The sequence below is a fragment of the Myotis daubentonii genome, chromosome 13 (assembly GCF_963259705.1).
Source record: "Myotis daubentonii chromosome 13, mMyoDau2.1, whole genome shotgun sequence".
Classification (NCBI taxonomy): Eukaryota; Metazoa; Chordata; class Mammalia; order Chiroptera; family Vespertilionidae; genus Myotis; species Myotis daubentonii.
In genome coordinates, this window is record NC_081852.1 from 23,122,836 (window position 1) to 23,267,014 (window position 144,179).

The 144,179-nt window shown below is 43.3% G+C and overlaps 3 protein-coding genes and 1 pseudogene across 9 annotated transcripts; 1 reads left to right on the plus strand and 3 right to left on the minus strand.

The window, feature by feature from the left end:
* Positions 1-7,415: 7,415 nt before the first annotated feature.
* Positions 7,416-37,270, minus strand: SUPV3L1 (Suv3 like RNA helicase). 5 transcript variants are annotated; one of them, XM_059662509.1, is made up of 16 exons: positions 36,873-37,262; positions 35,395-35,472; positions 34,535-34,642; positions 33,475-33,589; positions 32,131-32,299; positions 30,372-30,483; positions 25,035-25,112; positions 22,040-22,131; positions 20,244-20,424; positions 19,619-19,712; positions 18,478-18,697; positions 16,671-16,751; positions 14,760-14,936; positions 12,676-12,824; positions 11,467-11,902; positions 7,416-9,055 (listed from the first exon to the last, which is right to left on the minus strand). In XM_059662509.1, the coding sequence occupies exons 1-15, from the start codon at positions 37,144-37,146 to the stop codon at positions 11,467-11,469; spliced, it is 2,364 nt and encodes a 787-aa protein (XP_059518492.1). In that variant the 5' UTR covers positions 37,147-37,262; the 3' UTR covers positions 7,416-9,055. The 5 variants fall into 5 exon arrangements, with proteins under 5 accessions (XP_059518492.1, XP_059518491.1, XP_059518490.1 ...); XM_059662508.1 differs by having other exon boundaries at positions 7,416-9,066; XM_059662507.1 differs by lacking the exon at positions 7,416-9,055 and having other exon boundaries at positions 11,416-11,902; positions 36,873-37,264.
* Positions 37,271-41,470: 4,200 nt separating this feature from the next.
* On the minus strand, positions 41,471-78,430 carry VPS26A (VPS26 retromer complex component A). 3 transcript variants are annotated; one of them, XM_059662512.1, is made up of 9 exons: positions 78,272-78,430; positions 71,949-72,098; positions 57,499-57,574; positions 56,160-56,316; positions 55,384-55,548; positions 53,409-53,515; positions 48,284-48,352; positions 44,816-44,958; positions 41,471-42,035 (listed from the first exon to the last, which is right to left on the minus strand). In XM_059662512.1, exons 1-9 carry the CDS (start codon positions 78,272-78,274, stop codon positions 41,922-41,924), a joined length of 984 nt encoding a protein of 327 aa, XP_059518495.1. In that variant the 5' UTR covers positions 78,275-78,430; the 3' UTR covers positions 41,471-41,921. The 3 variants fall into 3 exon arrangements, with proteins under 3 accessions (XP_059518495.1, XP_059518498.1, XP_059518497.1); XM_059662515.1 differs by lacking the exon at positions 78,272-78,430 and adding an exon at positions 77,931-78,047; XM_059662514.1 differs by lacking the exons at positions 57,499-57,574; positions 78,272-78,430 and having other exon boundaries at positions 71,949-72,087.
* An 11,060-nt stretch (positions 78,431-89,490) lies between these two features.
* SRGN (serglycin) lies at positions 89,491-101,344 on the minus strand. The gene is made up of 3 exons (XM_059662516.1): positions 101,189-101,344; positions 92,566-92,713; positions 89,491-89,910 (listed from the first exon to the last, which is right to left on the minus strand). Exons 1-3 carry the CDS (start codon positions 101,262-101,264, stop codon positions 89,667-89,669), a joined length of 468 nt encoding a protein of 155 aa, XP_059518499.1. The 5' UTR covers positions 101,265-101,344; the 3' UTR covers positions 89,491-89,666.
* LOC132214888 (small ribosomal subunit protein uS8-like) lies at positions 90,637-91,018 on the plus strand (annotated as a pseudogene).
* Positions 101,345-144,179: the final 42,835 nt, after the last annotated feature.

Genomic DNA, 144,179 nt, shown 5'->3' on the forward strand with positions numbered 1-144,179 from the left:
TTCAAGAATGTTGGAACAAATTCTTCCATTTGTGATAGATCAGATCTCTTAGCTAATGGTCCATGGTAATGGAAAATAATCGATTAAGGTTTGTCTATTCTCAATGTTAAGCCAGAAAACCTTGATTTCACAGGTAGTGACCCAGAAAAAAATACGCAAGAGAAAGAATGAACTGAAGTCATCAGTACTCACTGGGAAGCTGCTGCCAGAGAGAAAAACTGAAGTTAGAGATGGGAAGCGTCTCATAGCATGAAGCTATTTGGTCATCTCACTCATCATACTTGAGAAAGACCCAGAAAGGGGCCTTGCACTGGTCCCAGTCATTGGTCAGCTAACAAAATCAGTAACAATAACAATGGTGTTAACAGCAGCTAACATGGATGGAGCACTCACTATTCACATTTCTTAGATGAAAACACTGAGGCCCCTAAAGGTTAAGTGACTTACTCAAATTCGCAAAGCTTGTAAATGATACAGTGAGGACTTAAACCCAGGAGTTCGATACCAGGGCTCAACTCTTAACTGATACGTAATGTTGCCTCTGTTCTTTCTCCTGGCAATAAATGCTCCACTGATAACTGTTAGTAGCAGCAGAATTCCGACTACTTGGGAAACTAAGTACAGACATGTCATTTCAACAGGGTCTTTCCAGTGGGAGAAAAGGCGAATGAAGAAATTCTTGACCATACTTCCCAAATACTAATGAACCGCTTCCTAAAATTAGCAACTGACCAGATATTAATGAAGATCAGCTGGGCACCTCCACCTCAATCCTACCTCACCTCTCCTCCTCAATAGAAGGGAAGATCAACCAAAGGACTTGTATGCATGCATGGAAGCCTAACCAATGAATACAGACACCAGGGGGGTGAGGGCGTGAGTGGGGGGAGGGTAATGGGGGGGGATAAGGACACATATGTAATACCTTAATCAATAAAGAAATAAAACTACAAGAAAAAAAAAAAAGAAGGGAAGAAACAGGCCAAGGTTGCAGGTTGGGTCCCCAGTTGGGGTGCATGCAGGAGGCAACTGATTGGTTACTCTCTCACATCGATGTTTCTCTCTCTCTTTCTCTCTCTCTCTCCCTCTCTCTAAAATCAATAAATACTTTTTTTTTAAAGTATGGCACCAACTGCCATTGATTTATTCAATACAGGGACAACAGGTTACAATGGCTAGTGGACAAAAGGAAACAGAGCCATAACCAAAGATATCTGCCATCTCCTTGTGGCTTGTGTGCGCCAGGTGGGTAGCCTTTGGAATTTTAGTGGCAAACAATACAGCTGATTTTTATCTGTTACCTCATTCTGCTTTTTTTCTAAGCAGATTGGCATCTTCGGCATCTACATTATATAGGTCCGAGTTAGCCTACTAAATCAGGACGCTTAGTGATTATAATGATCACATGCATTTGGAGTCATCCAGCTCTGCCCCCTCACTGTAGAATAAAGACAAAAATAATTCAATTATTTTACCATTTCTTGTCTGATTATCCTCACCCTTATTAAAGCTCTATGTAGCTGTTCAAGGATATCTGGGTGTAAGCATACCTTGGATTCAGATGGGTGGCACTGTGACATTTCAGTTAAAGTGTGTTACCCATCTGCCCCAAATCTTCCATGTAAGAACGGAAATGCTCTCACCTCTACACATGTCTGTGTCCGTGCAGCCCCGCCTTTGGCAAGGCCTAAAGAAAATATTTGCTTTCCTTTAAACACTGAGCAGGTGAGAGGACTAAAAGTCCAATAGAATTTACCTATTTAGCAAACACTTGGATAGTGTTTACTAGGTGGTTTCTAATATTAATTCCCACAGCAACTATCATTCTCTCCATTTCACAAATGGAGGAACTAAGGCACAGAGCCCAACATGGTGGAATAGATACTTAAATGTGGGTGGTCTGGCTCCGGAGTCCTGGCTTAATCACCATGCTGCTGACGCTCACTGACCTGGATGCAAAGCCAGGGAACCATGGGACCTAAGCTGGACACCCAGCCCAAAGCTGGCAGCACAGTGGCAAGTGCACAGGCCCTGGGCTCCCACTTTGGCTCTGCCATCCTTGAAGTAGAAGGCCCAAGTTCATACCTGTACAGGGTTCACAGTGACCTCAGTGGGAGAATGAGAGTAAATGAGACCACATAAGGGAAGGCATATGGTCCATGGTGGGCTAGGGACCCCTTATTAAAATTGCTACTTCCTCTCATCCCATTTGGTCCTTTAGGATAAGAAAAGGCATGCAGCCGTTTAGTGCATTCAGTAAAACATAACCATAAACCATTAGAGGTACCAGTTCCATTTACTGGAATTATAGAAACAGTTAGGAATTTTATCAATATTATTTTCCTTTACTAAAGAAAATAGAGCTTGGGTTCTGCCCCATATTCTTTTTAAGGATAAGTCCAAAGTTAAGTTGTCCAGAAGTCAGTCTGACCTGCTGGTATTCCACTTGCTGCAAAAGAATGAGAAACACAACCTGGCCGGCGTGGCTCAGTGGTTGAGTGTTGACCTATGAACCAGGAGGTCATGGTTCAGTTCCCCGTTAGGGCACATGCCCAGGTTATGGGCTCGGTCCCCAGGAGGGGGCGTGCAGGAGGCAGCTGATCAATGATTCTTTTTCATCACTGATATTTCTCTCTCTCCCTTTCTCTTCCTCTCTGAAATCAATAAAAATATTTTTTTTAAAAAAAAAAGGAGAAACACATTGTCAGAAAGCAAACTTCCATAAACGTCAATGTAGAAACTTGCAAATCCTGCCAACAGTGACAGTCACTGTTATGTCTCCATAGGAGCAACCACGTATGAAGCAAAAATGTTAACCTTGGCAAGTTTCAAAAGAATGGTACTGATCATTTTTTTAAAAAAAATATTTTCTTGATTTTTTTACAGAGAGGAAGGGAGAGGGATAGAGAGCTAGAAACATCTATGAGAGAGAAACATCGATCAGCTGCCTCCTGCACACCCCCCACTGGGGATGTGCCCGCAACCCAGGTACATGCCCTTGACTGGAATCGAACCAGGACTCTTCAGTCCGCAGGCCGATGCTCTATCCACTGAGCCAAACCGGTCAGGGCCTGATCATTTTTTTATAGGTTTATTCCTAGCCCATGAAAAGACAGGGAATACTCATGGGGAAATCAATTGCACACTTTTAAAAAAATCTCAACTCTGTTGTACATCAAGAGCTGTATTGCCAAAATACATATCAAGGAAAGACAAATCATACCAGGAAATGTGGCTTTTTAACCTTTTTCAGAGTAATTATAATTGCACAAAATAGCAAATTTCTAAAAGCAAATGAAACGTCTGGTTAAACATGGCATAACCCCACTGAGACAAAGAGAAATGAAAGGGGTTAAGAGATCTGAACGTAATTTTGGAAGACAGAAAGCCAGCAGGAAAGGAGTGGCGCAGCAGAGGAGCACGGACGCCTGTGTGCCTGCAGGCGGTGACCTGCTGAGGAGCGAGCAGCGGTATCTGTAACTCTAGAACGGCTCAGGAGCCGGAGGCCCAGCGACCGCTGAAAAGCGAGAGGCAACACAGAGCGAAAACAGGAGGCTGGCCAAAAGTCTCTATAAAAAAGCAGGTAGGCCCCAAGCGTGCCCCTCAACCTAGACCAACGAGTGACCACCACTCCCACCCCTGCAGGAGGCTGTGTTTATTCTCTGGGGAGATGGAACCCAACAGCCTCTGGGCTTGGGACCATTGGGACCGTGGGAAGTGGAGTGAGGCACAAGACTGCAAATAGGGCCACAAAGTGAAACCTTCAAGCTGAACAATGAGACCCCAAACCACTTTTTTCTGTCTGGTTTCCACCAGCAGACATCTGTGTACATCACCCACTGGGAGGAGTTAGGGGACCCATTTTCCTCTGTAAAACAAAATGGCCTCAGATATGGAAAAGGCAAAATTACAAAGGTGGTAAACAGATCAGTGGTGGCCAGGGGGTTGGGAGGAGAGGGAGGCTGAATAAGCAAAGCACAGGTAAGTTTTAGGGCAGTGAAACTATTCTGTATGGTGCTGTAACCATGAATACATGACACAATACTTTGTCAAAACAATTAATCAATAAAAAAACCTGTCTAAAAACCCATAGAACTTTACAGAAAAAAAATGAACTTGTATGTATGTGAACTTTTAGAAAAGTTATTTAGATCAGAGATGTAATACAGACTGACAGAAGAACCGAACTGTACTATAAATGTATGAAAAAGCCTCGTTGAAGAGGATGGGAAGATGCCGACCTAACCATCTTGGAAAGGAGGGAGCGCACAAGACTAAAGGCAGAAGGAGCTACACGTAGCGCTGTACCCTGCTTGGCAAAGCCGTTTCCCCAGGGGCATGGCTTTTCGAACCTGCAAGCACCATACACGCATACTGGAACTGAACGATGAAACAGAGGGTGGATGGTGAGAGGTAGGTTCCTCACTGTTGGAGTGGGAAGTTATATACAAGCAAGGCGAAAGGCTAGAATGACCTGTGTTACTGGATTAGAGTTGAGAACATGAGTATACACTCATGTTGAGCTTAATATAGAGATGTGTATGTTTTTTATATACATGTATTATATATAAACTAGAGGCCCAGTGCACGGATTCGTTCACCAATGGGGTCCCTTGGCCTGGCCTGTGCCCCTTCACAATCCAGGACCCCTCGGGGGATGTCAGAGGCCCAGTGCATGGATTTGGCCCGATCTCCGCAGGCCAGGCCGAGGGACCCCACTGGTGCACGAATCCATGCACCAGGCCTCTAGTATGCATATAAGATCTTTGGTTAAGACATTAAGCGCCCAGCCTATTTTGTCTTCCAGAAGGAAAGTATAGTCAGTCACCGGTGACTGACAGGATGCTTAATGTGTTAATCTCTTCCCACCCTCCCCCCTCCCCCCTGAGATTCATCAGTCTGTTCCAGGTTTCCATGCCTGTGCGTTGAGTGTCTGCCCCATGGTGGTCAGTGCGCATCATAGCTACCGGTCAAATGGTCAAACAGTCGAATGGTTGGACACTTAGCATATTAGCCTTTTATACATATATTTGTAGATATGTATACATATATAGGTTAATATATTCACATATACTTCCTGCTGTCGGCTGAGAAACCCCAGAGGCAATGACATCCAATAGCAATAAGCACACCTAGTGCCCAGACCGTGGTTTCTAATATCACCCTTTAAAAAGTCTGGCTCACAAACCAATGGACATGGACAACAGAGGGATGAGAGCATGAGTGGGGGGGGAGGAGGAAGATGGGAGTTAATGGGGGGGGGGGGGATGAGGGCACATTTGTAATTCCTTAACTAATAAAGAATTTAAAGATTTTTTTTTTTAAAAAAAAAAGATCCAAAAAAAAAAAAAAAGTCTGGCTCAGTGGACAGAGTTTCAGCCTGCGGACTGAAGGGCCCCAGGTTCGATTCCGGTCAAGGACATGTACCATTGTTGTGGCACATCCCCAGTAGGGGGTGTGCAGGAGGCAGCTGATCAATGTTTCTAACTCTCTATCCCTCTCCCTTCCTCTCTGTAAAAAAAATCAATAAAATATATTAAAAAAAAAGTGCCCCTGGCAGAAATGGCTGATTCTGGAGATGGGACAGGGTATAACTACAAGATGAACTTGAAATATCTTGTGGTGCCAGAAAGCAAGGAAATGCTAAAATAAAATTTTTTTAAAAAGAACCCACTTTACAGATTATTAATTAGTTCTGAGCAGTTTAAACTCAGCTAATAAGATAACCACCTCTAAGAAAACTATACTAGGATTGTCAGTAATTGAATTAAGGATAACACACACAAATACATTATAAACTCTGCTATAACAAGACATAATGAATTAAGTTGGTAAGGGAAGAAGAGTATAAGCCTAGGAAAACAAGCAAAATCAGATAAAAAGTTTTAAGATCAAGGCAAGATTTAGTTTAAAAATGTATGAAAATAGAATGAGTTCTACTATTACTAAAAATTAAGTAATAGGAGGCAGAATTGATAATTCAGCTGAAAATCACTTACATGAAGTAAGAAGCCATAGTAATGAACTAGATGGTAAGGAGTTTACTGTGCGGAATCTCAGAGACTAAGTCATGGGAGGTTTTCACTCCATCATGTCAAGGTAGAGACTCTCCTAAGGGCTGATGGCCTCTAAGAAAAGCCAGACTGAAAGCTTCCACTTTACCAAGAGCTCAGGACTGTCAGCTGAGAGAATGCCAACATTCTCACCAGAAGCAACTCCACCCTCCCCTTCTTTCCCAAGGCACATGCTTCCTTTGCTTCTAAAGTCTATGACTCAAGATAAATATCACATGATCTCACTCATATGTGGAATATAATGATCAACATAATTTGATGAACTAGATCCAGAGACAAATGGTGGGGGGGGGGGTGTAGAGAGCAACCAAAGGACTTGTATGCATGCGTATTAGCATAACCAATGGACACAGGCACTGGGGCGGTCGGGGCTTGCCCGGGGTAGGAATGGCTGGCGGGGGGGAAAGAGGGGTCAATTGGGGAAAAAGAAGACATATGTAAAACTTTAGACAATAATAAAAAAATAAAATAAAGTCTATGACTCCACTCTGGCTAGTGTGCTCAATGGTTAAGCACCGACCTGAGCACCAATGGGTCTCAGGTTCGATTTCCAGTCAAGAGCATGTACCTGGGTTGTGGCTTGCTCCCTGCTGTCCAGAGGCATCCAATCAATGTGTTTCTTTCACAGCCCAGTTTCTCTCTCCCCTCTGTCCTCTGCCCACTGCCCTCTCCCTCCCTCCCTTCCTCTTCCCTGCCCCTTCTCACTCCCTCCCTTCCGCTCTCTGAAAAGCAATGGGGGAAAATCCTCAGATGAGGATTAACAAAAATAAAAAAATAAATGTGTTTCTGAATCTCTTCTCAGATGTTTGTTTATTGTTACCCCTCTTATTTTCAAAATGAAAAAAGGAACTATCAAATAATAATAAAGTCTATGAAATAAAAAGCTATGATAGAGAAAAGAAAAATTTCAATAGATTAAATGACGAAGTTAGAGAAATTGCCAAAAAAGTAGTATGAAAGTCATGAATGTAATTTCTAAATACTGATTTAACAACAACAAAAAGGAATAATAGCTATACCAAAAGGGAAGTGGAGAAAAGGAGTGACTTAAGAAAGCTAAATCCTGCCCAGCCGGCGTGGCTCAGTGGTTGAGCGCCAACCTATGAACCAGGAAGTCACAGTTCAATTCCTAGTCAGGGCACTTGCCCAGGTTGGTCAACCTATGAACCAGGAAGTCACGGTTTGATTCCCAGTCAGGGCACATGCCCAGGTTGCAGACTCGATCCCTAGTAGGGGCATGCAGGAGGCAGCCAATCAATGAATCTCTCTCATTGATGTTTCTCTCTCTCTCTCCCTCTCTTTTCCTCTCTGAAATCAATAAAAATATTTTTTTTTTTAAAAAAAGCTAAATCCTCACCTGATATATAGTAGGCAATCAGTAGCTAATGTCTTAAAATGATGACTCAGGACAGAGGAGATGCATAATATGTAGTCAATGAGGTAAATACTAGAAAAAAAATAACAAAAAATAAATAACAACAGAGTTGGAAGTGTTTGTCTCTGGTTTTCAAAGGGGTACATATATTCATTTGACAAAAGTCAGTTTTTAAAAAGTGATTTAAACTTGCCCTAGCCAGTGTAGCTTGGTTGGTTGGAGCGTCATCCTGTACACTAAAAAGCTGTAGACTAGATTCCCAATCAGGGCACATACCTAGGTTGTGGGTTCAATCCCCCGTTGGGGAGTGTACAAGAGGCAACCAGTCAAATGTTTCTCCCTCACATTGATGTTTCTGTCTTGTCTAAAAATCAGTGACTATGTCCTTGGGTGAGGATAAAATATATATATATTTTTAATCATATATATATACATATTTTTTAATGACAAGTCTATTTGGTTTATTATATAGATTAGAGGTAAATTAATGTGAAGTATAGGAGAGTTCTTACTTCTAAGTGAGCTTTGTTTTGAATTTATATTATGCATTACTTTAAATAATCATATGCAGATGGGCTTTTATAGACAGAATGTGAGCAACATCTATTGATTTATCAATTTTTAAAGGATAACAATGAGTGATGAACATGTTAAGAAAATTAAAGTATGGCTATTAAAAGAATTATGAACATTTATAATTACTTAAGGAATTTTTCTAAAAATTATTTTGACCTAATTACAAGCACCCAAGAAAGAACATTTTCCAGCAGGGGATCCTCAAGTTCACTGCACTTCACAGGTGTCGAATGGCAGGTCAAAGTAGTCACTAGGTCACAAGCCTTTCCCATGCCTCACAAGCACCAGGGGCTTTCTAGGGCGTGGACTGGGTGAGAGCACCTAATAAAAACTTTTGGATAGATAGAACTTGTTAAAGGAACAAGTTCAAAATCATCTCCTCTACCAAAATTTGCCAAAAGTAACTTTATGAAGTCAAGTCTTCAAAGGTCAATCCTACTTCAAGAACTGTATTTTCTTCTCTAGCATTTTTTTGCACATAAAGACAACTTCCGTTTATCATGTATGTGGGACTGTCCCACTATGTTAAGTGACAGGCTTTTAGAGAACAGCGACAACTCAGAAGCATGTTGATAACCGCTATCTATGTTCAAGTTTATGTATTTTATAGCTTTAAAAATCGAGAAGTGAAATAACCTAATTCATTTATCATTTGCTTGTCTTTCAGCAAACCACAGCTTTTCATCATATCCTAATAGGTTGATTTGTGTTGGATACACATAGAATGATTGCATCTTAATTACAGACTCCCAGTTCTGAGCTGTATCAGACTTTGGTGATTTGTGATGATTCACAATAGGCATTTTTCAAAAGACCCAATTTCATTTTGTAGATTTACACTCATCCACAAATAAAATGTACAAAGCATTACAAGTCATTGATTTTATTCCTAACCAGATCTGTACTAACCACATCTTACTAAATTAGCCAGATCTGTACCAACAGAACTGAGCTTAGCATCCAAGTCTCAGTCCATGCTCCGTGTTGATGTTCAACTGAATTCACAATAATCCAAAGAGGACTTCCAAACCTGTGAGAAAACTGCAAAAAAAAAAAAAAAAAAGAGTTGTGTTTTAGAAAGGCTGAGGTCCGTCCGGTATGGGTTGATGGTTGAGCGTGACCAGGAGCTCACGGTTTGATTCCTGGTCCAGGCACATGCCCAGGTTGCAGGCTCGATCCCCAGTTGGGGGCGTGCAGTAGGCAGGCGATCAATGATTCTCTCATCATTGATGTTTCTATCTCTCCCTCTCCCTTCCTCTCTGAAATCAATAAATACATATTTTTTTAAAAAAGAAAAAAAGGCCTTTAGAAAAAACAAAAAAAAGATTAAGAACATGACCTGAGTGAAACATATGCCTGGGACTTAGCTGGCCCAGAAGCCCTCAAAGAAAAATAAATGACGTGTCAGGCTTGGTGCAGAGACCAGGTTGTTTTCAAATTTTAAGCACTTTGCAGTTAATTACTCAGAGCCACTTAATTATATTATTCCCATTTGTTTCACCTGATTTTATCTTTCTTTAGTCTCTTCTGCTTAACCACAGGCAGAAGACTCTCCCTCCCCGACACAGGGAAAGGTGAACTACTTATCACTATTTCTACTCTTTAGCTCAGTGTTCAAGCAGCCCTTTCTTTACAGTATCTCCACCTTCACTCCTCTCATCTGAGACTTCACTAACATTTAACTTACGAAGTCTGCAAGGGTCTTGTTTAAGTGTCTTCTGTGAATTAGCAACTCTGGCCCCCAAAATGAAGTGGGAGAACCCGAACTAACCCTCTAAGTCAGTGGTTCTCAACCTTCCTAATGCCTCGACCCTTTAATACAGTTCCTCATGTTGTGGTGACCCCCAACCATAAAATTATTTTCATTGCTACTTCGTAACTGTAATGTTGCTACTGTTATGAATCGTAATGTAAATATCTGATATGCAGGATGTATTTTGTTACAAATTGAACATAATTAAAGCATAGTGATTAATCACAAAAACAGTATGTAATTATATATGTGTTTTCCGATGGTCATAGGCGACCCCTGTGAAAGGGTCGTTCGACCCCCAAAGGGGTCGCGACCCACAGGTTGAGAACCGCTGCTCTAAGTGCTGTGCCTCATCTCTTAAATACAATGAGACCAAATGGGCAAGAAGGGACTATGTCTGCTATGGTGTAAGTCACAGGGGAAGGCAAATTCTAGAAGCTAAAGTTGTCCAATGAAGAATATCTGCCCTTCTGGACATTTCACTACTGTTTACCCACAAACAAGGGAGAAATACACTCAGTGCCATCTACTCAGCCTTTATTTCCAGAAAGACAAAGATTAGAATAAAGATTGCCATCTCAATTAAATGAAACATCATCTCAACTCCAGAACTACCAAAGAAAAAGCCAGAAAAAGATAACTAGTTTGCCAAACTGTTCTTGACCCACTTTCAACCAAGTCAGTGTAATCGCTAGTCTGAAGTCAGCCTGTTTAGCAGCTGCTCAAATTAGTTCAGTTCTTGGAATGACTTAAGTGGTCAATTCACAGCCCAGAGTGAACCGAAACCTTCAGTTTCATTTGTGAAACACTTCATATATACCAGGCGCTGTGCTAAATGGCACCTCATCACATTTCACCTACTGAACAACTCTGAGTAGCATTACTGTCCATCTTCAGAGAGGGCAAGGTCACCGGGCGGGTAATGAGAGAAGCTGAACTCAGGCCTGTCCAATGTCAAAGCCCTTAAGCTCCTTGTAAGCTGTATCACTAATCAGGGCTGAAAACTGTGTTGGGCAACAGAGGCCACTATGCAGCAGACTGAACTCTGACATGGGAAGACCACCCACTCTATGTAGAATAGTCCACTGCTACCGCTTGTTACTCTTTCCTTATTCTACTTTATCCTAGCAGTTATCTCCAAAAGTACTCATTCATTGAACAAAGACTGATTGTGCTTCTACTGTATTCTAGACACTGAAAACACAGCAGTGAACTAGACACACAACCATCTCTACCCTCACAGAGCTGACATTTACTTAACTTCCTCCTACTTGTCTCCGTATCAAAATCTCCATATAATACATCTGCTTACTATACATTTCCAGCACCTAGAACACCTTCTGGTACGTGGGTTCAACAGACAGCAATTCCATCCAGGACATCCTCAGCAATGGTGTAGAAAACTGGTCAAACAATTCACCAAACGGGTTTGATTGTCATGCAGAGTTCTTTATAGTGCATTGTCATAGTGCTATACTATAAAGTTCTATCAAATTTTAAATAAAATCTTTAAGACATTCCATATTTTTAAAATGTAGAAACAAACCAAGTTTACTCATCTTTAAGAGTTAATTTTTCTGGGTAAAAAAAAAAAAAAAAACACACCTAAGGCAGTAAATGCAGATGAGAAAAAAAAAGAATTTTAAAATAGATATTTATTTGCAAAATAAAAATAAAATAAAATAAACCTAATCTGAATCAGGTTCCTTCTTCTTTCTTCTTGACCCTTTGGAGGAAGTCCCAGGCTCTGTCCTGTCTCTGCCGTGCCCAGTCCGCTGTGTCAGCCACTCCTTCTCCAGCTGTTTCAGCATGTCTGCAGTGAGGAGTCCTTGCTGCACCAACCTGGAAGCAAGGGATTTCTCTTCCGCACTGGGGCAGGGTGGCTCAGCGGCTTTATATCCTAAAGTTTTGGTACCGCGCATCCTTCTTGCTTGGCTCTTCAATGTTCCTGGCAAACGAGACCGGCTGTCTGCTGACACATTGTCCAAATTCAACAGCCTTTGTGCCTCTGAAATTTTAATCAGTTTGGTGATGTTGTGTACACCCTCTTGGATAATGCCATCTAGCTCTTTCTGCAGGTCTCGAACAAGGCTGGCATCTGGAAACATATCTATAAACCGATAGCTGGGAAAAAGACATTACATTATAGCAACAGCTCTTATCACAGTCGCTGAACTACTACAATAATATCAATGACGAAACTATATCTTGACACTGATTTAATTCCAAATGTTGTTTATGCAAAATTTGTTTTGTCTTTGCTCAACTTTTACTTCTGCCCCAACACATCCGAGGAGTACATCATTATGAGGATGGGCCACCACTCCCCCCGACCTGATTCCAATATGGTCCCTCGTGGGACATGCCCCCCCTTTGAGCCAAAACAGCAGGCCCTTCAATAACGTCGCTTTGTATAACACTGTCTCATCATAACACTGATGAGATGCCATGGGAACTTAACTCTGGTTTATATCAATTAGCCTCTGGTAAAATTGGTTTTGTTATACATTCTTTTGCTTAAAGTCGCAGGACCATTAATTGAGGATTTTAATTAACCTCTCAAATGTTAACATATAAATGAATCACCTGGGGAATATAGTTAAAATGCAGAATTTGATTCAGTCTGATATTCTCTATTTCTAATTGCTTCCACCCATTGAGTAGCAAGGACCTAGCGGACCTTCTCACCCACCCATCTTAACTAGAATCCTAAGAATGCTTTAAGTCATTTTTGGATGGGGATTAACCAGGCTCAACTGCCTTTATGGACAATAAACATAATATAGAGCACCCTGCAAATGTGTGCCTAATAGGAAAGAGCAAAAGACCCTTTATAAAACCTTTGATTTGCCCTATTACTTTAAAAAATGAGAGCACATAAAGGAAATATTTGATACCTTAGCCACAGGTAAAGATCCAAGACATCATGGACAGCTTCAAGATCCATGAGGTCTTTAATATTATTAGGTGGATGTAATGGCCATTTAATATATCGGCGTAACCATGCAAAGGTCAAGGGCTCGTTCCTGCTATACTGCCTGGCAAACTGAGAGAAGCAGAAGAAAAGGAATCAGACTCAAGCCTGTGATTAGAAAAAAAAGGAAGCACAAGAAACGTTAACTGTGATTGTGTTTCAATAGGCAGGATGCTTTCTTTCCTTCTTTATACTTATCTGCATTTTAAAGAACATTTAAGCCGAAACCAGTTTGGCTCAGTGGATAGAGCGTCGGCCTGCGGATTGAAAGGTCCCAGGTTCGATTCCGGTCAGGGGCATGTACCTGGGTTGTGGGCACATCCCCAGTGGGGGATGCGCAGGAGGCGGCTGATTGATGTTTCTCTCTCATCTATGTTTCTGACTCTCTATCTCTCTCCCTTCCTCTCTGTAAAAAAATCAATTAAATATATCTTTAAAAAAAAAATAAAGAACATTTAATATTTTATAAAGGTAACCTTTTAAAAGGTGGGGGAATGACATCCTTCTTTTTATAAAATCAATCCTCAGAGGCCATCAATGGCTCTTTTGAAGTTCAGCAATAATGGAGATCAAGGAAAAATCTCTAGATTTCACATTCTCATCATTAAACAGAACACATAAGCAACTGTTAAACTGTCCTTTCTCCTTAGTAAATGCTTCTGCTTCATTAGAATAATTTGAAGAATGGTGTAAGTGGGTTCAGACATGGGCTCAAACTCCATCTACGGCAGCATTTAAGACCTCTGTTCCATAAACATCAACCTACGCTAGCTAACTCTCTAACAAATGCCAGCTCTAAGAAACATATTTCCTAGGTAAATACCTGGACAGGGAAGACCTCTAAGACAAAATAAGGGAAAAAGAAAACAGTGAGTTGCAGAAAAATTCATTAGAACATTTATGGGAAAACACCCCCACAACAAAACTAGAATTCCTACATGTATACCTATGTAGGCAAATGCAACTGGAAAGGTCTGCAAGATTACATACAAACTGATAATAGTTATGCCAAAGAACTAAGATTGGAGGAGGTAGCCCAATTTATCCTATCGTAATGTTTTAATTTTGTGCAAAGGGAAAGTATTTCTGTATTATTTATGCAATTTAAAAATAATTTTGAATTTAGAAATAGAGTTGATAAAAACAGAGCTAATATGCAGAATGCTAAGGTCTATAAAGAAATGGCAGCGGAACTACAACCATGAGTCAGGAAGAGATTCAGAGAGGAGACCTTTGGGTTTAGTGTGCTGGCAAGGGAGAGCAAGGGCCCAGAGAGGTGAGGACACAGCGTCCACTGCCCTTCCCCGGCCCTGTTTTGGTGACTTCTGTGCTCCTCAGAATTGTATCCCTACCCACATGAGTGAAAATAAAAGGAACCAGAACTCTGGCACCAAACACATGCAAGACAACATTCCCTGGCTCAGTGTCTTATGGTTAAGAAAACTGAATACCATTGCCACTACTAAACCCCTGGCCCCTCCCTTCCAAAAATATTACCCATCACCAATAAGGAAAAAGTGTATCATCGGGCAAAGACCCCCTTCCCTTGAAAAAAATTGTATTTAATTATTTTTTTCCTAATATATTTTATTGATTTTTTACAGAGAAAAACGGAGAGGGACAGTTAGAAACATCGATGAGAAACATCGATCAGCTGCCTCCTGCACACTCCCCACTGGGGATGTGCCTGCAACCCAGGTACATGCCCTTGACCGGAATTGAATCTGGGACCCTTGAGTCCGCAGGCCGACGCTCTATCCGCTGAGCCAAACCGGTTAGGGCTGTATTTAATTATTTTTGTTTTAGCTTCTTCACAAAGGCTACCACATAAGCCCAAATACAAAGCAAAAAATTATTTGTAAGAAATAGAGAGTCACTTTATATTTAAGTTCTTACATATGATCTCATATTAAAGGACAGTCTCCAACTGTTTTGAGTAACAAAGTACTGTTTGGGGAAAATACCTCAACCAGAAACAACCCAAATTTCCTGAAGATGCAGGCTTACCTGTAACAGTGACGAGCAGACGAAAGGCTGCTTCTTGTTGATAGGGGCTGTGCAGAACACGTACCTTACTCGCAGGCTTAATGGAATATGCTGCGTCAACTCTGCAGAAAACTTAAAATCATCCAGATTGCAGACAAAATACTGCCCATCAACTTGGGAAAAGTCTACAAAAATATCCTAGGGGGCAAAAAGACATATTAAATCACTGGACTGCCTAACTGGGCATGAATAAAGTACTCACATCTACAAACAACAACCTCTTTAACCCATAACAGACTTCTAGAAAGGCCTACTTTATTCATTGCCCCCTCAAGCTAATAATTCCTCCATAACCTTCCCAACCTAAAATACTCAGACAAAAGTCCCAAACGCTTTTAAAAGTTTTCACTTTTAACATAAACTTCATATATAGCAACTTCACAAAAACAGCCTATCCATTCATGCCCATGAGGTTAACTAGTAATTATCTGACATATCAAAATTTTTGTTTTTTATTTTCTTTTTGAGCATTTTTATGAGTTTATTTGAGCCAAAACTGATGACAGTTGCAGGGAAGCAACGTTTCAAATGCTCCAATTTTTTATTTTTCAATTATAGTAGATGTACAATATTCTATTCGTGTACAACCCAGGGATTAGACATTTAGTCACTTATGAAGTGATCACCCTGATAAACCTAGTACCCATCTGACACCATACATGGTTATTAAAAATTATTGATTTAATTCCCCTTGCTGTACTATATATCCCCATGACCATAATTACCAATTTGTGCTTCTTTTTCTTAAATATATTTTATTAATCTTTAACAATAAAATCAATACCCTCCCTTACAGAGAGGAAGGGACAGGGATAGAGAGTTAGAAACATCGATGAGAGAGAAACATCGATCAGCTGCCTCCTGTGCACCCCCTACTGGGGATGCGCCCGCAACCCAGGTACATGCCCTTGACCGGAATCGAACCTGGGACCCTTCATTCCTCAGGCTGACACTCTATCCACTGAGCCAAACCGGTTAGGGCCAATTTGTACTTCTTAATCCCTTCATCTTTTTCACCAATTCCCCCAACCCCACTCCCATCAGGCAACTGTCAAAATATTCTCTATATCTATGAGTCTGTTTCTGTTCTACTTGTTCATTTATTTTCTTTTTAGATTCCACATATAAGTGAAGTCTATGGCATTTGCCTTTCTCTTTCTGACTTATTTCACTGAGCAAAATACCCTCTAGGCCCATCCATGTTGTTGCAGATGGCAAGATTTCATTCCATATGGCTGCATCATATTTCATTGTGCACATGCACCACTTCTTCATCCACTCATCTCTCGATGGACACATAGAATCAAAGGACAGATAAAAAGAGCTTCCCAGACAAGAAAAAGCTAAAGGGGTTCATCATCACTAGACCAGTATTACAAGAAATGTTACAGTCAAGAAGAAGAAGAAAGAAAAAGAAAGAGGAAGAAGAGAAAGAGGGGGAAAAAGGAAATATCAAAAACATAAATACAAATGGATTAAATGCTCCAATCAAAAGGTGCATGGTAGCTGAATGGATAACAAAAGACCCTCACGTAGTATGCTGCCTACAAGAGACTCACTTCAGAGAGAAAGACACATGTACTCAAAGCAAAGAGATGGGAAAAGGCATTTCACAAAAATGGAAACAAACAAAAAGCTGGGGAAGCAATACTTATACCAGACAAAATAGACTTTAAAACAAAGGTTATAACAAGAGACACAAAAAGACCCAGCAATGCCACTTTAGGGTACTGTATTTATCTGAAGAAACCTAAAACACTAAATCAAAAAAGACATGTGCAGCCATGTGCAAACATACTCATTGCAGTATTGTTTACAAAAGCCAACGTATCAATACTTTTGGAAAGGGATTTAAAGTGATTTCCTACTTACAATGAGATTGGACAGTGTTGTATCAGGCAGATGGTAGGCAAACATTTCAATCTGTTCAGCAGTTGGATGAAGACCAGCTGCCTTTAGTAAAAGAAAAAAACAATAATAAGCTTATTTTTTAAAAATATATATTTATTGATTTCAGAGAGGAAGGGAGAGGGAGAGATAGATAGAAACATCAATGATGAGAGAGAATCACTGACTGGCTGCCTCCTGCACGCCCCCTACCGGGGATCGAGCCTACAACCCCGGGGCATGTGCCCTTGACCGGAATCGAACCTGGAAGCCTTTGGTCCACAGGCCGACACTCTATCTACTGAGCCAAACCAGCTAGGGCAAGCTTATTTTTTTTTTAAAGGAGAAGTTTTCCTAAGTTAATTCAAAATAAAGTCTTGAGTAAAGAATTTGAGTAAAATAGAGAAAAGCATCATCATTTTCCCATTTATTACCAATTTAAAAAGCTAATGAGATGATCTAATAAAACTAACCAATTATACCCAGTGAGTAGTCAATCTTATATTCACATTTTAGTTATACAGTGTCTGACACATAAATACATGAAAAATGTCTAAACTGGAGGTCAGGTACCTCTTTAACTGAATACTGCAGTGTTACGGAATGCCTTCAGGTAAGTATAAGCTGGGGGGCGGGGGGGAATGGGAAAGAGGACAGGAGAGTGATGTGAATCATGGTCGGAGGAAGAGAATGAGCACAAGAATGAGGTTCTGTGCACAGGGGGGAAATGGTGTGTCGTTATCAACTACACTCTCAACAAAAGCTACAGAAATTATTTCAACCTCAGCTTCCCTCTAAAAACTTTTCCTGTGTTATCTCACTTACATTCCCCTTTACCCAGGGCCACTGAAGAATGAAAAGAGCCACATTTAGAAATATTTCCAGGCAACTTTAAATTGTAACAGTTAGGCCCAGCTGGTGTGCCTCAGTTGGTTGAGCATCAACCAGGAGGTCACAGTTGATTATGGTCAGGGAACACGCCTGGGTTTCGGGGTCCATCCCCAGTAGGGGGCGCAAGGGAGGCATCCAATTGATGTTTCTCTCATCATTGATGTTTCTATCTCTCTCCCTTCCTCTCTCTGAAGTCAATAAAAACATATTTTAAAAAAACTGTAACAGCTAGTTTGTTGAAAATATGTACACTTCTGTCTCATTAACTACATTTGTCCTTATTGGCTCACAATTGTGTCGCTTAGTGCTGTTTTTGTCCCACACTCAAGGGTTTCTTCTACATTCAAGCTCCTGACAAGTTTTCAGTCTGCTTATATAGCTGAGTGCCCACCTGAAGCAATTGTGCCCCTACCCCCACCTTCTGCTTGGTTATAGGAAGAACGAAAGGAAATTAGGTTCACTAAACTTTTCAAACTGGATCTTTCACCTGCACACCATTCTCAACCAGGAGTCTCTATTCTTCTCCAAAGCAATAAAGTAGGGCTTGCTTGCTTTTAATATATTTTTATTGATTTCAGAGAGGAAGGGAGAGGGAAAAAGAGAGATAGGAACATCAATGATGAGAGAGAATCATTGACTGGCTGCCTCCTGCACGCCCCCCACTAGGGATTGAGCCTGCAACCCAGGCATGTGCCCTTGACCAGAATCAAACCCAGGACCCTTCAGTCCACAGGCTGATGCTCCATCCACTGAGCCAAACCAGCTAGGGCAAGTAGGGCTTTCTTGACATAATTTTCATGGTATAAAATTTCTCTTTTGTTACCGCGTGTCTGAGGCAAGAGTCTGGAGGGAGGGTGAAGGATGGCATGACTGTCCTCCAAAGAGGAGTAATTAACCTTACCTTTATAGGCTCGACAGGCTTATTCAAAATCTCCTTTAATAAACGGAGGTCTTCTCGATTCATTGTTGTAACCTCTCCTTCTTTATATTTCGAACTGAATCTACCAGCTCTGCCAGCAATCTGTAAGGCTTGAGAAGTGGTGATTGGTTCTAGTTCCTTCTCTCCCTTTTCATTGATACTGGGCTTTATAAGGGAATAAAAAATAATTCTTCTTATGCTCCTGAAATAGAAATAAAAGTGATCTCACAGACGAAAAACTCTCCATGACTGGTTCACTGCAGAAACACTCACTCAATTCTAGGTTAGACTACTTGCAACCTTGCCCGCAGTTTTCAAAATAAGAGAAAGAGGTTTGTTGGTAATTCTTTCTTCCCTTTAAATAGTATTTTTCAACAACTGTGTAAATTTACTAGAATTTATCAACTTGTACTTTTACAATGGGTGAACTGTATAGTATGTAAATTATACCTCAATAAGGCTAAAGATTAACATTTTTTTACAAATAAACCACATAGTGTTCTCATAGTGTTGCCTTTTTTTAAAAATATATTTTTATACTTCAGAGAAGAAGGCATAGAGAGATAGAAACATCAATGATGAGAGAGAATCATTGATTGGCTGCCTCCTGCATGCCTACTGGGGATGGAGCCCACAAACTGGGCATGTGCCCTTGAGTGGAATCGAACCTGGGATCCTTTAGTCCGCAGGCCAACGTTCTATCCACTGAGCCAAACCAGCTAGGGCTCAAGCTGCTTTTACAAGTTGGATATTAACAGTTTGAATAGTTTTTTTGATTCATTCCCCAGAGAGGAATATTTAGGCTTAGTACTGTTATCCTTACAGATAATAGCTAGCCCTACAAGCACAGTAGGCACTCACACACCTTGTCAACTGAGAAACTAAAAGTAAAGTAAGGTAATATAACAGGATAGCAGTGGTAGGGAGCAGCACTCCAAGTCTGAGCTATATGATACTTTCTTTTTATTCCCTTACCAGGTGTAAACAAGGTAAATCTCCGATCTATATGGTAATACCCATTCTCCAAAGTGGTCATTCTAATGCCAATTAGAAAATTTTTAATTGCCATCTAACCCACTGAATATCCATGATTGCTTAAAAAAAAAAAAAAAAAATCACTTACAAATTAAGTCCCATGCCAATTGCATCTGTAGCAACCAGGACTTTGCATGGATCATCAGGATCATTAAACTTTTTTGCTTGAGCAAGTTTGGTCCCTAGAATAAGTAGTTTATGTTAAATCAGTGTTCTCAATCTTTTACTGTATCTTAAAAACCCTCACCCCCTACTTTCTATTCTTATGGATAAAATTCTTACTGCTTCAAGGTTATTTCTTTATATCCTCAAAGAGCTACTTATCCTTTATTTCCACTCTTTTAAATATCCCCACATATAGCAACACAATCCCACACCACACTAGCCTTCTCACTTCTGAAGACATGTAGTAACAGATTTCAGGACTACAATTTGGGGAATATTACTCAAGTTCATGGGTAATGACATTTCTGTAAAAAACTCTTTAATTCAAAATTTAAAATAACAGCAAATAATAAGAGCTAGAAATAATTAAAATATTTCTATCCCCACCAAGATAAACTAGAGAAATACTTATTTTATATGACCTATAACAAATAACTAATATATCAAGCATCTTAATTCAATATCTTTTACTGTGTTTTCTATACATATTCAACATAAATGGCAAAAATAAGATTTACTATTCTCTCATGATGAAAGCCAGTAATTACCAGGTGGGAGACTGCCATATATAACAGCTGATTCCAATCCCCGAATTTCAATCTGTCGACTCACAGAATAAATATCATTCTTGCTAAAACAGACAATGCAGTCCCCAGGCCGAAGGTTGTCTAAAGATTCTAATGCATGATCCAGCACAGAAATGGGTGTAAGCCTTGTATAGTTTCGAACCTTTAATAAAGATATGATATTGTAAAATAACACACCAAACTAAATTTCATGTGACTAACAATTAAGTGAAAAACTTGCTAAAAGCTAAAAACAAGGTCCATTGTTTTTCAAAGGGAAATACAGAAAAGCATTTATTTTAATATTCATTCCTATTTCTAAATTAACTAAATGCTAAACAGTGTTTCATAAATTTTTCAAAGCACTTTCATATACATTTGATTTTCTTTTTCCCCTCATTGATTTTAGAGAGAAACATCGATGTGAGAGAGACACATCAACTGGTTGCCTCCCGCACATGCTTTGATCGGCGCCAGGGATCGAGCCTGCAATCAAGGTGTGTGCCCTTGACAGGAATGGAATCCACAACTCCTCAGTCCAAGGGAGAACACTAACCACTTGGCAACTGGCTAGGGCTACATTTGATTCTCATGGCAACTTTATAAGTTCAGAAGGGTTATTCACTGTTATTTTCTTTTACGAAAAAGTAAAAGAGAGCCCTATAAAAGATCAGGTCTCGCCGAAACCGGTTTGGCTCAGTGGATAGAGCGTCGGCCTGCGGACTCAAGGGTCCCAGGTTCGATTCCGGTCAAGGGCATGTACCTGGATTGCAGGCACATCCCCAGTGGGGGATGTGCAGGAGGCAGCTGATCGATGTTTCTCTCTCATCGATGTTTCTAGCTCTCTATCTCTCTCCCTTCCTCTCTGTAAAAAATCAATAAAATATATTAAAAAAAAAAAAAATCAGGTCTCAAGAGGATTTTCCCAGTTCTAGCCTTCTACAATTTGCCTAAGAATACAAAACTAGTAACAGCAAAGCCACGACTAGAACCCAGAATTTCTTCTACTACATTTCTCTCCCTGAAAGCTGAACACAAAACTAAAGTAATGGACCAATTTTTAAATATTTCTTCATCTTATTATAGAACTCTGGTAAAGAAAACAAAAAGTAGGATTAAAAGAAAACCAATTACTTCTTACTCTAAGAATTTGAAAAGGGATACAAACTATTTCTAGCAATTAGATGTATATCAAAGGCCCCAATTACCTGACATCCGAGACTTTAAAAACTACAAGCTTCTGCCCTGGCCAGTGTGGCTCAGTTGGTTGGAGCAATGTCCCTGGACACCGAAAGGTGGCAGGTTTGATTCCGCTAGGGCATAACCCCAGGTTGCAGGTTTGACCCCTGGTCAGGTGGAGGCAACCGACAGATGTTTTACTCTCACATGGATGTTTCGTTCTCTCCCCTCCCCCACCATTCCTCGCTCTAAAATCAATAAAAAGAAAAAGAAAAAGCACAAACTTTTGCTGAACCTCAAACTTCCAATATTCCTGACTTATTTAATTCTGAAGAGATCTGCTGAAACTCTAAAAGTTTTTGTCAAGAGAATATGAAGCATCTCCTGTACTTTTAGAAGACAGGGTAAGATGGCCACTCTGTCAGAACTCCAAATATGAGGTTAAATCAATTATCTATTACCTAGTCAACTACAAGGAAATAAAGCTTTCTTTCTAGTTAAGTTCTGATTTACCACTACCTGGGGCCTATGAAGCCACTGCCTGGGTGCTCTGGGCTATTTGCTATGCCATCTTGAGAACAAAGCATATAATTGAGTACCTCCACTTCCTCCCCAGTCGTGTACAAAAGCTCAGTAACCAGGTCAATAGCAGCAGCTTCTCCACATAAATGAACCTCTTCAGCACACAGTCCTGTTAAATGCAAAATCACAAGTTAAAAAATTTTAAAGACATGAAAGTAAATATGCAACACTTTACACAGCAAACAATGTATGTATTTTTAATCCTCACCCGAGAACATTTTTTAAATTGATTTTGAGAGAGAGAAACATTGATGTAGAGAAAAATCAATCTGTTGCCTCCCCTTCGCTCACTGACTGGGGAGGGAACCCCCAACCTAGATATGTGCCCTAACCAGGAATCAAACCCATAACCTTTTGGTGTATGGGACGACACTCCAACCAACCGAGCCACCAGGCCAGGGCTAGCAAAAATATTTTAAGTTTGTTTCTATTGCTTTACAACATTACAAAATGTTTTCATAAATATTATCTCTTTGATTCAAACCTCAAAACAATAATATACTGGGCAAAGACTAACTACATTTTTATAAACATCGGGGCTTTTAAATTGCTTTGGCCAAGGTGTTGAGTCTAGAGGGTGATGTCAGCCAGGACTAGTACCTGGCATTTTGTGATTAGTACTGAACATTAGCTTCCATGGAATCAGTGAGGTGCCTCAGAGGCTGGGGCTGGAGGGCAGAAGGAACTCCCATCTCCTTACCCCTTAGCAGATCTGCTTTCATCCATTTTACATTAAGGTTTCAATGAATACTCTTTATTTGGAAAAGAGTTCAGCTGTTTGTTTTTAAATCTGAGAACACCTGTCCTACAATATGCTGATCAAAAATTCACTCCAGCTCTGGCCAGATAGCTCAGTTTAGTTAGAGCATCGTTCCAATACACCAATGTTGTAGGTTCGATCTCTGGTCAGGGCACCTACAAAGAATCAACCAATGAGTACATAAATAAGTTGGACAACAAATTAAAGTTTCTCTTTCTATCTCCCTGCCGCCATCAATAATTTTTTAAAATTTTAATTCACTCCAATTATCAAGCATTAGAAATACTCATTCATGTCCATGGACCTCAATAACTCCACTTCCAGGAGCCTATCCTAAAGAAATAATAAAATATATGAATAAAAAGCTATGGCCACAAGGATTTTTACTGCAACATTATTAATAACACTAGAGGCCCAGTGCACAAAAATTTGTGCACTCGGGGGGGAGGGGGAGGTCCCTCAGCCCAGCCTGTGCCCTCTCACAGTCTGGGACCCCTCGGGAGATAACGACCTGCTGGCTTAGGCCTGCTCCCGGGTGGCAGAGGGCAGGCCCAATCCCTAGGTGCAGCCCCTGGTCGGGCTCAGAGCAGGGCCGATTGGGGAATTGGGGCACCGCCCCCTGTCATGCACAGAGCAGGGCTGATTGGAAGGTTGCGATGCCACCCTCAGTCCCGCTCAGGGTAGGGCCGATTGGGGGGTTGGGGCATCACCCCCTGTCAAACTCAAGGCAGGGTCGATGGGAGGTTGCGGTGCCACCCCATCATGCACAGAGCAGGGCCAATCAGGGGGTTGGGGCGCAGCCCCGTCACGCACAGAGCAAGGCCCATCTCGGGGGTTGGGGCTCCTTACCCTGTCACGTACAGAGCAGGGCGGATCAGGGGGTTTGGGCGTCACCCTCTATCACCCACAGAGCAGGGCTGATCAGGGGGTTGGGGCACCACTACTGTCACATTCAGGGCAGGGCCGATGGGGAGGTTATGGCTCTACCCCATCACACACAGAGCAGGGCCCATGGAGGGGGGGTTGGGGTGCCACACCCTGTCACACACAGAGCAGGGCCGATCAGGGGGTTGGGGAGCTCCCCCCTATCAGGCACAGAGCAGGGCTGATCAGGGGGTTGGGGCGCCTTCCCCCGTCACAAACAGAGCAGGGCTGATAGGGAGGTTGTGGCCCCGCCCCCTGTCACACACAGAGCCGCAGGGTGATCAGGGGGTTTGGGCGCTGCCCCGTCACACTGATCCCGGTGCCGGGAGGCATATTACCCTTTTACTATATAGAATAGAGGCCTGGTGCTGGTTTGCCCTGAAGGGTGTCCTGGATCAGGGTGGGGGTCCCCACTGGGGTGCCTGGCCAGCCTGGGTGAGGGGATGATGGCTGTTTGCAGCTGGTCACACACCCTTTAGGGTGGGGGTCCCCACTGGGGTGCCTGGCCAGTCTGGGTGAGGGGCTGAGGGCTGTTTTCAGGCTGGCGGGTGACTGACGCTCCCAACTGCTCCTTTTTTCTTTTCTTTTTTTTTATTCTGGGCCAGCTTTCGCTCTGGCTCCAGCTCTGAGGCCTCTGCTGCTAAAAGCAGGTATCTAGTTTGTTTGGGTTCTATAGTCGAAACATTGTATCAACTCCAGCTCTGAGATCCCGGCGGGCTGAAAGCAGGTTTCTGGGGTTTTGTTTAGCTTCTATATTTGTAACTATGTTTCAAACTGCAAGCTCAGAAGCCGGCAAGGCAGGCGGGGAATGCTGGTTTCCTCCGTCACTGAAGCAAGCAAGCCTCATGTTAGCTTCAAGCTGCCGGGCTGCTGGCCGCCATCTTGGCTGGCAGTTAATTTGCATATCTCGCTGATTAGCCAATGGGAAGGGTAGCGGACATATGCCAATTACCATGTTTCTCTTTTATTAGATAGGATAATGTTATTCCAAAAAAATGTTGGAAACAACAGAACTGAAAAAAGCAAGATACAAAATTATATAGTCACAAAACTGGCATGAAACACACCAAATCTTAATAATGGTTATACATATGGTGAGATTTGAATACTTTAACTTTAAGTGGTTATGCTAATTTCATAATAGGAAAAATAGGCTTCCCATTATTTAAATAATATTTAGAAAATAAAACTGAACATTTAGCTGACTTTTTTGTTTGATTTGTTTCAAAAGAAAGAATCTAGCTGGCTCTACTTGGTAACGTCCAGCAGATAATGCATCTCAGTGCAGATGTCACAAAGCACAGGTTTTAAGCATTAAGACCACCAACCTAGAAGTGCTCTGGTCCAGGCCCATCCTCTGGCTGGGTCTTTAATCATTTGAATTTCATCAATCACAGCCACTTCATCTTAAAATAAAAAGTTATCATGAGCAATATAAGTACTTAAATAGTATTGCAAACAAATTACAACACCAACATTTCAAGCTTTCATCACCACCAGTCATCAACCCCACTGATCACTCAGTGCTTCTTTCCTGGCAGTCTTGTTCTCAGGGCTTTACAATTATAACTCATTTAATCCTCACAACAAATATAAAAGGAAAGTCATCATCTTCTTCATTTTACAGAAGAATAAACTGAGGCCCAGAGAAGTTAAGTCATGACCCAAGGATACAGTATGTACAGGTAAGTATAAGATCAAAAAAACATGAAATTCCAACCCAGGCCATCCAGCTCCAAAGTCCAGACTGTTAACCACTCTACTGCACTGCCTCGCACATTAAGCAGGTTCATTTGTCCTATTTCTGCAATCTCAGGGACAGCCTGGAGAATCTGCCTAATGAGAACTAACACACCTGCACTGCGGTAAAAGAAAAAAGTATCTATGCTCCCAGGAACCAGGAGCAGATAGCCCACAGTAAATGAAGCCTCTCTGCCACAGGAGCCCAGACAGGTGTGAGGAGCAGAAAGTGGAGTGGAAAGTGCAATCCCCTGAGTCCCAGCAATGCTCATTCTTAGGGAACTTAAGCTCATCACTACGGCAAAAATTAGTGCTGAATTTTATTTTAATGCTTCCAACCATATTACTTTATTCTTTTTAAATCATTTAATTGTATTTTAAATTTCTTCCTAAAATACCAAGGAGTTAAGAACACATTAAAAATTTTAAAAATGTAATATGCCTGCAAAGACTTTTAAGAAACAAAAGAAAGTTATTTTTACACTGAAAAACCATCAGATTAAAATTTACTTATTGCATCTGGGCATATACAAACAAGATTAGAAAAAAAGGGAATTTTCATTTATAAATATCTGTGCTATCTGAATTTTTACAACATACAACTGTTAAAATGAACTAATTTTTTTAAAAACTATCCATTTAAACAGAAAGTTAAGATTAAAATTAAAAAAGCAAGCTACTAAATAGTACATAATTTGCTCTAACATGTAGTATATAATCCCTATTTTTATTTAATATACATATCCACAATGCACAGATAAATATATGGATACACAATAAAAACACAGAAAAAGGATCTGAAAAATATATACCACAGGGTTAACACTTGTTGATTCTGAATGGGTGGAATTGGGAGAGCATGTACTTTTTTCTTCTCTGCATTTATTTTTATGTTTTCCATGTGAAGATATAATTGGTTATGTAATAAAAAAAATTGATTTTCATAAAAAAATATTTTCAAAGTGACTTAACTAGTTTACTGCAGTGCTATTAATAGTGAAAGAATTTAAACCATTTAAATATTCTTTAATGGAAAAATGTATAATTTTAGTCATAAAATGAAATGCTATGTAACAGTTTAAGTGAATAAATTTGATATATATATTTATGACACATATGATTTTATATATATATATATGTATATATATATATATATATATATATATATATATATATATGTGCAAAACAAGCCTAGATCTAAAAACATGTATAGAATAAAAAGCAAGTGTGGAACAATAATACAATATAATCATGTAAATGTTTTAAAACACACAATTTATGGTACTGACAGCAGAAAAGATATACACCAAATACTTGATAGCAGTTAGATCAAGAGGGGAGAGGAGGTTTTGGTCAAGATGGTGGCATAGTAAACGCAGTCCTCAGAATCTCCCACAACCACATCAACATTACAATTAAACTACAAAGCAACCATCATTCAGAATCACCTGAAATCTAGCTGAATAGAAGTCCTATGACTAAGGATATAAAGAAGCCACTATGAGAAAGATAACAGGGACAGAGACACAGAACATGCTGGTCCCAAACCACTTGTTGTGGACAAAAAATCAGGAATAAGATCTCAGCTGTGGAGGTCCCCCTGAGGATAAGGGGTCCCAGCCCCACACCAGGACCCCCAGCCCAGGGTTCCAATGCCAAGAAGATAAGTACCCATAACTTCTGGCTGTAAAAACCACAAGGAATTGTGACTGGGCTGGAGTCCCAGGCAGTTCCTCTTAAAGGGCCAGTGCATAGACTTACTAGGACTCACTCTCTCTGAGCTCCAGCACTGGAGCAGCAGCTCGAGAGGCACCAGGGACATACAGGGAGGAACTGAGTTGTCTGGCATTGGGATGAGAGCTGGAGGGGCATCTTTTTCCCCAAACAGAAGTGCTGGCAGAGGCCACTATTCCTTTTCTGAGCCCTCCCCCAAAAGAGCCAACAGATGGGCGTCATATCTGAGTCTCCATCAACCTGGCTAACCCTGTTAGCCCTGCCCTGGTGATTTCCTAAGACTCCACCCCAACCAACTTTCAGACCCACCCAAGCCCTTTCCAGTGGCTTTCACTACAAATGGCCTCTCTCACCTCATGTTTTGGACTTCCCTAAAATCTCTAAAACAAGCAGCATCTGGCATCTGCATACACTATACCTCCTACTAAGTGACCCCAGACCCAGCACTAGTAGCAGCCAGCCTTGGTTCGAAGCTTGGCCTCTCTTGGGCACCACCAAGCCCAGCACAAATAGCAGCCATCTGGAGATCACTTTGTAGCTCGTGCCAGGTGGCCCCAGGCAGGCCACAGGCAGTAGCTGACCTTACACTGCCTGGAAGAACCCAGAGCCAGTGCTCCTAGTGGACAGCTTCAGACCACACCAGATTACAACCCTACCACCTCCACCAGTGACACACTCAAAGGGTGGACTCAGCAAGCACCAAAGCTCACGGAACCAAGTTCCACTCCATAAGGTTGGTTTCGGCACAGCAGCTACTTCGCTGTAGCTGATTGGCCTGGAGGTCAATCCCTCCCAGTGATGCCAACAGCAATCAAAGATAAACTATAAAATGACAGTGCACACAGCCCACACAGGGCACAGCAAGAGTGCCCAGCTCAGGTGAACAGGGAGGCTGCGTCCCTCAGCCCTACAGGACACCTACCACACAAGGCCACTCTACCATGTCCAGGAGATGTAACAGCTTTAGCTAATACATAGAAACATAGGGAAGCAGCCAAAATGCACAAAGAAACAGGTCCCAAATGAAAGAACAGGAGAAATCTCCAGAAAAAGAACTAAATGAAATGGAGGCAAGCCAACTACCAGATACAGAATTCAAAACAATGGTTATAAGTATGCTCAAAGAACTTAGTGAGAACTTCAATAGTATGAAAAAGAACGTAGAACCATAAAAAATAACCAGTCATAAATGAAGGTTACACTAACTGAAATGAATAAATTAGAGTGAATCAACAGTAGAGTATATGAAGCAGAGAATCAGTGATTTGATACAAGGAAGCAGGGGGAAAAAAATCAGAACAGCCCTAGCTGGTTTGGTTCAGTGGATAGAGTGTTGGCCTGCAGGCTCAAGGCTCCCAGGTTCAATTCCTGTCAAGGGCACATGCCTAGGTTGCAGACATGGTCCCCAGTAGGGGGTGTGCAGGAGGCAGCCAATCAATGATTCTTTCTCCCTCTCCCTTCCGCTTTGAAATCAATAAAAATATACTTAAAAAACCACCACCACAACAACAAAACATTGAAAAAAAAATCAGAACAGCAAAAAGAAAAAAGAATCCAAAAAAATGAGGATAGTGTAAGGAGCTTTTGGGACAACTGCAAGTGTACTAACATTCACTTCATGGGGGTGCCGGGAGAAGAAAACTTCCCTAACCTGGTGAAGAAAATAAACATATAAGTCAACAAAACACAGAGAATTCTAGCAAGACCCACACGACACATCATAATAAAAATACAAAAGGTTAAAGACAAAGAGAATCTTAAAAACAGCAAGAGAAAAGCAGTCAGTTATCTACAAGGGAATCAGATTGTCTGCTGATTTCTCAACAGAAACTTTTCAGGCCAGAAGAGACTGACAAGAAATATTCAAAGTGATAAAATGCAAGGACCTACAACCAAGATTGCTCTACCCAGCAAAGCTATCATTTAGAATCAAATGGCAGATAAAGGACTTTCCAAACAAGAAAAAACTAGAGTTCAACACTACCAAACAAGCATTACAAGAAATGTTAAAGGTCTTTTTTAAGAAGAAAGAAAAAAGAAAAAAGAAAAGATCAACATATGAATAATGCCCATAAAAAAAAATGAAATCTTACTGTTTGTGACAGCATTGGTGTTATGCTAAGTGAAATAAGTCAGTCAGAGAAAGACAAATACCATATGATTTCACATATATGTGGAATCTAAAGAACAAAATAAATGAACAAACAAAACAGAAACAGACTCATAGATACAGGGAACAGACTATGACTGGCAGAGGAGAGGGAGATCAGGGGACCGGGTCAAAAAAAGTGAAGGGATTGAGAACTACAGATGGGTAGTTACAAAATAGTCACGGGGATAAACAGCACAGAAATAGAGTCAATAATAGTGTAATTAATTGGTATCAGTTGGGTACTAAAAATATAAGGGAGACCACTATATAAAGTATATGACTGCTGCCCAGCAGGTATGGTTGAGCGTCAACCCATGCACCAAGAGATCACCTGTTCAATTCCTGGTCAGGGTGCATGTTCAAGTTGCGGGCTTGATCTCCAGTAGGGGGCGTGCGGGAGGCTGCTGATCAATGCCGTTTCTCATCGATGTTTCTCTCCCTCTCCCTTCCTCTCTTTCTAACAATCAATAAAAATATATTTTAAAGAAAATATATGATTGCCTAACTACTATGCTGCACACCTAAAACTAATAGAAATAATACTGAAAACAAAAAGAAGGGGAAGAAGTGAACTGAGGATTAGTACAAAGATAACTTCATAGCTATTAACATTTTTGTTCTTTTAAGAGAAAAAGGGAAAGAATATTAAAAAGCAAACATGAGCCCTCGCTGGTTTGGCTTAGTGGACAGAGCACCAGCCTGCAGACTGAAGGGTCCCAGGTTCGATTCCCAGTCAGAGCACATGCCCGGGTTGTGGGCTCCATTCCCAATAGGGGCCGTGCAGGAGGCAGCGATCAATGATTCTCTCTCATCATTGATGTTTCTATCTCTCTCTCCCTTTTCCTTCCTCTCTGAAATTAAAAAAAAAAAAGCAAACTTGACAGAAAGTTTTAGGCATTCATTAGTGATAGTAGATACTTTTTGTTGTATTATTCTCTTCTTTGTCTCAACTTAAATTTTTTCACAATAAAAAACATTTCATATGTTCATCACTGTTTAAAAATTTTCCAAAATACTGTTTTAAATAGTGTGTACATACAAGGAGTTGTAACACTGCACATCTCAACAGTACAAGCAACATGGGCAGCCTGTTTCCCATTTGGCTCTACTGACACGCGCTCTTCACCTGTTACCAAGTCACATGGCACACCCTAGGAGGACAAAGAAACCTGGAATTACTTTCACTTTGAAAAGGAATTTTGAATGTTTGATAAAGTACTCTCACCATTATGATCAAATTTATTTGTCAAATAGCTGAAACAAAATATTCTCAATCCTTTAACAAATATTTTTAATAAAAAATAAAAGCTGAAATCTTACTGTTTGTGACAGCATTTTATTACAAAACCTACATAAAACTTGGAAACACCTCAAGGCAGCTAAATTCTCAGGTAACAAAAGCATGAGAAATTATAGGAGTTTCACTGTTTAACTTTGTATGTTTCTATACTATTTCATTTATTAAAATAAAATGAGCATGAGTTATTTCTATATTCAAAAATATTATAAATAAAATTTAAAACTGTACAGTCTTCTCAATATAATTCCTTGAGAAGGACCAACATCAATGCTATGGTGTATCAGAGTGATCAACCACCCTGGTTTGCCCAGGACTGAGGTGTTCCCAAGGGTGAAGGACTTCTGGTGCTAAATCTGGGAAACTCCAGGCCAACTGGGACAGCTGGTTTCCCCAGTGGCCTGAAACTAATCATGAGGCAACATCAGACATATCCAAACTGGGTGACAGTTTACAACACAACTGACCTGTAGTCGTCTTCCAAAATTTAAAGGTTATGCAAGACAAAGGAAGACCAAGAAATTGCCTTAGATTAATAGAAACTAAAGATATGAGAATGAAAAAAGTGTGAGTCCCTGAACAGAACCTGGGGGTGGGGGCAGTGAGGGCAAGGGGGAGTATTGTTATTGAACAATTGGCAAAACTTGAACATAGAGTATGGATTTAATAATAGTAGTCTATCAATACCAAATGACCCACTTTGGATAAATATCCTGCGGTTATATAAAGAAAGTCTTTGTTCTGAGGAAATACTTTTTAAGTATTTATGGATAAAGAGATAATTATGTATGAAAGTTACATAAATTATTCAGAACAAAAAAATAGAGAATACAAATTACCTACCAAAACTAGTTTATCCCACATTATAGTCATAATAAAACAATGAACCAAATTTTAGCCCATTTAGTAAAACGATGCCTTAGACCACAGGGCATTCAGTCCTTTTCAGGTTTGAAAAGGTGGCTTCAGTCTTTGTCATTGGTTCTAGTTGACAGTATCAGAGGGCTAATCTAACAAAGGGTAAATTAAACATCACAACAGAGTAGTGGTTAACTCTGAGGGGCAAAGGAGGGGTTCACAGAGTTTCAACTATATCAATATTTTATTTCTTAAAAAAAATAAATAAAACAAGTATGGCAAAATGTTAGAATCTGACGGGAATTGGGTAGTGAGTTCAGATTATTTGCGTTATTCTCAGCATATCTCTGAATATGTGAAATATTCTGTAACAACATATTTCATTCATTCTAATACGCACATTATTACAGGATACATCTTAACAATTGATGGCATGTCGGAGTTCACTTGGCAGTACTTATTTCTCAACTGTACATAAAATAATGGCACATCTTACAACTGATGGCTTCTTAGGTGCAATGAAATATGGCAATTTTTGTTAATGAAGGGCATACTACATATGCACTCCACCCTCCCATCTTCCTTGTTACCCAACCCACACACACAAAATTAACAAGGAGCAAATATTTGGTAATATACTGACCTCAGCATTACTCTTTTCGAAGATCTCATGTGCCAGTAATTTTAAAGGACCACAATACACTCCAGATTTTGCTGACAAGTATTTCTGGATTGCATGGTAAGTCTTTCCACTGTTTGTGGGGCCTGAATGGAATATTACCTTCCGCTGTATGGCTCTGGCTTCTGGGTACCTAACACATAAGTAGGCAAACAGCTTAACCTTATTAATTTCAAAATCTATCTTGGCAAAGTTCCCAATTGAAAAAAATTCCAATGAAACATTCTCTTAACATTTACAAGGTAACATCTTTTAAAAAATTAACTAAATGACATGTGTCATATCGACACTAAAATAATGACTGCTTTCCAAGAATGACATTTACTAACTAGAGGACAGAAAAATCCAAATGCAAATTAATTTATTGGATAGTTTTACCACTGAACAAATCCTTTTCCCTCTGTAGTTACTTAAAATAAATTTAAACTACTATTAGCTCCATAGGTATGTTCACATCACTTCCACAGCTCTCAACACGTGACGTTATAAGCAAATATTCCCAGGCTTCTGAATTTCAATGTATACAATATAATGACTGAGTCTTCTGTTTCTAGCCATGATGAGTGGTACTGGACTTGCCCTCCCACCATAAACAAGTACAAAACTGGACAAAATATATGCAGCAGCTGCTTGGGGACATGGATAACAGGCAGTGCAGGACTGCAGGCCCAGAAGAAGGGAACACTCGAGATGAGCCCTACTGCACCCCAGTAGGAAATAAGGAGGTGGAACCCAAGCAGATATGATGGTCCCACTGAGCTGAGCAGCCAAGATCAAATTCTCCGTGGCTGAAGCAGCTGAAAGTTAAAGAACAGAGTGTGGAAGGAAAAAGGGTGCAGTAAAGAGGGAGCCTTGAAGCCTGTGTGGGAGTTCCCTGTGGGTCCTTGGCCCAGGGCTGGCCTGAACATGGGCAGCACCTAGCAGAGAATAGCTTGCTAAGGGTCTGAGCAGACAGTCTCAATCAGGTGGCAAAGTACTAGGAGACACTGGAGTTCTGCCACAGTGGTTGTGAGAGAGCTCATTACCGCCCCAGGCACTCAGCAGAGACACCAGAAAGGCCACACCTGAATGACAAGGACAACACCCTAAGGTGAGGGCTACTGTAGATGTGCAGTAATAAGTCTTAAAACCGAGCTGGCAGGATAAGGGGAGACAGCAGTTTATTGCCTGCCAGAATTAACGGCCTTTTCCTAGGGAAAACACAATCTAGACTCCTCATATCTTACCATCCAGAATATAATTTAAAAAAATAATAATCTCCCAAGATTAGAAACTGAAAATTTCAAATCCACAAATGAAGAAACTAACCAATTAGGTGGTATTCTTAAGTCACTGATTTTACGTAGATCATCCTTACATTCCAACACAGGAAATATCTGTTTTGCATGTCTCAAGAAAAATGGAAATAAATCATCCACATGAGCTGGAAAATAAAACACTGCATTAACAGGCGCAATCTACGTGTTAGCCATAACTACACTTTTTTCTTAGTGAGCTAAGTTTCAGGGACATTACCAGGATAAAAAGAAAAACCTTGGAGCAAGGAACTCTACCCTTTTCTGAGATCTGCTTTGCCTTACATGCTCCTCCCAGTTTCACTTATATTTTCTACGAAAAGGGAAAATTGGTTGCCATCCACCATGTTCTACTCATCCAATGCAAGCAGGTTAAGGTCAGCATTGGGAAAAGTTAAATTAAAAAATAAAGAACATGGAAATATACATTAGAAAGAAGGCCTGTGGTTCAAGAAATGCAGGTGCAAACACTTGTTAAACTACAGAGACCACTGTAAAACATGAACAAGGCTGATTTCTCAGCAAGAAGTCTCCACACCTTAGTGGCTCTGAGGGTGAGGCTGTGGCCCATTCTGCTTTGTATCCAGGTTCTACCTCAGTTCCTGGCACAGAGTAAAGGTCTAATAATCACGTGTATTTAAAATATATATATCAAAACCAAGCTGCCTATGGGAACAAAATAATGATGGTCTTACTTTTTTCTTTTAAGGCAAGAACTCTGTCCTGATGCAGTAAAGAAACAGTGGCAGAAACAGATGGAATCTGCTATGCATTAATTCTACCTTGTATGAGAGTTCATCCCACTGGGGCCTATATTAGCACATAGTGAAGAGCAGATGGTAACAGATCAAACTTGCCTCCAGTCTAAGACATATGGGGGATTTAATAACTAGCTCAGGAGCCCAATATAAAAGCAACAGGACCCAGACAGCCTCCTATGCAAGCACTAAATTATTTACAAAAAATGTTAATAGCGCCTATTTTACACAAATAAACCCCGACTACAGAAATAAACATGAAGGAAATAGAAAGTATGTTCAGCAGGATTTTAAAAAATCTCTATAAACACTTGCCTGCACTGAAGCAAATATCATTCAAAATAATGTGAATGTCCACATCCAAGGAATGAGACTGCAGGATATAATTTCTAAAGCTTATGAAAGCTTGATGGAAGAGACGAGCTGCAGGAAATACAAAATCAAAATAGGCAGGGCTTAGTGTTCATCTCATTTGTCATTTTAAAAAGTACATATACACATCACACCTAATTAATCAGTGTCCTTTTTTTTTTTTTGGTTTATCAGATCTGGGCGAAAATTGAAATCCTAGCACAACATGAAGGAAAGCTGAACACACAGCTCTCTCCTATATGTCTGGCTCACCACATACATCTTGCCAATCTCCTGCTCAGATAGAATCAGAGATCAGGGACATCCTCCAATCACAACTATGTACATACTAGAGGCCCAAAGCACGAAATTGGTGCGGGGGGTGGGGGGTGGGGGGGGGGGCGGCTCAGCCCGGCCTGCGCCCTCTTGCAGTCCAGGAGCCCTGGGGGATGTCCGACTGATGGCTTAAGCCCGCTCCCTGCAGGCAGTCAGACATCCTTAGCTCTGCCCCAGAGGCGAGAGAGGCTGCCACCACCACCACTGCGCTCGCCAGCTGTGAGCCCGGCTCAGGGCTTCTGGATGAGCAGCACTCCACCTGTAGGAGCGCACTGACCACCAAGGGGCAGCTCCTGTGTTGAGTGTCTGCCCCCTGGTGGTCAGTGCGCGTCATGGCAACCGGTCGTTCCACCATTTTGGTCGATTTGCATATTATCCTTTTATTATATAGGATAGGATGTCCAGGACACACAGGTGCTACACCATACTCACAAAGCTATAATCTAAAAAGTAATAAAATATCTCAAATAGAATGTCATTAGCATTACCATCGAGTCCATAATCAGCACCCAGTTTCTGAATTTCTTTCCTCTTATAAAACTGGTCTAAGATCTTCTTTACTTCATCTGGAAGAAAACATATCAAAATTTAAAATTTGTTTAACATTTGTTTCCCAAATAGAGAAATGCCTAAAAAAACAAAAGAAACCTGAAGTCCTAACACTCAAGGCGGCAGTCTACTGAATGTTGCAAGAACTTAAAGGTTTATTTGGTCAGAAGCTCTTTTTGACTTAATAGTGAGATGGAACGCCTAAAAAATTATAAAGTCACACCATGCAACGTTCCTGTTCCACTGCAGAGAGTAAGCAAGGTGCTACAGGGAAGGACACTGCCTCCAGCCTCCATCAGGCCACGTGTACATAACCATGTTCTATTCTGTCTGCTTACAACCACTATGAACATCTAATAGTGAGCAGCTAAAAGGTATCTAGAAAGATAACCAACACTACAAGGGCCAGACCAATATGCTTTTATGCAAATAACTAGAGGGGCCAGGATGCCCAGCCTATGTGGCTCAGTGGTTGAGTGTCCACCCATGAACCAGGAGACCACGGTTCCATTCCCGGTCAGGGCACATGCCTGGGTTGGGCTTGGTCCCCAATGGGGGGCGTGCAGGAGGCAGCCAATCAATGAAGCTTCTCTCCCATCCATGCTTCTCTCTCTCTACCCCCCTCCCTTTCACTCTCTCAAATCAGTAACAACATGTATGTCAATCAATAAATAAGAAAGAAAATAAAGCACCCAGCGATGATCTTTAACTTGAAGAAGATGGCTTTAGGGAGAACAGGTGATACTTATTTTCTTCCAGATGCATAACTAAAGTCAACGGGAAATGAGGGAAGCAGATTTCAGTGGAATTCATACAAGAGCTTCCTAACAGCCAGAACAGCGAAAAGGGACTGGCTCACGGGAGTGCCGGCTCCGTGTCCATGAAAAGTACTCAAGACTTAAATGGCCGCGTTTCCAAGGCGATGGCGGAGAAATCACTGGGCTGCGGGGGAGGTCGAATTAGATGCCTGCCAAGCAACATGCCACTATGAATCAATAACATCTTAGGTATTTTATAAAAATATTTTATATTAATCAAGCTGAGATTGTACTGTCTTTGGACATGTTAAAATATCACCGCATTATTCTGTAGAGAGAAACATTTTACTGATCCAGCCACACACTGCATTCCTGGGAGGGTGGTAGGCAAGCCGACAGCCATGAACCGATAAGGATGCTGGGCACAGCCGGGAAGACAGGACCTCAGCCCCGTGACCTTTCCTCTCCGGCATATGGCTGGTCAGGAGGTTCAAACTCCCCGGCCCTTTCTCATCCCTGGCCATGAAGACCGGACCCCCTGAGCTTTCGTATAATGGTCATTCGGTGGACCCCCCTGGGACAAGCAACAAAGGACTGAGGGGGCCTTTGGCGACTCTGGGGTCCTTGCAGGACAGACACCCCCGCCGCCCGGCACTCACTCTTGTCCAGGGGCCGGGTGAGCTCGGCCCCCACGTCGCCATCCGCGCTGGGGCCCTGAGGTTTCACCGTCAGCGGCACAAACAGGGATGTGTTGGGGGCTTTGGAACCTCCGGACGCAGAAGAGGAGGCGGAGGCAACGGCGGGGGTGCGCCCCAGAGGCCCGGGGACGGGCCCGCGGTGAGCGCGGAGGGCGGAGCAGACGGCCGCCCGGTGTCCGGCGCGGCGCCCCGCCGGGAGCCGAGCCCACAGCAGGGCACACCGGGGAAAGGACATGGAGAGCGCAGGTCTAACGAGCGCGGTGCCGCAGCGAAGGGACACGGCGTTGCCGGTGACGCACACGGCCGGCGCCTGCTCCCCGGGAGGACCCAGACCCAGCACGGAGCTGCCCAGGGAAACGCTCGATCAAAAAGAAAAAGTGCCTGCAGTCAGATTGCTCAAAACGGGGACGAAAAGATTAGGCATGAAAACTAGAAAAGATATGTTCTTGTTCGCGCTCTCATTAGATATTGAGGCCAGCTTTCTCTAAAAAGAAAAAGAAAGAAAAGGATCAGGCACCTTTGGGGAGGTCACAGATGCGAGGAGGGGCCTGCGGGGGTCACGTGACGCAGGCTGGCCGGGCCGCTTTGAGAAGCACGTGGGCAGCGCCGTGAGCAGCGCGGTCGGGGTAGACCGAGGAGCAACTCCCTGGGCTGTGAGCGCAGCTTGCGAACCGCAACGCTCTTACAGAGCATTTCCCCAGGTTTCTTGTATTTGCACGTTTCCTGAGAGAGTAGCATTAGAGAACATAACTTGATCTGCCCTACAGGAATGCTGCCAAGGTACTTCCCCGGCGTACAGTTTCTTAGGTAAACCCCTCGTATGGCACGTGTGTAAGCGCTTACACTTTAATGCGGGCTGTATGTGTACATCGTCCAAGCAGCCGGTATGTCACAACTGCGTAGCAAAAATAGGTCCTCTGCACCCTGCCAAAGTTTAGTTTCATTTGCATTGGCTGGAAATTGTCATATGAGGTGGCAACATATTAAATTCAAAATTTGCTGTTAGATTTTCCACCTTTCAATTATACTTAAAAAATTAGCATCTTGCAACTTGAAGGAATGTGTCGTGTAATATGCGAATATTGTGTCAAGTAAAATTCTAATAACTGGTTATGTGCCTTTGGTTCACAGAATACTTTTTAAACAGTGTGACACGAGTATTACATTTGGACCCATACATTTTTCTAAAGGACATCTTTAATTTTATAATCACTAAGAGAAAATAGGTTTAGCAGTTTATTCAGGTATTGTGTATGATAAGCACAAAGTATACCAAACAAAACAGACTGAGCCCTTAAGAGGCTTAAGTCCATTGAGTTCAAGTCTTTTAAGTGCGGTAAAGCAGAGTCCTGGAGGTGCGCACAGTTCGCCCTGGCCGCACAACGAACGGACGTCTTTGCCTGATGGATGGAGATGGTGTCAAGCCCGCTTGGCCAGGGGAGCCTTACTAGAAGTTAGCTGGAGTGCAGGGAAGGTGGGTAATCCTCTAGAGTCTGGCAAAACTGGAGCTGAAGGTGTTTGTAATAGGGAATTTAAACTTCATCCTGGAATCAAATCACTATGATTTTAGGTAGGGGAGTGACGTAAGAATTACGCTCATTGGAGAGCTTAAGAAAGGATGCATTATACATATTTAATGATGCATTTTCTTCACTATGCCTTTGTGTAATTGGAAACTTAAAAAATGTTACATTCCAATCCAGACTAGTAAAAGCCCCTGAAGATTTCCTTTATATACTATATTCAACAGATTCAGCTGAATATAAAAGGAACATAATAGAAGACTACTGACTCCCACAGTAATTAGAATTGAGTATTCCAACTACTTCATCCATACTAAAGGGTTCCAGAATATGCCACTGTAGCATAAAAGTTTTAAATATTTGAGTTCCTGAAGTCCCTATCTGCCTAAAAGCAGAGCCTCCCAAAAGACTCTATCATAAATCTCTTTGGGGAGCAAGCAGGGGAGATTAACTCAGCACCAGACAGACCTAAATAGACTCTGGCACAAAACTATCCTATCTACCATCTATTTTCCTAAGAACCCATGTATTTTTTCTAAAGTCATTTGCTTTTCCATGTCCTTTCTCCCCCCAAATACTAAGAAATTATTTGTAAGTGTCCTTTACCCCCCTTTCCCCTTATCAATTAGATATTTAAGCCCCAAATCTAACCACCCCTCTAAGTCACATTTTCATAAATTCCCTTATACTCAAATCTGTTTTTTCTCCTGCTAATTTGTCTGTCAGTTTCATTAGCAGGCTCCCAAACAGATGTTAAAGGTTTTCCTCCCCAATTCAAAACAATGAAAACTCTTCACTTGTGAGAAAAATAACTATTTAAATGGTTCAGACAATGGTCTGGGTAGCTCTTTTTAATGCTTACGTCCAGGGCCCTGAAATTCTGATTTTAGTAGTCTGGGTAGGATCTGGCATGGTTATTTTCAAAAACTACTTAAGTGATTTAAACATGCAGCCAGGCCCTAGCCAGTTTGGATCAGTGGATAGTGCATCGGTCTGCCCGGGTTCTATTCCAGTCAGGGCACATGGCCAGGGTGCAGACTCGATCCCCAGTAGTGGGTGTGCAGGAGGCAGCTGATCAATGATTCTCTTTGATCATTGATGTTTCTATTTCTTCCTCTCTCTTCCTCTCTAAAATCAGTAAAAATATATTTAAAAACAAACATGCAGCCAGGATTGAGAACTTCTGGATTAGAGATTGTACTCTATGAAAACACAAATTTCTTTTCCAGTTTACCTCAGATTAACTGGCCAGCTTTTTACTCAATTCACCAATTACTGAATTCAAATTTTTATTTTTCAAATTGGTTCTGCAACAAAGTCAAGCAAAGTGAGTAAGCATCGTATTGTTAGGGGCAGAAACAGAATAGTGGCGACTAGCTGTAAGAAATGTTAATCATGCTTTTAACTGTGATTGTCCTGTTTTGATTAAAGAAAGCACATTCTAACCTGGCTGAAAGTTGTACACCCTATAACCATTATACCTTGCCTACTTACTTCCCATCCTGTGATTTCTACTTTCCCAAGTAATCTTTGTCCTTCTACCCAATATAAGTAGCTGGCTTATGGGGAGGGGTAGAGCAGACTTTTGTATGTGACCTGCTGCTCTCCCATACTGCCAGCATTATTGGAATAAACGCTCATATATGATTCAACCCTGTCTCTGCTTAATTGGCTTAGTGGAGGCAGCCTGGACCCATTGGTTATCCAGTGTCTCCATTTGACAGTGTTTTAAGCCACCTAATTAACAACTTTGTGTAGCTATTTAAAATTGAAACCAGCAGTTTTTATAAAAAATTTAAATTTTCATAATTATAGCTTCCTGAACTGTTGAGCAATCTGACAATGAGATGAGATCTGAGAAAATAATTATTTTAATTATTTAAAGCAAGTTCAGTATCTGTTTCAAATTCTTTATTATACATCATGGTCACATGATTTGAGGCTGGATAAATACAATTGGTTTTCAAATTTTCTGTGAATATTTTCTAGATTACTTCATGCAAGTGACCATGAGAATATTTGGCATTTTTAAATTTTGAAACTCTGAACAGGCACTTACATGAAAGGGAAATATGACCATTTACATATATCCACAGTTAAAACAGATGCTCCAGCGCATGGTACATGGAACCTTTTGCCAGAAAAGAAGCTGGTTACTGACCATTTTATCAAAGTGCCATCGTAGTAAAACAAGTTTAAAGAAATGTAATTTGGATTAATTAGGTTACTCATAAGGTAAGGTTAACTCACAAGACTTGCACTGAAGTGTATAAAATATATTGGTACAAAAACCAATGAATCATATGTGGAGTAGTTTCACACAACAGGCTTCGTTGTTTTAGTTCCTACACCCCACATTTAGTGTGTCTGAGATCAGACCTTAGGCACATGACTGCAGCTTTTTTACGACTTTGAACAAATTACTTTAATTTAGTATTAACATTTAAACAGAGCGGGTGAAATTTAAAGTTGAGTTTGAACAAGCCCAAGTTCCAACTTAACAAAAATGATATTGTCCCAGATCTGAATAACGATATGCTCATTAACAGGTCCACCTGAATCACCCCATCCTCAAATTCTCCCCTTCAAAGGGAAGAGAAGATTAGTGAAGTCAAGAAAATTATATTTGCATATATGTGGTAAAAAGATTCCTTAAATTAAAAAAAAATTTTTTCAAAGTATTAACAGAAAAATTATAGAGTTTTAACAAATTCTAAATGCCAACATAGACTCAACTCCACATTGCAGAAAACATACAGTGTACCTGCTGGATAGTAGTAGCAGAATGGTTACTTCTCATGACAGGAAAAAAAGGCTGTAGTAACATGCCACATAATTTCTGCAAGGAAAAAATTAATACTTACCACAGAAGACTTCAAAGAATAAAATTCAGGAAGCTTTGGAATGGTAGACTCAGAAGCACCGACAGTGAAACATTCCATTTGCATTTCTCAAATACACATGTAAGAACATAAATGTAGTACTCAAAAATATTAAGATGCCATGTTTTAAATCTCTGTAGGATGTAAGGGCCACTCAGGTTTTCCAATTTTATTTGAACACAAAGTATTTAATTTTGCATGTAGAGGATAAGAGGTAATTATTGGCATGAAAAAGGAAAAGAAACTGCTTTACAATCAACATTATGCATAAAGCAAGCAAAATTACAAATACCAGCTAACTCATGAAAATCTTTAATGTTTATACTGATGCATATATGAGTGCTTACCATCAAAGTGTGCAGTAAAAAAAACACGGCAGCTTAAGAAAGTTCCAGTGTTTCAAAGAAAGCACTTTTTTAAATGTAGTATATGTAAGAATATTTAGTTATATCATAAAATAAATGCAGCGCTGTAAGATAAAGGAAGACTATTATACATGGACTTTTGGCCTTCCCCCTGCTTCATGCTGCAACCATCTTTAATCAACTGAACTTAATCTCAACGGTTCTAAGAGTTTTTATTTTTATTTTTTTCTCCTATTCAGTTCACATTTCAGGCTGTTCAGGAGATGCCTGTGATTCTGGTGATTCAAATCGCTGGTGAAAGTTTGTTCTCTGTTTCCTCAGTTTTTCAGGAGCTTTTCTCCATAAAATGATCTCCTAGTAAAAGAAATACAAGATGCCAACAAATCAATGTTCTCATATTATGCCTTAAATTTTCATCATGAAAATGCTGCCATTTCTATTTTAACCAAAACAAAATGAAATCTGTCCCTACTAAAGCCCTGATTGACCTACTTTCTTATAGTTCTAATCTTGGAATGTCCTTTCTGCCAACTCTGCCCCCACCAGCACGCATGCACACCACCACCACCAATCCAATCTGGCACAAAATTCTAGCTACTACTGATTTAAAGAATAAATCTGTTTTTTGGTTTGCTGTTCCACCGTCCTTATCCAAGTTCAAGCCCTGTCATTTCAATCTTAGATACTAAAATACCTTTTGGTAGATCAATGCCTCACTTGCCTGAGGCTCCTTTCTAATTCATCCTTCGTATCACTACCAGATTAATCTAAAACAGTGCTTGGATTGCTCTTCAATAGTTCTCAGGCAACCTACAGACAACCTCCAAGCAGGCTTTCAAGGTCCTCCAGAACCTTTATCCAATGTACCAATATCACTCCCTTCCCTCTCTAGATCCCCATCCCCCACCAGCCAAACTGAGTTACTCTCTGATCCAACACACTCCAAATAAGCTTGCCCTTATCTTCCCCTATATATTCTTCAACACTCTATGCCTCAGCCTATCTAAATCATACCCTAACCAATCTATCCTGAGAGCTCTTCTCTTCTGAATTCCTAAAATTGTTTTCTGCATAAAGACATGACAGGCTGTTTTGGGGTTGTTTTTTTAACCAACATCAGAATTTAAACATCCAAATGAAGGCCCATGGGAAGCAATATACTTATTCAGCAGAGCCACAACTGATTTGGAAATTGTGAATTTCATGTAATCTATTTTAAAATTTAAATTACCTATGTTTAATTACACAGTATGTGGAATGGAATAAATTTTGTCTTCTAAATTACTGTCAAACTATTAAGTTTTCGCTGTAACCGGTTTGGCTCAGTGGATAGAGCGTCAGCCTGTGGACTGAAGGGTCCCGGGTTCGATTCTGGTCAAGGGCATGTACCTTGGTTGCGGGCACATCCCCAGTAGGGGGTGTGCAAGAGGCAGCTGATCGATATTTCTCTCTCATTGATGTTTCTAACTCTCTATCCCTCTCCCTTCCTCTCTGTAAAAAAACCAATAAAATATGTTTAAAAAAAAAAATATTAAGTTTTCTGTTATTTAACTTACATAATTTTTTTTCCATATATGTGCAATGTAAGAACCTCGAGGCTAATGCATGTTTATATAAAAGGTAGTTTTTGTATTCTTCATAGTACTCAGCACAAAATAATTTCTAATTAGTTTTGAACACTCAACTGACATGCAAATATTTATTAATCTGGTTCAGAATACAAAAAAAATTCTAGCCTGGCCGGTGTGGTTCAGTGGTTGAACCTATGAACCAGGAAGTCATTCTTCGACTCCCAGTCAGAGCACAAGCCAGGATTGCAGGCTTGATCCCCAGTAGGAGCATGCAGGAGGCAGCTGATCAATGATTCTCATCATTGATGTTTCTATATTTGTCTTCCTCTCTCTTCCTCTCTGAAATCAATAAAAATATATATTTTAAAAAATTCTAATCACAGTCCTAGCTGGTTTGGCTCAGTGGATAGATCACCGGCCTTCGGAATTAAGGGTCCCAGGTTCAATTCTGGTCAAGGGTACGTGCCAGGGTTGCGGGCTCAATCCCCAGTAAGGGGGGTGTCAAGGAGGCACCCAATCAATGATTCTCTCTCATCATTGATGTTTCTCTCCCTTTCCCTTCCTCTCTGAAATCAATAAAAATATATTTTTAAAAAATTCTAATCACAATCTTCATTCAAAATCCACCAAAGGCTTTGATTTTGAAATGAGAACAAGTTTTGTGATAAAACATTTTATATACAAAAGTATTACATATGGGTCATCTCATGGACATTTAAAATAGAATTAATAAGAAAGTAAGAGAAACCCCAAAATCCATCAAGTTAATTCAGTCATTAAAAATGTTAATAAAAATATGATCTCGCTCATTCAGGGACAATAAAGACCATTATAAACTTATGAACAATAATAGATACAGAGGCAGAGCTGCCTCAAACTGATTGTCAAACTGCAGCGGGAAGGCCAGGGAGGGTTGGGGGGCAGGAGGGAGGGGGGTAAGAGATCAACTGAAGGACTTGTATGCATGCATATAAGCATAACCAATGGACATAAAACATTGGGGGGTAGGGAAGGCCAGGGGATTGTCAAGGGCAGGGGGGAAAAAAGGACACATATGTAATACCCTTTGTATTACTTTAAGCAATAAAACAATAAAAAAAAGTTAATAAAAAATATTCAAGACACTGCTCAGTGAAAAAGTAAAGAACATGCTTTATGTGATCTAAACACATGCACCATTTTGTTTGGAATATTAATCACAACAAATGTGGAATTTTTGATGACCTTTACTTCAATTTGTTCTTTATTGCCTGTTTTTTTAAATTTTATTTTATTTTATTTTATTTTTACAAATAGCGGGTATCGCTTTTATAAAAAACAAAACTCCTGAGAAAAATAAAAGTCCTGCTAAACTGTAGTCCATTCCAGAGGCTTGGAGAATGACTGGGACGAGATCTATTCTCCACAATACAATTCCATTCACGCTACTTCCTTATACTCTCAAGTTTTCACTTACTTATTATTAACCCACTTGCTCAGTATAATAAAACTTAGAAAAATGAGTTAGTCCAGGTGTTTTTATAACTGCCAGTGAACAAAATACAAGCCTGGGTAGCACCATACCTGCTGCTTGAAGTACCTTCTGTCTTCCTCATCAACAAGGACCAGATTCAAAAAGTACCTTACTGAAAATTTTTTGTTCACATCTCTCATTGTTGGAGTTGGGTCATATCCCGCTAAAAATAGTCTTATTGGAATTGATTCACCTGAAAGAAAAGCAATTTCCATTGAATTCTAAAAGATCATTATATATAGTCACATAACTAGAACTAATCTTTATAGAGAAGATACCAATGCTTCCATTCCTGAGTGGGCAGCATAAGTAAAACTTTAAACCAGGGTTTCTCAGCCTTGGCACTATTAACATTTTGAGCTTGTTAAGTCTTTGGTGTGGGTAAGGTCCTATGCACTGTAAGAGGTTTAGCAGCATCCCTGGCCTCTACCCACAAGATTCCAGCAGCATTTCCCAAGTGTGACAACCAAAAATGTCTCCAAGTATTGGCAAATCTCCGAGCGGTGGGGGTAAGGAGGGGTGATAGTGGCAAAATTGCCCCTAGGTGAGAACCACTGTTCTGAAGCCAGAATGCCTGAATTCTAATCCCACCTCTACAGTCTGCTGGCTGCGTGACCTTCATCAAATTACTTAACAATTCTGTTTTGAGTTCCTCATATGTGAAATGGGGAACCAATAACACCCATCTTATAGAGAATTTGTTAGGACTATATGGGTTAACACTAGATGTAAAAGGCTTAGAACAGTGCCAGCAGGTAAGTGCTGCTTTAGTGGTTTTGTTATCGTGTGCTTTCACGAAGTTTACCATAATTTCTAGTCATGTGTGTAAATTCTTGCATACTTATTACTAATTTATCTAAAGCAACAAATATGTTCAGAATGATGACATTCCTTCACTACCAAAAACAAACAAACAAACAAAAAGGTTGCTATTCAGATTCTCATGGCTTCTCTTTTCCTAGGGTAACTGTTTGCATATTGTTTGGAATCTTTTTATATAATACACTAGGGGCCCGGTGCACGAAATTCGTGCACTGGGTGTGAGGGGGGTAGGGGGGAGTGTCCCTCAGCCCAGCCTGCCCCCTCTCACATACTGGGAGCCCTCAGGCGTTGACCCCCATCACCCCCCAATCGCAGGATCGGCCCCTTGCCCAGGCCTGACGCCTCTGACAGAGGTGTCAGGCCTGGGCAGGGGACCCTCATTTCCCCCCATCACTGGTTCTGCCCCCAGCCCCTGATGCCTCTGGCCCGGGCATCAGGCCGGGGCAGGGGACCCCCAGACCCCTCCAATTGCTGGCTCTGCCCCTTGCCCAGGCCTGATGCCTCAGCCAGAGGCGTAGAACCCCATCACCCTCTGATCACCTGATCAGCCCCTTGCCCAGGCCTGACGCCTCCGCCAGAGGTGTCAGGCTTGGACAGGGGACCCCCATCTCCCCCCGATCACTGGCTCTGGCCCCCACCCAGGCCTGAGGCCTCTGGCCCAGGAATCATGCCTGGGCAGGGGACCCCCATCTCCCTCTGATCGCTTGCTCCACCCCCCGCCCAAGCCTGACGCCTCTGACCCAGGCTTCAGGCCTGGGCAAGGGGACCATCATATCCCCCCAATCCCTGGCTCAGCCCCCCGCCCAGGCCTGATGCCTCGGCCAGAGGAGTTGACCCTCATCACCCTCCGATCACCAATCACCGGATCGGCCCCTTGACCAGGCCTGAGGCCTCCGGCAGAGGTGTCAGGCCTGGGCAGGGGACCCCCAGCTCCCCGTGGTTGCAGGCTCCGCCCCTGCCCAGGCCTAACGCCTCTGGCTGAGGCGTCCGGCTCGGGCAGCGGGGACCTGCAGTTGCAGCGGCCCCGCGATCATGGGCTCCGCTTTAGGCCCAGGCAAGGGACCCCTAGCTCCCGGGACTGCCAGCTTCGACCATGCCCAGCTCCCATCGCTGGCTCCACCCCTACTTCCTGCTATCACTGGCCAGGGCGGCAAAGGCGCCTGATTCTCCGATCATGGCTGGGGGGCAGGGCAAAGGCGGCCCTGGGGTTCTTAGCTGCCCCCCAGCTCTTAGCTCCCCCCTGGGTTTCCAATCACTGCTTTCCCTTTCGCCTCCCTGCATTGTGCCTACATATGCAAATTAACCACCATCTTGTTGGCAGTTAACTGCCAATCTTAGTTGGCAGTTAATTTGCATATAGCCCTGATTAGCCAATGAAAAGGGTATCGTCGTACGCCAATTACCATTTTTCTCTTTTATTAGTGTAGATTTCTTGTACACATCTATTTCCTCAGATATAAAACCCATCATTTTACATAAAAATTTGTGGCTGCTGGAATTTTACAAAGGAATATTGCATAATATAACAGCACACACACATGGGGCTTGGAGTCAGAAAGGACTGGGCTCAAACTCCAACTCTACAAAGATTAGCTACTGAAGGAAACCAGAATATGTCACCACAAAATATGCCTCTGACGTTATTTTGAGCCAAAGGCAATTAAGATGCAGCAAAAGCAGAAATGCCTCCCCCTTTTCTGCCTAAAGGCAGGATACAAATTTTCCTTTTACTGGAGAAAGATGCATCAGCCCAGGGATGGCACCAAAGGAATCATCCGTTTCCTCCCATGTATTTACACTCCCACAGTTTGCCGCCCTTAGAAGCCTAAAACTTACTTTTCTTTGTCTGGTCATTGCTGTCCAAATTTACTGTCCTTTTGAAGATGCTAAGCCACCACTTTGAGTTACCTTTCGCTGAGGTTTCTCCTGCACAATGTGCACTGCCTACATTAAACAAACTCTCTGTTCTTCTCTTAGTAATCTTTTTGTTCAACAGTCCCAGCCAAAAATCTAAGATGGGTAGAAGTAAAGTTCTGCCTCCCCTACACTATATCACCTTTAACAGGTTTTTTTAACCTCTCTGCATCTTGGTTTCATCTGTGACATAAGGAATACCACCGCCCAACTCAAAGGTGGCATGGAACTTTAGAGCACCTGGGAGTGGTTGGCACAATAGCTACTTTTTTAAGTAATTACTAACAGAGTTAGAAAAAGCCAAAGGCATACATTTAAAATGATAAACATTGGCTTTATTATTTTACATACTGAAGATTATCTAGTAATGGGTGATAATCTGCTTATTTTCTTGGGGGCTATAAGGACTCTAGAATCCCACAGGAATTAATGCTCACCTATATTTCACCTTATGTTCAGCAAGAATAAAAAAGATTTACAGAGATGAACTATTATAACCGAATACAATAAAAATTTACAAATTCAGAAATAGAGAAGATATACATGCCTTCTAAATTCTAAATTTTAACAGTAAAAAAATTAAACCTTATTTCAGACTACAAAGTACTATTATAGTCTTCTCAGTATATATACAAAGATGATCTTAAAAACCATCATTAAAGAAAATCATTTTAAGAATTCACAAAGATTCTTATACTACATAAATACTTTCAAACAAAACTGTCATGAACACTACTGTTTGCACTACCTATAACACAAAAGAAACAAGTGAAAAGTGTTACCTTTGACTGGTGCACCATCCATTATTTCATATTTAGCAATTGTTTCTGTTTCTGTTGTGGTACTGGGCCCTAGTGCAATAATGTAAATGATATTAAATATTTCCATAATATAATTTCCAGTTCTTCTCATTTTCCTACTACATTATTTTAGTACTAATTTATCTTTCTATTTTGTGAAAATGTTGACCATTCTTTTTTTTTTAAATTGATTTCAGAGAAGGAGAGGAAGGGAGGGGGAGAGAGAGAGACAGAAACAATGATAAGAGAGAGTCATTGATCGGCAGCCTCCTGCACACACTACACTAGGGATCGAGCCCACAACCCGGGACATGTGCCCTGACCAGGAATCAAACCATGACTTCCTGGTTCATAAGTTGACGCTCAACCACTGAGCCACACCAGCCAGGCTTGACCATTCTTTTCTATTTCCTGCTCTACATGTAACATACTTACCACTCAACTGAATGTTTCACTCCCTTCTTCCTTAAGATAATATACAGTGCAAGAATCTTCTTCACAGAGTTCCTTCTATAGGTTCCAAAACCTGATAAATTGGAAACTAGCAACCCACATCGGAACTAACCATTGACTTGCTAGTTTTCTCTGCAACACCCAAACTGTCTTTCCCTTGCAGTTAAAGTTAACTTTAACATAAACAAAATATACTGAATACCTGATTGACATATAGTTCTTTTATGTTTTGAAATTATATGGGGGTTTTTATTGTTTAGAAAGAGAGGAAGGGAGAGGGATAGAAACATCAATGATGAGAATCATCAATCGGCTGCCTCTTACATGACCCCCAGCACGTTCCCCAACAGGGGATTGAGCCCACAACCTGCAACCCAGGCACATAGCCTGACAGGAATCAAACCCGGGATCGAACCTTGACCTCCTGGCTCATAGGTCGACCCTCAACCACTGAGCCACACATGCAAAGACTAAAGTCTGTTCTGGATTATGACTATAGATTATTTTTTATTTAAAATTTTCTAGAAACAAACAATTTTTATACTCAGAAAAAAATGTTTCAGTAAACAGTTTTTAAAACAACAAATGGGCCGAAACCGGTTTGGCTCAGTGGCTAGAGCGTCGGCTTGCGGACTGAAAGGTCCCAGGTTCGATTCCGGTCAAGGGCATGTACCTGGGTTGCGGGCACATCCCCAGTAGGAGATGTGCAGGAGGCAGCTGATCAATGTTTCTCTCTCATCGATGTTTCTAACTCTCTATCTCTCTCCCTTCCTCTCTGTAAAAAATCAATAAAATATATTAAAAAACAAACAAACAAAAAAAAACAACAAATGGGAACCTGAAGTTTGGTTTTAATGTCTTTAAATCACTAACTTTTATTAGCAAGTGAAACATAGAGATTAAGAAATCATAAATGTTTATCATTATGATTACCAATTATACATTCTTAAAAAGTGTTACCTAAAATCATTTTCAGCCAAAAAACCAACAGAGCTATAGGGGACAAACTAAATCTGTATACTAAACAAAATTAAAAAGCAGCTTATGAACCAATAAATGATTTGGGGACAACTGGTCAGCCAGCTGGAAAAAGTAAAGTTGGATCCATACTTCATATCTTACATCAAGATAAATTCCAAATGATTTAAAAATTTAAACAAAACCCCTAAACTATAATGTATTATTTTAGTAAAATCAAGCTAAGAAAATTATTCTTAGAACCTCAATGTGAAAAAGGACGAACTGTCACAAAACCCAGAGTCCATAAGAAGAAAAACTAATTAACTAAATAAATATCAAGAACTTCTACATGGCATAAAGCACCATAGCAAGACAATCTGGGGAAATTTTTTTTTTCTGCCCTTAACAGAAAAAGATACTGATTTCCCTAATATATAGTTTCTATAAATACGAAAAGACTAGTAATCCAATGGAGATGGGGCAAAGGATATGGATAGGCAGTTTATAGAAGAAATACAAAAGGCTTTTATACACATAAAAAGAGGCTCACCCTCACCCAGAATGAGAAAGTTAAATTCAAATAACAGTGGAAAACTTCTTCCCCCTAGCCATCAGATCAGCTAAAAATGTTATAACCTTGTGCTGGTGAGAATAGAGGAAAAGGAGCCACTCTCTATATTCATTGCTGGTAGATGCAAATTGTTACAAACCCTAAAGAGGACAAACTGGTATTGTGTATCAAAATTAAAAATGAATATAATCTTTGAAATAGCAATCCCACTTCTAAGATTTAATCTTACACACACATATACACACCCAGGCAAAATGACATTATTAACTGAAGCACTTTTTGTAATAACAAGACTGGAAACCACCTGTATGCATACCAATAGCAGAGTGGTTAAATACTAGTACATACATCGAATGGAATACTATAAAAAAAGATGAAGTGTTCTTATGTATTGATATGAAAGATCTCAAAGATACATTACTAAGTGAAAAAGCAAGTCTGTACTATATGTAACCATTTAACTGAAAAGGGGGGCTATAATACAGAGGAACTTACATATATATGCATAAATAGAAGGAATTATTTATGTAATTAAGTTTTATTTTTCAAAACTCGCACCTGGTGAGACGGACCTGTTGTTCATGCATCTTTACCAGCAGCTGGGACATCCCCACCTTTGGTGTTTCTGGTGTAACTACTTGAGCTGTGATTTGAAACTAGTTCATTGTGCTATTGATTTTTATAAAGAGGAGAGGGCGGAGGGAGAGAAGGAAGAGAGGGAGGAGGGGAGGGGGGAGGGAAGGAGGAGGGGAGGGGAGGGAGGGAGGAAGGGAGGGGATTGAGACACCTATTTGCTGTTCTACTTATTTATGCATTCATTGATTGCTTTTTGTATGTGCCCTGACGGGACATCGAACCTGCAACCTTTGCTTATTGGGATGATGCTCTGAGTGCCTGGCCAGGGCAGGAAACTAGCTTAGTAAGTCCTTTACTAAGGAGCTCCTTAAGGGCTGCCCTGGCCAAGGAACCCTGGATCTTCAGTCTTTTAAGAGATAACAGTGGGCTTATAAGCTTATAGTGGGAACTTCCTTACAGAGTTGGTCTATGTTGCTTTGTCAAACAAGACTAGATTATTGAGCTTGGCCCGAACTTTGCCTTTGGACCATTTCTTTTGGCCTTGCCCCCAGATTTGTCTTTCTTGGCCAACTCTCTAGCACCTTTCTTCTTCTTCTTGTCCTTGGGCTGCATAGCAAAACCAGAAGAGCAGCTGCTACCACGGCTGCTACGATAAAATGCTGGGCAAAAAGGAAGTCTAGAAGGATTTAAAAACTTATAAATGTATTACCTATGAGCAGCTGAGGAACAAAAATAAGACATTTTTTACTGTAGTGTCTTATACTTTATTTTTGAACCATGTGAATTTGTTTTTAGTTACCTGCAGCCAACCATGGTCCAAAAATATTAAATGGACAATTCCAGAAATAAACAATTCATGTTTTCAATTGCTCCCTGTTCTGAGTAACATGATGAAATCTAGTGCAGTCCCACTCCATCTGCCCGAGACACGAATCATTCTTTTGTCCACTGTATCCACGCTATGTAAGCTGCCTGTTCGGCACTTGGTACACACACACACACACACACAGGAGTGCTTGGTGTTGCAGTGCTTGTATTCAAGTAACCCTTACAGCACCTAACACTGTGTCACCACGCCTACAACACTCAGCTCACTTCATCCCATCACACAGGCACTGCAGCATCTCACATGATCACAGGAAAGGTAAATACAGTCCAGTAAGACATTCTGAGACACATTCACGTAGCTTTATTATACAGTACTAGTATAATGTCATAATTGTTCTTTATCGTTCATCTCTTACTATGCCTAACTTAGAAATTAAACTTTACCATAAGTCTGTACACACAGAAAAAAGCAAGGTGTATATAGGGCTCAGCACTATCTGTAGTTTCAGGCATCCACTTTGGTCTTCAAATGTATCCCCTAGCCCAGTGATGGCAAACCTTTTGAGCTCGGCGTGTCAGCATTTTGAAAAACCCTAACTTAACTCTGGTGCCGTGTCAGAAATTTTTTTGATATTTGCAACCATAGTAAAACAAAGACTTATATTTTTGATATTTATTTTATATATTTAAATGCCATTTAACAAAGAAAAATCAACCAAAAAAATGAGTTCGCATGTCACCTCTGACACACGTGTCATAGATTTGCCATCACTGCCCTAGCCACTGGCCAGTGTTGGTCACTGGTTAGAGCATCGACTCTTGCACCAAAGGAGTGTGGTGGGTTCAATTCCCGGTCAAGGGTACATGCCTGGGTTGCTGGTTCAATCCCCAGCCCCAGCGGGGGTATGTTCGGGAGGCAACCAATCAATTTGTCTCTCTCCCACTGATGTCTCTTTCTCTCTCCCTCTCTTTCCCCCCTCCCTCCTTTCCACTCTCTCTAAAAATCAATGGAAAATATCCTCAGGCAAGGATTAACAATAATTAACAGTTAATTAATTAGTTAAAATGTATCCCCCATGGATAAGGGGGTACTGTATTCAAAAATCAAATTTTAGCCGAAACCGGTTTGGCTCAGTGGATAGAGCGTCAGCCTGCGGACTGAGGGGTCCCGGGTTCAATTCCGGTCAAGGGCATGTACCTGGGTTGCGGGCACATCCCCAGTGGGAAGTGTGCAGGAGGCAGCTGATTGATGTTTCTCTCTCATCAATGTTTCTAACACTCTATCTCTCTCCCTTCCTCTCTGTAAAAAATCAATAAAATATATTTTAAAAAAAAATCAAATTTTAAAAAAACATAAACGGCTGAAACCGGTTTGGCTCAGTGGATAGAGCGTCGGCCTGCGGACTGAAAGGTCCCAGGTTCGATTCCGGTCAAGGGCATGTACCTGGGTTGCGGGCACATCCCCAATAGGAGATGTGCAGGAGGCGGCTGATCGATGTTTCTCTCTCATCGATGTTTCTAACTCTTTCTATCTCTCTCCCTTCCTCTCTGTAAAAAATCAATAAAATATATATTTAAAAAAAAACATAAACGACTTACTGCCAGCAATATTAAGTATCAAAGTTAATATCTAATATAAATTTTATGTTCAAATAATATTTTAAGATTTTAAAATTTCAACTAAACAGAAATTTTCATTCAAATACTCTTTCAACTTACCAATTCCTGTGATCTCTTTTTTGATCAGTTGTAACTCCATGTGTTGGATTTTTATTCTTACTAATAAGAAGTAAATTTTTCCAACAATCACATCCTTTAAATGATACCTTTGGAGAAAGAATATATCTCACTTATACCAAATATTTAAAAAACAAAGAAAAAGAGTAAAATTAGTCCTAAAGGCTTTATTAGACATCTTTAGATTAATAGCTATGTAAGAATACCATTTTGACTATTCATATTGTTCAATGTTCCTCTTTTTCAAAAAGTATTAATCATTTTACAGTGCACGCTGCTTAATGATGGGCAGATGTCCTAAGAAATGCATCGTTAGGGGATTCTGTTGTGCAAACATCAGAGGGTGCACTACACAAACCTAGATGGTGTAGCCTACTACACACTGAGGTTTATGGTATCCCACTGTTGTATATGAGGTGTGTTGCTGGCCGAAATGTTGTTATGCAGCACATAACTGTACTATAAAAATAAGAAGTCAAATGTACTTGACTTCAATACATCTCAAAAGGAAGAATTAACCTGATTATTGTTCCTTACCCAGAGGTTAACTTAGTTTCCAAAGAACTTAAGCATGGAAAACCTTTTCTTATTTTATTTTTTTTATTGATTTCAGAGAGGCAGAGGAAGAGAGAGAAACATCAATGAGAGAGAATCATTGATAAGCTGCCTCCTGCACGCCCCCTACTGGGGTTCGAGCCAGCAACCCCGGGTATGTGCCCTTGACCAGAATTGAACCTGGGACCCTACAATCCACAGGCCAACGCTCTATCCATTAAGCAAAACCAGCCAGGGCGATACATAATTTTTATGGGTAAAATTTTATGTCTGGAATACCCCCCTATATAATCTAATGGGAGTGTGGGACTGAATACAGACAAAACAAATCTGAATAGTTGGAGCTGGCAATGGGTACATGAGGATTCATTATACTGTTCAGATACTTTGGTATGTGTTTGAAAATTTCCATCATAAATTGCAACGGGAAGGCCGGGGAGGGTTGGGGGGCAGGAGGGAGGGGGGTAAGAGATCAACCGAAGGACTTGTATGCATGCATATAAGCATAACCAATGGACATAAGACACTGGGGGTAGAGGAGGCCAGGGGATTGTCAAGGGCGGGGAAAAAAAGGAGACATATGTAATACTCTTTGTAATACTTTAAGCAATAAAACAATAAAAAAAAAATTTCCATCATAAAGCTTAAAACAGCATTAATCTATAAGTGCCCAGCCCTAGCCGGTTTGGCTCAGTGGATAGAGCGTCAGCCTGCAGACTCAAGGGTCCTGAGTTCGATTCTGATCAAGGGCACATGCCCAGCTTGAGGGCTTAATCCCTAGTAAGCATCAATGATTCTCATCATTGATGTTTCTATTTCTCCCTCTCCCTTCCTCTCTGAAATCAATAAAAATATATATATTTTTAAAAAGAGCCCATTTCAATAAAAATACAACATGTATAAACATATGCACCTCTCCCTTCTACATGGAAAAATATGAGAATATATTGTGGTTAAATGGTAAAAGTGAAAATTGTGATATTTTTATTTCCTTTGACTTTCCCACATTATCAAAATTTTCAATGAAAATATTTATTGTTTATGTTGTCAAAAAAATGTATTTTTGTTTAGTTTTAAAAAGATGACCAGGCTAAAGTGATGTCAGACCAGTAAAATAAATTTTTAGAATAAGGTTTAGCTGCCTTCTGAGATCGTAAAATGCTCTATAAAAAATGACCAAATGGAAATTTATTAGGACTAGAATATGAAAGACACTTGCACTGAGTCAGAAGCCAGAACAAACTCCTACTAAAGTTTATTTCAGCTCAGAGTTTCTGTTGGTCTGTTAACAGCAGATTAATGTCAATTCTACCCTCATTTTGACCAATTTACAAAAACCTGAAAAGCTTACTTCTTAATCTTCCCTGAACATTTAAGCTATCTGTTTGTGAAAGGTACTTACTTTGATTTATTATATTCAAATTCTATGTGTAAACAATCTTCAATGCCCACTTCCATCTTAATAGAGTTGTTAACATCAGGGTAGGTAGCAAGCTGGTGAACAATAAGATCATATTCTTTTACCAAGTCTGTCAGTCTTCTTACTATTGTCACTTTAAGAAAATACCTATAAAGTTAATAGAAGAGTTAAGTTAAATCTCCTATGATAAGTTTCAGTGTTTTAAAAAAACAAACATGAACTGTTTACTCAGCTTTCTCCTTGCTAGAACTCTTTGGGATCAACTTCATTGATTTCATGAAAGAGTTCTAATTTTTAAATAAATGCCCCCACCATGAAAAAAAAAAAACACATAACAGTTCAATTTTAAGACCAGTGTACATACTTTTTAGATAAATTTGAGAGCTAGCATCAAGCCCACTGGGGGAAATCTCTCTAGACCACTCCTTGATCATATAGTAAATGAGATCTGTTGGGAAACTAATGTATTTAGAGGGTAATCCATTTACACAACAAATAAAGCACCTAAGGAACAATTCATACAAAGGAATCATGTGACTAAAACTTCTCATAATGGGGTTCTCTAAATCTATAATGATAGAAGGATCTTATTATCTCAGATCAGCATTAGCCACAAAAAACAAACTATTTGACAAAATTCCTAAAAACCTTGTCTTCCAGTCCAGAATTATAACAGAAGTTCTATTAAGACATTCAGCAGCAACCATTATTCTGTAGTTTTGACTCTATCTCCAGTTTCTAAAACACCTAATTCATACCTCAAGCGGACATTGGCACCGATGTAAGATTCATATGGCTTTTCAACTTGCATAAATTCAAAATCATAACTTCTGCTTTGGGTCAATTCTCCAGGTAAGGCTAGTTCTTTCACTAGGTTTACAAATTCATGAGTATTACTCTTGTCATTGAAAAGTTCTAAGAAATTTTAAAAAGCAAAAAGACCAATTATATTTAATATCATTTCATTAAAACCCACACTTCTACCTCCAAAGAAAGTAAAAATAAATTCATTCCTTTAATGTAGTGAGGGTTTGCCCAATATGAAGCTAATTTAAGACACATTTCCAGCAATTATTTGAACTTCCTCCCTTCAAGGCAAAAAGTGTTTTATTCCTTTGCTTTGTTAGGCAAATTGATAAAACTAAAATCAACTATCAGTTAATTACTATAATTTACTCAATATAATCTCATCTAGAATAGATAATGTGAATAAGCACCCATCCATTCCAATTTTGATACTTTAAAAAGATACAATAAAACTTAGATTTAAAATGTAGCTATGTATACAGTATTATAAAGACCTATTTCCTCTTTCCTGAATCTGCAGCACCAAAAATTTATACAGTTATACTGCTAAATCAAGAATGTCTCTAAAATACATGTATGGAAATGTACACAAGTTGATCTAGGTCAATAAGAAACTACATCTTGCCCTAACTGGTTTGGCTCAATGGATAGAGCGTCGGCCTGCAGACCCAAGGGTCCCAGGTTCGATTCCGGTCAAGGACATGTACCTTGGTTGCAGGCACATACCCAGTAAGGAGTGTGCAGGAGGCAGCTGATCGATGTTTCTCTCTCATCAGTGTTTCTAACTCTCTATCCCTCTCCCTTCCTCTCTGTAAAAAATCAATAAAATATATTAAAAAAAAAAAAGAAAGAAACTACATCTTTCCTTTTCACACCGAATTTTCTGTTGACAGATGAGTGGCTACAGGCACACACTAGCTTAGTAAGACAAATGGCATGGGTAATTAGAAAGTGATGGGTGAAGGTGACATATCATTGTGAGGAAAGCTGGTGAAAAAAATTGAAGCAGATGGAAATTTCAATGAGTCAAATAATTTACCTGAATTATTTTTCAAGGCTGGTAGCTTACATAGCTCCTTTCATGTTTAGTAATTAATTTTAACAATAAAAGCAGGATGAGTCAAACAATTCAAAGAAATATGATTTAATGTTTATAAAATAATTCCTTTTATTATACAAAATCAATTCCTTCTACAAAGCTAAATTCTAATTCAATTATTTAAATGCTAAATCCAATCCTCTTCAAACTCAGTTATCAAAGAAAAAAAGTAATACTATTTTACAACTCACCAATTTGACCTACAAATTCAATTCTAATTCCTTGATGTTCTAGCCTCTTTCCAGGTTGCTTAAAGGCTAGGTTTACCTGCCAAAACATGAAATTGTAAGAGATGTTAATCCTTTGAGTGGGCCTACCAGTTGATTCCTTCCAGATGAAAGCAATGTGTAAAATTTCAGGTATTTATTTCTGAAGTTTGAGACACCACCAAATACCTAAATCATGATGACTACAGAACATATCACTTTCAGCTTTTTGTAACCAAGATTATCTTGTTATAATTCCTAACCTTAAAAGCAATGCTTACTGTTCTGTGTGTGCTACTCATCCTAAAAACATAATGTCTAAAGATTTAAATTTTGAATATGATTTATTTTACATACTTATGAGGTAAAATATATAATCTCAAAATCCCTGAATTCATATCTGCCAATGAAAATCTTAATTTTTTTTCACAATTAAAACACATTTTTAAAAGTTTTATTATTTGCTATATATCACTAGCCTAAGTTCATACCAACACATGCCCAATTCTGACACAGGTTAGTTATAGTTACACCTTTCATTCTATTAAAAATCTTAATTTTATAAAATTTTAATTTGACAAAATATCTGTAAAGTACACGCATATTAAAATAAAATTCAAAATGTTTAAGGATTAGCTAATAAAAACAACATATCCTTTACTATAGAAAATATTGGTAATGTGACTTTTAAATGCTTTTCTCTCAACAATGCTTCTCAAAAAATAATTGAAATCGAGGACCAATAAAAAAAAAGATGTCCAATTACTTATCATAAACTATATAAATTAACCGCTCTTCTGTATCTTTCATATTTGTAACCAGGATGAGTTAGGTACTTGCCTTCCAAATTAATATCTTAGAAAAAGAATAATTAAATTGTGGTACATCATATAGTGGAATATTATTAAAGTTTAAAAATAATATGGTCAAAGAATTTTTAATGATGTGGGAAGATGTGCATGATATGTTACATGAAGAAAGCATGGTCAAACTGTATACAATTATAATCCCAATTATATTTTTTAAAACTACAGAAAACAAATTCTCTTAAAAGCAGCTACTTTTGGATTATGAGTAATTTTGTTTTCTTCTTGTTAGTTCTCAAGGGTCTTTTCCCGTGTGTGTGTGTGTGTGTGTGTGTGTGTGTGTGTATGTATCTATGTATACTAGTGTGTATATATATATATATATATATACACACACATACACACATACATACATAATAGGCAAATAATACTTTCAAAATCAGAAAAATACTTATTAAAAAATCACAGAATGGTAGTACTTAAAGATGCTTCACATACACTACTAACAAGTTAAATTTTAGGTTTGAATCACAAATAAAACAAGCATAACTCCCAGCTGTTTCATATGCCAAGCAGTCATTAGAGCTATTCTCTAATTTGCACTAATAAAACACATAGAAAACAGTATACGTTAAACAATGTCTACTTGGCAACAATTCATAATGTCTTTGTTTGAACATGGCTGTATCTGATATTTTAAAATTTACAGTTCTTCAAAAAACACTTTGAAACCACATTAAGGTAGAAATGCAAATGTTTCATTTTCCCACCAAACTGCCTAACCTCTGAAATTTTCCTTGATTCCCACTGATGTTAAAATATAGTTGACTAGAGGTCCAATGCATGAAATTCGTGCACTGAGGCAGGGGGAGGCCTCAGCCCAGTCTGCGCCCTCTCCCAGTCCGGGACCCCTGGGGGGATGTCCACCTGCCGGATGTCCTGGCAGTCAGACATTCCTCTCGCAGTCCGGGGCTCTCCCAGTCCAGGACCCCTTGCTCCTTACAGCCCACCTGCAGTGCAGGCAGTGGAGGCAGGCGAGGCTCCCACCACTGCCACTGCGCTCGCCAGCCATGAGCCTGGCTTCTGGTTTAGCGGTGCTCCTGTGGGAGGCCACTGACCACCAGGGGGCAGCTCCAGCATTGAGCGTCTGCCTCCTGGTGGTCAGTGCACATCATAGAAACCAGTCATTCCGGCGTTTGGTCGATTTGCATATTATGCTTTTATTATATAGGATTTTAAGCCTAATTCAAGCTACTGAGGAATCTGAAGAATCCCAGAATAGGAAGGCATAATTATGTATACTGCTTTAAAAGCTATTCTGCAATGGAGCATAGAAAAATAAGTGAAATTATCATGGTGAACTGGGTTAAAGAATTTTAACACCAACTCAGTGATACTTTTGTAACGTTTATTATAATTTCAAACTGACAGAAAAGTTGCAAGAACAGCACCAGGAAATCTCACATAACCTTTACTCAGACCCATCAGATGTGGTTATATTTGGTCCCATATGCTTTATCATCTTCCCTATGTGTACACATATGCATGCATACATACATACTTTTCTTTATAACCAAGAATAAATTGGAGACATCATGCCCCTCTACCCCAAAAAGCTTCATGTGCACCTGCTAAGAAAATGAACTTCCTCTTACATAATTACAGTGCAATTATCAAAACCAGGAAAGTTTAACATTCCATAGTCTATATTCCAATTCCATCAAATGTCCCAATAATGTACTTTATATCCTTTTTTCCTGCTGCCCAGGCTCCAATCCAGTTTCACACATTACATATGGTTATGTCTCTTTAGTCTCCCTTAATCTAGAACATTCCTCAGTCATTGCCTTTCCTGACCTTCATGTTTTTAAAGAATACAGGTCAGTTACCGTATAGGATGTCCCTCAATTTAGGCTTGTTTGATTTTTTTATCACAGACACAGCTTTTGCATTTTTGGCAAGAACACCACAGAAGTGAAGTTGTGTCCTTCTCAGTGTATCTTATTAGGAAGCACATAATGCCAGTTTGTTCTAATACTGGTGATGTTAACTATGATCACTTGGTCAAGGTAACCCTCTAAGTTTCTCCAATTTAAAGTTACTATTTTTCCTTTTGCTATGAGTAAGTAATCACAGTAGAGAAACTTGAAACTACCTATATATATATCTATATATATAAAAGCCTAAGCGACTGTTCGACCAGTAGCTATGACATGCACTGACCACCAGGGGGCAGGCACTCCAATCGATAGGTTAGCTCGCTGCTGGGATCTGGCTGATCGGGACTGGGCGAGACAGGCCGGACAAGCCCTGGAGCCCTCCTGTGATCCCTCTCCGGCCCCCATCACGGGGTCCCTCAGCCTGACTGAGCCTTCTCGCAATCCAGGACCCCTCAAGGGATGTCGGAGAGCCAGTTTCGGCCCAATCCCCGCAGGCCAGGCCAAGGAACCCCACTGGTGCACAAATCTGGGCCTCTAGTGTATGTATGTTTAAAAGGTCATGAAAACAAAATGTAGGGAAACTATACACACAACACATTCAATATTCTAACAAGCCAATCTCAAAAGTCATTCTTCAGCATATAATATTCTACAGATGTCTCAAATAATGCTGTCTTCAGGATCTATTTCAGGAGTGAAATTCATCTATATTGTATTTAAGACAAATATATATCAGTGTACTTACTATATTCCATTTATAGGGTCATTTATAGTAAATGCTGGAGATTGTGGTTATCCAAGATTAGTTTCCAACTGCTGCTAGAAGAACATGGTCCATTGTCATGTTGACATGAGATACTACAATAATATTCCTTGCTGGGAGATCTAAAATATAAACTTCTATAATCTCAGACACTGTTCATTTTTAGATACAGAGTTCACTGCATGTGTCTTGGCCCTGGTATCACCTCTTCAAGACAACTTACTCATCACCACTCCACTTTATCACCCCCCCGAATCCTGGGATTCTAGGATACAATAAGAGACATCCCATACTGACACAAAATTCAATGAACAGTATGTCAAAGAGGGGGAAAAAATCTTTCTTATTCTCTTGCCTCAAAGGGCATGTCAGGACCCAACAGACAGAAACTATAAGGAGCACAATTTTTAAAAAAAATCTAAAAGAACATTCCAGTTAAGAAATTATAACTTATGCTCTCTCCCTCCCCAAAAATCACCAGATAAATTATTAGTCAAACTTTTCACAATTAAAAAAGAGAGAGAGAACTTCAATAATTTAAATACGCAGCAAAACTCTCAAATTAGTAGGTATAGTAATACAGTCCAACTATTCTAGATTTAAGAGTTGTCACCTGAGCCAAAGCAGTATATATTCTAACTAAGGATAAAAAGAACCTGAGTGAGTAGCTTTTAATAATTTCCCTATTTGGCCCTGGCTGGTTTGGCTCAGTGGATGGAGCATCAGCCTGCGAACTGAAGGGTCCCAGGTTTGATTCCAGTCAAGGGCACATGCCCAGGTTATAGGCTCGATCTCCAGTGGGAGGCGTGCAGGAAGAAGCCGATCAATGATTCTCTCTCATCACTGATGTTTCCTATCTCTCTCCCTCTTCCTTCCTCTCTGAAATCAATAAAAATATATTTTAAAAAAAGAATCTCCCTACTTATATTGTGATAATTAAGTATTTCCAGTTGTCTTAAGGAATACCTCAAAAACTCCCCAAAACATTTGACAGACAGCAATTAATTTTAACTCTAAAAAGGATATGCTACAACAGTCCCAAGACAATTCAATGTGGAAAGAATATTCTTTTCAGGAAATAGTGCTGGAACAACTAAATATCAACATACAAAAGAATGCAGTTGGATCCCTACCTCACACCATATACAAATATTAACTCAAAATGGATCAAAGACCTGCATGTACAAGCTACAATTACGAAAGTCTTAGAAGAAAATTTAGGTGTAAATTTTCATTAACCTTAGATAGGCAATGCTTTCTTAGATGACATCAAAAGCATATCTTAGATGACAGCAAAAGAAAAAAATAACTGGATTTCTTCAAAATTTAAAACTGTAGTGCTTCAAAAGACACCATCAAGAAAGTAAAAAGATGCCTGACTAGTGTGGCTCCGTGGTTGGAGTGTTGGCCCAAGCACCAAAGGGTCACAGGTTCAATCCCAGTCTCCAGTTGGGGCCTGTGCAGGAGGCAACCAATTGATGTATCTCTCTTACACTGATGATTCTCTTTCCTTCTCTCCCCCTTCCTTCCTCCCTTCCACTCTCTCTAAAATCAATGGAAAAAAAAATCCTCGAGTGAGGATTTAAAAAAAGGGGGCGGGGGAGATGATGATAAGACAAGCCACAGATGGGGGAAAAATATTTGCAAACACATCTGATAAAAGATTTTTATCCAAAACAGTCTCAGAACTCTTAAGACTCAACAAGAAAAAAACAAACAATCCAATTAAAAATTAGGCAGAAGATCTGAACAGGCATCTTACCAAAGATATGTTTGGCAAATATATAAAAAGATGGCCAACAGCCAGCCAGCATGGCTCAGTGGTTGAGGATTGACCTATGAACCAGGAGATCACGGTTGGATTCCTCGATGGGGGCACATGCCTGGGTTACAGGCTCGATCCCCAGTGTGGGGTGTGCAGGAGGCAGCCAATTAATGACTCTCTCATCATTTATATTTCTATCTCTCTCTCGCTCTCCCTTCCTCTCTGAAATCAATAAAAAAAATAAAATAATTTTAAAAAGATGATCAACATTATTAGGGAATTGCAAGTTGAAATAATAAGATGCCACTATACACCTATTAGGCAAATTCTAAAACACTGACAACACCAAATGCTAACAAGAACATGGAACAACAGGAACTCTCATAAATTACTGGTAGAAAGGCAAAATGGTAACACTACTTTGGAAGACAGTTTGACAGTTTTTTACATAGCTAAACAGGCTTTAACATATGATCCTTCATAGTGCATTTGAAGGTGGTTATTTATCCAAATAAGTTGAAAAGTTTTGTACATACAAAAACTGGCACAGAGATTTCACAGTAGCTTTATTCACAACTGCCCAAACTTGGAAGAAACCAAGATGTCCTTCAGTAGGTGAATGAATAAAATGTGGTACATCCAAACAATGGAATACTATTCAGCAATGAAAAGATATGAGCTAATAAGCCATGAACGGACACAGAGGAACCTTAAATTATGTTTTTGAAAGAAGACAATCTGTAAAGGGCATATGCTATATGATTCCAACTATATGACATTCTGGAAAAGGCAAAACTATGATGATAAAAAAGATGAGCGGATTTGTGGCCAGGGGGAGAGACAAATAGGCAGAAGAAAGGATTTTTAGAATGAAAGTACCCTGTATCCTACCTAATAATGGACAAACATGGTAATTAACCATACCTCCACTACACTTCCCATTGGCTAATCAGCAGGATATGCAAATTAACTGCCAACAAAGATGGCGGCCGGCAGCCACGCAGCTGAAGCGAACAGGAGGCTTGCTTGCTCCAGTGATGGAGGAAGCCAAGGTTCCCCAACTGCCACGGCCCAGCTCTGAGCTCCCAAAGCAACAATCTTTCAATTATAGAAGCTAAACAAACCCCAGATACCTGCTTTCAGCTGGCTGCAGCCTCAGAGCTGGAACAGGGCCTCAGAGCTTAGAGCGCCAGTGATGGCAACAGAGTTTCAATTATAGAAGCTAAACAAACCCAGATACCTGCTTTCAGCCAGCCACGGCCTGAGAGCTGGAGCCGGCTCTCAGCTCCAGTGACAGCTATAGAAGGTAAATAAATCCCAGAATAAAAAAGAAAAGAAAAAAAAAAAGAGGCTGGGAGCTTCAGTCACCTGCCAGCCTAAAAATGGCCCTCAGCACCTCACCCAGACTGGCCAGGCACCCCAGTGGGGACCCCCACCCTGAAGGGGGTGTGACCAGCTGCAAACAGCCATCAGCCCCTCATCCAGGCTAGCCAGGCACCCAAGCGGGACCTCCACCCTGATTCGGATCACCCTTCAGGGCAAACCAGCTTGCCCCCACCCGTGCACCAGGCCTCTATCCTATATAGTAAAAGGGTAATATGCAAACTGACCCTAACAGCAGAAAGACTGGGAATGACTGGTCACTATGACACACACTCACCACCAGGGGGCAGACGCTCAATGCAGGAGCTGCCCTCTGGTGGTCAGGGTGCTCTCACAGGGGGGAGCTCTGCTCAGCCACAAGCCAGGCTGATGGCTGCCAGTACAGCAGTGGTGGTGGGAGCCTCTCCTGCCTCCTCAGTAGCGCTAAGGATGTCTGATTGCAGCTTAGGTCTGCTCCCCACTGGCAAATGGACATCCCATGAGGGCTGCCGGGCTGCCAGAGGGATGTCTGATTGCCATCTTAGGCCCAATCCCCCAGGGAGCAGGCCTAAGCCAGCAAGTGGTCATCCCCGAGGGGTCCCAGACTGCGAGAGGGCACAGGCCGGGCTGAGGAACCCCCTACCCCCGAGTGCACAAATTTTTGTGCACCGGGCTTCTAGTGATATTATAATGATGGAAATATGTTATACATGTCCAAACACACAGATACAACTCCAAGAACAAATGATTATGATGTGTCAATGTAGGTTCATCCTTGATAAAAAATATATACTATTCTGGGAATTGATGTGTGGGGAGACTATGCATGTGTGGAGGTAGGGGGTAAATGGGAAACCTATGTACCTCCCTCTCAGTTTTGATGTAAACCTAAAACTGTTCTAAAAAAAAATAAGTCTTTTTAAAAACCTGGGAAAAAATTGGGCTTACAGAAGCTCATATCCCAGAAATATCATAACAGGAATTTATTGTTGCTTTGGGTGGGATGTCAGACCTCCCAGGTCTCCAACATTATATCTAACTAGAGGCCCGGTGCACAAAAATTTGTGCACTCGGGGGGGAGGGGGGGTCCCTCAGCCCAGCCTGTGCACTCTCACAGTCTGGGACCCCTCGGGAGATAACGACCTGCTGGCTTAGGCCTGCTCCCGGGTGGCAGAGGGCAGGCCCAATCCCTAGGTGCAGCCCCTGGTCGGGCTCAGAGCAGGGCCGATTGGGGAGTTGGGGTGCCTTCCCCTGTCATGCACAGAGCAGGGCTGATTGGGAGGTTGCGATGCTACCCTCAGTCATGCTCAGGGTAGGGCCGATTGGGGGGTTGGGGCACCACCCCGTCACCCTCAAGGCAGGGTCAATCGGGAGGTTGCGGCGCCACCCCCGTCACACACAGAGCAGGGCCCATCAGGGGGGTTGGGGCTCCGTACCCTGTCATGCACAGAGCAGGGTCAATCAGGGGGTTGGGGAGCTCCCCGTCATGCACAGAGCAGGGCCAATCAGGGGGTTGAGGAGCTCCCCCGTCACTCACAGGGTAGGGCCGATAGGGGAGTTGGGGCACCGCCCCCTGTCATACTCAGGGCAGGGTGGATCGGGGGTTGGGGCGCCGCCCTCTATCACCCACAGAGCAGGGCCGATCAGGGGGTTGGGGCACCGCCACTCTCACACTCAGAGCAGGGCCGATGGGGAGGTTATGGCTCTACCCCGTCACACACAGAGCAGGGCCGGGGGGGGGGGGGTGTTGGGGCGCCACACCCTGTCACACACAGAACAGGGCCGATCAGGGGGTTGAGGCACCGCACCCTGTTACACACAGAGCCGCAGGGCAATCAGGGGGTTGAGGAGCTCCCCCGTATCAGGCACAGAGCAGGGCTGATCAAGGGGGTTGGGGCGCCTTGCCCTGTCACGAACGGAGGAGGGCGGATAGGGAGGTTGTGGCCCCGCCCCCTGTCACACACAGAGCTGCAGGGCGATCAGGGGGTTTGGGCACTGCCCCGTTACACTGATCCCGGTGCCGGGAAGCCTCGCGGCTCCGCTGATCCTGGTGCTGGGAGGCATATTACCCTTTTACTATATAGGATAGAGGCCTGGTGCATGGGTGGGGCTGGCTGGTTTGCCCTGAAGGGTGTCCTGGATCAGGGTGGGAGTCCCCACTGGGGTGCCTGGCCAGCCTGGGTGAGGGGATGATGGCTGTTTGCAGCTGGTCACACACCCTTCAGGGTGGGGGTCCCCACTGGGGTGCCTGGACAGTCTGGGTGAGGGGCTGAGGGCTGTTTTCAGGCCGACTGAAGCTCCCAACTGCTCCTTTTTTTCTTTTTCTTTTTTTTTTATTCTGGGCCAGCTTTAGCTCTGGCTCCAGCTCTGAGGCCTCTGCTGCTGAAAGAAGGTATCTGGTTTGTTTGGGTTCTATAATCGAAACAATGTATAACTCCAGCTCTGAGATCCCGGGCTCACTGAAAGCAGGTTTCTGGGGTTTTGTTTAGCTTCTATATTTGTTACAATGTTTCTTAAACTGCAAGCTCAGAGGCCGGCAAGGCAGGCGGGGAACGTTGCAGTCCTCCGTCACTGAAGCAAGCAAGCCTCACGTTAGTTTCAAGCTGCCTGGCTGCCCGCCGCCATCTTGGCTGGCAGTTAATTTGCGTATCTCGCTGATTAGCCAATGGGAAGGGTAGCGGTCGTACGCCAATTACCATGTTTCTCTTTTATTAGATAGGATACTAGAGGCCCATGCACCGGTGGGGTCCCTCGGCCTAGGCTGTGGGGATTGGGCAGAAACCAGCTCTCCAACATCCCCCATGGGGTCCTGGATTGCAGGAGGGTGGTTCTCAGGTGATGCACCCCAGAATCAGGATCTCTCCACTCTGATTCCAGGTACATCACCCAAGAACTGCAGCTGCCAAGTCACCGCAGCTCAGCAGCTCCGGCATTGAGCATCTGCCCCCTGGTGGTCAGTGTGCATCATAGCTACCAGTCAAACAGTCTGCCCCCTGGTGGTCACTGCGGATCATAGCTACTGGTCGGATGGTCAAACAGTCACTTAGGCTTTTATATGTAGAGATATGAAGGATTTTTATGCAGAGAATCCTACAATGCAAAGTCAAGTTTGGAAACCAATTATCAGTCCAACATTCTCAATTTACAAGTGAGATCCAAAAAGTTAAATGACTTGAGTTATCTACTAAGACAGTGGTAAAGTCAAGGTTAGATCTCCCAACTCTACCCCAATGATCTTTTTATTATATTGACATTTTTTTAAAATATATTTTATTGACTTTTCACAGAGAGGAAGGGAGAGGGACAGAGAGCCAGAAACATCGATGAAAGAGAAACATCGATCAGCCGCCTCCCGCACGCCCCCCACTGGGTATCCGCCCGCAACCAAGGCACATGCCCCTGACCAGAATCGAACCCGGGACCCTTGAGTCCGCAGGCCGACGCTCCATCCACTGAGCCAAACCGGTCAGGGCTATTATATTGACATTTAAGAAAGCCTAGATTGGTGTGGTAAGACATGTTCTTAGTGACCAATGCTTATTTTCTTCTTTTTCCATTAAACTTTCTTTTCAAAGTGCTCATAAATCATATTTAGTAACCTGTTCTAGAGTATGCCAGGAATAAATATTAACAATTATTACAAGAGTTGTAAAAAAGAAAGAGAAAACCAGGCATATATGTCCTCCCTGATGAAAAAACATACCAATCACCTGTATTCTTGCCAAAAGAATCAAACTTGAATTTGATCAAACCTTTAGGTCTAGCTGGCAATTAACAGACAATAACTGTTATCATGAGTATGCAGAGGGAACTTCACAGTTCAAATGGCCCAGATTCTTCAAAAGATAAATTATAAGGGAAAGAAAGGCATTAACAGGGAATCTGAGATTAAAAGAGATTAAAACATCCTATCAATTTTTTTTTAAAGAGCAAGACTAAACAATTAAGAAACACAGTTTATTATTTTATTTTATTAAATATATTTTTATTAATTTCAGGGAGGAAGGGAGAGAGAGAGAGATAGAAACATCAATGATAAGAAAGAATCACTGAGTGGCTGCTTTCTGCACGCCCCCTACTGGTTATGGAGCCCACAACTCGGGTATATGCCCTGACCGGGAATCGAACCAGTGACCTCTTGGTTCACTGAGCCATGCCAGCCGAGCACAGTTTATCATTTTAAAAGTCAGTATAGGGCAGTGGTTCTCAACCTTCTGGCCCTTTAAATACAGTTCCTCATGTTGTGACCCAACCATAAAATTATTTTCGTTAGTACTTCATAACTATAATGTTGCTACTGTTATGAATCGTAATGTAAATATCTGATATGCAGGATGGTCTTAGGCGACCCCTGTGAAAGGGTCGTTCGACCGCCAAAGGGGTCGCGACCCACAGGTCGAGAACCGCTGGCACAGGGTTACTTTTGAGGGAAAAAGATTGTGTTTGGGATGGAACATATAGGGTTGTTGGCAAAGTTCTTCTTGACTTGAATGGTGATTACAAGAAAATATGCCTTATAGTAATTTATTTTTGTTTTATGTGGTTTATAAACATGTTGTATTTCATAATAAAAAGGTTAAAAATTTAAAAGCTCAGGTAAATTAATAATCAGATTCCAGATATAATATTCTTTGACCAAAATAGCATTTTTTAAATGTTATTTTATCATTTAAAGTATTACAAATAGTACATATGTCTCCTTTTTTTCCCCATTGACCTTCCCCCAGTCTCCCTTACTCCCCTCCCGACCCCCACTGCCAGCACATGCCCTCACTGGGGTTTAGCATTTTTAAAAATGTACTTTATAGCTATTGATTAGGCCTACATATGATCTATAGCAATTCCAAAAATGTAATCCGAATGCTAGCTATTTTTTTTTTTTAAATCACACTGAGGTAGCTTTATTTCCTTAAATATTCCCTTTTTCCTTTATTTATCCCATAAACATTAGTCTAGTTGGCCCAGATAACATAAGGTTACTTTAAACCTGACAGGGAATGTTCCCTACTAGATTTAAAAACAGTAAATAAACAAACCAAATAAATATTTAGTGAGGACATATTATATAAGTAAACTATAATGTACCTTATAGAAAATACAGAAGCACACACTGATCCCCTGGATCTGAAAAAGCTTTTAACCTAGCAAGAGAGATATTTATTTACTTGTCATACCTATAAATTAAATATCTGAGATATTAGTGGGTTCAATCTCCCCTTAGAAAGACTAGATTGGTATCCCTACCTCTCCAACACCACCATATTGTCTCCTTTCCTATAGGCCAAACACTATCTCCTTTACTTTACTTTCATTTGATATGTCCCATCCTTTTCAATTTTGTCTGCTCTTTTTTAGGGCCTTTTCTCTTCTTCTCCAACAATATTTTTGTTGTTGTTAATCCTCACCAGAGGATATTTTTCCATTGATTTTTAGAAAGAGTGTTAAGGAGAGGGAGAGGGAGAGAGGGGAAGAAAGAGAGAGAGAGGGAAGGAGAGAGAGAGGGAAGGAGAGAGAGAAAGAGAGAGAAAATTGATGTGAGACACATCAATTGGTTTCTTCCCCCACAGACCCCAACCAGGGCCAGGGATCAAGCCTACAACAGTGACACATGCCCTTCACCGGAATCAAACCCAAGACCCTTCAGTCTGCGGACCAATGCTCTATCCACTGAGCCAAACTGGCTAGGGTCTTCTCCATATTTTTAAAGGAAGAGTACCAGAAAAGTAAAGTTGAAAGCCAAAACATTTATTTCAGATATAACCCTAAGACAGCAATAAAAGTAATTTGTCAAAGATCAGAATAGACAATGCAGTAAAATGGCTAATAAGCCTAAGTTCAACCTATCTAGTAATCAAAGAAATGCTAATTATAAAATACCAAAGATTAAAGTGATCATATTCAATGCTACTCTGGATGAAACAAGACATTATAAGGAGACATGTGATTTGATGCAAATATTTCAGATTAACATGTATCAACACCCTTCAAATATTCATGTATTCTGGTCCAACAATTCATTTCCAGGAATTCATTCTAAAGAAATAATCTTGTCCTGGCCATTGTGGCTCAGTTGGTTGTGCCTTGTCCCCTGCTGGTTGGATTCCAAGTCAGGGCATATGCCCAGGTTGATGGTTGGGTTCCCCGGTCAGGGTGCAGGAGACAACCAATGTTTCTTCCTCAGATTGATGTTTCTCTCTCTCTAAAATCAATTTAAAAATATATATTTTTTAAAAAAGGAAATAATCTTATCCTACAAAATTTTGGGGAAAAATTTATGTATATAGACGTCTGTATTACCAAAGATATGGTGACACATTACAAGCCATATGAAAAAATAAAATAAGAAAAACTACTTAAATATCCAAAAATAGGAAAAAAGTGCCCGGCTGGCATGGCTCAGTGGTTGAGTATCAACCTATGAACCAGGAGGTCATGGATCAATTCCTGGTCAGGGCACATGCCCAGGTTGTGGGCTGGATCCCCAGTGTGGGGCATGCAGAGGCAGCCAATCAATGATTACCTCTCATCATTGATGTTTCCATCTCTTTCTCCCTCTCCTTTCCTCTCTGAAATCAATAAAAACATATTAAAAAGAAAAAAGTATGCTTAATATACTATCCTATCTAATAAAAGACAAAAAGGGTAACTGACCGTACCTTCGCTATGCTTCCCATGGGCTAATCAGGGCGATATGCAAATTAACTGGCAACAAAGATGGCGATCAATTTGCATACGTAGGCGCCAAGCAACGGAGCGAAGCCGGCTGGCCCGGGGCAGGAGCAGCGAGCGAACGCCGGCGTGGCGAGCGAGGGGCTTACGCGCTGGCCTCCGCCACGCCCCCGGGGCCCGGGCCCCTCCCGGCGAAGAGCGAAGGCCTGGGTTCCAGGCGCCGGAGGAAAATTGATGACAGCAGCCAGGGGAAGGGGCCCCCGAGGGGCCCCAGACTGCGAGAGGGCACAGGCTGGGCTGAGGGACCCACCTGAGTGCACAAACTTTTGTGCACCAGGCCTCTACTATATATATAAACATTAATTAATGCAGAGACTAGGAAGAAGCACACTCAAATTTGAATAGTGAATTCTTTCCAGATGATGGCATTATAGTTATTTTATTTTCCAAATTGTTTAATATGTGTTTATATTACTTTAATAAGCAGGGAAGAAAACCTCTCATATTTTATACTAAAAAAAACTATTTCAAATGTTTTATGGCTTGACTTTGTCTATGTATTACCATTCCTAAGTATCACAGACTAATGACTATTGATTCCCTAAGGTATAAGAATCCTATACATAAAAAAAAAAAAAAGAATCTTATATATTACTTGAAAAGGAAAAGGAGAGAAAGTGAAACCTTACAAAAGGTATCATAAACGTTTCTGACCATGCAGAGACACATTCCAAACATACTCCTCCACAGGGTACCAAGAAATGAGAGATACAATGGTAGTAGTACAGAGGGATAAGCTACAAAGAATGAGAAAGTAACGTTTAGAAAGGTATACTAGGGAATTATCCTTAATCTCTATAATTCAACAACTTCTGCATGGATTGCAGCCCCATTAGAGAAACTGTCAGAAGCAGATAGTCACAAACACAAAATTTTGCACACAATTTAATTTAAACTCTGTCCCTGTAACTCTTTTAGTTTAAGAATCTTTCCTGTAAATGTTCTAATAAGCAAAGTTTTTAGCTGACCCTCCAAAAAAAAAATTTCATCTCTAAAAGATCATTCACATTTAGAAACAGCAGATACCACTTTGATGACTAATTCTAGCATCCTACAAACAAATGATTTACCTTTCCTGAAACAGATTCCCCATCATAGAAAAGATAATGCTTTTCTACTTTGCCATCTTCAGTTTTCATTTCCGCCATTTTCCTGGTTTCCCCATCATTAAGGATAACATCAATCTCACAAATGGGACCAAAAAAGCCGCCAAGAAAACTCTGAAATAAAAGAAAAAGGCTCATAATGATGTTTTGTCAGTTGCTATGTTTTATAATTCAAATTTAATTACCTATGACCTACAGTTAAAGAGACTGTAAATCTGTGAATTTCTAGGAAATAAGAATTTAAATTTAATACAACAATGTAAATACTGTTAATACTGTACACTAATGAGAGGATAAATTCATGTTAAATTTTTTACAATAAAGACAAAAACTACAAATTTAAACATGCTATAATTTCAATCATTTACATACATAACCACTATAAATAATCAAATACATATACCAGAAATCTAAAAATCTGGATTGAAAAGTTACCTTTTTGTAGTTGTACGTCTATAAGGTTTTTTCATTATAGCAGAACCCATAAATCCAAATTACTTGTACAAATCCAGATGAGTTATTATGGTGTACTAACTACTTTCTGTAAAATCTACTGCTATATAAGACTGAACAAGAAGTGTTACATTGTGTAAGCCCTTGGAATTAAACTGGGTCTAATGGAAGAGAGAAATTAAATTTCTCAATTTTTCCAAAGAAAATGTATAAGCCTTGTTCTGTAAATCCTGAATATGACAGACTGTAAGAGACAAAGATCAATTGCTTTTGACTGTCAAAGCATACTAGTAATACAAAATCCATTAGTAACTCCAATATCAGATTTAATTGTGGATTATTTTTGTCATTTACAAAAGCCAGTTTTCTGTTCTTTTAAAAAATTTACAGAGAACAATCTCCTATCCTGTTGTCCTATATCCCTTTAACTCTGCCCTAACAACCAGAATGATCTCTTAAAAACATAAATCTGATCATCATTCTGTTTAAAACCCGTTAGTGTGCTGGTGATAGTATAAATAGGAACACCTATTTAAAAAATAGACGGCACTGTGTGGTAAAGCTAAACATATCCCATGACCCACCAATTACACCCCTAGGTATCGACCCAAACAGAAACTCTTAAACACATGAACCAGGAGACTGTGTAAGAATGTTCACAACCATCACTGTTCACAATAGCGCCAAATAGTTAACAATCCAAATTTACATCAAGAGAATGGATACATTTTAGTCTATATTCGTACAATGAGCAATGGAATGAGATACAGCCACAAACAAGCATGAATCTCACATATAACGTCAAGTGAAAGAGGCCAGACACAAAAAGAATACACACTATATGATTCCATTTACTAAGTAAAAAACATGCAACATACATTATAGTTCTACAAGTCAGGAACTGGTTGGAGAAAGCATAAAGAGAACTTCTGGGTGCTGCTAGTCGTGTTCTGTTTGTTTTTAGCTAAGTGCTTTATACACAGGTATGTTCACTTTGTGAAAATTCATCCAGCTATACACATATTTGTGCACTTTTATATAGCTAATGTTTACTTCAGTGAAATGTTATTTTTTAAAATATTTTTATTAATTTGATAGGAAGGGAGGAGAGGTAGAAACATCAATGACAAGAATCATTCATTGACTGCCTCCTGCACGCCACCCCCTACGGGGGATCGAGCCCGGAATCTGGGCATGTGCCCTGACCAGGGAATCGAACCATAGGTCCATGCTCAACCACTGAGACACAATGGCTGGACTAAAATGTTATTTTAAACACACACACTATTTCCTAACATGGCCTACATATTATTTGGTTCTATCCATTTCTCCAGCCACACATGCCTCAAACAATCCAAGTTCATCAAATTTGCCACTCTCCTTCTTGATCTAGACCAAGTATCCTTCACCTAACTAATTCATCTTTTGAGTCTGTTTGACTCATGTCCATAAAGAGACTTTCCCTAACTTCCTAATCAAAATTGGATTCTCCAAATTTAGATCTCACAACACCTACTTTTGATTATTCTGTACTTTTTCTTACTGTGTTGTTAGCTCATGTGAGAGGGGGTTTTTATCTACTTTCTTCATGCTGTATCCCCCAATGCCAAATTGTTAGCTAATGTGAGCTGAGATTCTTACCTGCTTTCTTTTAAAGAAAATATATGTTTTATTGATTTTTAGAGAGAGAAGGGAGAGGAAGAGAAACATGGGTGTGAGGGATAAACATGGATCGGCTGCTTCCCGCAGGGCCCCTACTGGGGATCCAGCCTGAAACTCAGGCATGTGCCCTGACAGGTAACTGAAGCGACGACACCCAACCAACTGAGCCACACCGGCCAGGGCTCCTAGTTAGCTTTTATATATATTTCTTTTATTGATTTCAGAGAGGGAGAGATAGAAACATCAATGATGAGAGAGAACCATTGATCAGCTGCCTCCTGCACGCCCCCTACTGGGGATCGAGCCCGCAACCCAGGCATGTGCCCTTGGCCGGAATCAAACCTGGGATCCTTCAGTCCACAGGCCCACCCTCTATCTACTGAGCCAAACCAGCTAGGGCTCCTAGTTAGCTTTTATACCCGAAGTTTTCAAAACTTGCTCAAAATAGTGTATTTTCTCCAAAGCGATACAGATATGAGAATGTACAACAGCTCAGATGACTGATATTTACTAATTATCAACAATATGTAAAGCACTGAGCCAAGGGTGGGTGTGTTTGTGTGTGTGTGTGTGTGTGTGTGTGTGTGTGTGTAGCAATTATGAAAGGGTAGAAGACAACGGCCTCATTTGAGTTATAAAATAGAAGCAGGACATAATATTTAATTTTCTCATTCCCCCTTAATATTTCCCCAGAGCTGCTTCCAGAAAAAATGAATTTGAAAACTATAAAAATTATCTTATAGATAAAAAGGAAATACAATGGTAACATTTTTTTCCACATACATATATTTAAAACAGAGCTGAACATTGATTTTAAAGGCTGATATTAAAAGATCAAGTAATCAAAAATAAAATATCAAAATTGCCACTAATTAAAATGCACAATAAACTTGAGTCTTATAAAACTTCCCAGTTAACTAACATTATAATTAAACAATAAGTATTATTTTGACACAATACATAAAAATTAAAAATATGTATAAACTATGTCATCCCTTATTTCCTGTATGCATTAAGTATTTCATAATTAAAAATTAAAAAGTAGACTTAATTTTCAACACAATCAAAAAACTAAGATTGAGAGAGATCAGAAGACATTTTAAAAACCCAGTACTGCATTTGCAAAATAACAACAGGTTGAAAAATAAAACTACAACACTTTTAACAATGTTTAAATAATGATGCCATGAGAATTTAGCACTAGGTTAACATCCAGTTTTTTTACACTAGGATATATCAAAAATTAATTAGTCTTACTAAAAGCCTCCAGAAAATTGTGGATGTCTTACATTTAACAAGTAGACAACAGAGAGAAAAAATATCTGAGAAAAAAATTGTCTTTTTTTCTAAAAGGAGTTGAAAGAAAGGATTCTCTACCCAAAGTTTTGCTTTTGAAGTTTTTATTTCAAGGTGTGCATCTTCTGTTATTTCAAACAAAAAGTCACAAAATTAAAATATTTCAGCCTTGGTTAGTTGGAGGGTCACCATTCCGTACACCAAAAGGTTCTGTGTTCGATCCCCGGTCAGGGTGAGTACAGGGACAACCTATTGATGTTTCTCTTTCTCTTTCTCTCTTCCATCATCTCTCTCTCTCTCTCTCTCTCTCTCTCTCTCTAAAATCAATAAAAACATATCCTCAGGTGAAGATTTAAAATATCTAAAAAATAAACATTTTATTCACGCAAAATCAAAATAAAAAATACTTCTCCCAATATATAAAAAGGAAACAAACTACAGAATTGTCAGAATGGTGAAGACTTGAAGAAGAAAAGGGAATAAAAACTGTGGGGGGGAAAAAGGTTAGGATACATTAATACAGACTTCTGCTGAAATTATAGAAGGCAGTTTTGAGATCTTTAAAGTGAAAGACTACTGAATTCTTCTGGAAAAGCTATCTTCAAGTAAACATTTAGAATATGAGAATTTCAGGAGCAATACTAGGCACTTAAGATACAAGTGAAAACTCATAGATAGCCTTTAAATAACTAGACTGCAATATATGACAGTTAAAACAGTATAGAAATTGTTTGTTTTGTTTTTAGGCCTAAACCTCATATCACTGACTTTAAGATTGTTCATATAATTTGTAAATCCAATATTATTACCATCTAGCAAAATTACATGTAGCTACATTAAAAACCAAACTTTCTAGCTCTCACTGAAGAAATTTCACTAGGTCCAGTGGATGTAAAGAAATGCAACTCAAGGTGAGTGGAAAGGAGGCGCTCAAAATCTATGAAACAGCAAATTTTCACACATATGTGCCCATTTCACAGTTATAAAACCTTAGAATTTAGTTTGACGACTAACTTGAAAATAAAAATAAACTGCTCATGAACATAACTCAAAAGCTTATTAGAAGTAACCATTTTAAATGTAAGCAAAAAGTAGCAGGGCCGAAACAGGTTTGGCTCAGTGGATAGAGCGTCGGCCTGCGGACTTAAGGTCCCAGGTTCGATTCCGGTCAAGGGCATGTATGTACCTGGGTTGCGGGCACATCCCCAGTAGGGGGTGTGCAGGAGGCAGCTGATCGATGTTTCTCTCTCATCGATGTTTCTAACTCTCTATCTCTCTCCCTTCCTCTCTGTAAAAAATCAATAAAATATATTTTAAAAAAAAAAAAAAGTAGGAGGGCCTTTTAAGTTTTCTTTGCAAATAATGTTCAATTAAAGAAGACTCCCCTAACACCTGATGAGGCAAGGTCCCCCAACACCTCCTGCTTAGAATTTATCACAACTGTGATTCCCACGTTAAACAAGTCATTACACAAACGTGTGTCCCCCTCTGGACCGTAAGCCTCACGAGGGCACGGGCTGGCTCAGTCTTGCTCACGGCTCCTGGGCTCACCTAATTATCTGTTGAATGAAAGAGGAAAAGGTTCCAGGCTTAAGAATGAACATGTCCGTCTTCACTTGTATTTATTCAAAGTAACTTTTAAAAATAAACCGAGCCCTGGCCGGCTTGGCTCAGTGGATAGAGCGTCAGCCTGCGGAATGAAAGGTGCCAGGTTCAATTCCGACCAAGGGCACATGCCCGAGTTGCGGGCTCGATTCCCAGTGTGGAGAGTGCAGGAGGCAGCCAATCAATGATTCTCTCTCATCATTGATATTTCTCTCTCTCTCTCTCTCTCTCTCTGTGCTTCTCTCTTCCTCTCTGAAATCAATAAAGAAGTATATTTTTAAAAAGAGCCCTAAACATAAATAAAAAATAAAAATAAACCGAGGTTGGTCTTTTGCCCAAGTGTCATGCAGTGTAGTGAACCGCTGAGCTTTGGGAAAGCAGGTACTATTAGGAGAACACACAGTAGGCGCTCAACAATATGCTTGCGACGTGAAACGAATACGACCATACAATGAGCCAAACGAGGTCAAATCCGGAGACTGCCGGCACACACGGAGTTAGCCGCCATCGTGCCCACGCTAACGCTGCTTCCCCCTGTGTCCGGAGTCCTCGGTCTTCCTCCCTCTGCTCCCGGGGCCGGTTCAGCATCCCAGCGCTAAGCGTCCAGGAACGGCTCCGGGAAGGAAACGAAAGCCGGCGCTCAACCAGCGCTCCAACGTCCTCCGCGTTAGGGACGCCCCCTTCCCACGCCCTTCTCCCTTCCTCTCTCATTCTACAAGTGTCAGCATCCACCAGAACGAGGGGCAAGGAATCGCGGAATGTCACCAGACCCAGGTTTCGAAAGACCACGGAGTCAGAGTCATCGAGCCAGTGACCCTCTGGGGAGGGTGGACCACGTCCTCCTCCCCCGAGTCCAGAACCGGGGGACTCAAGGGTCCCCCCACGTGAAAGAGACCGAAGCTGCCAGGGAAGAGCGGAGGGACTGGCTACCTTGGAAGGGGAGGCGGCGGCGAGTCCCCGCAGAGGCGGGGTCCGAGGACCCAGCCAGGGCCCCCACAGCCGACCGAGGAACGAGGGCTGAGGCTCAGACATGGCCGGGAGAGCGCGCCGCCGCCCGCAGGTGCTAGGGCCACGCCGAGGGTGGGAAGAGACCGCGTCGCCCGCCCTTCCCAGACCTCGCCGTGGCCCGACGGGGCCTAACCCGGCTTCCCGCCCCGCTAGCCTGCCGTTCCCCGCGGCTCCTCCCGCGACGCCGGGCCCGCGGTTGGCCGTCCCACCGCGCACTCCCGAGCGAGGGCTGGAGGCAAGCGCGCGGAGCGCCGCGCACTCACCATTGTCAGCGCCGCCCGCCGCGTCCCCCGCGCTCCACTCTTCTTCCCTCGGGAGAACTCCCAGACCCGCACTCCGTCACGTGACCCCGGGCCGCGGACTGCACGTGACCCCTCCCTTCCTCCCCTCCCTCTGCACCGACTTCCTACTGGTCTCTCGCCCCGCCCTATCGGCCGGCGTGTGTGGTGCGAGAAAGGCCGCTTGGGGGCGGGGCGTCGCGCTCCACCCTACGGCGGAGGGGGCGGGGCCCGAGTTGTCGTAAACTGGGCGGGGCCTGGGCGGCCGGAGGCTCCCCGGGTTCCCCCTCGCGCTCCTTTCGGTCACGTGACGGTCGGTTGCTGACCGGCGTCTGTGCCCCAGCCGGTTCCTCCTCCCCGTTTGAGTAGCTGGGGAAGGAGGGACGGGGGAGGGTTGGCTCGGGAGGCGCTGTCCGCCGGGGGGTCACGGGCCCCCGAGGGGAAGGGAAGCTGTGACTCGAGGTCCTGCTTCCTCGGGCCTCGCCAGAGCCGTGCTCGCTAATCCAGAGATGAGGCCTTCTTCCAACTTTCTCCAGCTCTCTACCCAGCTCGCTCTCCCTCTGAAAACTTCTTGGTTTTGCGAACTTGTTAACTTTGTTGCCTCTGAAGAGACGACCAATGGAAAAGAGTACCATATAGGTTGCTTCCTGACGTACACGGACCGTGAACTGTAGGGGGCTCTCGCCAGCGGTGCCGCCCGGCCATCCCGTGGATGGGAAGGCTTCCCGGAAGCCCGACGGTGCCGCCCCGCTGGCTGCTCCGCGGCTAGAGCGCAGCCCTGCGGACCCAAGGGTCCCAGGTTCGGTCCCGGTGCCCCTGGTGGGGGCTTGCAGGAGTCAGCCATTCAATGGCTCTCATCATTGATGTTTCTGTCTTTCCCTCTTCCTCCTCCCTGGAATCACTAAAAAGATATATGTACTTTAAAAGTCCGATGATGGTGCTCCAGACGATGGAGTCCTGTTGGAGTATTTCAGAACTTCGCCTTTAACCACCGCAGTGCACTCTATACGTTACCAAAGCAGGAAGGGTCTGCATGCACCGCAGGAATCCATCATAACAAAACAAAATCAAGTTTGTGAAGCAGGGCCATAAAGCAAGTCTCAAGTTTAAGAGGCTTGAAATTAGAGTATGGCCACTAGCCACGATAGAATTAAACTGGAAATAACGAAAAGACATAGCCAGAAAATCCGCAAGTACTTGGAAACGCAGCAACGTAATTCTAAACCCCTGTGTCAAGAAGACATAAGTTTAAAAATAGTTTCAACTAAATGAAAGTACAACATAATTTACGGGATGCAGTTGAAGTAGTATTAGAGGGAGATCCATAGCTTTAAATGAGCATAGTTGTAAAGAAGAAAGATTTAAAGTCAGCAATGTAAGTTCACATGAGGAAGCTTTTAAAAAGCATGTTAGCATGTGGAGGGAGCAAGGGGTATATGGGAACTGCACTTTTTGCTTAATGTTGCTGTGAACTTAAAACTGCTGTAAAAAATAAAGTCTATTAAATAAAAAGCCCTCACAAATATGATCAAATGATCTTCGATAAAGGTGCCATGGTGACTCAATGAGAAAGGACGGTCTCCTCAACAAATAGTGTTGGGGCCGGGCGGGTATGGCTCAATGGTTCAGCATGAACCCGTGAACCAAGAGTTCATCAGTTCAGTCACCAGTGAGGGCAAATGCCTGGGTGGCAGGCTCAGTCCTCAGTAGGGGGGCTGCAGGAGGCAGCCCATTGATGTCTCTTATCGATGTTTCTATCTCTCCCTTCCTTTCTCTCAAATCAATAAAAACATATTTAAAAACAAACAGTACTGGGAAAACTGGATATCCACAAGCAAAAGAATGAATTTGAACCCTTCTCTTACACCATATACAAAAGTACTCCAGAAGAGAGTAAAAACCTAAACATAAGCCCTATAACTATAAACCACCTAGAAGAAAACATGAGGAAAATCTTCACCACTTTGGACTTGGTAGTGATCTCTTGAATATGAAACTAAAAATACAGGCAACAAAACCAAAGATAGACAAATGGAACTACATCCCATAATGTGTGCATCAAAGGATAAACAGAATGAAAAGGTAACCTATGGAATGGGAGAAAATATTTGTAAATCATACATCTGATGAGGTATCCAGAATATATAAAAAAAACTCCTACAATTCAAGAACAAAACATCAAATAATCTGACAAGACAAAGAACTTGAATGGGCATTTCTCCAAAGATGAAACACAAATGTCCAACAAACACCTGAAAAGATTTTCAACATCACTAATCATCAGAGAAATGCAAATAAAACCCACAAGATACCACCTCACACCCATTAGATTGATTACTATTTTTTAAAAAGTGTTATACCCTATATAATAAAAGCCTAATATGCAAATCAACCGAACAGCAGAACAATCAGTGGAATGACTGGTCACTATGATGCACACTGACCACCAGGGGGCAGACCCTCAATGCAGGAGCTTCCCACAGGCCACAGGCCAGCCAAGGTGGTTGCCAGGACACCCCCCCCACCCCCCACCCCCCACCCCCCGCCCATCACCCCGCTGGTTGCCCTGCAGATGGAGGAGACTGGTGGTGGTGGCGGGGAGTGGGGCAAGCGAGCAGGCAGTGCCAGGCCGGTCAAGATGGGTGCTAGCGGGGGCTCCTAGATCGCCTCACTGGTCGCCCCACAGATCAGCCCTGATTGCTGGCCAGGCCTAGGGACCCTACCCATGCACAAGTTTCATGCACTGGGCCTCTGGTGTATAATAAATAGATAAAATGTGAAATGAAACAAGCACAGAGCCCTTTTATCTAAGACTGTAAAGGAAACAAGGATAAATCAAAGGAGAAAGAATGTTTCGTGTTTTCCCCTTCTTAGATTGTGTTTGCAGTCTCTGTCAAGTAACTGAGGGTATTTGCTGGAGCCAGATACTTGCATTCAGGGATCCTGACATTCATTCTTAAACATACATTTATTGAGTGCACATTAAATGTCGGGTGTTGTAGGCTGTGCAGATAGAACCATTTAGTGGTGATGATGATAAAAAATAATAATAATAATGTTCTTGCCCCCAAGGAACTTAAATTTTAGTCTAGGAAATGGTCAAGAGACAGGTAATTAAATAAATGTATTCAGTTGGGGGAAAGCACTAAAAAGAAACAGACCTGGGGACATGATGGGTTGAAAGAGCTATTTTTAGGTAGGTGGTAGGAAAGTGACATTTAAACAAATCTGAAAGGATGAGTCACCTATTAGAAGAACTGAAGGAAGAAGTCCAGTTCTTCCTGAACTGCTAATGTAAAAGTCCTGAACTAGGAAAAGGCCTGGCTCTTTCCAGGAATGGAAAGACGGTGTAACTGAAGCTTACTGATAACAAGGACAGTTTAGTATCACCGAATGAGGAGCAATTAGAGAACAGTTGAGTACGAGGAGGTCCATAGATGTTGCTCTCTTACTTACCTCCAGATTCAGGAGGATTGTTGGGTCAGAATTTTATTTTATTTTATTTTATTTTAATATATTTTATTGAGTTTTTACAGAGAGGAAAGGAGAGAGATAGAGAGAAACATCGATGAGAGAGAAACATCGACCAGCTGCCTCCTGCACACTTCCCACTGGGGATGTGCCCGCAACCCAGGTACATGCCCTTGACCGGAATCAAACCTGGGACCTTTCAGTCCGCAGGCCGACGCTCTATCCACTGAGCCAAACCGGTTTCGGCTGGGTCAGAATTTTAAAACAACACATTCGGATGTTGCCTGAGTATCTCTTTACAACCATGAGAAGAACTGTTATCTTCCATCCTCATTCCAACAGAGCATTTGTTTATGCCCTTTGAATATAGGCTGTCTTTCCTACCAGATTTAGGGAAGGAGTTACAAGCTACCGACACCTCTTACCAACCGTAACACCTAAAATTCAGTAAACCCACAATAAGTATTTTATTTTGTTTTTTAATTAGAGCTGTAGACCTAATTGGAGATCAACTACTCTAACTTTTTTGTTTTATTAGGATTAAGATCATACAACTGATTAGCGTAGAACACTGATGTCCTGACTCCCAGTATAGTTTTTTTTTTAACTCTATGAGACTGCCCACTTGACATTAGTAAATAAGACCAGCGATTTTCAACCTTTTTCACTTCATGGCACACATAAACTAAAATTCTGTGGCACACCAAAAAATGTATTTTTGCCAATCTGAAAAAAATAAGTATAATTTTTATCGATTCACATAAAAATTAGTAATAGTAATTACCTACCCTTTTTGCTCCAAAGGACTTTTTTTTTTTTAAATCATATATGAGGATTTCTGGTACCAAGAATTAATTCATCAACTAGGTGTAACCTCATCATGTGACGTGACCGATAAGATGCAATTCTATTGTATGAACTACTAGAGTCCCAGTGCACTGGCTTGCGCACTCTCACAATCCGGGACCACTCAGGGGATGTTGGACTGCCGGGCCAAAACCCGCAAACTGACATCCCCCCAAGAGATGTAGTAGTGCGTGAAGCAGCAGACTGCCAAGGAGGAGCCCAAAGGCACCGTGCCATTCCTGCTCATCTCAGCCCCGCTGCGCCTGCTGCTGTTGCTGACGCAGAGGTGGAGAGGCTCACCCAGCCGCTCGCCAGCCATGAGCCTGTGTCGGGTACCCATCGGTCAGCTGAGCGGCACTCCTGCTGTGGGAGCGCACTGACCACCAGGGGGCAGCTCCTGTATTGAGCATCTGCCCCCTGGTGGTCAGTGCACGTCATAGCAACTGGTCAAATGGTTGACCAGTTGAATAGTCAACCGGTCACTTAGGGTTTTATAGAGAGAGAGAGAGATTTATGGTTCAAGATTGGGCATTCACACCAGATGGCTATTACGTTGTGTTAGCTGCTGTCATTTTTTTATTTTACAATCTAAGGGAAAAGAGGTCAGTGCCCCTGACTAAATAGTCAGGTATTGCATGTTTTAAAAAACCTTGAGGCACACCAGTTGAAAGTCACTGAATAAGACTATAGTCAAAGCACAGATTTAATAAGCCAGATAGAATCTGGATGGGGTGCAGTGATTTCTAAACACTATTTAAAAGTTGTGTTAGGTACTAGCATATTATTCATAACTGTAATTACACTGGTAATGTTGTCATTTAAACTGTGAGAGAGAAAAAAGAGTAAAAACAATGCAAATCTTCATGAAATAAGACATTATCAATGAAAAAGGAAGATGATTTATTTTTACTTAGAAGATTTGCCTGTTACCTTGACAGCTATTCTAGTTCCAACCCACTCTCAGTCTGGGGGCTTAAATTTCACCACATCAACAAGAATAAATAAAAGTAGCAGCAGCAAAGGCATACTGGGGAAGCCAAGTATAAATAAGAGCTGGCAAAGAAGATTACACCACAGGCCAACTTGTACTAAGTATTTATTCTACTGATCAAAACCCAATGACTGTGCTATTGTAATAGATGCAAGGAGCCACGGGACTGCTGAGTGAGTTCTCTATCTGTCTACTTACCTATTTAGGCCAGAGGTTAAAGCTAGATTGTGAGACGTACATTGTCTTGCCAGCCAAGGACTGTGGCATCTCTACGTTTGCCCTTTGCAAAAGAAGAGACGGTGGAAAGTGTGACTGACAAATGTTTATTTTCACACACAAAAAAAGTACCAGGTTCAGGTTAAAAAGTATTAGGTGAGACTATAATTTGAGCCTCTATCTATCAGGAAATAGGAGAAAATCGGCCATCCATCCAAATTCATGAAGACTAAAATGTCAGATTAATAATTGTGACAGTGTCGCCGAAACTGGTTTGGCGCAGTGGATAGAGCGTCGGCCAGCGGACTGAAAGGTCCCAGGTTCGATTCCGGTCAAGGGCATGTACCTGGGTTGCAGGCACATCCCCAGTAGGAGATGTGCAGGAGGCAGCTGATCGATGTTTCTCTCTCATCGATGTTTCTAACTCTCTATCTCTCTCCCTTCCTCTCTATAAAAAATCAATTATATATATATATAATTGTGACAGTGTCAAGGAGCAGCTATTTGCTGTCTTCCCTACCAGAGTTGACAGCCAAAGTTAAGAAAAAATAATCAAATACAAATATGCTCCCTCAAAAAAATGAAAATTGAATTTAAAGCATGTGAACAAGTAGAAAAACACTTTTTTCTCTTAACCTCCCAGACCAGATGGAATACATCCTGCTTACCAGCTTCAGCCAGTGCTGCTGTAATCATGGTAAATGTTCTTGTTTCCTTTTTTAGTTACCATTGTAAATGACAAATCTTTATTTCACAACATACAGTTCTTTTTTAATGTACCCATACTTCATGCTTTATCTCACTGTTCCCCTTTTTATTGAGGTATAATTTACATACTAAAGATATAATTTACATCTTACAAATGTACAAATCTTAAGTGTTCAGTTTGATCAGTTTTGACAAATGCGTACATTTGTTTAACCCATGCCTCTATCAAAATGTACCCTGCCGAAACCGGTTTGGCTCAGTGGATAGAGCGTTGGCCTGTGGACTGAAAGGTCCCAGGTTTGATTCCGGTCAAGGGCATGTACCTGGGTTGCGGGCACATCCCCAGTGGGAGATGTGCAGGAGGCAGCTGATCGATGTTTCTCTCTCATCGATGTTTCTAACTCTCTATCTCTCTCCCTTCCTCTCTGTAAAAAATCAATAAAATATATTTTTTTTAAAAAAATGTACCTTGCTGCCAGGCTGCTGTGGCTCAGTGGTTGAGTGTTGATTCCCAGTAGGGGGCCTGCGGGAGGCATTCTCTCTCATCATTGATGTTTCCATTTCCCTCTCCCTTCCTCTCATAAATATGTTTTTTATTGGTTTCAGAGAGGAAGGGAGAGGGAGAGAGAGATAGAAACATCAATGATGAAAGAGATCATTGATCGGCTGCCTTCTGCACACACCCACCCACCCACCCCCAACTTGGGATTGAGCTCACAACCTGGGCATATGCCTTTGACCGGAATCAAATCTAAGAACCTGTAGTCCACAGGCCAAGGCTCTATCCACTGAGCCAAACTGGTTAGGGCAAAAAAATATATTTTTTAAAAACAAATGGCATGAATGGCTTAAAGTGCCTGAATGATGATAGCTACAGCCCACATATCAGTAGGATTCTTACTGTGTCTCCTGGTGGAAAGGCTCCCCTGGGGGAACCATGACATCTAAATCTGCAAAACACAGAGTTACAGGCATAGGAAACACCAATTCCCCAAGTAAGTTTGATGTTAAATGTGTTTTATCCTACTTCTCTCCTTGGCTCCTGGAACCATGTGTTCCACATATTAAAGACACAGCACCATATAAAAGTTATTGATTTAGCATGATACTGCATCCTGGAAGTTGATATCCCAATCTCAGTGTATCATATCCAAGCTGGTGTCTCAGCTCTGGCTTCAGCAGGTCCTTCTGTCATGCTGGTGGCACCTATGCTATGATGTGTGAGACAACAAGTGCATCCCATGGTCTCCTTACTGTAAAGAAGAGGGTCCTTTGCTGATGTCATGTTATATATGAAATTATATTGGCGGATCAAACATTCTGTAAGCCCTTCAATATTGATGCTACTGAAGGCCCCATGGGTAGGAACGGCAAAATCCATACCTAGAATACATGTCTGGTCCCTCCGGGATGGAAGGAGCCTCATAGGCAACTTGCCACCAAGGTCTTCCTGAAGGGTAATGTCACCTCAGGGGTTCAGAAATGAACGTTATTGCTAGCACTTGAGACATTTGGCAACATCAGTAGCTGGATCGGCCTTGGTTAGTGGGAGCTCACGTACAGCCTCCTTCCTGCCATTACGGCTGCTCCTCCATGCGTTCATTGGGCTAGCATTAGGGTGGTCCATGACAAAGGCTGACTGACATTGCCCAAGTCATTGTGTACACCTGGCTGTTTAGTGCCTCTTCAGTGATGGATGCTTTTTGATGGGTATTATCATTTTTTAAAAAAGATGTTTTTACCTATTTCAGAGAGAAAGGGAGAGAGAGAGACAGATCAATGATGAGAGAGAATCATCAATTGGCTGCCTCCTGCATGCCCCACCCTGGGGGGGTCAAGCCCGCAACCCAGTCATGTGCCCTGACCAGGAATCAAGCCCAGGACCTTTCACTCCGCAGGCCAATGCTCTATCCACTGAGCCACACCAACCAGGGCGGGTATTATCATTTGATAAAAATTTTCACACTTTGTATCTTCTCTCATTGGTCCATTCCCATGTCTTTGCCCCAGATTTCATAGTCCCCAATCCATCTTCCCATTTCATACCCCTAACCAACTGTCCCATACATTTACCACTATCCATAAAACTGTGTATTCTAACCTGGGTTACTTCTCTTTCCACACAGACTATGTGACCAGGCACACCTTCGGAAGCTCTGCACACTGGGAGGCTTTCCTTTCATAGCTATTTTCAAGGCCACCCCTGATTGGGACTGCCATGCATTTTTCACTTGCACCCATATACCAAGCCAATCCCTCTGTGAGCCAAACTTGATCTTATTCCTGTTCTGTCATTTGGTCATAAGGAACACACACACCCCTCTGCTATATAGCCATAGATGTGAGCTGAGGGAGAAATGCCAGGGCATCAGTGGTACAAGACATGGAAGGTCTGGTCACAGGCTCATGATCCATAGATACAGTGGACCTATATGATATTCTGTGAAATGTCCAAACAGCCCAGGTCTCTTTGTATTATATTATGACAGAGAATAGAGGAGTTAACCTGGCACTGGGAAGACTGTACATATATACTGCTGTCCAATCCAGTACTGTTTCTGATCTTCCTTTTGACATTGCTGGCCTACCACCTACCTGAAGCTGCTGCAATTAGAACTACTAGTTGTTTAAATTTATGATAGTCCACTATTATCCTCTGACATTCCCCCCAGGATGAAATGTTTATTTATGGTGGATGGGTAGTAGGCTAGCTTTACAAGTTTTCACTTGGTCTTCCTCATTACAGTAGCTCCTGTCACACAGATCAAGAAAGCAATGTGGAAGTTGTGCTAACTACCAGGTATGTCCACTCTAATTATAATGTGGAGACTGGAAAAATTACCATTGTGATTGGCATCTGAAGTGGAGAGCAGCTTAATGGGGCTGAACCCTTAACCTGTGGAATCTGATGCTATCTCTAGGTAGATAGTTCAGAATTGAGTTGAATTGTAACACCCCCCCCCCCAAAAAAAATTGTAACACCCAGTTGGTGTTTGGAGACTTGCTGGTGGGTGTGGAGAACCCCCCACCCTCTTCAACACACATTGGAATTTGATGAGGGACTCTTACCCATTATCTTACCTCTAGAGATGCCCAATCCAGTAAGCGCTTCTGGATTTCATTCTAATTTTGCTGTTTATTATGGTAATTGCCCCCACTGGCTTCTAATAGCTGAGGACTACCACCTGGCCTCTATTATTTTGGGTCCTTATCATTCCACTGCTATTAGAGAATCCAGTTCTGTAACATTTCTACCATCAATCCTGCCCTTCACAGGAGAGCTACCACTGATAGCTCAGAGGTGCCGTCTCTCTCACCACATACTCTTCATTGCTTTGGCCTTCCTGAAGAACAGTCATCTGGTGGGTTTTCAAGGTTTACACTGTCTGTTCATTCTAGCGTTCTCACTTCCTTAAACCTTTTGACTCCTTTCTTCCACTGCCTGCCAAGGCAGTTCTAGCATTTCTACTTCACTTAAAAGAGATGTTACTCTTCCCAAACTTCTAAGAGCTGTTCTAGCAGCATGTCAGCACCTTCTCCTGGGTATTAAAACCTGTATCCCAAAAGTGTACTTCAATACTGGTGTAACCACGCAGAAACTTTATTTCTTTAATATTACTTTTTCTCCTTTCTTTCCTTTTGATTCAAATTGGCCTCAGTCAACACCTTTATTCAACTCGCCGGCTTCCTTCTCCCTCGCACATCCACGCCCTTAATCATTAAGACCCCGGGACAGAGAGGCCTAGGTTGGCATCAAATAATCTTACGAACAAAGCCTCGGGTCTGCTGACCACAGAGACAGCATTTCAATCAAACTAGAGATAACATCTAGACCTCAGTTGTGTTTCAGCCCCAGACCCAGAAAAGCGGTGAAACCAGATGAAGTGATGCCATGGCTGACATCAGACCCAGATCAACTACCTCCTACCCTAGTGCTGACCAATCAGTAGAGACCACGACCCTAATCTCCCTTAGTTACCATGATTAACCCATGCCCTAGAAGCCATTGGGAAGCCAGGTCTTTGATATTAGCTCATCTATGACTCCTGATGTGGGCCACTTCCTCAACCAGTCACGGGGTCCAGGCTGCCCTGGGAAGAAGGTGTGGCCTGGGGCAAGGTGGCTCTCTCCAGCAGAGATTAAGTTGTCAGTTCTCAAGAGATCTGGACGGTGCAGAACAGGATCCATGACAATGATGACAACAGGCTTCACAGAACCAGGAGGAACAGAAACGGGAGTGGCCTCCAAAAAAAGGAAGTGCTCGGACAAGAAGAACCCTCTTGCTGTATATGAGTGTTATCTTCATCTACTACTTAATAGGACTTGATTCTAGAAACATAGTTTGATCTCACTGTAAAAAATGTATATTTTGTTAATAAGACTTCTATTCTGTTAATAAAATATCTGACCAAAATTAATTATTATCCTGAATTTAGGACAAGAGATCCCAGACAGCTTAACCCTTTGATTATACTTCTGCTTTAATAGAACATTTGAAAATACACAGGTATCCAGGGAAAAAGGTAAAGCAGTATGAGGTATGGAGAGCACAACTGTGCTTTACTTTGGGTCTTAAGTTTGTAATTGAAATAGCAATCCTATGTCTAAACAAACTATGTCCAGTAGCTTTGCAAACACATCCAATGGTAATACTAGAGCTGCACACTTTACACTGTAAAACATGTCAAATGCCCACTCTACAATTCACTGTGTTTCATCTGTTTGTTGTTGGTTTGTTTGTTTTTTCACTTAAAAAAAGGGTATATCTATAATTCACAATCAAAGTCAGGTTTCTGAAGACTTAGGTATGAAATATTGCCTGTCAATTTGCTTCTCAAATTCATTTTAAAAAAGAAAAACAGTATAATTTATTCTGTAAAGCAATTTTATAGACATGGGGAATCTAGTTAATTCATAGCAATATTGATTGAATATGATATTAAGAAAGTGCAAATATTTTCTAGGACAATAGTAATAGGTAAAGGAGTATTTAATAATTCATGAGAAAAAAGTTGATAAAACTTAAACTTCTTTTTCAGATGTTTTAACATTTCTATAAAACTTTTTGTCCCAAAATTAATCATTTAACTGTGATACAGAAAATATTCTGAATGCATTGGCAGGTATCAAGGTGGAAAACCCTCTCTTCTATATAATAAAATTCTCTTCTGGTCCATCTTGACCCAAGTCCTGGTCATCTGTGGGCACAGGCTTAAAGTTGTAAAAAAAAGCATCATTTGTATCCACAAATGATGGTTGGTATTCACTCTCCATTCCAGTGAGGAAGCCATCTCCAGAGCCACTTCCAGAGCCTGAGCCGGAGCCAGAGCCTGATCCAGAATAGTCCTCAGAAAGAGGGAAGACATCATTCAAGTTCTGGAATTGCATCATTCTGAAGTAAGACAGAAAAATGAAAAAAACACAGTAAAGTTGGAGACATAAGGAAGATAATTGTAATACATTTTTAAGGTAAGAAAATAAATGCAGCCACCCCGTTAATTAGTTAATCAAATTAAAAGTTAACATTTCCCATATTCAATGCTTTAAAACAAAAAGTAAGTCAGACCTTTTCACATAGTTGCCTACACTTGTTTTATGTAACTCATTGCACTTATCTATTCCACATCTATCCATTGCAAACTCATATAAACAATGCTAATTTTCTTATTACTAGCATAAAAATCCTATACTTGAGATAGGCTTAAGGGATCATTTATTAAAAATAAAAAGACCCTTTTATCCATTTTCTCCCACTAAAAAAGGGATAAACAAGACAACCTAGGTAGATGACATTCTTCCCTAATTTAAAATTTCTACAAAACTTCTAATAATTCACAGTGCTTTGACAAAACCCCCTCGTAAGAGTGAGAAGGAAAGTTACTGGCTGTGGAGAGGGAAAATCATTGAGATTTGAGGAGAGAAGAAATGGCGTAAAGTAAGTGTTTTTGAAGAACTTGAGTTATTCCTCTAATATTTTAGATTTAAATAAATCGCTATTGAAACCTAAGACCTAAAATAATGGAGGATGCTGTAATATCAGTTCAAGGTTAGTGCCGTGGACTTAAAGCAAAAGCATAGGGCTCTGTCCTCCATCTTCCTGTGACGCCTTACGGGGTGCATGACTGTCCTGGCTGATGCTCCCAAGAGTATCAACAATGCTGAAGAGAGGCAACACCCAGGTTCTTGTTAGGCCATGCTCCAAAGCCACCATCTGGTTTCCAACTGTGATAATGAAGGATGGTTACACTGGGGAATTGGACATTATTGATGACCACAGAGCTGGGAAAATTGTTGCGAACCTCACAGGCAGGTTGAACAAGTGTGGAGTAATCAGCCCCAGATTTGATGTGCAGCTCAAAGGTCTGGAAAACTGACAGAACAACCTACTTCTGTGCCGTCACTTTGGTTTCATTGCACTGACAACCTCAGCAGGCACCACGGACCAGGAAGGAGCAAGACAAAATCTCACAGGAGCGGAAATCCCAGGATTCTTTTTCTAGGCATGTAATATATGTGTAAATAAAAGGCCTCGAGGGACAAAACCACACAAGTCAAAGCACAGGACAGGACTGCAGAGGGTGGCGATGATGTCATCTCCTGCACAGGGAAGGCAGTGATGAAGAGGGTCGCCAGGGTCCCCCAAGTCATGATGGGCTTAGCTGGTTTGGGCACGATGAGTTCCTTGGCTTTGAGGAGACTGATTTTCTCGGTGTAGCTCTGAGGACTAAAACTTTTTTTTTTTTAATATATTTTATTGATTTTTTACAGAGAGGAAGGAAGAGGGATAGAGAGTTAGAAACATCGATGAGAGAGAAACACCAATCAGCTGCCTCCTGCACACCACCTACTGGGGATGTGCCTGCAACCAAGGTACATGCCCTTGACCGGAATCGAACCTGGGACCTTTCAGTCCGCAGGCCGACGCTCTATCCACTGAGCCACACTGGTTAGGGCATGGACTAAAACTTTTATGAAAATCCTTTTAATAATTCATTTTTGCTGTATGTTATATAACTTTGATATTCAATGAAATAATGGATTCTAGTGCAATTCAATTTTTTGTTACTTATGAGTTCCCATTGAATCTTTTTTGGAAGTTTAAAGCAGGTTTTACTTGATCAAGAAGAGGTTTGGTTTTGTTTTATATTATTGAGTTGAGAGAGAGAGAGAGAGAGAGAGAGAGAGGCAATGATTTGTTGTTCTACTTATTTATGCATTTATTGGTTGTTTCTTATATGTGCCCTGACCAGGGATCAAACCCACAACCTTGGCATTCTGGGACGACACTCTAACCAACTGAGCTAGCCAGACAAGCCGTGGTTTTCTTTTGTAAGTCATGTCTATTTATTCTTCCTTTCCTTGACTTCTTGCTAAAAATCACCACTATCTAATTCCAGAACATTTTTTTGAACCCTCAAGAATCCTATACCTATTAGCCACTCTCTATTCCTCCCTTCCCTCCAGCCCCTGGCAACCACTAATCTATTTTCTGCCTCTATGTATTGATCTATTCTGGGCATTTCCTATAAATAGAGTCATATAATGTGTGACTTTTTGTGTCTCGTTTCTGTCACTTTACATAATGTTTTCAGGATTCATCCATGATGTAGCTAGCCTGTGTCAGTACTTCATCCTTTCTTATGATTAAATTATATTACACTTTAGGGATATATCATTTTGTTTAAACTATGAGGTTGATGGACTTTTATTAGATTTTAGTATCTATTGTGCTCTATTTACATAAGTAAAATAATGTTCAATCATTTTCAATACTTGTTGGTGAAAAATATTCTCACCAATTATTTTCACAAATTTTTTACTCAATTCTTGTCTCTGCCAAAATAAAAAGACTTTGCAAAAGAATACGTGAACCATGTATTCTTGCACATCTCATCTACCAGTGAATACATTTTACCATGTACTGTGCAGTGAACACCAAACCCCCAAAGCAAGAGCCTGAAGAAAAACACTCTAGACGACCCTCCCACCTCCATGCCAAGATCTCAAGAGAGACTGGTGAAAGGAAAAGTAGAGCAAGACCACTTACAAAAAAGGGTCAGTCCTTGGCGGGAGGATTCTGTTGGATTCGCCTGGAAGTAGGTCGAACAGTGGTCCCTTTTCATCAATGCAGTTTGCAGAAGTACTGTCGGGATTACAGCGGACCCTCTGGTACCTGGCTCTCCGCACAGGTAAACCTGCCCAAACAAGCAACCCACGTGGTTAATAAGTACCTCGTACACAGCTTCTAATCTATTCTCTGCCACTAAGAAATTAAATAGATTCTAAATCTGGTAGCAGGTAAAGTGTGGACAGATTTTATGACCATAAATATGACAGGAGCACACACTGGGTACCAGCCTTTTACATGTGTACCGTTTGTCCTTCTCACAACTCCCTTACAAAGTAGCCAGAGTTGAAGGTTAAAATAGGACTTGGTGACCAGCTGCGTGGAGTGAAGTCGGAGCTCTGCTGCTGATGGGCTGTGAAACCTTCTCTTCCCTGAGCCCTCACTGCAAAGCGAAGATCTTAACAGTGTCTCTTTTTCATAAGCTGGTCACAAAAATTAGATGCATGTAAATGCATGTAAAGACCTTAACATAGGGCCGGGCACACAGTAAACAACTAATAATATTAACTAGCATTATGTTTGTACTACTCTCTTCATTTTACACAAAGGAAAACTGAGGCCGTACAGGAGCTGCCCGGCTCCTCCTATCGAGATGAGTCCCATCATGTTCACAAAGGTTAGGAATATATTGCACGTACCAGACATATTACAGAGTCCTATTTCTTTAGGGCCATTGAAAACCCTTAGGAATGCAAGCAGTTAAAAACGTGGCCTCTTTTTTTGTCCTTCGACCTAGTCAGAGATTTCAAAACAACAAGGCTCCTCCTCACAGAGGGACAGGCGGGCTGGACTATCCTAGTCTGTCAGAGCTTCCTTTGAGTTTAATTTCTACGAAAATGTTATGAGATTATATAGGAGATCTCTAATTAATTCATGAAATAAAGTCTTCATTCCTCCACTTAGCAAGGATGGAGGCCCAGTGGTGAGAAATACTTGACCCTTCAAAAGGTTCATCTCCTCCCCACCCCAAGCACATAGTTTATTCACATGAGTGCAACTAGTAATCACCTAGCAAGACGGGGCATGCCTAAAATTCTTTTTTTTTTTTTAAATTATAGTTGACATATGCAATTCTTGAAAAGCAGGAAAGGTGGTTTTAGAGCCCAGCACATTGTTGTCCTATACAAATCATAACAACAACTACTAAAAAAATATATAGTGCTATGGACAATCGCTGCAGCATTTTTTGCAATAGCAAAAGATGGGATGCCCTGACCAGTGTAGCTCAGTTGCTGGGGTGTCATCCTGTGCACTGAAAGGTTTCTGGTTCAATTCCTGGTCAGGACACATGCCCAAGTTGTGGGCTCGATCTCCAGGGTGGGGTGTGCAGGAGGCAGCCGATCAATGATTGTCTCTCATCATTGATGTTTCTCTCTCTCTCTCTCTCTCCCTCTCCCTCTCCCTTCCACTCTGAAATCAATTTTTTTTTAAAAAAAAATTTAGCAAACAAAAGAAAGGGAAATTACTGCTAATCTCATTACCCAACTCCCCAGAGATGGTGGATTTTGGAGCTCTGCTTTTCTTCCTCCTGGGTATCTGTGTTTCTAGGAGCATAAGCTCAAATAAGTTGTGTCCCATTCTCTTCTGACAGCAACTATCAGAGGTTGGAAAGTGGAGCCTCTTCTGAGGTCAAGTTCCCCTTACATCTCAATGGGATGGCCAAGAACTCTGTTCTTAAAAGACCGCAGAACCACTGAATGCTTTCGAAACATCCTCTTCATCATTATGGCCCCTGTTCTCATGACTATTATTTCTATCCTCAACTTTTTTCTAGCAAGTTTTTCTGATTCATTTTATAAATACAACACTGCCAAGTTATTATATCATTAAGATATACATGATACATACTTATATGTATCTATAGGGAAATAGAGGAATAGGTAAAATACAAAAGATACATGAAACTGTCCACCTTAGTATTATTCAAAATAGGAAAATATAATCAAAACAATAGAAAATGCTCAAATAAATTATTTGGCATTCATATGAAAGAATGTTAACCAAATGGTAAAAAAGTAGTTAGTTAGGGAAAAGACTATGTAACATCATAGGAAAACCTCTCTTTTAAAATGAGTGAAAAAAACAGAATGCCACTGTGATGCATAATAGTTGTTTATATACATAAGGGTTAAGGAAACCATAGAAACAGAGATGGGGGAGATGGGAGAAAATACACAAAAATAGCTAGTAGTAGACTCTGGTGATTTTTTCCCTCATTTAATTTTCTAAATTGCTGTAATAAACAATATTTCTTTAAAATTATAAACAAAAGAAAGACTTTAATGTAGAAATAAACTAAATATTCTCTTTTCTTTTTTTCTTTCTTTCCCTTCCTTCGTCCCTTCCTTCTGAACTGCTAGTCTATCACAATCTTTCCCATGGTTCCTCAATACAATGTCTGGTCTGGGACAGGTAATCATTTAAAATGGGTTAGAGAGAAGAAGGGGACATATGTAATACTTTCAACGGTAAAGATTTTTAAATAAATAAATAAATAAATAAATAAATAAATAAGGGTTAGCTCTGTCACTGCCTGGAGGCTGGGGGTCAGGTGGCAAGATGGCATCACAATGTCCGCCCCTTACCAGCTGTGTGACCTTGACCTACTTAACCTCCCTCTGCCTCAATTGCCTCATGCACAAAATGGGGGAAAGTAGTAGATCTAATAATGAGATATAAATATTAAGCGTTTAGGATAGCACATGGTCAGAGCTCTTTAAGTGCTAGTTTCTCTGTTTAGGAGAACAATAAAGACCGAGCTCTGATAGAGAATAGCTTGTGGAGACCAGAATTTAAATTACTGTTCTATCGTTTAATGCCTCTCTGATTCTCCATTTCTCATCTTTCAAGTGTGAATAGTGTCCCAAAGAGTTCCTGTTTAAGTAAGGCAAATGCATGTTCAATCTCTACCACAAGCCTTTGCATATGGCAGGCAGTTAATACATTTTAGCTCTTTCTTTCTCGTCTGGTTCTTTCCGAAAGCAGCCTAAGTTTGGAATCTAATCATGTACTACTCAGAAGTCTTAAGCTTGCAGGTGGGATAAAAATTTAAAAAATTAAAAATCAACATCTTCTCCAGCAGAGGGTGCTGTCTTCACACCCTATGTTGTCAGACCAGTGATTTTTCAACCACTGTAGCAGCAGGCACACTCGTGTGCAGCAAGATTTTTTTTTTTTAACTTTTACTTTACTTTACTTTACTTTACTTTATTATTGATTTGAGAGAGAAAGAGAGAGAGGAAGGGAGAGAGAGGCAGAGAGAGAGAAACATTGATCTGTTCTTCTACTCATTCATGCATTCACTGGTTATCTCCTGCATGTGTCCCTACTTGGGGATCAAACCTGAAACCTTGGTGAATCTTTGGTGCATCTGGTCGATGCTCCAACCAACAGAGCTACCCGGCCAAGGCCAAGAATTTTTTAAACATGCAATCCCTGACTGTTTAGTCAGGGACACTGACCTCTGTTCCCCTTAGATGGTCATATTTTGAAACAACAACAGCCAACACAACAATAGCTGTCCAGTGTGAATGAATTAAAATTACACCCATTTTTGGTCAGATTAGCAAAAAATAGAATATATGTCTTTTGTGTGCCACAGAATTTCAGTGATTAGTTTTGTATGCCAAGAGATGAAGAAGGTTGAAATCGCCGGCCTAGACAAACACTGTGCAATAGTAACAGAAGACAAAACCACCTATGGAATTTTCAATGTTATAGCAGCCATATTTTACTTATTTGTTTTTTAATCCTCACCCAAGGATACCGCCTCTATTGACTTTTAGAGAGAGAGTGGGAGGAAGGGAGGAAGGGCAGAAGAGAGAGAGAGAGAGAGAGAGAGAGAGGAGAGACCTCTACGTGAGACAGACACCTTGATTGGTTGCCTCCTGACTGTGCCCCGACCTGGGGAGGGATGAACCTGCAACCGAGGTGCAGCAGCCATATTTTAAAGAGTAAAAAGAAATAAGTGAAATTCATTTAAATACATTTTATTTAAGCCAACATATTCAAATATTATTACTTAACGTAATATAAAAGTTACTGATTTTTTTTAATACTAAGACTTCAAATCTGGTGTGTATTTTGCACTGAAAGCAGGTCTCTTTGGACTCGCCACATTAAACACATTTCAAGAAGTCCCCCCCTCCCCCCCAAAAAAACAAAACAAAAAAAACACACACAACAACAACAACAAAAAAAGAAGAAGCCACAAGTGGCTGGTGGTTACCATTTTGGACAGAGCAGGTCTAGGCAGATCCTCTACATGTGGCTAAAGCATTGAATATCAAGCCAAAGAAATATTTGCATAGGTAGGAAGTTAAACAGAAAGTTAAACTGACACTTTATGAGGAAGAAGCCAGGTGATTGATGACATCGTTTCACTGGTATAACAAATACAACTTGGGTAAACTAGTAAAAAAAGAAATCTAAAGCACAAAGTTCAGAATCTCGGCTTTTAAAATTTATAAAGGGGTTTCTTTTGAGGGGGATGACAAGATGTTCTAAAATTGACTATGGTGATGATTGCCTGTATCTGTGAATACACTAAAAACCATGAAACTGTACACTTTAAACCGGTGAATTGTATGTATGTGAACTTGATCTCAATAAATCTGTTTAAAAATTTATAAAGAAATCAAAGGTGGCAGTCACCTTCCCCCCCACTCCAAAGTTGATCTGAGTTGGGACTGGTGCTTTTAAAATAAGGAGTGTGATTACAGACCGTAGTTCCTCACATGTCTATTCAAAGGAGTTGGCAGGATGTGAAAATCTGACAGACTCAGCCCCTGATGGTGTAGGAGTATCTTGACTCTCTCTTGTTTGAGAGAAATATTTTATGATTACCATATTTAAAAAATAAATAAAAGGAATGTAATACCTTAATCAATAAAGAAATTTAAAAAAATAATAAAAAATAAATAAAATAAAATAAATGAGAATTATATGATGTAATAGATGTTTTATCACTACAATAGCAAAAATCTATAATATATAAATGTATCAAATCAACATGTATACCTTACATTTACACAATGTTCTGTGTCAAATTGTATTTCAATTAAAAATAAAATAAAAACAAAAAAAATAATAAAAGGTAAAAAAAATAAAATAAAAGGAAGTATGCTCTTATACTGAAAGATTATCTTCCTAAAAGGCCCCACTTACTGGATCTGCTGGTTGATTTTGTCATAGATTCCAGGGAGAAGAATGATTTTTCTTTAGAATCCCTTTCCTTCACTGCCCACCACTTCCTTTCTCCTCTCTCTCTCTCTCTCTCTCTCTCTCTCTCTCTCTCTCTCTCTCTCTCTCCTGCTTTACCAAAAATACTTTCTATAAATAAACATTACCAGAGCAAATAGCTTACTGCAGTAACCGCTGTTCTTTTATACTGTAATACCAATTTTCCCCCCAACATCATCACAATTTACTAATTTCCTCTTCTTAATGGGGACTTGCTGCAGCAGGTGTGTTAGAAAAACTTAAGCAGAAACTGCCACGGGAGGAAGGAGAAAAGACCATTTGATCCACTGTTTGGCAGCACTCACACAGACCTCACTATCTAAGTTGAAGTTGCTTCCTACTGGCCCGTCAACTGTACAATATGGAGAGGGGACTCCACCCTTGAATGGTTTGACAAGCTATACAAGTATCAAGTTTACTTTCAATTTCTCCCTCTCTGTCCCTCAACTCAGCGGCGAACTTTAAAGCAAGGGCTATAGTCCAAGCAAGGTTTTTTGTTTAAAATAAATAAAATCTTTAATACACCAAGAAGATAGCCAAGTTGCAGTAGAAAGTTAGCTGACCTTAAAATCAGACGAGCAGTTCTGCTATTAATTAGTTGTAAGGGGCCTTGAGCAAGTCTCGTAAATTATTTGCAAAAGGTTGATGTAAAGAGCAAATGAGATGACGAGTATAAGATCCAGTTTTCTCCTCTTTAATTTGGTGTTAGTTCCTCCTCACAGGGACTGTGATGATCATTTACCAGAGAATGGGGGGGGAAACCCATTACAAGCAAAGAGCAGCACACATGAGTGGAATCAGTATCTTTACTGTGATCTAGGAAACAGTGTGGAATGGACACATGGTCTGGCCCTGACCCCTTTGGCCATACCTGCTCATGGATTTTCCAGGTTCTCTCTTTATGGGCTTCTTTGAAGAAGAGAGGCAATAAGGGAGCTTAGATTCACAGGCCTCATCAATAACCCCCTGGAAGCTCGACATTAAAATACATTGCCAAGCTTCCATCGCTTTGACTCTGTAGACAGTTGTACACCATGTCTTTACTTGGGTTTGACTCATAGTAACTGATACGGGCTGAATTGTGTCTCTCCCGCACAATTCATCTGTTGAAGTCCTAACTCCCAGGACCTCAGAATGGGACTGGCTTTGGAGATAGGGCCTTAAAAGGAGGTAAAGAAAAATGAGGTCATTGGATGATCCCTCATCCAATATGGCTGGTGTCCTAAAAAGAAGAGGAGATGGGGACACAGACATATACAAGGGACCATATAAAGGTACAGAGAGAAGACAGCCAGCCAGAAGCCCAGGAGAGAGGCTTCAGAATGCAGTCAACCCCGCCGGCACCTTGACCTTGGACTTCCGGCCTCCAGGGCTGCGGGGAAATAAATTCCTGTTGTTTAAACCACCCGTCTGTGGTGCTTTGTTATGGAAGCCCTCGCACTGGAATACAGTAACCTAAGCTGTTTTGAAAATGTGCAGTAAGAGCAAGTCAAAAGGCTAGCTAATTTGATCAGTTCAGTCAAACCAGTGGGTTAAGTGGGGAAAGGATGCTATCGAATCACCATGTCGCCGTGGGTGGGCATCTATTTCTGTTCTTACTCAGAATTGAGCACAAACCCTTCGTTCCAACTTCTCCTTTGGAAACACCCTAGTTTTTCAATTCATTCATTGTCTCCCTTTTTGGTTTCTTTTCCAGCAAAGAGCTAAGCCTACCAGGTGATGACATAAATGCTAGTACTTTATCCAATCTCATAATGGTTTCTTTCTTTCTTCTCTTCTTTTTGATGAATACCTACTACATGGAACATTTTTGTTTTAATTCTAGTTTACCTGGTGAACCTCGGTGGGGAACATGCCATTTCTGGGAAATTTTGAAGATGTAAAGACATCTCTAGCTCTGGCGGGGGAAGACCCATCACACTGATCACTGTGCAACAAACATGGACCTTTCTGCTCTGGATCTTGCGAGGACACATGGAATTATTCATCGAGCTAAAGATATTCCCTGAAAGACCCAAGTCAAAGCCTGCTCCCTACAACTAACAATGTTTAACACTTTAAAAAAATCAATAGATCAGGGAAAACTTCAGCAACATTGCTTGCTGTTTGTTCTCCATAATTGCATCACAAGAAAAATGATCTTATAAATTTCCAATGCATAATTAATGTATCTGAGATCAGCGATACGACTTCCTTTCCATCAGAAGTAAAAACAAGATGCAAAGAAGCAAACCTGGGACATGTGTGTCACCATGACTCAATATTTCCTTTACAGTTTAGGGGAACTTAATGTTTTTCTACTATAAATTCTACCATGACCTCTGCCTTATTTAGACGGGATCCCTTATTTACCAAAGGAGCAGCTATTGTATATTTCTTACAAACATTTTTGTTTTCTTAGTGATTCAAGGTTTTACCTCAATTCAGTCTTACTAAACAACCATAAATGACAGAGAAACCTAACAGGAAATTTTCAGATGTGATGTTTCTCTGACCAGCAGCACAAATACTAAAATTCTTTGGTCTCTCTTTAAAATCTAAGAGGGTTTTCATGAACTAGGCCTACCCATAACTGAATTTTCACTAAGAACCAAGTTTAAAAAGATGAAAAATACACGTGGTCAAATTTACTCTAATTAAAAACTAGCACTTCCCAGCGTTACAATAATTAGACACCACTGGAATCCATTAAAACTTGGGAGAGGCTGAAACCGGTTTGGCTCAGTGGATAGAGCGTCGGCCTGCGGACTGAAAGGTCCCAGGTTCGATTCCGGTTGAGGGCATGTACCTGGGTTGCGGGCATATCCCCAGTAGGAGATGTGCAGGAGGCAGCTGATCGATGTTTCTCTCTCATCGATGTTTCTAGCTCTCTATCTCTCTCCCTTCCTCTCTGTAAAAAATCAATAAAATATATTTAAAAAAAAAAAAAAAAACTTGGGCGAGATGTGGACACGCAGGGGTGGGTAGATAACTCCAAAACACCCAACAGTGCCACCTCCTCCCTGCAACAGGTTGTCATTCCTTTCTGAGCTTTAAAAAATTTATAACCCATACATTTTCATCCAAAAATAAAACGGTGCATTTAATCATTGTAAAGTGTTTAAAAGTCTGAGAGTTTAATTTTTCTTGGTACTAAACTTAACCAAACACACACTAAGAAGTTCAGTCACCAAAAATCCTTTTCCTTTGCTTACTTTCCCACAATATAATGCATCCTGTACTTTGAAGTGAATATAATCATTTGTGTGGACCCTGGGGCTTACCCAGAAGATGACAGGAGAACGAGAGTCCTGGGGCTTACCTTGAACTGAAGAGTCCAAAGTCAGGATGAGGGCGAGAGCCAGGACCAGCCGGCTGCATGGGAGAAGCACCTGCATCGTGACCAGCCTTCCAAAGCTCTGCCGCTTGCACGTCAACCCCACCGTTAGGAAATGCAGAAGGCACTCTCTGTCCCTTTTAGAAAGGGTTCTAAAACCTCAGGCCCTGCCCAGAGCTCACGTCATAACTTCCTGAACGAATAGAAAGAGATCCACATCAAAAAACCAGAGAGATTGAAAAAAAAAAAGGCAGCCAAATAACTATTCATACCCATTATGAAACAGCATTTCTCTCCCAGGTCTGGCTTTTCAAAAGCTTTGTTGTTTGCCTGTTAGAAAAATTTTTTCCACTAAACCTGTAGAATCAGCATTGAGTAGAGTTTGTTTTTTTTCTTTCTTCAAGTAACAATCAGAACACAAAATTGCTAGCATTGAGTCCAGTGCACTGTTGATGGGATAAGAGAGCTAAGTACTGCTTTTTTTTTTTTTTTAATCACTGAGCATCTTCCACATAAAATATTCTTAATTTTCTTTTGCTTCAGGGGTAGCATAACTCGCTGAGCCCAGCTCAAGAAGAGAAACTTCAAAGCTGAGTTCTCAACTACAAGAAAACGCTGTCAGATTTCAGATAACCGGTTCCTTCTCCTTGGACTCCGTCTCCCGTTGGATCACAGACTCTCCCTCTACCTCGAGAACAGCGTATTTTCTGTTATAAAGAACTGGGCGAAACGAAAATGCTTTTGCATTCCTCTGCTCCTTCGCACTGAGTATTTCTTATGATTGGATGGCATTTACATTTTCATCTTTTCTCCTGGTAATAATTTCCAACTTAAGGTTTGGGTTTGGGCCTTGAGTAAGCTGCAAGTCTGAAACAAGGGGAGGTTGTCCCCTCCGTGGGCTCAGTGAGGTCCCCTTTCTGGACCTTTGGAAACACACAACCCACTGGCCCTGGAAATGAAGCAACAGCATTTTCCCGGGTTCCAGACTGACGAGCACCAGGCACAGGCTGGTCACACAATAAACCAGAGCCACCTGCCTTTCCCTTACTTCCGTCCGCGGGTCAGCCACGCTCCCTTTCAACGCGTCCGTCCCTACGGCTCCACTTGCCATTTCATCTTCACTGGGGCCTGGCCTTTGACAGGAGGGAGGGGTTTCCCTTCCCTGGGCCTCGCTTCCTGCAGATTCCTTTACCATTTCCTGCTAAGGACAGGCCTCAGAATCTAATCGCTGACTGGCGTGTGCAAGTCCACCAGGGCTACAAAGAATGCACATTGTGATCCTCCTCCGAATCCGCTGGAAGGCACTCTTCTGAGAACAGTAACCAGCCCCAAACTCCCAAACCCAGTGAATTCCCCACCACGGACCATTGGTTTCAGCTTGAAATACCAGCCCTCATCTTTGGTCCTTTTTAATCCTACTCCCCAGCTTAAACCCTGGCACCAAAACCATAATCCCTGTCAACAGCTTCAATGAATTCCCTGCCAAATGTCAGAGCTGATTAGAGCCTGTGCTTTAAAATGGCAATGTTGGAGGCTTTTTCCATTTGGGTACTTCTTTTCCTTCTTCTTAGGGTCGTGGCATTTTTTTTTAATTTGCAGCATTTGTGAGCATTCTTCTACCAGTTCACTGTCAATCAACGGTTTCTTTTTTCAAACAGCCCTCCTCCAGTTTCATTTCCCTGGTTCTCTTCAAGCTGTGGAGGAGCAGGACAGATGCCTGCAACAGCCAGAAACCTGGGTCAGAGCCTGTCTCCCGCACTGCCCAGATCAGAGATGCTGGGCCACCTGCTCTTCACACTCCCAGGGTCCTAGCTCTGATATTGGTGTGTGAAACCCATGGGAGGACACCCACGGAAGCTTAGGGCACACACTGTGAGGGTCCCAGTGGCACTGCTGCTCCGGGCTGGGTACCTTCTTCTCACCCAAAGTTTCCTCCACTAGCCAAAGAGGACCCCTAGCTTCCCCTAAACCTCTGCCTCTACAATACACATGTTTTCCATAATTTCAAGACAAATTCTATTTCTGACTTAATCCTGCATTTACCAGGCAACCTTAGGTGCACCTACCCGATTTCACACTCCATTGGTTTGTCTATAAAATGGGTATCTTTATGTCTTTACAATACCCTGCACCAGGACACCAATCCGTTCCTTGCATAAGAGAGTAGTTTACCCCCTTCTCTCCCCAAGCAATGTAAACATCACTTTTCCATCGCTATTGGCTTCAGGGTGGCCTTTCAAAGAGGAGGACCTGTTTGGAACACTTGCACCTTCCCAGCATCACAACTCAGCAGAACACTTGACAAGATGAATTGAGGTTGTCAGAATTGAGGTTGTGAGGTACTGGTGGCCACACAAAATGGCGCTAAGGAACGCCTCGAGGCTCATTTCCTTTTTAAGGCTCCAAGTTAAAGATTCTGCCACTCAGCAGCCTCTGGGAAATGAAGACTGGGAGGGTCTTGACTGAACTGGGCACTGCACCAAAACAACAAACAGCAAATAGATCCTGTGCCAAATCCATGTCTCCGGAAGAGACCTTAGAAATCGTCTTAATTCAAGCCCAGAAAGGTATGTGACTTGCTGCTGGTCACACGGCTGGTGAGTGGCAAAACCAGGTCTAGAACTCATTTCCTAATTCAAAGCCCAGTGACACACGAAGACTGGTGAGAAAAAAAGACTAAGAGTTATAAATCATCAGAATCCTTCCTTTTAGTCGTTTTACTTTTTAGGGGTACATACCAAAGTATTTCTATTTGAAATGATAAAACAGCTGGGATTTGCTTCTAAATAATTCATTTTGAGGAAGGGGGGATAAGGGAGGTATAAAAGTGGATAGATAATTGCTGAGGCTGAGTGACGGGTAGGTGGAAATTCATGATATTAGTCTCCCTACTTTAATATATGTTTGAGAATTTCCATAGGAAAAATCAACCTTTTAAAAGGGTATCTTTGCCCAGCCGGTGTGGCCCAGTGTTGAACGTTGACCTAGGAACCAAGAGGTCACAGTTTAATTCCCAGTCAGGTCACATGCCCAGTCGATCCCCAGTAGGGGCCATGAAGGAGGCAGCCGGTCAGTGATGTTTCTCTCTCTCGCTCTCTCTCTCAAATCAATAAAGAAAGAAAGAAAAAAAGGCTGCCCATATTTACCAATTAAATTACTACACTTTAGTTATTTCTTATTTTTTGTCAAACTCTAGGCTCTTTTTTGGGGGTGTTGGTCACAAACATGAAAATGAACAGAATTGCTTAGTAAAATGCTATTTAGAAGCTTAGCCATTTGGTCACAATTATTACATTGAGATAGTAAAAAATTTTCTCATGGGAAATCTTAACTTCTAACCCCACCTCCCAACCCCAAAAGAATGAAAGGAACTGCCCATCCTTCATCTAAAAAGATAGTATCTACTGCTGGTACCAGTCACTCTTCTGACTTAAATAATATGGTCTATATCTGATGACCTTTATTTGATGATATCCCCAAATGGATTAATCTTCTAGATTAGTTTAGCATGTTTCTGTACATTCACCCAAAGCAATGAATGAATAAATGAATGAATGAATTCTGTATTGAACACTTCTATTTTGTTGCATGTGCTAGTCTTATCTTCACTCCTAGATTCTTCTAGAGGAACAGTTTTGATCAGTATAGAATAAAATGGGCTTAAATAACTGTTGATTACCAAAAAGTTTACAGTGGCTTTTCTAGACCTTAAGATGACATGTTTCTTTCATCTTTTCCAGACTATGTCAAATGTATAAACAAAAGCATATATATTAGTAATCAAGAAAAGACAACTCAATAAAAATATTGATTGTTGACAAAAATTTAACTTAAAAAAACACTATTACTGAAGAGCATTCTTTGGATAACCTCCATTTGGAAATAATGAGACTAAAGGACTTGGGTCAGAGATCAGTGCTTAGGAACTGCCTGGTAAAGCAGTTTTCCTCAAGGGAATGTAGCTGGGAAATAGACTGGGGCGGGGGGGGGGGGGAATAGTAGGAAGGAAGACTGAAGGGGAAAAATGTGTGAGTTAAGTAGGTACTCCAGTCTTATACAAATTAAATAAGAAGAGAATTTCTTTTAACATTTTAGAATATCCACGCGGTACTAATACTACTAGCACATGGGTGTAAAAGAAGTTCTTTTCACTCTTCCCAAGAACTTGGAAATAGGAAAATGAGACCCCTTTCAAACAAACTCATAATAATGAACGGGAGGAAAGGTATGCAAATTCACCCTAAAACAACAGAATGAAAAGAGGGGGAGAGAAAAGTGAGAAACTTTGTCCTCAAAATCAACCCAGCCTTCTCCAAGGCACATCCTCCTCTAAAGACCAAATTGAAATCTCCCTGAATAGGATCGAGGGCATTTCCCCAGAAGGAAAGGGGTGGCCTGTCCTTGTTCAGGGCTGCTGGGAACAGATAAGCAGGACAAGCCTGAAAATTCCTACTTTAACGGGCTTCTCATAGCTTTTAGATGCGGATTTATTCATCTGGAAAAATATGGACCCATGGTGCCCAGAATGTTGGTGTCTGCTCTTACCCTCATAGCTGCTGCCTTTAGTTAATGAAGTTCCCATTAGAGCTGTGACTTGTGCTGAAAAGGCTCACGAAAGGCCGACCCTGTAGTAGCAGCTCTGCAGGGCTTTCTAACGCTACTGGCCTTTAAAAAAAATTATATATATATATATATATATATATATATATATATATATATATATATATATATATCTTTTTTATTGAGTTTACAGAGAGGATCAGCTGCCTCCTGCAGGACCCCCATGGGACTGAGCCCACAACCAAGGTACATGCCCTTGGCCAGAATCCAACCCAAGACCCCTCAGTCAGCAGGTCGATGCTCCACCCACTGAACCAAACTGGTTAGGGCTTTTTTTTTTTAATCCTCACCCAAGGATATGTTTATTCATTTTTTTTTAGAGAGAGAGGGGAAGGGAGAAGGAGGGAAGGAGGGAAAGAGAGAAAGAGAGAGACATCTTTGTGAGAGAGAAACATCAATCGGTTGCCTCCCATAAGCAGCCTGACTAGGGATCAAACTGGTAACCCAAGTATGTGCCCTGACTGGGAATCAAACCCACAACCTTTTGGTGTACAGGATGATGCTCTGTCCAGCTGAGCCACACCAGCCAGGGCCCACTACTGGCTCTCAAACACTGTGACTTCAAGAAGATTCCAAATAGAACCCCAAAACGCATTCCGCTTCCCATCCTAATCTCTCTCTCAACTACATTAGTCACAGTGAGTGCTCAACGAAGTTATTACCCAAACATTTGCATCTTAACAGAGGATGATAATCATTAATAAAGTGATTTCCGAATTTGATCCTCAAGATAAGTGGAGATGGAGGATGGGGTTTGTGGGGAGGGAGGAAAAGACCGTTAGGGGCAAGCAAGCATTTACTCAATAGATCTCCGTTCAAAACCACACTCTTGGAGTTGTAGGGCTTGCATCAAGATGCTCCTTGTTCCGTGTGACCAGAAGACCCCCACCCACCTCAGAGGCCTTTCTGGTTGTAATCGTAGTGACTGGGAGAGAGTCAGGGCCCAGCCTGACTCGCTCACCCAGGCTAAGAGCCATCCATCCTCCCGTCATTTATAACTGCAGTGTCCACATGTGCCTATTGCACTTGAAATGACATTAGTGTTCATTAAAATGTGCTGCATGTGCAATATATATACTGGATTTCAAAGCTGTAGTAAGGGGAAAGGCCACAAAATCTCGTTAACAATTTTTATATTATTGAATGTATGTTGAAATGATAATATTTTGGATATATTGGGTCAAAACATTAAAATCCACTTCACCTGTTTCATTTTACTTTTTAAATGTGGCTCCTAGAAAAATTGAAGTCACATATGGCAGTTATACTTGTGGCCTGCGTTATGTTCCTATTGGCCAAGGCTGGCTTAGAAAACAATGGCTCCTTTATTGGGGAAACCCTTAGTTAGTTAGACAGACAGAAGAGAGATGCACAACTTGAAAGTGTGGACAGTGTGCTTGGACTGAAAACGTCCTCTTCTAAGGCAGCCCTCAATACAAAACATTCAGATGTTGGTTAGGAAAAACCGAAGCCAGCAAAGGCGAAAGCAACCACTCTTGGCTGATTCACTGGGACATAGGTCCCATCCTCAGGACGTCCTGTGTATTAATTCACTGCATCATCTCACTGCCCTGTGAACTTACACCTACTGCGCAGAGGAGAAACCGAGGCACAAAGAGGTAGACATGCGAGTGAGATTTGATTTCTGGTGCTTTCAACCCTGACCTCTACCAGTTCTGTGACCCCTCACATGAGCTTTCCTTTCTGGATGAACTTTCCTGGTTTTTTTTTAATTTTCTTAGTCCCGTTTCCCCAACCAGCCCATCCTATCTCTCTGCGGGCACTAAAAAAACAACCACTTCTGTCTGTTGGGAAAGCCCTTCCCTCGCATCACAGGACCCTAAATCCTGGAGTCTGGGCAAAACCAAGTGATCGACAATATGGTGCTTTCAAATCCCTCCTTTTAGCAGCTCAGTGGATTGCAAGAATATAATTTTTCATTTCTGGCCCAAGCAGCCTGAAGGCTAGGAAACTTTGCCAGGTTTTATCTTTTGTTATTTGTCAAAGACCGTTTTTTTCACCTTTTGCATAATACTTCCCAAACGTTCCTGAGCTGACAGTTGGCTGCCTGCGGATGTTCTGAAGCTCCACTAAGGAAATACTCTCAGGGAGCAGCCGGGGGGCCTCAGAGCAGCTCCCCCAAAGGGGAGACGGTAAGCGCTGGGAGAGGAAGCCTTTGCCTCTCTCACCTAACTTTTTTTCTCCTGATCAAAAGATATGCTCTTGCCTTTCTTTTCCTCAGAAACCACAGAAGAGAGGTGGTTTTACTTTTTATTTTTAAGTCTCAATAATAAGAATAAATAAAGCATTCACCCTGGAAAGATGCTGCAATTGCCAGCTTATTTGTAACATTGTTAGCATTACTATTATTGTTATGACTATTACTTCTATTATTATTACCAAGTGCACTCGGGACTGGCAGGCAGGAGTCCAGAGGGTGGCCAGATGTTGGCTTCTTTTACAGACATGACCACTGAGGCACAAGGAGTTTGCAGCTTACTCAAGGCCTTATCTTGGTTGTGAAAGAGCCTGGATCAGAGCTGATATCCGTTAGCCCAGAGGTTTGGGCAGAGCCTGGTTTCGGAGTTGGGTAAATTACGCCACCCAACAGGCAGCCACACAATGCAATTAGCATAGGCATGCAAGCCCCCCCTCTTCCCTCCCACGGGCCCTTCTCAGGCTCCTTATCTCTGGTGGCCCCTTCCTGACGTTTGTGTTGGATCTGGTTCCTCTGAGGCTTTAGCTATTCTTGCCGCCTGAAACTCACTATTCCCAGGTACTCCATGGCTAACTCCCTCACCTATTTCAAGTCCTGACTCAGATCTGACCTTAAGGAGGCCCTGATCCCCATTTAATAGTGCAGTCTATCCCGGCATACCCGGTACCCCAGCCCCCTTCCCTTTCTTCTCCCTACAGCATTCATCACCTTACTGTCTGCCTCTCCACTAGAATGTAAGCGAGTTCGTTCCCTGACGTGCCCCGAGTGCGAAGAAGAATCCCTGGTCACGGTAGATGCTCAGTAAATACTGGTGGAAATGGCCATTGTTCATAGCTGTTCGCAGTGCTCACCAGCTCAGGCTGTAAGAACCTCAGGGCAAGGATGGCATCCCTGCCGCAGGTTCACGCAGTGCCAGCACACAGGCAGGCCCTCGGGTTCAGTGTCAACTCTAAACTGCATAAAGTGTCCCGGGAACATGTGTTCCTTATTGCTTTCTGTTTGTGTGTTAATTAATCCTCAGCCGAGGATATTTTTTTTTTTTATTGATTTTAGAGAGTGTGGAAGGATGGGAGGGAAGGATGGGAGAGAGAGAGAGAGAGAGAGAGAGAGAGAGAGAGAGAGAGAGAGAGAGGGAGAGAGATAGGGGAACATCAATGTGAGAGAGACACATCGATTGGCTACCTCCTACATGCCCTGGACCCGGGGCCAGGGGTCCGAGGACAGGCCCTTGACCGGGAATCTGAGACTCTTTGGTGTTTGTCCAACGCTCTAACCACTGGCCAGGGCTTCTATTTCTTTACACTTTTATTTTATTCCTAAATTTTCCAAAATATGAAAATAAATTAAGCTAAAATAAAACTCTGAGGAGCAGAGGCCCCCGGTGCGGCTTGCTTTGGACCCTGTGTACACCCGAGGTGTGACATGTCCGGAGCATAACCAGTACAAGGAGCGAGCCTGGCAAACTCCGAGCCCTTTTCCCAGGGCCGGACAGGAAGCCAGCGGTGGAAAGAGGCCAGGCCCTCTTGCTTCAGAGAAGAACGGGCTCCGAGAGACTTGGAAAATCATAAGACTATTTTCAAGCATGTGAAGGAATGTGCTGATCGGCAGTGTTCCATCTCTACAGGTGACAGAGCAAGAGAAAATATGCCTGTTTCTGAGTATAACAGAGTTCAGTGAGATTTAGAAAGAATGTCTTCCTTAGAAGGAGATAGAAAACACAGCAGAATACAACCAGGGGAAATTTGAGATGTCTCGCTCTGGAGTAAAATATCTTTTGATTTTTATTTTTTTAAAAAAAGCAAACAAATAAAGCTCTGAGATGCACAGGACAAAGACGATGCTCCTTTTCCCCATTCGTGTGGCTCCCTAAGGGTCACACGGCGGTAAGCACGCGGAGTGGCTGGGAGCTGAGGCTTCGGCTGAGGCTGCTGGGTTCAGCCCTGCCACTTCCTAGTTGTGGTATCAGTCAAGTTGTTTAACCAGCGGTGCCTCAGTTTTTCTATCTTTTAAATGGGTGATAACCACACCAACCTCCTAGGAACACTTAGGATCAAATAAGCACATCCGTGTGAAGACCTGGCACGTGGCAATAAGGAACAAAGCCAGGCACCAAGTCAGTACCCAGTCAGTAAGCGCTCTTACCCTCCAGGTGTGGTCAGTTCTTAAAGGTATACGTCATTCCCAGAGGTGGAGAGCTGGAACAGGGACCACAGGATAATCCTAGCTGAGACAGAAGCTACAAGGAGGCACAATAGATCTGGGAACTGGAGGATGGGCAGCTTGGGGGAAAGTGGCCGCAGGGGTAGACAATTGGGAAGTGAGGAAGGAAACTAAGCAGGAGCAAAGCCTTCCGGAGAAATCTTAAACCCATTTTCTTTGATTTTGAAGGAGGAGGAGCCTACTATGTGCCAGGCAGGGTACGGATGGGAGAACCGACCCTCACACAACTCTGCCAGGTTCGCCTAACCATCCCCAGCTCACAGGCGAGAATGGAGGCTCAAGGCTGTCTGGTCGAGGGGCGGAGGCCAGGACCCATCCAGGCCTCTGTCCATCTCTAGTCACAAGGTCAGGTATCATTACAACAATAATCGCTCACATGTAAAGTACGAGCAGGCAGAGCTCTAAGCGCTTTCCACACATTAACACACGTAACCCTCACAGTCCACCGGGGCCTGTGCTGTGGAGGAAGCTGAGGATAGAGTCGGACCCGCTGAGGCTGAGCTCAGGGGAAGCTCTCCAGTCCAAGGCGGGCTTCTATCAGGAAATAGTCCAGGCTCAGGCCCCGCCAGTCCTTCACCAGGCAGCTGCCAAAGTCAGCTTGTTACGACACAAACCAGATCACGTCACACCCCCCCGTCCCCAGACCCTCCAAAGGCAGAGCCACAACGCCAAGCATGATTTCTCCCGAGCAGAAATGTAAGGCCCCTAATCCTGGTCTCAGGAGAGCCCTTCTCTGACTGGATGCATCAGCAGCGTCTTCTATCCTGCAGTGTGTATGTGAAGCAGAGACAGGGAAAACCCCATAATGAGCGTGCAAGGCAAGACCCCACAGAGGTCCAAGTCTCAGAAAAAGCAGGCCTTAGCGACACCCCACCTCTTGCTTCAGTCCCCCAAAGAGGACAATCATTACTCAGGGTAACCACAGAGGATGAGGCGAGGCTCGCCCCTGACTGCCCTTTGCAGGCAGGGGAGACAGGAGGCAGGGCCTGGGCCCACCGTCCTCTGGATGTCCTACTCCTGGCTGTCCCAACCCTTTCCCCACTCTGGCTCGTCTCCAGACACCATCATGGGAGCTCCGTGAGGACAGGGACTGGGTCTGGTCCCCAGAGTAGCATTTGTGCCTGGCACACTACAGGCTCTAGCACAGTGGTTCTCAACCTTCCTAATGCCGCGACCCTTTAATACAGTTCCTCATCTTGTGGTGACCCCCAACCATAAAATTATTTTCATTGCTACTTCATAACTGTAATTTTGCTACTGTTATGAATCGTAATGTAAATATCTGATATGCAAGACGTATTTTCATTGTTACAAATTGAACATAATTAAAGCATAGTGATTAATCACAAAAACAATATGTAATTATATATGTGTTTTCCGATGGTCTTAGGCAACCCCTGTGAAAGGGTCGTTCGACCCCCAAAGGGGTCACGACCCACAGGTTGAGAACCGCTGCTCTAGTACATTTTTTGTGGACCAGATACAGCTGGATCCAGCACTTGCCATGAACACAATGGACCCTGGCCATAAAGAGCTTCGTCTGTCCAGGACAAGCAAAGGACCTCGGCCACCCAAGGCCTGGGTACGTCTATCATGGAATCTGCCGCAGAGGTTTTTAATCTGATGATGATGATGTAACCGTTAAAATGTAAGGAAACCCTTGAACGGACACTGCCCCTAATCTCACTATCTTTGCCTTTTCTGGTTCCCAAATACAACATAAGCATCGGCAATTACAGCATGCTTACCAGATAATATTTTCCCACCATTTATCTTTTTATGCATTCCTGCTTAGTCTTCATAATTAGCTTTTGCAAAAGGCTGTCTGCTATTCTACTCTGGCTCCTGTGCCAGTTACAAACGATGGCCCGGTTGTTGGACCTGCACCCTTTTGGGGGGAATTGTAGGAAATAGTTCAGTGTCATTGGCTCCGATGCCTGTGGAGCACCATCGAGGGCCTAGACTAGGAGCACCAGGCGTCCAGCCAACCTCCTGCCTCATTGCCCCTAAGTCCCAAGGAACACCAGCAAACCATTGCAGTAAAACGAAAGGACACCTGGGAAGACATACAGGTGAATCACACTAAAAAGCCCCGGCAAAAGGGCCCAAAAGAATTCTGCATTTTCAAAATGACTGAAGTAAAGTGTTTGAGGAAGTCCCCGCTCCCAAGTTTCAGTCCCCAGCGGAGTTGAAATTACCTCCACACAAAGTTGTCTTTCTAAATGGCAACTCTTCAGATTTCATTGGCGACTGAGGGAAAACCCCCTTTATGTCGTAATGTACATTCTAACCGTACAGACCAGCCAGGAAACCCCAGATCCCCCTGCTGCCCACGGGAGAGCGAGGTCGGGCCCATGTCCAGCATGGCAGTTACTGGCTCTCTGGCTTGGATTGCCACGTTAACTAACTTTTCCACTGCTTCCTTAGAAATGAAAGAACTCGCATTCACTTAGTCTACACCACCAAGACTGTCTCTACCATAAAACCCATTCGCTTATAAAACCTACCCCAGCTGCCAGAAATGGAGGCAGAAGAAAAACCAAAGGAACACAGCCCAGCTAGAAACCCAGGTCCCAGGCAAGTTGATGAGCTAGTGGGTCCTCCCTGTTCCTCTAGACTCTGAGGCCCCACAGGACCAGCTGTGCGCCCCGCGGTGTGGGAGGAGGGATGGTTGCTGATCAGATGTGCCCTTCTGGAAGCTTCTGCACAGCAGAATTCTGTTTTCCCCTCCAGGGCTGGCTTCCCTTGGGGGTCTTGTCAGAGCACTTACCCCATAGGATCACCTACCTTGTGAAGGGCAGTTTACTTGCTCCTACCAAGCCTTGAGCTCTGAGGGCAGGCACAGGCCTCCCAGTGACAACTTGGCATCAGTGAGCCAGGAGCCCTCTCTAGAAGCTTCATCCCCGCCCTGTCTTTTTTTTTTTTTTTTTTTTAATTAAATCTTTATTGTTCAGATTATTACATTTGTTCCTCTTTTTCCCCCCCCCATAACTCCCCTCCTCCCAGTTCCCGCCCCACCCTCCGCCCTCACTCCCCACCCACTGTCCTCATCCATAGGTGCACGATTTTTGTCCAGTCTCTTCCCACATCTCCCACACCCCTTTCCCCCCCAAGAATAGTCAGTCCATTCCCTTTCTATGTCCCTGATTCTATTATAATCAACAGTTCATTCTGTTCATCAGATTATTTATTCACTTGATTCTTAGATTCACTTGTTGATAGATGCATATTTGTTGTTCATAATTTGTATGTTTACCTTTTTCTTCCTCTTCCTCTTCTTAAAGGATACCTTTCAGCATTTCATATAATCCTGGTTTGGTGGTGATGAACTCCTTTAGCTTTTCCTTATCTGTGAAGCTCTTTATCTGACCTTCAATTCTGAATGATAGCTTTGCTGGATAAAGTAATCTTGGTTGTAGGTTCTTGGTATTCATCACTTTGAATATTTCTTGCCACTCCCTTCTGGCCTGCAAAGTTTCTGTTGAGAAATCAGCTGACAGTCGTATGGGTATTCCCTTGTAGGTAACTGAGTTTCTTTCTCTTGCTGTTTTTAAGATTCTCTCTTTATCTTTTGCTCTTGGCATTTTAATTATGATGTGTCTTGGTGTGGTCCTCTTTGGATTCCTTTTGTTTGGGGTTCTCCGCGCTTCTTGGACCTGTAAGTCCATTTCTTTCACCAGGTGGGGGAAGTTTTCTGTCATTATTTCTTCAAATAGGTTTTCAATATCTTGCTCTCTCTCATCTTCTGGCACCCCTATAATTCTGATGTTGGTATGCTTGAAGCTGTCCCAGAGGCTCCTTACACTATCCTCGCATTTTTGGATTCTTTTTTCATTTTGCTTTTCCGGTTGTGTGTTTTTTGCTTTCTCGCATTTCAAATCATTGACTTGATTCTTGCGCTCCTCTGGTCTGCTGTCGGGAGTCTGTATAATATTCGTTATTTCAGTCCGTGTATGCTTAATTTCTAGTTGGTTCCCCAATATAAGATCGAGGGTCTTATTAGTTTTCGTGTAGATCTCATTAAGTTTATCGGCGGCTTCTAAACAGTTCTTGAGAGACCTTAAAAGTGTGGTTCTGAATTCTATATCTTCCATTGACAATTTTGTCCTGTTTCTTTGTCTCCGCATTTTGTTATGCTTCCTTGGTGCACCCCCTAGTGGTCTTTGTTTGCAGTATTATAGTTAAATCTTGATTGTTGTAGCTAATCCCAGGGAGGGTTTGACCTCCAGGCCAAGTCCCGCCCTGTCTTTATCGGATAGGGATCCAGGACAAGTGACATCGGATCCAGTCAGGTCCTGGTGATGGGATGACAGCAGTAGAGGGCTACAGATTAAGTACACTGGGCTCTTTGGTCTGAATTTCTCTGACTTTAATAAAATATCTCAGAAAATGAAATCTCCACTAGACACAGCCCAAGGAAGAGGGATTCCCAATGGTAGGTACTCAGCGGGTGCTAAATAAATGCATGTCTTTTTTTTTCCTGGCAAACCCCAGTGGGTGGGGATAAGGAGCATCTGCAGAGATTCTGAAAACCGTAGCCAGCAACAGCCTATCAGAGGAGAAGCCCAGAAACGCTAGCACCAGGTTCTCAAACTCGGCGAAACATTAAGGAGCTAGAGTTTTGTGAAACCCGATGTTGGAGAAATGGGCGACTTAAGCAAAGTCAAGTGGCCATGGCAGAATCTAGGGGATGAGTATTTGGCTTTCACTCTAGAATTATTTGAATTTCGCTATATATTTGAACATTTTCAATGTTGGAAAGGAAATCTTGATGCCTGGTCCCACCCCAGAGATGGATTTAATTGGTGCAGCCTGTGTGTAAAAGAGTTGAAAGAGCCCTGGCTGGTTAGAGCATCATCCAGATGCACCAGTCGGGCACATACGAGAATCAGCCAATGAATGCACAAATAAGTGAAACAACAAATCGATGTTTTTCTCTCTTCCTCTCTCTCTCTAATCAATATATAAACTTAAAAAAAATAGTTGAAAGGACTCCAGAGTGGTTTTACTATCCAGCCAACGTTGAATTTCCTTGCTCTGATATGGGCCACGGGGGGTCCAGATCAGCAAAATCAGCATCACACAGGAACTTATTAGAAATGTGAATTCTGGGGCCCCAACGCAGGTCTATAGAATCAGAAATTCTGATAGTAAACCCAACAATAGGCATTTAACAAACAAACGCCTTGTGGTATACGCTACCTCAAGTTTAGTCGTCTCCAAACTTGGCGGAGGAATTTTGGGGAAAAAATAAACAAGATTCCAAAACCAGCCTCAGACCTCCTGAATTAGGCCCTAGGAGTCTGTGTTCTTTTTTGTAGTTCCCCGGTGATTCTGGTGTTAACCAGGGTTTGGGCCCAGCCTCTCCTCCATCTGGAGCTGACCCTCCTAGCGAGGGTGGGGTGGCCAAGGCTCCAGTGTCCCAGAGAACAAGGTGATTAGAACAGGTCTCCTGGCTCCTGGCTCCACACCTCTCCACACTCACTGTGTTTCCTCATTTTTTAAAATATATATATTTTTTATTGATTTCAGAGAGGAAGGGAGGAGAGATAGAAACACTAATGATGAGAGAGAATCATTGCTCAGCTGCCTCCTGCACACCCACCACTGGGGATCTAGCCCGCAACCTAGGCATGTGCCCTGAATGTGAATCAAATCGTGACCTCCTGGTTCATAGGTCGATGCTCAACCACCAAGCCATGCCAGCCGGGCTGGTGATTTATTTATTTATTTATTTTTAGTGTACCTTATTGTGTCCCAAACCAAACCATCCCCAGGAGAATCACTAGTCTATGCCGGGAAAAGGCAGGAAAGTTTGGACTTCTGGCAACTCACCTTTCTCTGGCTCCTGTCCCTGACCCCATAGGAGCTGGACTACCAAGGACTGAAACGGAGCAGGAGGTTGGGTTTCTTAACACCTGGCAGTCAGGGAAGGCTCAGTCCTTTCCATACAATAGGAGCATCTCCAGGTCAGCTGACAGTCTCCAAAGAGGGCGAGATCGCTTCTCAAGGTCTGACCAACCCTGAAAGCACAGATGTGCAGCCAGCCCGGGAGCTCATCCCGGAGGGAAGTCAGGCCATGAGAATCCAAGGTCCTCCGGCCTTGGGCAAGGGTAGCTTCTTACAGTTGCGACTTGGTGAAAAGAGCACTGGAATCAAATGGAGGAGATGGTTTCACCTGTCAATCTACTGGTCTATTTATTCATTCCTTATCCAGGCACTCATTCACTCTTTCAATAGGTCGTTTAGGGGCAGCTGCTTTGAGCCTGGCACGGCTGTTTACTAGTAGAACAGCAACATGACACCCCAAGGAATTCAGTTATGATTTTCTCAAAGGCGTTCATGCCCCTCAGAGTGTTCTTAACTCCTAAGGCCATTACAGATACCGTAAGACATTGGTAAATCCTCTTCTCGGAAAAATGTCTGTAGCCATAAAATTATTCCTGTAATTTTAGGGGGTTTAGGGTTAGAGCTCTCAGTCTTCTACCTAGGACCTCCCACCAATTCTCCTGGACACATTCTTTCCCTACTATAACATGAATTTTCTAGACTCCCTGGACCCGATAGTCCCTGACATACTCTCAAAATCTCAAAGCCCTAACCGGTTTGGCTCAGTAGCTAGAGCGTCGGCCTGAGGACTCAAGGGTCCCAGGTTCGATTCCGGTCAAGGGTATGTACCTTGGTTGCGGGCACATCCCTGGTGAGGGGTGTGCAAGAGGCAGCTGATCGGTGTTTCTCTCTCATTGATGTTTCTAACTCTCTATCCTTCTCCCTTCCTCTCTGTGAAAAATCAATAAAATATATTTTAAAAAATCTCAAAGATCAGTAATTTCAGACGGTCCACCTTATCCCCACACCCTACCCCCAGTTTCCAGAGAACTGGCCAGTTGAAATGAGATTAGGAGGAGAAAAGCAGAGAGGATCTTGAAAGTGTTTGTGGGAAAACAGAAGGTGGAGGGCACAAGGCTTTGTCCTTAGGAGAGGGAGAGGAAAAGAAAGCTGGGTGCCAGTCCGAGGTACGGTCTTCCCCGGGGCAAAGGCTGTCTGGACTGCACAGTGATAAGCCCCTCTGGAAAGCTTAGAGGCTTTAGTAACGCCCAGAAGCCAGCTCGTCAATCAGAGGAATTCCCAGGAGGTTGAGGTCATCAAATTCATCTGTGCATTCCACAAAGAAATATTGAGGAAGGCTCCAGGGACACCAGGTAAACACGCCAGGGGGGTCCCTGACCACAAGGGCTCTCAGTTTAGGGAAGCAGACAGAGCACTCGCACGTAAAACAAGCCAGCGCCTTTTAGGCAGCCATGAGCAAGAAGGGAATCAAACCGCTGAGGGGATCACCAGGGGCCGGGGCTACTTTAAAAAGGATCCGTAGCAGAGGCGAAGTTTGAGATTGGGATGACTAGCCAGGCAGGAGAAGCTGGGAGTCGGTCTTTCCAGGCAGAGGGGGCAGCAAGGGAAAAGTCCTGAGGTGGGAAAGGACTTGGCAAGGCAGTGAGGGGGAAAGGGAGGCACTGGTGTCTGAGAGGCAGTGGGATTACCCATGTGGAACCTTGTAGGTGAGGAGAAGCTGGAAGCCACTGGAAGGTTTTTCGGAGAAGAAAGAATAAATGACTTTAAGACCCTAATCTCCCTCCACTTACCTCTTTGACCTGATTGCTTCCCTCTCTTCCCCAAGACACACTGACCTCCTTGGTTTTCCACAAACAGGACCAGTCCAGGCCAGTCACCTTGAGCCCTTCACACTGGTTATTCCCACTCCCCAAAACACGTTCCCCCCACATATCCACATGGCTCACCCCTCATCTGTCAATCTTTGCTCAGATGATACCCTCTCGCCCAGCCTGTGTGGCTCAGTGGTTGAGCATCAACCCATGAACCAAGAGGTCACTGGTTCAATTTCTGGTCAGGGCACATGCCTGGGTTGCCAGCGACATCCCTAGTAAGGGGAGTGCAGGAGGCAGCTGATGGATGATGTTTTTCTCTCATTGATGTTTCTATCTCTCTCCCTGTGTGTCTCCTCCTTCCTTCTTCTTCTTCTTTTTAAAAAATATATATTTATTGATTTCAGAGGGGAAGGGAGAGGGAGAAAGAGATAGAAACATCAATGACAGAGAACCATTGATTGGCTGCCTCCTGCACACCCCACACTGGGGATCAAGCCCACAACCTGGGCATATGCCCTGACCAGGAATCAAACCCTGACCTACTGGTTCATAGGTTGATGCTCAACCACAGAGCCACATCGGCTGGACTCCTCCCTCCTTCTTGCCTTTCTATTTAGCATCAACACCTGAACTATATCAGGGACAAAAAATAAATAAATAAATAAATAAATAAATAAATAAATAAATAAATCTTCATTTTTGAGATTATACCTAGACCCCCAAACTCCCTAAATATCCCTGGCCAGGTGGCTCAGTTGGTTGGAGCATCATCCTGTACACCAAAATGTTGTGGGTTCAATTCCTTGTCAGGGTACCTGCTTAGGTTGCAGTTCAATCCCCAGTTGGGCACATAGGGAGGTAACTGATGGGTGTTTCTCTCACATCAATGTTTGTTTTTTCTCTCTCTCCCTTCCTCTCTCTCTAAAAATCAATTGAAAAAAACAAACAAGAGAGGGAAACCAAGATGGTGACATAGGTAAACACCGGAAATTGCTGCCTCGTACAACCTCTTCAAAAATACAACTAAAAGACAAAACAGACATCATCCAGAACCACAGGAAGGCTGGCTCAGTGGAAATTCTACAACTAGAAGGAAAGAGAAAAGCACACTGAGACTCAGAGGAGCTGCGGGAGTAAAGTGCAAAGGTTCGGAGGCGCACGTGGAAAGGGCTGTAACTGAGGACGTGGTTGTCTTTTTCAATCAAGAGGGAGTCTCAAGCTCCCGACTGCTCTGAACTCCAGTTCCGGGCGAGTCTGTGGGGATCCAGACTCATGCTGGGAGAAACTGGACTGTATGGCAGCAGGCGGCTTTCTCTCAGAAGTGCTTGCAGCGATTACCGCGGGACACTGAGACGTGGAGCCTCTTAGGGCAGGACTGAGGATCAGCCATAGCTGTTTGCTCTGCCCTGTTGATTCCCTGAGACCCCACCCCACCCAAGCTGTGCGCAGAGGCTTTTGCATATGAAAGGCCTGGCCCTTTGCAATCTAAAATTACCTAACAAACTCAGCTGGGTCAGAGAGACCCAGAACATCCAAAAGAAGGCCCAAGGCCCCACAGCAGCTTGCATTGCTTCACAGCTGGGCCTCATTTGGGCACCTCCAAACCCCAAACAAGGAAGGGGAATCTGCAGATCTCCTCATAGCTCCTGCTGGGTAGCCTCAGGCAGAGGCTAGATTAGCACCTCCTTAGATCCAAGAGCCAGTGTACCCAGTGGTCAGAGTGGCACCATCCAGATTACAACTCCTCAGATTCATAAGGGACACACTCTGTAGTCAGAGTTTGGGCTGGGAGCTTGCCTGCTAGGTTCTAATCCCTGCTCCCCATGTACCAGCAGGGGGATCAGCTGGGCAAGCTCCCGAACCCCTTGTGTCTTCATCCTTCGTGTGGAAAACAGGCAGAGCCGTAGTACCTACTCTGAGGGATGGAAGGTGGATTCAACGCATCAAAACCTGTAAAGCACTGAAAACCTGCCCAGGTGAACCCCACGTAAATACTGGCAGCTGAGGTTGCTGTTGCACTGTGTAGGCCTTACCCATCATCCAGGGGTGCGAATCCGGGTCCCCCCGACCTGCACTGTTTCCCACCGCATGTCCCCACCACTGCCCGTACCCGCCGGTCTGTCCAGAATTAACCAGAACAATGCTCTCTTCCAGGATCTGCAGTTCTGCTCATCTGGTCTGATCCTCCAGGTAGAATCCCTGAACGCCAGACTCCTCGATGTACAGAGAAGGAAATGCTTTTTATTTATTCATCTTTCTTTCTTAACTAGATTGTGAGCTCCTTGAAGCCAGACTGTCTCACTCCTGTATGACTAAAAAAAATTTAAAAAAATAAAAAAATTGGCGAGAAAAATGTGGGGCAAAGTCATGGAGTAGGTGTCACAGTCTCATAGGAGCGCAGGCTCTGGAACCAGACACACTGGAATCTTAAATCCCACTTTGCCACCTGCAGCCACCTGACCTGGGCAGGTTGCTGAGACCCTCTGAGCCTTCTTTCTTTTTTTCTTTTCTTTTTTTAAATATATTTTTAAGGACTGGTATGCATGCATATAAGCACAACCAACAGACGCAAGACACTGGGGCCAGGGGATGAGGGCAAGTGCCGGGGGGTAGGGGAGGCCAGGGAGAGGTCAGTGGGGGGAGGAGGGGAAAGAGACATATGTACTATTATTTGTAATACCTTAAACAATAAAAAAAATTAAAAAATATATATTTTTATTGATTTCAGAGAAGAAGGAAGAGGGAGCGAGAGATAGAAACATCAATGATGAGAGAGAATCATTGATTGGCTGCCTCCTGCACGCCCCCTACTGGGGATGGAGCCCACCACTCAGACATGTGCCCTTGACTGGAATCAAGCCTGAGGTCCTTCAGTCCACAGGCTGACGCTCTATCCACTGAGCCACACTGGCTAGGGCTGAGCCTTCTTTCTCATCTGTGCAATGCGGGCAGGGCAGCTGCCTCGGAGCCATGGTGGGGTCTGCTGGCAGACCCTGGAGCCGAGGTTGTCACCAGTCTGGCCATGGCCGTGCTGCAGGGGAGCCGGAGCCCGCCGGGCAGCACACCCAGCAGAGGCAGCCACGTACAGGAAGTACACAAGGTCAAAAGGAACACCAGCTCTCAGAGATGTCCTTTGATCACTATCATGGACATGGTGTCGAATGGAACAGAAGCTGCTGTTTGGACTTTTTTCTCTTCTAACCTCATAGATGCTTCCTTTGCTATTTTTATTCAATACAAACAGGAACAGAAAGTATTCGCGTAGCTGTACATCCAGTGAGTTACGAACAGGCGCAGAGATTGGGTAATTCCCAAACTGCCGTCTCATCGTCAGCCCACTAGGCCGAGGGATCCGGGAACGCCTAAACGACACTCTGTCCCTAGGAGCTCCGGGGCTGGCTCCAACACTCACTGAAGATTATGACAGAGGACGTGTAACAGTTCCCCCCACGCAGGGACGCCCTGCGCAGGGGATCGCACACTGGCAGTGCCTGTCCCACATTTGCTCTTCAGAAGTCTGTGAGGAATAGCAGCATCTTTGCCTCTGAGAGGTGTCTTTTCTTCCCAGGAGCTTCATTGAGGATGAGCTGCTTATTTGTTTCAAAAGCAGTCACAGCCCTGGCTGGTGGCTCAGTGCTTGGACCATCGTTCCGTACACCAAAAGGCTGCCTGTTAGATTCCCAGTCAGGGCACATACCTAGATTGCAGGTTCGATCCCCTGTCTGATCATACAGGAGGCAGCGATTGGTATTTATTATATCAATGTTTCTCTCTCTCTCCCTCCCTCTCTCTCTCTCTCTCAAAAAAAAAAAAAAAAATCAGTGAACATATCCTCAGGTGAGGATATAAAAAACAAAGCAGTTATAGAATTTTTTGATCGCCATGAACAAGAATCCAAAAATAAAAGCTATATATGAAGTGGCTTTCCAATTTTTTGGCCCTGCAATTCTGAGAGGCAGCAGCTGTAGGGGAGGTTATTGTCCCTGCAAGTCGCAGCAGGGTACCTGAGCGTACTGGGGTGTCGAAAAGACGCCATGGCTTCCTGTCCATTTTGTATTCAGAGGCACCTATAAACCAAGAGAATTTTGCACCAAAGGAGCCCCCAAATATAATTCTAAACTCAAAAAAATCTCACTCAGTTTGGCAGAGGTGGAGCTGGAATTTAGCGTTACTTAGGGTGAGTGAATTGTGCAAACAGGATCAAGGGTGGGGGTGCGGGGTTCTTAATGATTTAAGAAAATGTAAGATAACAAACTGTGCTAAGACTCCAGTGTAGGCAAGGGACATGCTAACTGTAAACCATTCTTTTCTAGATTCCCTTTTACCAATATTCGCTAAGACAGACTTTTCACCAATTAGTCTGCATTTTGTCCCAAATTGGTCAAATCTGATCGTGAAATCAAATATAGATTGAAGGCTTACAGCGAAGGGAATGTAGTCAATAATATTGTAATAACGACGTAAGGTGCCAGTTGGGTTCTTGAAATATGAGGGGGACCACTTTGTAAAGTATATGATTTATCAAACGACTGTGCTGTACACCTGAACCTAATACAACATAATATTCAATGTAAGCTGTATTGAAAAATAAAACAAGATAATAGGTTGGAGGCAGGAAGAGGGAGTTGGCTTTCTTTTGGTGGTGGCTAATGTGGGGCAATACAGAGGAAGAGGAGAGAGAAGGAAGGGAGAAAACAGGAGAGGAATGAACGGGCCCATGCTGGACTGATATGACACAGACACCAATCTGGCCTTGGAGAGTGAACGCTGGAGCGATACTCGAGTCCACGCACCCCTACGGACACCACAGAGCCCTGCCCCCACCAGGCACCCCAGGGCTTTGCCCAGATCTTTTGGGATGGCCAAGTTTCTGAATCAATAACCAGGACACACAACTGAAAGGGAAGAGCATACCTGAAATGAACACTGACTCAAAAACCCGGGCCTCTGGCCATAGCTCTCTTGAACCCCCACCTCAGACACCTGCAGCCTGAAGCGCCCCGGTGCCCTCTGGGAGGGGTCAGAGCCCTGGAAGCACGCTCCCCACCCTCTGCTCCTTGCTCTCAGGTGGAGGCGGCTGGGAGAGGGTGGGTGATCCTCTACTTATTGCCAGGGGGTTCCGATGGCACTAGCAGCCCCTCCGCCATTGCCAAGAGGTGTCTGGGAAGGAAGTCTGCCCTGGGGTGGAGCTGGAGCTGCCATTCCCAGGCAGCCAGGCACGAAGCCTTTGGCCCACTTCCCTTTCCGATTTCAGCGCGGTGGACCCTGGGGGTCACCATGGTTTGGTTCTTGTTAAAATCCTGGAAACTTGCTCTGCTTTGGGAGAGGGTCTTGGATACAGAGGAGCTAGAAGACTCTTTGTAACGCCCCCAGGTTCTGCCCCCGGGAGAACACCTCGTGGTCTTTTGCAGTGGGATGGAGAATTCGGGGGAGGGGGAGAACTGGAGGGAGCTAGCGGCCTCGGCCACCTTTGGTACAATGGTATTCTGTGTTTTTTTCTACCAGTTAGTCCTCCAGCCTGGTGTAGAGCCCCAGTGCGGCCTACCCTCCAGCCCACTTCCTCCTCTCAGGGGAGCCGGTGGCGGGAGGGGAGAGGGCGGCAGACTAAGCCGGCAGGGACCGGGAGTCCCGGCCCTGCCACCAGCATGCACTGGGTCATGGGGAATTCGTTCCCCATCTCTAGCTTGCTTTCTTTCTCCTCCAAACATGGGGATTCCACACTTTGGGTGACAACCTCTGAAATGGGGTGCAGTGTTTAAATGATACATGTGCTTCCTTCCGGGGAGAAGTGTCTGTGGCTTTCACCAGGGGCTGAGAGTCCCCCGAGGATAAGGTCATGATGAGGGCCCTGTCTCTGACTCGGGCAGCATGGAGCCCTCCCCTGGGCGCACCCTCTGCCACCTGCCGGGCTTTATGCCGGCTCTTACCGCAGTGGGCTCCCACTCGCAGCTCGGACAGAGCTCTCCGACCCCCTCTGGGACTCCTGCCACCCACAGCCATGATCCTTTGTATTTAACAAAGTCTTGTTTTGGCTGCTGAGCCAAGAGGCCAAGTTCCCATGGTGACACTGCCACCTGCCTCTCACTGGTCTCCAGTGTGCACGCTTTCCCAGGGTACATGTCCACGGGGGTGGCGGGCGGGTGGACCCCAAGGACACTGGGCAGCTAACCCTCTAGCCACTTCTCCATCCAGAACTTTTTGTTGTTAATCCCCACCCGAGGATATTTTTCCATTGATTTTTAAAGAGAGTGGAAGGGAGGGGGAGAGACAGACAGAGAGAGAAACATCAGTGTGAGAGAAACACATCTATTGGTTGCCTCCTGCAAGGGCCACGACCAGGGCTGGGATGGAGCCTGTAACCGAGATACATGCCCTTGACTGGACTCGAACCCAGCACCCTTCAGTCTGAGGGCCGGTGCTCTATCCACTGAGCCAAACCGGCTAGGGTTCAGGATCTTAACAAGAACCAAACCACGGTGATCCAGAATGTGCACCCTCACTGAAATCTAACAGGAAAGTAGGCTTTTGCACCCGGGTGCCTGGAAGTCTTAGGAGCCCAGACTCCTTCCCAGCTCCTCCCTGGGCCTCTGCTTCTCACTCAGCTCCCCTAAACAGCCCGCGGGCTCGCCGAGCAACCCCACAGCCGGGAATGGTAGGAGCGTGTGGGAGCGTCACGTATAACGAACCCGTTTGTTTCTGATTTGCTCTGTATACCAACACCTGCCCTCAGCTCCAAACCTTTATACAGGTTTAATCTTCTACCCTGCGTTCTCGGCTCGGCTCCCCTCACCAGGCTGCGGTCCCTGAGGGCAGGGACTGTGTCTGGGTCAGGCTTGATGCCCCTGTTCCCATGGGGACACTGAAGGAGGGCTCTAAAGGAGCACAGCGGGAATCCAGGCCGCCCCTTCCCTCCGTCTGGTTGACATAGTGAGAGGGGCAGCGGAGTGGGGAGAAGGCAGCGAGGAGCCGGGGGCCCACAGCAACCAAGGAACTGGCCCGCTCCTCCAGTCCACTCATTTCTCACTCTCTGGGGGCCCCCGCTCCAGGGGCTGACATGATGGAAAGAAAAACCCAGCTGGTCACCAACAGAAGGGCCTCCCCCAGGTTGCCACAGGGGACGGAAGGGGCACATTTGCCAAGAGATAGGGAACAGGGTGCATGAGCCAGGGACACCCACCCCAAGGGGAAGGTCAGGTAGCCCTGAGCATGAACGGTGTGACCTTTGCCCGAAGGTCACCCAGGACAAGAGGGCCAGCCTCCTCTGAAGGTGCATCTATCTTCCTGGGTCAAGCACCCCTTTGGCATCTGGGGAAGCCCATAGCCCCTTTCTCAGAATACTGTTGTAAAATACCTATAAGATCCACAGAATTTCAGTGGGGACAATCATGTTTAATACCGGTGATCAAAATATTTGTAAGTGTAATATAGTGATACTAGAGGCCCGGTGCACGAAATTCATGCCCCGGGGGGGGGCGTGGTCTGCTCAGCCTGGCCTGTGCCCTCTCGCAGTGCGGAACCCCTAATTCCTTACCGTCCGCCTGCTTGCTGCTTCCTACTGCTCGACTCGCTGCTCCTTAGTGCTGCCATGGAGGCTCCCACCACCGCCGCCGCTGCACTCGCCTGCCGTATGCCCAGCTTCTGGCTGAGTGGTGCTCCCCCTGTGGGAGCACACTGACCACCAGGCGGCACCTCCTATGTTGAGCGTCTGCCCCCTGGTGGTCAGTTCATAGCGACCAGTCATTCCACCATTCAATCAATTTGCATATTAGGGTTTTATTATATAGGATATGTGCATCTTTATGAGTGCCTTAAAACAAAATCTAGGAGCAAGTCTAATACCTTCATTTTGAAGTGAAGATGAATTTAAATGACATTTCAAGGTACCCCACCACAATCATAAATGATATGAAAATACCTGTGATTTCTACGGGTGACAAAGTCACAGGCGCTACTGTGATTTGAGACCCACACTCACACTGGAAGAAAATGCTCCAATTCAGTGGGAGGTGAGTGAAAATTAAGGTGTCATTTATCCCAACGGAGGCTCACTGACTCCTTTGAATCTATTTGTGGAGCTGCAGGGTTAGGAATCCTGAACCTGGGTCCTCCCACAGTCACGGGACAACAGAGGACTTCCGGGAAGTGGCTCTCAAACTGGCGACACACAAGAATCACTGGTGAGTGACACCGGCCCTGCTCCTGCCCACCTGACGGGGACTCCCTGAGGATGGGGTCCTGGCAGCCGGTATTGGTGTTTAGTTAAACTCCCTACCAGCCACCAGCCAGAGGAACAGCCACCAGAGGAGTGAGCCCCACTGTGTTAGAGGCCCGGGCACAAAAGCAAGCCTGGGCATTGCTCCCAAGACCGGAGCCTGGGCATCGCTGCCCACCCGTCAAACCTTCGCCTACTGGTAGCTGGTCCCGGGTGGGGCCTTGTACTGGGCACAGAGGACATCCTCGACCCACCTCCTCTGGCCTGGGGCTGATGGTGCTCTTTCCCGGTGGGGCCCTCCTTCTAAGCTATCACACCCTGCACCGCCGCGCCTCCTCTGCCCTCTGAGCCCCACGCCACGGTCCATCTGCAGCCTCTCCCGACCTCCCTCTCCCACAGGTGACTGCCCTGCGGCACTCCAGGCACCGCTGGCATTGTGCTCTGTGGAAATGGTGCCCCTGGAGTTGTGCAAGGGGGGGAACTGCCACCCCAATTAGAATGAAACTCCTGAGGAAGCTCTGCCTCCAGCTCTACTCCCGCTGCCTCCCTGCTCTGGCACCGGCCCTGGCTCACCCTGGACAGTGTTCTGCGCTCTGCGCCCCAGTCCCCACGTAGAGGAAGCCGCAGCGGAGTCATCGTTCTGGACTCGCCCACTGAAGATTCTTCTGCACAACCCGTTCACTTGTTTCATCATTTCAATCCACAAATGTTTGAGTACCTGCTGTGTGCTAGGTGCTTGAGCGGTATCAATGAAGAAAAGGTACAAATCTTTGCCCTCGTGGAGTTTACAACTTAGCAGGATGGGGATGGGGAGTGGGGGTGACACTGATACATCACAGTTAAGGAAATCAGACAGTGTGCTGGGGCGGGGGGGAGGGGAATGTTCAGAGTAAAGAGGTCAGGTGGTTAGAAGTGAGTTGCGCTCTTTTTTATTTTTATTTTTTTTTAACATCGTCAGTCAGCTGCCTCCTGCATGCCCCCTACTGGGGATCGAGCCCACAACCAAGGTTAGGGTGAGGTGCACTTTTTTAAAGTAACATGGTCAGGGGTGTGCATCCGAGAAGGTGACCTGTGAGTGAAGACTTGAAGGAGGGGAAGGGTGAGCCAGATGGAGAGCTCGCCCATGCAGGTGCCTGGGCGCACGTGCCTCCTTCCAGGGAAAACAGAAGCTAACCTCATGCCCTGGAGAGACACAGCGAAAAGTCTGAGGCCTGTCCCCCCTTCCTGGGGAAACAAGGAAGAAATGAAGGAAAGGGCTTTAGGAACTTGAATAAACGGAGTTCTTATTGTCTGGAAAAGACAATGCGACAATGGTGTGGGGCTGCTCTAGCGAGAACCAGCGTAGCCAGCCTCCACCCAGCAAACAATGGGGGAAGTGGGGCCGAGGAAGTGAAACTCATGAGCCAGAAACCTTGGAAGGCCCACCCCACCCAGGCCCAGCAGCTCTGGGCGGAGGGCCGGACGCCCAGCCCCAAGGCCCGGCCTTCCCCCTGCTCCGTCCTGGCACCTGTGTGGGGCCACCCTATCACCTTCCCTCTCCCTGTGCTCCTGGCATGCACAGTCCTGTGTCAGGGGCCGTGCATTGCTCTTGTCTCTGCCGCCAGAGGTTTCTGCCGCTCACTGCCACCTCAGTCCTGCTCTCAAATGAAGACCCTCAGAGCGGCCTTCCCTGCCCATCCTAGTCTGTAAAAACAGCCACCACCTCCCCCGGCCTGCTCCTCTCTACCCCTATCCTGACTGCCACCCTCCGACATCGTATTATCTATCAGTGTATTGGTTGTGTCTTCAGGCAGCAGCAAGGGAGCTCCATGGGGACAAAAACTGTGTCACAGTCATCACCGCATCCCTGGAGTCTGGACCAGTGCCGGGCACCCACCACGCACTCTGCTCAGCCCTTTCTTGGCTTAGGACAGTGATGGCTCACCTCTGACACACGTGTCAGAGGTGACACGCGAACTCATTTTTTGGTTGATTTTTCTTTGTTAAATGGCATTTAAATATATAAAATAAATATCAAAAATATAAGTCTTTGTTTTACTGTGGTTGCAAATATCAAAAAATTTCTATATGTGACACGGCACCAGAGTTAAGTTAGGGCTTTTCAAAATGCTGACACGCTGAGCTCAAAAGGTTCGCCATCACTGGCTTAGGTGATGCTGCAGAAACTACCCAAGTGCTAACCCGATTCTCTGGAAATGCTCTTCTCACAAAAGATACTCACCATATACTGGGTTGAATAGAGTACCCCCAAAATTCATGTGCACTGGAAGTTCAGAATGTGACCCTAGCTTGAAAATAGGGTCTTTGCATGTATAATTGAGTTAAAATGAGGCCATCCTGGATTAAGATAGGCCTTAATCCAGCCGTGGGCAAACTACGGCCCGTTTGAAATGAATAAAACTAAAAAAAAAAAGACCGTACCCTTTTATGTAATGATGTTTACTTTGAATTTATATTAGTTCACACAAACACTCCATCCATGCTTTTGTTCCGGCCCTCCAGTCCAGTTTAAGAACTCATTGTGGCCCTCGAGTCAAAAAGTTTGCCCACCCCTGCTAATCCAATGGTTCTCAACCTTTTGGCCCTCTAAATACAGTTCCTCATGTTGTGACCCAACCATAAAATTATTTTTGTTGCTACTTCATAACTGTAATGTTGCTACTGTTATGAATCGTCATGTAAATATCTGATATGCAGGATGGTTTTAGGCGACCCCTGTGAAAGGGTCGTTCCACCGCCAAAGGGGTCGCGACCCACAGGTTGAGAACCGCTGCCCTAATCCAATTGTCCTCATAAGAAGAAAAAAATGTAGACATCGAGGGAAGAAGATGTGAGACAGAGGAGAAGGCCATGTAACCACGGTGGCAGAGATGGAGTGAAGCACCCACAAGCCCATGATGGCAGCGCCCCCCACCCCCACCCCCACCCCCACCCCACTGCCCCAGGAGCTTGGAAAGGGGAAAGGATAGTCTCCTAGATTCTTCAAAGGGGGCATGGCCCTGCTGACACCTACTTTCTGACTTCTAGTCTCCAAAACTGAGAACGAAAGCATTTCCAGTGTAAGCCAGCCGGTTATGGAGCTCTGTTAGGGCAGCCCAGAGACGCTGACGCCCGAGTGTTATCTGAACTCATCTTATAAGCGGCCAGAGATGGGTCACTCCATTGGCTGGGCGCCCACCCCCGGAGGGCCCCCGGAGCAGTAGGCCTGCCCTGCCCTCGAGGAGCTGGGAACGACGGGAAGACGTGGTTCACAGCCTGTTCCTGCCAGGGCGTCCCTGCCAATTCTCAAAACTGCTCTTCCAGAAGAAGGAAGTGCTGGGCCTGCAGGGAAGCAAGTGACATCGTGGAGGCAAACGCTGACTGAAAGGAAAGTGCTGAGTCCCTGTCAGCAGGATGTCATCACAGAGCGGCGCTGACCACTGCACACACAACGCCAGGCACGTCTGTCATTTCAGGTGCTCCAACTACAGCTTTTAAAATGATTTGATTGAGAAGAAAGGAGAAGGAGAAAGGGCTAGAAACATCAATGACGAGAGAGAATCATTGACCGGCTGCCTCCTGCAAGCCCCACACTGGGGATCAAGCCCGCAACCTGGGCATGTGCCCTGACGGGGAATCCAACCATGACCACCTGGCTCATAGGTGAACGCACAACCACTGCGACACACCGGCCGGGCTTTTGAGATATATTTTTTAAAATATATTTTATTGATATTTTACAGAGAGGAAGGGAGAGGGTTAGAGAGTTAGAAACATCGATCAGCTGCCTCCTGCACACCTCCCACTGAGGATGTGCCCACAACCAAGGTACATGCCCTTGACCGGAATTGAACCTGGGACCTTTCAGTCTGCAGGCCGACGCTCTATCCACTGAGGCAAACCGGTTAGGGCTGGAGTTTTTTTTATTCTTCTTCCATACGAAGCCTTCAGAATCCAGGTGTGCACAGCTCCCCTCAGTCCAGACCAGCAACATGCCACATGCTCCGTGGCCACGCGTGGCTAGCAGAAGCCACACTGGACATGCAGCCATGGAGGCCTCCAGACAGGCCCGCTGTGCCTCCCATGGGCCTGTGGGCCTCCAGGGCTCCATCAGTGAGCGCTGGGAAGCCCGTCAATCCCCCCGACACTGCTGGCCAGAATTCGAGCCCCTGTGCTTTTTCCCCAGGAGAGGTTCGATAGTTTTACTAGGTTTTCAAAGGCGTCTGGGCCCCTCCACGGGGTGAAGAACAGCTGCAGTGGTTACGGACGCACAGGCTGAGGACGAGCCCCGCTCCTTCACGTGGGGGTCCAGGGGTCTGTGACAGACAAGGGGGCGCCTTATTCAAGGGAACATACCGTTTCATGACACAGTTTGGACTAAAGGCCACAGTTCGGGATTATTTTAGCTGCCCCCCCAGCCTCCCCATCCCCATCCCCACCCCCACCCCCTGCCCCGGCCTCCCACACTCCTGCCCCAGCCGCTCAGGGCAGCTGAGATTCTCGGTGTGACATCAGCAGCGAGGAGTGTGGGGGGTGGGAACCGAAGTCAGCAAACAGTTGTTTCCACAGCTTCTTGTGCCTACAAGGATGACACATCTTTTGTACTCGTCTTTGTTCTCATACGAGTTTCCACAGAAATGACAGCTTCCTCTTTTTTTTTTCCTCTTGTCCCATCTTCCTCATCAAGAGCCTAACCTCTGTGAGTCTCCGCCTGCCCCTCAGAGGGGGGCTCCTTCACCCCCTCCACCCATCACCCAGGGCAGACCTACCTGAAGGCTCTTTTATGAGGGTCCCCAAATCCCGCTGCTCCTCAGAATCGCCTGGGGGTGGGGTGGGGGTGGGGGAACTCCCCCTGAGCCTCTGGAACGGCCCAGGATCCTCTCCTGATGGCTGAGTCCGTTTGCGTTTGCCTTTGGCTTGTTTCTCTTCCCTAACGGAGGTGGCATGGCAGGGGGCGAGCAGGCTTGGCCATCCCCTGAAGTGTGAAGCTGGCTCCCTGTCACTTTCTAGCTCTGTGACTTCGGGCGATTTTGTGTTAACCTCTGAGTCGCTGTTTCCTTACCTGCAGAATGGAGCCAGTATGAGATTCAATCGTCCGCAGCTGTAAGATCCCCGCTCTAGGTCCTCCCGGGTGCCAGCCTCCGAGGCCTCACCTCCACCCTCTGCCCCCCCCCCTGCGCGCCCCCCACGCCCCATGCTCCCCCATCCAACTGGGATGTTTCTTTGAAGATCGTGGCCCAGTGGCTTGAAGAACCAGATGTTTCAGACACCAGCATATTCCGGGTGAAGACACTTCCCTGAGTTCCACCCAAGATGCTGAAGGACGGAAAAAAGAATATTCCTGAAACCAGTTTCTGTCTTGACACGATCCCAAGCAACACTCCCGATTTCCCGCCCAGTCAGTGGCTGGAATCTTCCAATTTCCTTCGACGGAAGCGTTAACGTTGACTCACTTAGAGATAATGTAATTTTTTAAAGTCCATAGACTCCCAAGTAAGACATGGTTTCAGAAAGTCCCATGTTGGATTCCTCTCAAAGATCCCGGAGAGGGCTGCCATGAGGAACAGCATGGGTTTCCCGTCCCGGTGCTGGGTGATGACGGGGGAGCAGGGAGCAGCCTCGGCCTCCCAGAACGTCCTGACATCCACACTTTCCTCCCCTCCCCCCTGCGTGGACCTCATCCCATACAGGCCAGGCTCCTCCTGGCGCCGGGACACCGCTGAACCACCCTGGCCTCAGTCCCCCTCGTCACACGAGCCTCTGTTCCTCCCCAGCCCTTCTCATCCTTCACATCTCGCCTCCTCCCAGGAATGTCCAGGCCTCTCCAGGTCCCTAGGTTTGCAGGCTCCTTCTGAGTTCCCAAAGCCTTCGTTACCTGCCCGTCCTCCTGACCTCTGTACTGGAAGCTGGAAGCCTGGGTTCCTAGGCAGGGCCCAGGACAGGCACCTTGCACAGAAGTGTTCAGTCAAGTTTAACTGATTGCTGGATCCCATAAGCCCTCCAAGGGGTGGAAGTGGAAATTCACATTAACTTAGGGCCTCGTCTAAATTATGTCAGCCTGAGAACTGGGCCTGCCAGATTCACGTTTAGGTCAAGCCCCATCCAACCTGAAGTTGCATAAGAGAGGAAACAAGAGTTGCTACAAAACAGCCTAACCGCAGTGTGCACATATCTTGTTTGTTATCTGCAGTGACGCGTTTGGTTTCAGACGCATAGGCCTATTGCAAGATTAGTGTTCCGGTTCAGGCTCTAGGTCTTCGCTATTAGATCAGCTGGCGGCAGTGAGGGATGAGCCTCTACGCAAGGTTTTTCTGTCACTTTCAGAAAAACTTTCATAAATGGGCTTCCCTTCAGCAAAATGAGCCACGAAGTCAAGGCAGAAACATGTTGGGAAGGAAAAAAAAAAAAATCCTGCCCAGGGTGTGTTTTTCCTGAGTCGTTAGCTTATTTTAGTTCATGGGCGTAATGTTGTGTAATTAATCCAGGTTCCCTTTTCTCATTGATTGCTGGGAGCTTAGAGCCAACCCTGTGACCCCCCCAAAATGAGGATGTCAATTTCAGTATTAGTCTCTTCATGGATCCATTTTATGTTCATTTCTCCGCTTTTTTCTCTATTTTTATCATCAAAATTTGTCTTAAGTCCTGTTTAAAATAAGGATGTGGGCAAGAGAAGGAAAAATGGTCCTTGCCCTCAAGGAATCAAGAAGAGATAAATAAGGAGCTAAGTAACAATAATGAAAAAGATATTATGAGAGTTAACATTTATTTAGCACTTATGCAAGGCAGTATGGTACGTATCATCTGACTAAATTCCCCCAACAGGCTCACCAAACTGTTTTCCCCCAAAATTAGTATTATAGATGGAGAAAGGGAACCCGAGAGAGATTAAGTCATGAGCCCAGACCACACAGCTGTTGAATGGTGTCAACGTAAGAAACATTCAAATCTGTAGATAATTTTTGTGAGTTTATTTGAGTCAAACTGACGACAATCACCAGGAAGCGAAACCTCAAGGGATTGAGATAATGCTCCAGAGAATGGCAGTTTTGCATCTGATTTTATACATGACAATCCAAAGAGAAGACACAAGTGGGTTACATGAAACCCATTGGTGATAGGTTAGGGAGGTGGGAGAAAGCAAAGCGCAAAGTGTGGGGTGGGGCTGGGCACTGACCTCTGGGATTGGATAGAGAGTAAAATGAGCCCTGGCCAGCGGGCTCAGGTGGTTGAGCTTCGTCCCGTGTGCCCAAGGGTCCCTGTTCAATTCCAGGTCAGGGCACATGCCCAGGGTTCGGGTTTGGTCCCTGGTTGAGGAGTGTGTGGAAGGCAACCGGTCAATGTTTCTCTCTCACATTGATGTTTCTCTCTCTCCCTCCCTCCCTCTCTCTCTAAAATCAATTTTTTTAAAAAGCAAAATGATAGATATATACCTCTTTTACATAGGTGTGTACATTGGGTGGGGTCTGAGGTGTCCAGAGAAAGAGAAGTTACCCTGACATTCCAAAGGTATGTTTTTGTAGATGCCAAAAGACAGTAGGCTTCATTCAGGTGAAAGTTGACCTTTGTCAAGGAAGATACCAGCCTAGTACATGACCACCCACCATAAACTGCTTTTAGTGAAGAAGTTTTCATTTCAGACCATCCTATGGGGTTACTTTAGGTCTCTGAGTGTGTCAGGCCATCCCACAGGCCTCCCCTGAGCTTGTCAAGTTTAGTAGGTGCTCCCTTTTCATCCACAAGAGTATAGCTGGCCCCAAGTCCAAGTGTGGGTGATGCCAAAGCTTGGACTCATAGGCACGATATCTACAAAATCAAATGTTAGGGGCAAAAAGTGAAGGTGCCATAGTGGGGTTTGTAGAGAGTCAGTGGAGTTAACATAACTGCGGGCCAGCCTGCCCTAACGTATGCCAATGTCTTTGACTCAAGCAGAGAATATTACTACTAGGCACATAGCACCTTGGTTGTAATAGCAAACAGCTAAGAAAGCAAAGAGCCTGAGGGTCTCCATGCTCCTGCTGCTAACTTCCCCTCAAACCCAGACTTCAGGGCGTTCACGGGCAGCACACCCGCTGAGGGCAAGGACTGTGTCTCATTGTTGACGCTGCAGATGAAGACAGCTATACCCAAACCCACAGAACTGCATTCTGGTCACATCCATAACCACACATCCAGGCCCCACAGAATCCTATAGAGGCACCTGCCTTTACCATGAAAACATTGCTCACAGAAGCGGTGCACAACTTATCAAATTTCAATAAAAGGAAAAAGATAGTAAGCTGGCTATTCTATATACAGAAATAACCAATTAAAAGCAGGTCTGGCCTGGCCCATGTGGCTCAATTGGTTGAGCTTCGTCCTGTGCACCAAGAGGTCACGGTTCAATCCCCGGTCAGAGTAATGCCTGGGTTTCAGGCTCAATCCCCAGTAGGGGGCTTGTAGGAGGCAGCCAATCGATGTTTCTTTCTCTCATTGATGTTTCTACCTCTCTCCCCCACTCCCTTCCTCTCTAAAAATCATTTTTAAAATATAAATTAAAAACAAAAACAAGTCTGCATCCAGAGTAAAGATTCAGGGCTTAGTAGGCAGTTCACACTTAGATGGCCGAGACACTGATTTCCACCAGTGCTGATGTGGAATTAGTAGAAGTGGGGTCACCCCTGGGGTGTGTGGACAAAAAAGGGGTGCTGTAATAGATCATCAATTCCTAACTGGGCAGGTCATGGTGGGTAGTCATGTCCTAGGCCTATAACTTCTTTCATGAAAGGTGTGTAAGCCCAGCCTGTCAACTGTTCTGGTGCATCTAGGTTAGCACACCTTTGAAATATCAGAAGTCACACCCCTCAAAGGCATGACCACCCTCCTGTAATCCCATCCCCACCTTCCTTTTGTGTAGGCCTCCCAGGTGTAAAACCCGTGGGGTCAGACCGGACCTGGGTTCAGCAACCTCAGTACTTGAGTTCTGGCTAGAAAAGAATTCAGAGCCAAGACTCAAACTATAAGAGAACATTTCTTTAGAAAATCACAGAGGTGGAAGAAGTAATTCGTAGAAGAAATGGGCTTGAGACGGAGGAGGGCAACGGTAACAGGCCTGGGAGGATGGGGAAGGGGAGGGGAAAGGGAAAGGCAAGGGCGTGCTCCGGGAGGGAGAGCGCTCTAAGTCCTCCTCCTAAGGGTTTGAAGGGTGGAGATGTTAGGGGAGGTCCCAGGGCAAGATCTCAATAGCCTATTCGGCAGCTTTCCAGGTGTGTCCTTTCAGGGTCTAGGTCTCCACTGATTGATTGGTCAGTGCTGGGGAGGAGGGGTTATTATCCAATGCAGCTGGTCCTGAGGTCAGCCATGGGGTCGCTGGTCTGGTTTTGTTGCCTTTCTGGGCCTGGAACTGAATGGACTTTAGCAGTCCATCGCCTTAAACACTCGGCCACCTCATCAGCTCTGAATGGATTTTAAAAATGGACTTTAAAAAAGGCTCAGTGGAAGAATTATGGGGACACATAGCTGCTGCCTCCAAGACAATGGCCTGCATGACATCCTGAGAAGGAGAGCCCTGCGCCAGGGAAGGGGTGGGGGGGAGGACCCCCATCCTGTGCACTCCCTGCACATCCTGGCGGGACTGGCATAGGTGGAGTCAGTCCTGCCACTCCTCTTGATTCTTCTGTGAAGCAGTCAAGAACTCGAGTGTCAATGACCTTCTACTATGAATTCCAACTTGAAGAATCACATGAAAACACACCTTCCCTCCCGTCCACACCATGGAATGAGTCGACTCCGGCGCAAAGTGGCCTAATGAGCGAGTGAGTGAAGCAACATCAAAAGGACCTGAGTACAGCCAAGACCCCTCTCTGACCCGGTGTGTCCAGATCGTAAGCTGAAGTCCCAATTTAAAAGGCGGGCGTCTCTCCCGGTGCCCTGGGCGGTCCCTCGGGTCTGTCTCTTGCTGCAACCGCGTTTGGACGGAACAGACCCAGGGACATTCCTTTTTCCAGGTTCCAACCACCCTCCAACCTCCTTCCTAGTCACACCTTCGGAACCACCTCAGCCATCCTCAGCCTCGAGACCAGCCAACGTCATTTTTCCTACCTTAACTCCTTATTGCAGCACAACCATGAGCTCCCAGATTCGTCAGAATTTTTCCCCCGAGGAGGCGGCTGCGGTCACCCCCTGGCCACCGGCACCTGCGGGCCTCCTACATGCACCTGTCCCTGGGCGTCTATTTCCACCCCGATGATTGGCTCTGGAGGGCGTGGGCCACTTCCTCACACACTGGCAAAGCGTAAGGGCGCCCAGCATCTCTCTTTTTAAAAATATGTTTTTATTGATTTCAGAGAGGAAGGGAGAGGGAGAGAGAGAGAGAAACATCAATGATGAGGGAGAGTCATTGATCGGCTGCCTCCTGCACATCCCCTGCTGGGGATGGAGCCCGCAACCCAGGCATGTGCCCTGACTGGGAATCAAACCGTGACCTTCTAGTTCATAGGTTGATGCTTAAGCACTGAGTCACCCCGGCCAGGCCCAGCATCTCTTAAAGATGTACAACTGGCGTAACAGCCCCCTTCTCTTCCAGGGTGACGTGCTGAAGCGTCTCAAGATGAGTGGGCAAAACTCAGGGTGTCATGGAAGCTGCCATGGGAGAGCCGCCCTGGCCTTGGAGAGGAACCTGAGCCAGGCCCTTCTGGGTCTGCAGGCCCTGGGTTCTACCCGCACAAACCTCTGTGACTTCCTGGAGAACCACTTCCTGGATGAGGAGGTGAAACTCATCAAGAAGATGGGCAACCACCTGACTCACCTCTGCAGGCTGCCGCCCCAGGCTGGTCTGAGTACCTCTCCCAAAGCCTCACCTTCCAGCAGGACTAGGAGCCCTTGGCGCACAGGGGCCTTTGAGGAGCCCCTCTTCATTTCCCTGGTGTCTGGCTCTGGCCTCTGTCTCTCCCTGAAACCACTAGCCATCCTTTTAAGCACCCTGGAGTCCTCTCCCATGCATTGGGCCACATGGAAAGAATAAAGCTTTTTGCGGCAAAATAATAAATAAATAAATAGAAGGTGGGTGTCTCAACCAAAACTGCAGGAAGGACCCCCCCTTGTTGATTAAAGCTCACGTTTCCAGAGAGATTGGCGTCCTTGTTCATCTCAGAGCAGCTGGCATAGAGCCATTCCTTCCTCTCCACAGCCAGGTGGTCCCTCCCTCCCCTGGTTCATTACACGTCCTGTCCTGAGCAGTGCATTTCCCCCAACACCACACACTCTGTGCTCTGTGCCTGGCACTGCTCTCAGAGCGGGGGTTCCACGACTCTGTTCCTGCCCTCCCAGAGCTGGCATTCTTGGCCTTTCCACCTTCATTTCCTCCGTGAATCTGCCCCTCCCAAGTCATGACCTGCAGCTGGGACCTGACACCAAGGGCAGCCCATTATCACCTCAGATACAACATGACTCGGTGAATTTTTCTCTCTGGCCTCCTGCATTTTACATCCCCATCCCTGCCAATGACAGCATCACTCCTCACCAGTCACCCCAGACAAAGCTTCGGCGGCAATACAAGTGGGTGGCATCTACTGAGAGCTGACTATGCTCCAGGCACACTGTTATCTGATTTAACGCTCATCAACAAGCGATGAGGTGAGCTCCTTGGAGGAGAAGAGGGAAGCTCAGGAAAGTTCATTACTTCGCCCGAAGTCACACAGCTAGAAAGCAGCATCACCAGAACTCAGATCCAGATCTATTTCCAGCGGGCAGCAGGTTTTCTTCAGCGTGTCCAAAACCCTTAGGAATCCCTGAGACCTTTGCAGGGGTCTCTGAGGTTGAAACTATGTTCACAACAATTGTAAGGTATTTTGCCTTTTTAGCTGTCATTTTCTTACAAGGGCACCATGGGTTTTCAGAAGCTACGTAATATGTGGCATCACAGTAGACTGACTGCAGAGACAGATATAAGCATCCAGCGAGCTGCCTTTCTCCTAAGCTGGACATCAAAGAGACTTGAAAAAACGTAAAAAGCCGTGGCCAGTGTGGCTCAGCTGGTTGGGCATCGTCCCATACACTGAAGGGTTGCCAGTTCCTGTCCTGGTGAGGGCACATGCTCCTTCCCTGGAGGCAGCCAATCAATGATTCTCTCTCATCCTTGAAGTTTCTATCTCTCTCCCTCTCTCTTCCTCTCTCTCTAAAAATTAATAAACAGGTTGCACGCTCATTCACTGAGGTTCAGTTAAAAATAATGTTAAAAAAAAACTTCTCACTAGTTTTTTTTTCATTTTGGAATATATAGTTAATATAAAATAGGTTAACATGCAATGGATTTGTTATTTAGATTTTTTTCTTAGTTTTAATGTCTAATATGGTAAACATCAATGGATATAACCCACAGCAACAACATTCAATACTTTTAACAAGTATAAAGTGGTCTGGAGATCACAAAGTTTAAGAGCCACTGACCTGAAGCTTCTTTTACTGTCTTTCTTTGCATTTCCTCAGCATCTCACATCTAAATTTGTTTTCGAACCTTCAGATGTTTTCTGGCCTCCAGGCTGCCCTTGACCCTCACAGATAGCAGCTGCTATTTGTGGGTTTCTCTTGCTGTTTTCTGCCCAACGTTCCTTGTCTTTTTTACTATTTTAAATTATGGATCTATATTATATTTATTTTTAACATTTTAGGGCAAATAATTTAATACGACATGTGCTCCCATGTGTATTGTATATCACTTTAGCAGTAATTCGTATCCCTTGAAAATCCATGGTTAAATCTATTTCTTCAAAGTGTGGACAAAAAGGGGCCACATGCTAACCTGACCAGCTCAGGGAGGGCCTGTGTAGGTGGCCTTGCAAACTCAGACCTGAAGTAACCACGAAGGAGGGTCTGAAATTAAAACTTTTTAAACTGAAAGCAGATTATGGTGGGTAATCATGTCCTAGGTCATTATCTTCCCTGACAAAGGTCAATCTTGACCCTAATTGAGCCTGTCTGTTGTCTTTTTGCATCTACGATAACATGCCATTGTCAAAGTAATTTTTCTTTTTCTGGACCCCTCAAAGCCCAGGCACAGCTCTGCGGAGACCACAGATCCCCTCATTGCTATTGAGTTCATTGTCGACTGCTAACTATCCTGCACCACCGAAGTACAAGACGTGTGTGCCTACCCTTTTACTTTTTATCCCATCCCAGAGTTTCCCCTGCTCTGCTTTCTCCCGCCTCCCTAATCGACCATCAATGGATTTCATGTAACCCACTGACATCTCCTCTTTGGATTGTAATGTATAAAACAAAGTGCAAAGCTGCCATTCTCTGGAGCATTACCTCAATTGGTTGAGATTTTGCTTCCTGGCATTTGTCGACAGTTTGGCTCCAATAAACTCACAAAAATTCTTCACAGGTTTGAATGTTTCTCACAGTGACAAGAGAATCATGCTTAAAATATTCAGGAGAACTACAAAAACAGGACTGTTTTAAGACAGTGGTTCTCAGATTAAGCTTTCATCAGTTACCAGGAGGGCTAATTGAAACCTAGACTGCTAGCTCCACCCAGAGTTCATAGGTCTGGGTGGGGCCTAAGAGTTTGCATCTGCAACAAGTTTCTAGTTCCCGCTGCTGATCCAGGGACCACCCTTTGAGAATCTCTGTTCTAAGGAAATAACTCCCAGTTTCTATTTTTTTTAATATATGTGTTTTATTGATTTCAGAGAAGAAGGGAGAGGGAGAGAGTTAGAAACATCCATGATGAGAGAAAAATCATGGATTGGCTGCCTCTTGCACACCAATCGAGCCCACAACCTGGGCATGTGCCCCGACCGGGAATCGAACCGTGACTTCCTGGTTCATAGGTGGACGCTCAACCACTGAACCATGCTGGCCAGGCTACCAGTTTCTATTTTTTACTCAATTGAATTGCCATACACATGTTTGCTTCACGTGAGCTTCATATAATAGCAATATTACATATTCTCATTCAAAATGGGGCTTAGTGAGAACTCACTGGTAACTTGAATTGGTTGGTGATTTTTTTATTTTTATTTGAGATTGATATCTTTCTCCTCAGGCATGGCGTCAGAAGTCTTTTCTTTTTGTATTTATTTGTTTGTTTGTTTGTTTGTTTACTCTTTTCATCGCAATGACAGAAACTCAACTTGAATTGATCTAAGCATAAGAGAAAACCTATGGAGTGGGTCAGGGCTTCAGGCCGGCCTTGGGTTCGGGCATTACAGTCATTATCAGGAGTCTGTCTGCTTTTGGGGCTCTTTCCTCATATCATCTCTGTTCTTAGGCAGGCTCTCTCCCAACATGGTGACAGGGTGGCCCCCGCAGCTGCAAGCCAGGCTCGGACCAGCCTGGGAATCTCCGTGGAAAGATAAGGATCCTCTATTCTAGCAAAGTCCAAGGGTTGACGGTACCTCGAATGCTCTTGTGTGTGGTAAAATACACAGGCCCCACAATGTACTGTTCTAATAATTTCCAAGCGTGCGGTTCTGTGGCATTAAGTGCATTCACATGTGCAACTGTTACCACCATTGTTCTCTCGGAGTCACAGTCTGCTGGTTTTCCTCTAAGAAACCACCCATGCCCAACTCCATGCGGTCTGGTGGGCTTCCTCTATGTCAGCTCCGGCGTGCGTCTGAAACCCACGCCTGGCCAAATGAGAGTTGTCTCTCAGGCCACAGTGTTTGATGCAGGGACAGCCCGAGACAGAAACTGGGTCAATGGGCGGATACTCATCATCCTGGGTTATGTTGAAACTACCGGGAGAGGGGACTCAACGTTGCCAAGCTGGTGAGATGTCAGCCCGGTGCCCCCAGGAGCCGCTCATAGAAGGAGATTACCTGCAAACCAAAAGAGAGAGAATCAGGTCCAGACACAGGGAGGAGAGAAAGATACAGGGGCCTCAGTTCTTCACGCCTGCGTAGAGCCTTTTTTTCTTCCTTACAAAGAGTCCCGATTAACACAGACAGTAGGCAGAACACTGATCCCCTGTGCCTACCCTCAACATGCCCATGTTCTGATCATACTAATCCCTAGAACCCAGGACTGTTACATGGCAAAGGGAACTTAAGGAACTTAAGGCTGCAGATGGGATTCATGCTGCTAATCAGATGATCTTAAAATAGGACCAGCCTGGATGACCCAGGTGGGAGCAATGTGCTCACAGGAGCCCTTCAAAATGGAAGCGGGAGCAGAGGCCAGAGTGACGGGATGTGAGGAGGACGCGACTCACCTTTGCTGGCTTTCAAGAGGAAGGGGCCACAGGCCAAGGACGGCAGGAAGCTTCTAGAAGGTGGAAAAGGTAAGGAAACAGGTTCTTAGGAACGCAGCCCTGCCAACACCTTCGTTTTCGCCCAGAGACCAACGTCCGACTTCTAACCCGTACAACCACGAGGTAATTCGTTTGTGTCGTTTTGTAAGCCGCCCACCTTTTGGTCATTTGTTAAAGCAGCCACCAAGGGTGTGGTGGTTTGTTACAGTTTAGTTTAGGAAATGAAAACGCCTGTATTTTACCAGTTGCCTCCTAACAAAGCCCTGTCACATCCCAGCCACCAGCTCCACCTGCACAGTCAGGTCCGCGCTGGGCCACCAGGTCTGGCCTAAGCCTCTCAGCCTCCTGCCTCCGGAAGTGCTTCTTTCAGTATTTTCCTCAGTCCTGGTTTTCTCGTTTTCCTCTCTGGGCCTTTGGTGTTAACACTGAGCCAACCCTCCTTCCCTCTCTTCCCCCACAGGGAGCCGTGCTCTGCCTTCTGCCCATTGTAACCCCACCGACCCTTCAGGGCTCGGCTCTAGTCCCACCTCCCCTAGATGGCCGTCATCCTCAGCCCCCACACACAGACGCTCCTCTGGCGTGGACCACTCCCGCCTGTGCTCTTGCTGTTCAGATGAGAGAGGCCGTTTTCTTGCCTGGCATGGGCTGCAGATCCTTGAGGGCCTGCCTCTTCCCAGACTGTATCGCAGCACCTCCACGACCTCTTCTTGGGAGAAATCAGCTCTGAGGAGGCAAGCGATGCCCTGAAGTCTCTAGGGTTCAGTCCACAGATCTTTCCACTTTCCCCTCTGGCCTCCAGGCCCAATCCAGAGAGTTGTTGCATGTGTGGCTGTTTGACTGCTTGCTATCTCCACAGCCAGCCCGGCCGGCATTCTGCATGGCTCCCTTCCCGCACTGCCCCTAAACCAGTCTTTGAGCCAAGTCTGGTTTGTATGAGCAGAACCAGGGCTGTCCTCCAGGCCCAGCACAATAAGATGAGGTCTGTGTGTCCTTTCCCTCCTCTCCTGTGCGGCTTGAATGAGTTACGCTTAGGGACCTGGACTCACTGTGGGGTGATCTATGGTTTTTTGTTGAGCCCTTTGTACTAACCACAGAAAGAAAGCGAATGTTAAGTGGCTTGAGTGAGATCCCTGCTCTTCTCTGAGCCTTGGTTTTTTTTAATCTGTAAATTAAGGAGTTTGTGCCTTTATGCTCAACCTCACTGGTCACTCACAAAAATGCAGATTAAAACAGGTGCCATTTTCACCCACCAGGTAAGCAAAAAGTTACATCGAATGTTGGCGAGTATGTGGGGAAACATACATGTGTGCACTACGTGTGGGAATGTGAATTGCTGCAACTCTTGGGGAGAATAATGTGGTAATGTCTTAAAGTAAGAATTACGCACACGGCTAGAGGTCAGGGTGGAGGGCACCCCTGGGAGGGGCTTATTGTGGAGGCCAGGTGCTGCCAATGTTCCATTTCTTGGTCTGAGTACGGGCACCACTTGTGTGTTCGATTGGTGAGAATTCATTAAACTATACATTTATGATGCACGTTCTTTTTGGTATGTATGTTATACCCCAGTAGAAAGTTAAAATAATGTATGCATGTCCTTTGGTCTGATAATTTCACTTTTAGAAATCTACCCTACAAAAATAAAAGCACCAATAGGTAAGGTTTTATTCACAAGCGTGTTTATTGTTTGTAGTGACATGAAAATTGAAAACAGCCTGACTACTCATCAGAGGAAACAGGTGAATAAATAGGGTATACCCATGCGATGGACTCGGAAGCAGCTTATTAATGAATTAAATGGGGGTAAAAAGTTGCAGAGTAAGACGGATAATATGATTCCATTTTTGTAAAAGAACAAACTTGAAGGAGCCAGTGTTCCTGTTTGAATACATGTATCTGAGCACAGATAAAGGTGGAGAAGGCACCCACTTAGGTGCAAGGCTGGAGGAGAATGAGGGGGGATTTTTACGTGTCTCTATACAGTGGGGCCTTGACTTATGAGTTTATTCTGAGGCCGAGCTCGTTAACTCAAATTACTCTGTCAACTCAATGCAAAAAATCCGCCGAGAGACAGCTGGTATCTCAAAAACCTCGTTAGTCGGGACACTCCTAAGTCAAGGCCCCACCGTACTTCACTCGTAACAAGCATATATTTTGTTTAATTTAAAGTTTTAGTAAACCAAGAAAAAGGAAGATGGGGGATCCAGGTCAGAGTGGCTCCCCATGGGGAGAGCAGTGAAGGGAAGCCCCAGGCTGATGGCTTAGCATCAGATTTAGAGAACAGTCCGTGGGAACAGAGCAGGAAGGAGGGGGCTCTTGGAGGGAGATGTTTGGGGGAAAGAATGAATAGATAATTAATGGTGAGTCTGACATCCAGGATCTAAAGGCAAACACTGAGGGAGCAAAAAGGCAGTTAGAAACTCCAAGAAGAACATAACTCTGTGCAAGAAAGGAATATAATCATAGTGTATTTTATTTAATTCCGCAGTGGTGACATTTACATAATCATTGTAAAGCTCATTCACATTATAAACATTTAGAATCCCACAAAGAAACAAGAGCTTGAGTCTGACAGAGTAAAATGTGTACACAATAGACTGCAGATTTACCAACAGTGCCAATGTGTACATGAAAAGGTGGGTGACGTGGAGGTCGAAGAAAAGTTTAAAGGGAACTAATAACCTTATCTTGGTGAATGGCCAAGAAATAGAACAATACACATGTATATGCATATATATTTACATATATTTAATTATATATTTACATATGTATATACATACAGGGTGTCCCCCCCCCAAAATGTATGCACACTCTAACAGCTGATAAGCTCAATT

What these genes read in the sequence shown, in the direction of transcription:
- VPS26A (XM_059662515.1), bottom strand. Translation starts at nt 78,032, where the DNA reads ATGTCTGAGCCTCAGCCCTCGTTCCTCGGTCGGCTGTGGGGGCCCTGG. An exon ending in CCGCCGCCTCCCCTTCCAAG is followed by an intron (nt 72,099 to 77,930) that starts GTAGCCAGTCCC and finishes CTTTTATTTCAG; the next exon opens with AGTTTTCTTGGCGGCTTTTT. An exon ending in GGTGCCAATGTCCGCTTGAG is followed by an intron (nt 55,549 to 56,159) that starts GTATGAATTAGG and finishes TTAACTTTATAG; the next exon opens with GTATTTTCTTAAAGTGACAA.
- SRGN (XM_059662516.1), bottom strand. Translation starts at nt 101,264, where the DNA reads ATGCAGGTGCTTCTCCCATGCAGCCGGCTGGTCCTGGCTCTCGCCCTC. An exon ending in TTTGGACTCTTCAGTTCAAG is followed by an intron (nt 92,714 to 101,188) that starts GTAAGCCCCAGG and finishes TTGTTTGGGCAG; the next exon opens with GTTTACCTGTGCGGAGAGCC. An exon ending in CCAAGGACTGACCCTTTTTT is followed by an intron (nt 89,911 to 92,565) that starts GTAAGTGGTCTT and finishes GTCTTACTTCAG; the next exon opens with AATGATGCAATTCCAGAACT.
- SUPV3L1 (XM_059662509.1), bottom strand. Translation starts at nt 37,146, where the DNA reads ATGTCCTTTCCCCGGTGTGCCCTGCTGTGGGCTCGGCTCCCGGCGGGG. An exon ending in TCGAAAAGAGTAATGCTGAG is followed by an intron (nt 30,484 to 32,130) that starts GTCAGTATATTA and finishes TTGTCCTCCTAG; the next exon opens with GGTGTGCCATGTGACTTGGT. An exon ending in ATATGGCAGTCTCCCACCTG is followed by an intron (nt 19,713 to 20,243) that starts GTAATTACTGGC and finishes TACTTATTCTAG; the next exon opens with GGACCAAACTTGCTCAAGCA.